The sequence below is a fragment of the Macaca fascicularis genome, chromosome 5 (genome assembly GCF_037993035.2).
Source record: "Macaca fascicularis isolate 582-1 chromosome 5, T2T-MFA8v1.1".
In the NCBI taxonomy this organism is placed as follows: domain Eukaryota; kingdom Metazoa; phylum Chordata; class Mammalia; order Primates; family Cercopithecidae; genus Macaca; species Macaca fascicularis.
In genome coordinates, this window is record NC_088379.1 from 50322463 (window position 1) to 50466641 (window position 144179).

General features: G+C 40.7%; 4 protein-coding genes, 1 long non-coding RNA gene and 2 pseudogenes across 37 annotated transcripts; 4 read left to right on the top strand and 3 right to left on the bottom strand.

Moving 5' to 3' along the window:
* Window positions 1–13606: 13606 nt before the first annotated feature.
* On the top strand, window positions 13607–37669 carry ABRAXAS1 (abraxas 1, BRCA1 A complex subunit). Of its 6 annotated transcripts, XR_012434829.1 has the most exons (10): window positions 13607–13724; window positions 16440–16530; window positions 21155–21191; window positions 25544–25610; window positions 27423–27616; window positions 28658–28777; window positions 30620–30704; window positions 32714–32837; window positions 34886–35000; window positions 35583–37669. XR_012434829.1 is itself a non-coding variant. In XM_005554897.5 (9 exons), the coding sequence occupies exons 1-9, from the start codon at window positions 13638–13640 to the stop codon at window positions 36014–36016; spliced, it is 1230 nt and encodes a 409-aa protein (XP_005554954.3). In that variant the 5' UTR covers window positions 13607–13637; the 3' UTR covers window positions 36017–37669. The 6 variants fall into 6 exon arrangements, 4 of the variants coding, with proteins under 4 accessions (XP_005554954.3, XP_073895885.1, XP_005554955.3 ...); XR_012434830.1 differs by lacking the exon at window positions 28658–28777; XM_005554897.5 differs by lacking the exon at window positions 32714–32837.
* On the bottom strand, window positions 19406–20273 carry LOC102118471 (brain mitochondrial carrier protein 1 pseudogene; annotated as a pseudogene).
* On the bottom strand, window positions 37012–42789 carry MRPS18C (mitochondrial ribosomal protein S18C). Its single transcript, XM_005554904.5, has 6 exons — window positions 42580–42789; window positions 41798–41853; window positions 40342–40425; window positions 38958–39015; window positions 37712–37771; window positions 37012–37623 (listed from the first exon to the last, which is right to left on the bottom strand). Exons 1-6 carry the CDS (start codon window positions 42677–42679, stop codon window positions 37547–37549), a joined length of 435 nt encoding a protein of 144 aa, XP_005554961.3. The 5' UTR covers window positions 42680–42789; the 3' UTR covers window positions 37012–37546.
* A 124-nt stretch (window positions 42790–42913) lies between these two features.
* On the top strand, window positions 42914–103941 carry HELQ (helicase, POLQ like). 23 transcript variants are annotated; one of them, XR_012434827.1, is made up of 19 exons: window positions 42914–43366; window positions 44705–45419; window positions 49277–49455; window positions 51268–51468; window positions 52217–52289; window positions 54665–54762; window positions 56849–56947; window positions 58196–58341; window positions 60823–61062; window positions 65643–65784; window positions 66465–66569; window positions 68324–68546; window positions 70004–70161; window positions 71618–71716; window positions 74268–74341; window positions 75970–76143; window positions 80090–80203; window positions 81458–81592; window positions 91154–91407. XR_012434827.1 is itself a non-coding variant. In XM_045392373.3 (18 exons), the coding sequence occupies exons 1-18, from the start codon at window positions 43070–43072 to the stop codon at window positions 103803–103805; spliced, it is 3240 nt and encodes a 1079-aa protein (XP_045248308.2). In that variant the 5' UTR covers window positions 42914–43069; the 3' UTR covers window positions 103806–103939. The 23 variants fall into 23 exon arrangements, 19 of the variants coding, with proteins under 19 accessions (XP_045248308.2, XP_065401074.1, XP_005554956.3 ...); XR_010586822.2 differs by lacking the exons at window positions 80090–80203; window positions 91154–91407 and adding an exon at window positions 103764–103885; XR_010586821.1 differs by lacking the exon at window positions 80090–80203.
* A 10215-nt stretch (window positions 103942–114156) lies between these two features.
* On the top strand, window positions 114157–114864 carry LOC102121767 (UPF0711 protein C18orf21-like; annotated as a pseudogene).
* A 5770-nt stretch (window positions 114865–120634) lies between these two features.
* On the bottom strand, window positions 120635–121221 carry LOC102122149 (ATP synthase F(0) complex subunit C1, mitochondrial). Its single transcript, XM_005554905.5, has one exon. The coding sequence runs from the start codon at window positions 121165–121167 to the stop codon at window positions 120760–120762; it is 408 nt and encodes a 135-aa protein (XP_005554962.2). The 5' UTR covers window positions 121168–121221; the 3' UTR covers window positions 120635–120759.
* Window positions 121222–122176: 955 nt separating this feature from the next.
* On the top strand, window positions 122177–133765 carry LOC102122530 (uncharacterized). 6 transcript variants are annotated; one of them, XR_012434832.1, is made up of 5 exons: window positions 122177–122297; window positions 122450–122616; window positions 124266–124974; window positions 133039–133160; window positions 133436–133765. It is a non-coding gene; the product is annotated as an uncharacterized lncRNA (long non-coding RNA). The 6 variants fall into 6 exon arrangements; XR_010586823.2 differs by having other exon boundaries at window positions 124266–124542; window positions 124801–124974; window positions 133039–133765; XR_012434833.1 differs by having other exon boundaries at window positions 124266–124542.
* The last annotated feature ends 10414 nt before the right edge of the window (window positions 133766–144179 follow it).

Below are 144179 nucleotides of genomic sequence, written 5' to 3' on the forward strand. Positions count from 1 at the left end.
TGGCTGGGTGCGGTGGCTCACACCTATAATCCTAGCACTTTGGGAAGCTGAGACGTGTGGACTGCCTGAGCTCAGGAGTTCGCGACCAGCCTGGGCAACACAGTGAAACCCCGTCTCTCCTGAAAAATACAAAAACTTAGCCGGGCGTGGCAGCATGTGCCTGTAATCCCAGCTACTTGGGAGGCTGAGACAGGAGAATCGCTTGAACCCAGGAGGCAGAGGTTGCAGTGAGCCAAGATGGCACCATTGCACTCCAGCCTGGGCAACAGAGCAAGTCTCCATCTCAAAAAATAAATAAATAAACCCATAAACATTTAGGCTGGGCGTGGTGGCTCATGCCTGTAATCACAACACTATGGGAGGCCGAGGCTGGCGGATTACTTCAGGTCAGGAGTTAAGACCAGCCTGGCCAACATGGCAAAACCCTGACTCTCCTAAAAATACAAAAATGAGCTAGGCATGGGGGTGCATGCCTTTCATCCTGGCTACTCGGGAGGCTGAGGCACGAGAAACACTCAGACCTGGGAGGTGTAGGTTGCAGTGAGCCAAGATTGTGCCAGTGCATTTCAGCCTGGGTGACAGAGCAAGACTCTGTTTCAAAAAAATAAAAATAAACATTTAAATAAGATATTTTAGTTTTCTCTTGCTTCATAAAAAAAAAAATCACTAAAATTTAGTAGCTTAAAATAACAATGATCTGTTATTTCTCATGATTCTGTAGGTTGACTGAATTTAGCTGGGTGGTTCTTCCACTCCACTTGTATTTGAAGTCACTCATGAGGCTATGCTCAGCCTGAAGCACACCTGGGGCCAAACCATTCCAGAGAAGCACATCCTCCAAAGTGTCTCTCCACATGGCTCTCATCATTCAGTGGTCTGGCCTGAGCTTTTTTACAGCACAGTGGCTGACTTCAAAGATACTGAAGGTGGAAGCTTCCAGAATACTTAAAGCTTAGGTGTGGAAGTGGCAAAGTCACACAAGATGCATTTTATTGATTAAAGGAAGTCACAAGGCCACTTCAGTTAAACGGAAGGGAAAATAGACTACTTGATGGCAGAAGCAGCATGAGTGCATAAGGTGGGAGAAATTGTTGATGGTCATGTTTGCCGACAAACTACCACACACAGTAATATATAAGATCATTATATATATTTCCTCTCTGTCTCATTAAACAGCTATCAAAGAGTTTGTCCTTATTTTATTTTGTTTTTTTAACTTTTTAGCATGAACCTACAGGACATACTGAGTCCATTTTCCTTCATTTTTTCCTTCTTTCTCTCTCTCCTTTCTCTTTTTTTTTCTCTCTCTCTCTCCCTTTCTTTCTTTTTTCTTCCTCCCTCCCTCCCTCCTTCCTTCCTTCCTTCCTTCCTTCCTTCCTTCCTTCCTTCCTTCTTTCCTTTCCTTCCTTCCTTCCTTCCCTCCCTCCCTCTCTTCTTTCTCTCTCTCCCCTCTCCTCTCTTCTCTTTTTCTTCCTTTTCTCCAGGAGACAAGTTTTTGCTCCAGGCTGTAGTACAGTGGTGCAATCATAGCTCACTGTAGCCTCTAACTCCTGTGCTCAAGCAATCCTCTTGCTCCGGCCTCCCAGAGTGGTAGGATTAAGGTGTAAGCCACTGCACCTGGCCTAACTGTCCTATCTAAATGCAGTTACCTTTTCCACAACTTTGTGAAGGTAGCAATTTATTTTGAGATAAAATTTACATAGCCAAGATCCTCTCTCAGTTGTGTTTGCAGCTGCTCAGCCATCTCTCTCAGGCATCAGTGCCACCTCTAGCTTGCTGAGCTCCGGGCAAAAGGCAGGGGGCTGGTAAGGAACAAGTTTTCTATACCATAGCTCTTTCCAAGCTGATTGCCTGCAAATCAACCAGGGAGTGAAGAAATCTTATCACTACAGGCTTGGCACTCTGGCATTCCTTGAAACCAGACATTGTTAGAAGTTCACTAAACTTTTATTTTTCAAATGTCTCATCCAGCATCTGGTGTGAGAAATTGTGTAGGACTTTAACACTGATCTTGGAGCTTCCAGAGTATAGGTTTTAGTGCTTTGAAGGAGGCAAATGAAGCCTATCTGGCTGCCCTATTTGAAGTTACTAACTAGTATGTGATCTTAGTGTAATAATTGTGAAAAAAGACATCCAGCCATTCCCCCCAGTATATCTACAGAAAGAGCTTAAAATCCACTATGATCAGGTGCATTTCATTCTCAAGCAAAACAAAACATGTTTGTCTTCCCTGCTATTATTTATTCTGACCATTAAATATTTGGTGGGGGCAGGGAGAGAAGTCAAAATGTATCTACATATATTATTGTTACATTAGACTGGGTGGCTTAAAAAGAAATGTAGTTTCTCACAGTTCTGGAAGCTCTAAGTCCAAAATCAAGAGGTCAGCAGGCTTGGTTCTATGAATAAGACCTCAAAAGCACAGGCAACAGAAGCAAAAATAAATGAATGGGATTATATCAAACTAAAAATCTTCTACACAGCAGAGGAAACAATCCACAGAGTGAAAAGACAACCTACAGGATCAGAGAAAACATTTGCAGACACTCATCCCACAGGGGATTAATATCCAGAAGATACAAAGAACTCAAACATCTCAACAGCAAAAAACAAAACAAGAAAAAGTCTGATTATAAAGTAGGCAAATGATCTTAACAGAAAGTTAAATACTGCATGTTCTCACTCACGTGTGGAAGCTAAAAAAAGTTGATCTAATAGAAGTAAAAGTGGAACCAGAGGATATTAGAGACTGGGAAGGGAAGGACAGGGAGAGAATTGTTAAAGGATATGAAATTACAGCTAGATAGGAGGAGTAAGTTCTAGCGCTCTGTAGCATTGCAGGTTGCTTATAATTAACAATAATGCATTGTATAGTTTCAAATAGCTAGAAGAGAAGATACTGAATGTTGCTGTGTGTGTGTGGGTGTGGGTGTGGGTGTGTGGGTGTGTTGGTGTGTGGGTGTTTTAAGATGGAGTTTTGCTCTGTCACTTAGGCTGCAGTGCAGTGGTGCAATCTCGACTCACTGCAACCTCCACCTCCCCGGTTCAAGCAATTCTAGTGCCTCAGCCTCCCAAGTAGCTGGGATTACAGGTGTGCGCCACCATGCCCAGCTAATTTTTGTATTTTTAGTAGAGATTTTTTCACTATGTTGGCCAGGCTGGTCTCAAACTCCTGACCTCAGGTGATCCCCTGGCCTCCACCTCCCAAAGTGCTGGGATTACAGGCGTGAGCCACTATGCCTGGCAGGATATTTGATAGAGCAGGAGCACCGTCATCTCGGACAAACACTGCCACTTTAAGTTCCAACTCCCTTTCTAGCCTCATGCATTTCAAGGAAATCACTTCTCTTCTAACTACAAGCAGCCAGAAAGAGCAGACAGTAAAACACAAGTGACCGCTTGGGCACAGAGGGAGGTGAGGAGAAAGTCTCTTGGGGTAACTGCCAAACTTCACCCTCATACAATGGGCCCCAGTAAAACAGTGGCCTTAATAAGTACTTTTCTTTCCCTTCAGGTACACTAAGATAGAAAAGCTAAAAGCAGACTCGGGGGGATATGCCTGCAGCTGCAAAAAGATGTATGGGAACAGACATGCAACTGTCCCTCCCAGAGAAGCACAACAAAGAGACACAGAAGCAGTCCAAGCCTCTCATAAACTCTCCCACCCTGAATCTTTAAAAACTCTTAGTCTGTAAGAGAGTGTGACTCTAACCTAACTTGGCCAACTGCCCCTCTCAGGTTTGTTTAAAATAAACCTGTCCCTGTTGACTGAAAAGCCATCTTCTGTGTTTCTCTCCTCTTTAATTCTTACAATATTAAATGTTGTCAACACAAAGAAATGATAAATCTTTGAAATTACCAATATGCTAACTACCCTGATCTGATCACTATGCATTGTTTGTATTAAAACACTATGTAGCCCATGAATATATACAATTATTATTCTTTAAAAAATGAAAAAACATGTAAATGTAGTATTGACAGCAACTAATTGGATTAGTTTTTGTAGCATTTTTAGCTTCTATCCATTCAGTATTCTTTTTTTTTTTTAGACAGAGTTTGGATGTGTCACCCAGGCTGGAGTACAGTGGAACGATGTTGGCTCACTGCAACCTCTGCCTCCTGGGTTCAAGCCATTCTCCTGCCTCAGCCTCCCTAGTAGCTGGGGTTACAGAAGTGTGCCACCACACCCGGCTAATTTTTGTATTTTTAGTAGAGATGGGATTTCATTGTGTTGGCCAAGCTGGTCTCGAACTCCTGACCTCAACTGATCTTCCCACCTCAGCCTCCCAAAGTGCTGGGATTACAGGCATGAGCCGCCACATCCAGCCCATTCAGTATCTTTTTATAATTAAATTTAATTTTTAAAGTATATTTATATATATTTCTTTTCTTTTCTTTTTTTTTTTTTTTTTGAGACAGAGTGTCACTCTGTTGCCCAGGCTGGAATGCAGCAGTGCAATCTTGGCTTACTGCAACCTCTGCCTCCCAGGCTCAAGCGATTCTCGTGCCTCAGCCTCTGGAGTAGCTGGGATTGCAGGCGCCTGACACCATGCCTGGCTAATTTCTGTATTTTTAGTAGAGATGGGGTTTCACCATGTTAGCGAGGCTGGTCTCCAACTCCTGGCCTCGGCCTCCCAAAGTGCTAGGATTACAGGCCTGGGCCACCAGCCATTCCCACAATTTTTTTTTTTTTTTTTTTTTTTTGAGACTGAGTCTTGCTGTCACCCAGGCTAGAGTGCAGTGACACCATCTCAGCTCACTGAGACCTCCACCTCCCGGGTTCAAGAGATTCTCCTGCCTCAGCCTCCCAAGTAGCTGGGACTACAGGTGCATGCCACCACACCCAGCTAATTTTTTGTATTTTTAGTAGAGACAGTATTTCACCGTGTTAGCCAGGATGGTGTTGATCTCCTGACCTTGTGATCCACCTGCCTCGGCCTCCCAAAATGCTGGGATTACAGGCATAAGCCACCAGGCCTGGCGTTTTTTTTTTTTTTTTTTTAAGACACAGCCTTGCTCTGTCACCCAGACTGGAGGGCAGTGGCGCGATCTCGGCTCACTGCAACCTCTGCTTCCTGGGTTCAAGTGACTCTCTTGCCTCAGCCTCCCAAGTGGCTGGGATTACAGATGCCTGCCACCACTCTCAGCTAATTTTTTGTAGTTTTAGTAGAGATGGGGTTTCCCCATGTTGGCCAGGCTGGTATCGAACTCCTGACCTCAGGTGATCCACTCGCCTTGGCCTCCCAGAGGGCTGAGATTACAGATGTGAGCTACTGCACCCGGCTGTTTCCACTCTTTTAAGATAAATTCTGGGCCGGGCGTGTTGGTTTACACCTGTAATCCCAACATTTTGGGAGGCTAAGGTGGGAGGATTGCTGGAGCCCAGGAGTTGGAGATCAGCCTGGGCAACATGGTGAAATCCTATTGCTACAAAAATTAGCCCAGTATGGTGGTGCATGCCTATAGTCCCAGCTACTCAGGAGGCTGAGGGGGCACGAACACCTGAACCCAGGGAGGTTGAGGCTGCAGTGAGCCATGATCGTGCCACTGCACCACAGCCTGGGTGACAAAGTGAAACCTTGTTTCAAAACCAAAAAGATAAATTCTAAAATCCTATGCTACAACAGCCAGCATGGTCTGGCTCTTCTCACTTGCCTCCCTCCCTCCCTCCCACACTCCAGGTTTCGGAATCTTCTAATTGCCTCAGCGTGTTCACACATGGTGTTCCTTTAACTGGGAACACTCTTTCCCACTTATTTCCCTTTTCCCAAGTATCCAGGTCTTTGAGAAGACTTTCTCTGATCCCAGCACTAGGGAAGTGGGTATCTCAGTTACCCTTGCTTCTAGTTTTCTATTTTTCCTAGTACGTATTTATTGGAATCATAATTATGTCATCATATGAGAGATGATGTAAGTAATTTTCCTTTCCCCCACAGGAGTATAAATTCTATTAGGGCAGGCACTATCTCTATTTTGTTATTCAGTGTACCTCCAGCAGCTAGCACAGTGCCTGATGTAAAGTAGGCAGTCAATATCTGTGAATTCATGAACATAAGGGAAGTGGAAAGCAAGATTTTTGCCCTTTAAGAGATTAGAATCTTCCTGGGGAAAGAAAAAAAAAATTCAGGAAACACTTAGCTGTGCCCAACTATGCCTGGCAGTTCAATAATTAAGAACCAAAAGGTGCACTCACCATTGTTCCATCTGTAAGGGCGCACCCTTCTATATAGAAGTAACTTGACTCGCTGAGAATTAAAAAGAAAATTAAAAAATAAAATAAAATAAAATAAAATAAAATAAAAAAGAACCAAAATGCCAGGTACAGTGGCTCACAACTGTAATACCTAATCCCAACACTTTGGCAGGCCAAGGTGAGAGGATCACTTGAACCCAGGGGATTGAGGTTGTAATGAGAAGCTGGGCAACAGAGCAAAATCTAGTCTCAAAAAAAAAAAAAAAATTACATGGCCGGGAAAGATATCATAAATCCAGGGTAAGGTTTTTTATACAGATTAAGGTGATGCCTTCTCCAGTGATTAAAAGTCTCTAAAGATTTAGTCATCCTTCTCTTCCTGATTCAGAGAGGGACATACACTTATAAACAGAGATTTCCTTTACAGCTTTAAATTTCTTTTACAAAAGGGTAACTCCCCAGAACTTCTCCTATGTCTGTTGTTTCTCAAAATAACCAGCTCACAATAATCCTTATGACAAAGAGGCATATTTGGGATAGCACATTCTGGACTCTACAGTCATATTTTGGGGTGGTGTGTCCTGAATCCCATTAATATGTTTCACTTATAAAATTAATAATAAAGTATAATATGTATGTTTAAAAGTGAAAATAGACTTTCACTTTTAAATGATTTTTCACTCACACCTGTAATTCCTGCACTTTGGGAGGCCAAGGCAGGAGGATTACCTGAGCTCAGGAGTTCAAGACCAGCTTGGCCAATATGGTGAAACTCTATCTCTACTAAAAATACAAAAATTAGCTGGGAATGGTGCTCACCTGTAGTCTCTGCTACTTTGGGGCTGAGGCAGGAGAATCGCTTGAACCCGGCAGGTGGAGGCTGGAGTGAGCCGAGATAGTGCCACTGCACTCCAGCCTGGGCAACAGAGTGAGAATCTCTCAAAAAAATAAATAAATATATTGTAATATAATAATCAAAATATACACAAACACCTATATACATTAATACACATATGAATATATTAAAAACCTGAAAGAATATAAGCCAAACCATTCACTGTAATATCTTTGGATGGAAGGATTATGGGAACTTTCTCTTATCTCATTATATAAATATATAACATACTTTTTGTCTGTTTGTGACGGCATGTTGCTCTGTTGCCCAGGCTGAAGTGCAGTGGTGCCATCATAACTCACTGTAACATTGAATTCCTGGGCTCAAGTAATCCTCCCGCCTCAGCCTCTCTAGTAGTTGGGATTACAGGTGTGAGCAGGTGCTTTTTTTGTTTAACCCAAACCAGTCACTTATTCATTATTTAAACTAGTGTAAATTATTCACTGAAGCTATAGAAATTAATTTTCTACCAGAAACAACCTTATATCTAGAGTCATCTATACAAGCTCAGATCAGACTAATGCCTCTTGGAATTCTCTATCAGAATGCCTTCTCAGGATTAGCTGAACTGACACTGCTGAAACTTTTACTTTGCTCTTGGAATTTTATCTTAAGGAGGACTCTGTTGGAATTCAAATTAGCTTCTTAACCCTGTCTGCAATAATTCTTAAAGCATGAGTCAGCACCACTATTTCTGCAGTTACTTTATCTCCTTTGCCAGAGTTCTATTGTTTTTATATTTGTGGATGTTCAAGGGTATTTAAAAAAAAAAAAAAAAAAAACCAATGATCCTTACCCAAGATACATCATTTAAGTCATTTTTACTAAATCACCAAGGATTTTCAAAGCAGACTCTTTTAACACATTATAACAGATTAGGCCCTATTAACTATTTTTACATAATAATAAGGTCTGCAGTCCCCATCAAAGGCCTTTTCCTTCAGAACTACTATCACAGTGTCCCCTGCAGGTCACCAGGTAGACGTGCATCCTGAGGGGGCATATTTCTTAACGGTGTTTGTGTAATTTTCCTTATGCCTCTTTAACAGATGGAATGAAATAATAACAAATTGGAATGTTATCACATTAATACATCTTCAAATTTCCCTGGAACTTCAGATAAATTTATTTCTGTGTCTATAATCTTAGAATTATATCAAGTTTTATCAGAGATTTTTAAAACTCTCATTACATTTTTAATACACAAAAATATTACAAAGAAAACAAAATGTGTTTATAACAGTATTTCCCAGATAACATAGCCTTAACAAATAATACTTATCTGGGGCAGTGGCTCACTCCTGTAATCCCAGCCTTTTGGGAGGCTGAGACAGGAGGACTGCTTGAGCTCAAAAGTTCAAGACCAGCCTGGGCCACATCTCAACAAAACATCAAAAAATTAGCCAGGGATGGTGGCGTGCACCTGTAATCCCAGCTACTCAAGAGGCTGAGGCGGGAGAATCGCTTGACCCTGGGACGTGAAGGCTGCAGTGAGCCATGATCACACAGCTGTACTGCAGCCTAGGCAACAGGATTGAGACCCTGTCTCGAAAAAAAAAATTAAAATAATACTTGTTCGCCATTAGAAATAAATCATGTCTATAATTAAAACATGAAATTCATCATATTATATTTTGAGTATGTTTGCATTTAAAGTTTTTTTAATTGGCAGATATTTGAAAATGTGATCTTTATGGCCCTGAAAGCCCTTCATAAGTGATATGAAAAAGCAAGCACTGTTTCACTTTGGATGCTCTGAAAAGCAGACACAAAGACAGGAGTCCATGTGCAAGAGAGAGACCTACTGGGGAAATGTCTGTGAAAGATAAAGGGAAGACAGCAGGAGTAAGCAAGGAGAGGCTGCAGAAAACCATGCTTATCTGACACCTGGGAAAGGAGGAAGGGAAGGATAGGAGTCTCAGACTTCAGCACAAGCTAACATAATCTTAGCCAGGCTGATGCAGAGTCCTTGAGCCAAAGCCCCATTACAGGAATCCTGCATCTTGTAAGAATGGGCCTATGTTAATACCCCACCATGGTCACTGATGTTGTGGCAGAGAAGGTTAGAGGGTGGTAATGTTCACAGAAGCTGCAGGGGGGGAGCTTTCAGCCAACAGTGGCTCCCCGCACAGGTTCAACCAGAGTGGAGCATGTCCATGGCCATCAAATACTCCATTCATTCTGAATAAACTGTATAATAAATAATATTCTATGAAGATAAGATATATTTCCCTTTATGATACTCATTTATTTGTAAGCATATTTGTTTAAAAGTTTATCTGTTGTGAGTGAAATCATTACTTAAAAATCATATTCTTATCCTTTTCATGAGAAAAAATCAATATCCAAAAATTCAAATAGAAAAGTAAAAGATAGTTTTTTCTTGAAATTGAGGTTCCATTAACCCTATTTAAAATAGAATACCACAAATTTAACAGAGATGAATATTATTGGATCCCAATTAAAGCAAGCAAGCACATCCTTCTGAAGCAATCAACCCTATAATTAACATGATTCTAATATAGCAGCTAAAATGTTTGTCTTATTTTCATAGTTATTCTTCTTTCTAAATTTTTTTTAAGAGACAAGGTCTCACTCTGTCTCCCAGGCTGAGGTGGCACAATCAAAGCTCACTACAGCTTCAAGCTCCTAGACTCAAGCAGTCCTCCCGCCTCAGCTTCCCCAGTAGCTGGGACTACAGGTGTGCACCACCACACTTGACTAATTTTTTATTTTTTGAAACTGGGTCTGGCCCAGGCTGGAGTATAGTGGCATGATCTCAGCTCACTGCAACTTCCGCCTCCTGGGCTCAAGTGATCCTCCCACCTCAGCCTCCTAAATTGCTGGGATTACAGGTGTGGGCCACCATGCCTGGCCAACTAACTCTTTTATTTTATTTATTTTTTATTTATTATTTTTTTTTGAGTCAGAGTCTCACTCTGTTGCCCAGGCTGGAGGGCAGTGACACAATCTTGCCTCACTGCAACTTTGGCCTCCTGGTTTTAAGCAATTCTGCCTCAACTTCCTGAGTAGCTGGGATTACAGGCACATACCACCTACCTGGCTAATTTTATATTTTTAGTAGAGACGGGGTTTCACCATGTTGGCCAGGCTGGTCTTGAACTTCCGACCTCAGGTGATCCACCTGCCTTGGCCTCCCAAAGTGCTGGGATTACTGGCGTGAGTTGGGATTATAGGCATGAGCCACCACACCTGGACTAATTTTTTGTTGTTGTTTGTTTTTGTTTTGAGATGGAGTCTTGCTCTGTCACCCAGGCTAGAGTGCAGTGGTGTGATCTCGACTCACTGGAACCTTCGCCTGGGTTCATGTGATTCTCCTGCCTCAGCCTCCCAAGTAGGTGGGATTACAGGCACCCACCACCATGGTCAGCTAATTTTTGTATTTTTAGTAGAGACAGGGTTTCGTCATATTGGCCAGGCTGGTCTCCAACTCCTGACCTCGTGATCCACCCGTCTTGGCCTCCCAAAGTGCTGGGATTACAGGCATGAGCGACCGCACCTGGCATAATTTTTAAAAAGTTTTTGAAGAGACAGTCTTGCTATGTTGCCTAGGCTGGTCTCAATCTCCTGACCTCAAGCCATACTCTCTGCTCAGACTCCCAAAACACTGGAATTACAGGCATGAGTGACCGTGCCCAATCTTTTTTTTTTGAGACAGATTCTCTGTTGCCCAGGCTGGAGTGCAGTGGAGGGATCTCGGCTCACTGCAACCTCCACCTCCCAGGTTCAGGTGATTCTCCTGCCTCAGCCTCCCAAGTAGCTGGGATTACAGGCGCATGCCACCAGGCCTAGGTAATTTTTGTATTTTTAGTAGAGACGGGGTTTTGTCATGTTGGTCAGGCTGGTCTCAAACTACTATTTCAGGTGATCTGCCCACCTCAGCCTCCCAAAGTGCTGGGATTATAGGTATGAGCCACTGTTCCCGGCCAGGTATTTATAGCAGTGCAAGAAGGGACGAATACACTCTCCCATGAGTCATTCTTTAGCATACAAAAACCAGTACATTCCTAAGGTTTTAGAAGCTTCCACGCCAGGAACTCAGGACAAAGATTAAATATTTATTTTCTTTTTTACTATACTACAGACAAATCCTTGATCTTTGACCACTGATTCCTTTTGGCAAAGAATTATAAGAGTTAAAAGACAGTGGCACATTTCTAAAACCCCATTCAATCACTAATAATCTGTCCAGTCCATCAGCCTATCATATGAAAATGTCTCCCAGGGTGTAGCCACTCAGGCTTCCATTTGATCTTTTCAGGTTTCAAAAGCAGAGTTCTTAGCAATATATATCTTCATTATTTCAGGCATCTGATATAATTAAGCTAAGAGACAATATCTTGAGTTTCTTTGGAGATCTTAATGAATATTGGATTTCCCTCATTATATAACCCATTTACTTATTCCTTTACTCTCATCTACTATTTCTCCTTATCTCCACTCACATCCAAGCTTTTTTGGCTTTGGAAGGAGTATTTGGTTCAGCTACTGTGCTGCTCTGGGTTGCAGGCAGTAAAACTAGTGATGTGGTTCAGGACACACTACTCCAAAATATAGCACCTGAGCATTTGAGAGATCATTTTCATCTTCACCTCACTCCTTTTCCTCCGAAGCAGGTCATAAACCATAGAAAGAATACTCTGGCCATTTCCCTTGAGGCAGGCCATAAAACCCGGTGTCCTTCCCTGAAGTAGGTCATAAGACCGTCATTTGAGAGGTACTCTCCCCTTACATAGAGAAAAGGAACATCCTTACCTCTGAAGACCCCAGGACACAGAGAAGAAAGAACCTGAACAAACAGTCCATTCTAAGTTCCCCCAGTTTGTTACCATTACATCACACTCCCTTTGTGTAATCATACTCCTGCACGACTGTCCACTCTTTATCAACGCTATGACAATTGTCTTCCACCCCTTCATTGAAATTTCATTATCTACTGACTGCAGCAAGAAGATTGAAAGTCAAACATCAAACCTAGAGTACAGAGGAACTTTGTCGGAAGCTATTGACTTCTGCTTGGGCTCATCCAACTTCCACAAAGAATCCTTTGCAAGCAATCGTCCATCTCTCAAGCTCATCCAAAGAATCATTTGTGACCCTCAAAATTACTTACATTCCTCCATCTCCCTCTCCCTTACGAAAAAGTGTACATAAGCATCTGAACCTAACTGGGTTATGGGGTAATCACTCTACTGTGATTTTCTCCAGGGCACATTAATAAATTTATATGCCAGCCAGGAGCACCTGTAATCTCAGCACTTTGGGAGGCCAAGGGGGGGGGGGGGCAGATCACCTGAGGTCAGGAGTTCAAGACCAGCCTGACCAACATGGTGAAACCTTGTCTCTAACAAAACTACAAAAAAAATAAGCTGGGCTTGTTGGCATGTGCCTGTAATCCCAGCTATTCAGGAGGCTGAGGCAGAAGAGTCACTTGAACCCGGGAGGTGGAGGATGCAGTGAGCTGAGATGGTGCCACTGCACTCTGGCCTGGGTGACCGAGAGAGACTCAGTCTCGAAAAAATAAAAAATAAAATAAATTCGTATGCCTTTTTCTTCTCTTCATCTTTTCTTTTATTTCACTCCAGTGAACCTTCAGAGGGCAGAGCTTTCCCTTCACCGCTACAAAATGAAGGCAAGAAACTCAATTTTAGGAAAAAATATATAATCATTATATACGTATGTACTGTGAGTTATGCAGCCACAGACAACTGCTGGACAACAAAACCCACAAATGTGCCACACTAATTCAGTAGTCTGTTATTACGCTTTCAGTCATGTAAAAAACATAGGTTTACGTGTGCGTGTGTGTAAAATATATTTGCTAAGCCCTGGTCCACTCACCTTACCATTTACATTAAATGAAGCAGCACACTATGATTATGCCCATCATTAAACTGTCAGAACATTAAAAATCCATGTATTGTTTAAATTAGGCTTAAGTTTTCTAAAAGCAAGGGACCACACACACGCACGCACACACACACATACACACACAAAGAGCATGGCTTCAGAGTTCTAGCAGAGACAATACCCAAATGGTTATTAGTATTCTAGAAGTTTCAGTGAGTGAAGGGCGCTAAAATGCAGTTTGAAAACCAAAACCGTGGCATATCCAATGTGGTATCGTAATGTTGCTCCTCAACTCTTTAAATCTTGTAATCATTGCTGGCCTTAAAACGATCCTGTCAACCGTGTTCATTTTGATAGCGTTGCATCTTTGTGAAAGGTCGCTCAGCAGCCGCAGGACACCAAAAGGCAATTCGCGGCCCTCTGCAGTAGTACCGGCACTGAGCGGCCTTCCGGGAGAGGTAGGCAGCAGACTTGAAGGAGGAGCCGAGAGCGCGGCTGGGGACCCGCCCACGCTAGCCCTCAGCCCCCTCGCCCGGCCCCTCCGCGGAGCGTGCAGCAGCCCGTGCGCCGGCGCAGGCCCCGCCTCCTCGCTGGGCCCCGCCTCGCCGCCACCACGGGATCCGGGCCCCGGGCACCCCGCCCTCGTCCTCTTGTGGAGCCGGAGGCGACGGTAGCATGGAGGGGGAGAGTACGTCGGCAGTGCTCTCGGGCTTTGTGCTCGGCGCACTCGCCTTCCAGCACCTCAACACGGACTCGGACACGGTGAGCCGAGGGACGGGGCGGGGTCCGGCGTGGCCTGGGGAGAGCCCTGCGCGCGGCCTGCCTCCCCGCTGTTGCCCCGGTCCCCCGCCCGCTCCCCCGACGCCGCCGCGCCTCCTCCCTGCCGTCGCGGCTCTGCCTTCTCTCCCCCTCAGCGGTCCCTAAGGTGCCTCGTGCCCACGAAGTCTTCTCCAGCATTAGCCCTCCCTCTGCTATCCTCCGTTGATTTCCCTTTTCCGACCAGTGTCCCACACGCTCCCGTCTTTCCTCGGCGCCCCTTTCGCTGTGGAAACTTGGGCGTGAAAAGATGGAAAGTTCATGGAGCGTCTTCCCGCTGCTCTGCGGAGCCTGCGGTAAACTTTCCGTTTCTCGCGACGTCCGACAGGCGTTTGCAAAGCCAGGCGGACTTTGTCAGGCAGAGCAGCGCCTGTGCGTGTTTGTTGAGATGGTAGGATGGTAAGGGAATAAAAATAGATGTTAGTGGATGGAACAGCTTAATCTGGTATATCAGATATCTTTTTATTTGCGTTATTAAATTTGTAAAACAGTTTTTAAAAGTACGTTGCCTATTTTCTAAAAGTTCTATGAAATTAAAGGAACACTGTAAAACGTTGAGCTCGGAAGTAGTTAATGTCCTGTAGTACTTTCAGTAACTTGCAGAAAGAACGTCTAAGCATCTAAAATAACCTCCCTGCTGTGTGGTACAATTCGGAGAATACCCTGCTGAACAATGCCTAGTAATTTCTGCTAAGTACATTTTAAGATAACAACACCTGTTTTACTCTCAAAATTGCCTTAATATAGGCCGGGCGCGGTGGCTCACGCCTGTAATTCCAGCACTTTGGGAGGCCGAGGTGGGTGGATCACCTGAACCCACGAGTTGGAGACCATCCGGGACAACCTAGTGAGACCCGGTCTCTACGAAATCTAAACACTACAAAATTGCTTTTTAGCACAATCCTAATAAAAGTCGGAATTGATATGTTTTATGTATATAATTTTAGATAACCTTACACATTAATACCTAATAAAAACAAATATATGACCATATAAAATATATGTGTAGCTGTGGAAATTATTTTGGAATGTCTTTAGTGTAGATAGAGTGGGACCTTAATTCCTCGGTAGCTGAAAGGATTAGCCCTTGGGAAATACCTGGGTGCTAAGGAGGCCCCTGTTTCTCAGATCTTTTTCCTAAAGTCTTTATAGGGTGCACTTGGGTTGCCCCTGCTTCCCTTCCCTGAGTTCGTCTTTGGGAGTATCAAAATCAAGAACACTAGATTCTGGATATCCCCCCGCGTGATTCCAGTAAAGACTCACATTATGGAAATAATCCTTTTTTACTTTTAGGGGAAAACATTATTAATTATTAAGAATATAAAATATTCCTGTAATCCCAGCAGTTTGGGAGGTGGAGGTAGGAGGATCATTTGAGCCCAGGAGTTCAAGACCGGCCTGGGCAACATAAGGAGACCTCATGTCTACAAAAAATTTTAAAAATTAGCCCGGTGTGGTGGCACATGCCTGTAGACCCAGCTACTTGGAAGGCTGAGGCGGGAGGATTGCTTTGAGCCCAGAAGGTCAAAGGAGCAGTGAGCAGTGATTGCACCACTGCACTCCAGCCTGGGTGACGACAGAGCTAGACCTCTTCTCAAAAAAAAAAAAAAAATATATATATATATATATATATATATATATATATATATATATATATAAAATCTTCATTGTCAAGCACATTGGATCTTTAAGTGTACCTAGAGAAATTGAATTCTCCAAAACTCAGATGAATTACCACTGGGGTGGCAGAATACAAGTAGATTAAAAGAATTGGGCTCACAGCACTCCTTTTAGAAAAGAGACTCTGAAATTGAATTTTAATCTTTCACATTGTGCATGAGTTTTAATCAGAAAACACTAATCATGTCATTTCGTACCTTAGAAGCGTTCTGTAACTCCCAGAAGCACATGTGGTTAAATCCAGAGTAGTCATTCAGGGTGTCCCATTATTGGCTCGCTCTAATTTACCTTTGATTTCCTTCTGCTCCAAGGCATAGTGCTTTACTCATTCCTCGGTGTGTGCTCATTTCTGGCTTTAAGTCTTATATGCTTCCAAGTGTGCCGAGTTCTCCATGCTCTGCTTACACAAATACTGCCCACCGCTTTAGTCTAATCTGTACTTGCCTCCCCAGGGCCAACTCTAATTATTTCAGGCCAGGCTAATCTCTCCCTTCCTCTCCTCTTTATTTCTACTTTTTTTCTTTTGAGGCAGAGTTTCACTCTATGGCCTGGGTTGGAGTGCAGTGGCATGATCACAGCTCACTGCAGCCTCAACCTCCTGGGTTCAGGTGATCCCAAGTAGCTGGGACTACAGGCATGTGGCACCATGCCTAACTAATTTTTCTCGTATTTTTTGTACAAACGGAGTTTTACCCTGTTGCCCAGGCTAGTACTGAACTCGTGGGCTCAAACCATCTGCCCAGCTTAGGCTCCCAGTGCTAGAATTACAGGTGTGAGCCACCGTGCCTGGCCTCTTCTCATTTTTATTTAACTCTTCATCTTTCCCAAGTAAACTAGAAGCATCTCAGATCTTTCATGTGCCCCCCGACTGGTAGCACATACTTGTATACATAGTAAAATACTCAGAAAATACTGGTTAGTTAAGTGTCTGAACAGTAATTCTATCAGTGTATTCTATATACTGCCTCTTTATCTTCATAGGAAGGTTTTCTTCTTGGGGAAGTAAAAGGTGAAGCCAAGAATAGCATTACCGATTCCCAAATGGATGATGTTGAAGTTGTTTATACAATTGGTGAGTTATTTATTTCTCCTATATTTGAGTCATTTGTGTCTCCCATATTTGATAGTGTATGCTGAAAGGGGTCAGCATAAGTTATTGTTTTTAAATTAAGAAATATAGATGCTGGCCAAGGTGGCTCACACCTGTAATCCCAGCACTTTGGGAGGCTGAGGTGGATTACCTGAGGTCAGGAGTTCGAGACCAGCCTAGCCAACATGGTGAAACCCGTCTACTAAAAATATAAAAATTAGCCAAGTGTAGTGGTGCATGCCTATAATCCCAGTTACTTGGGAGGCTGAGGCCCAAGAATTGCTTGAACCCGAGAGGCAGAAGTTGCAGTGAGCCAAGATCGTGCCACTGCACTCCAGCCTGGGCAACAGAGCGAGACTCTGTCTCAAAAAAGAAAAATAAATTAAGAAATATATATTGATTTTAAAATAATTTAAAAGGATATGTTGTACTCATTTTGCAGTTAAAGTTATGGCCATGGACTGGTCTAAAGTAAGAAATAGTATGAGAGTTAGGAAGCAGATAAGATTACTGCCAGGGAAACAAGGATGAAACACTTGCTGTTTAGTTGGCAGGAAGATGACCCAGCAATAGGAAGACCAAGGAAAAAGATAAAATGTTAAATGCTGCAGAAAAGTTGGAAGATGAGAACTGAGAAAATGCAGTAATTGGATTATTAGATGACTGAAAACCCTCAGTAATTTCTGGAGTGTAATGGGGAAGAGACCAGGCTGCTAAGGGTTTGAAGGGTGGGTGGTAAAGCAGTTATAGCTGGTGGCAGCTTTTCTGTCAGGGAAAAGCAGGGGAGAAACTTTAAAATGTATAGGGAAAAAAATGTTTAAAAGAAATAAAATGTGCCGGGCGCGGTGGCTCACGCCTGTAATCCCAGCACTTTGGGAGGCCGAGGCGGGCGGATCACAAGGTCAAGAGATCGAGACCATCCTGGCTAACACTGTGAAACCCCGTCTCTACTAAAAATGCAAAAAATTAGCCGGGCGAGGCGGCGGGCGCCTGTAGTCCCAGCTACTCGGGAGGCTGAGGCAGGAGAATGGCGTGAACCCGGGAGGCGGAGCTTGCAGTGAGCCGAGATCGCGCCACTGCACTCCAGCCTGGGCGACTAAGCGAGACTCTGTCTCAAAAAAAAAAAAAAAAAAAAAAGAGAAATAAAATGTATAGGGAGTTTTCTGATTGTCTAACATAGTTTTTCTCTATATGTGTATATATATTTTTAAACAAAATTGGTAGTGTACCTTATAAAAGGTTTGGCATCATATTGTGTCATGTTCACTTTCCAGTGTTGCATAATGCATAATCCTCTACAATATCATTTTTCTTTTTTTTTTTTTTGAGGCAGAGTCTCACTTTGTTTCCCAGCCTGGAGTGCAGTGGTGCGATCTCAGCTCACTGCAACCTCTGCCTCCCGGGTTCAAGCGATTCTCCTGCTTCAGCCTCCTGAGTATCTGGGATTACAGACGTGTGCCACCACGCCCAGCTAATTTTTTGTATTTTTATTAGAGATGAGGTTTCATCATGTCTCAAATTCCTAGGCTCAAGCAGTCCTCCTGTCATGGCCTCCCAAAATGTTGGGATTACAGGCATGAGCCGCTGTACTGGGCCCATCATTCTTTCTGCTGGCTGCATATGTCCTATTGTATAGATGTACCATAATTTATAATTTATTTAACCGTCTAAGAATGATTTTCTGTGTTTCTGTTAAACAGTATTACCATGAACATTTAGTATTGTACGTATCTTTGTGCCTTTGAGTGTATATTTGAAAGTCACATTCCTGGAGGTAGACTAGCTGATTGCCTTTTGGAAAACTTAGGCCATTTTAGGCTTCTCTACAGTATCTAAAAGTGCCTAGGTCCCCATACTCCTTATTTTTTTTGAAATGGAGCCTCACTCTGTCACCCAGGCTGGAGTGCAGTGGTGGGATCCCAGCTCACTGCAACCTCTGCTTCCCGGGTTCAAGTGATTCTCCCTGCCTCAGCCTCCTGAGTAGCTGGAATTACAGGTGACTGCCACCATACCCAGCTAATGTTTGTATTTTTAGTAGAGACAGGGTTTCACCATGTTGGCCAAGCTGGTCTCGAACTCCTGACCTCAGGTGATCCGCCCGCACCGGCCTCCCAAAGTGCTGGGATTACAGGCCTGAGCCACCATGCCCGGCCCCCATGCTCTTGCCAACACTAGGTATTATCAAATCTTTTAATCGTTGCCAATTTGATAAGTGAAAAAATAGCATTTTAATTTGCATTTTGTAATTACAAAAGAGGTTAAGTATTTTTTCACACTTTTTACTTTTTTTCTTGGCCTTTTTATTTGAAAAGGATAGGCCTATCCTATTCTTTGGCTGCATTTGTACTATTTTGCTTTTAGTGATTTGTAATCACATTACTTAAGGAAACTGGGCTTTTGTCATATGTTTTATACATATGCTAATGCAGTTTATAATTTTTTTTCTGCCAACAAATACTTTAATGAGAACCGAGGTCTATAACATATATAGCAGTAACCACCCTGGCCTATGCCTTCTGCTCTAGCCCAAGTCTGGGGCCCAACCAATTACATTTAACCCACATTTGGAAAGCAGGCCATTTTCAGTGTCATCCGTCAGTATCCATCTTCATATAACGTACCAATCTGAGGCTAGAGTGTCAATGTTAACACTTTCTCTCAGGGAAAAGTTAACATGGTAACCCAAACATATAAATAACTTTGAACCATCCTACTGTTCTTCCATCAGGAGGCCCTTAGGAGACCAACAGTTTGGTAAACACTTAAAACTTTGCCAAAATACATTAGAACACGGGAAAAGGGAAAAGCAGTAGAAAGGCTGGCAGGGCTGGGCTCACATATAATTCAGTCCTTAGAGTTAAAGCCTCTTGAGCTGCTCATATGTAATTTAAAAAATAATGTTCCAGGGTCCAAGCCGAAGCCACTTTGGCCAAAATCCTTTATAGAGTGCAAAAAAGCCCTCATGTTTCCACATCTTTAAAATACCATCCAAAGTACACTTACAGAGATCCACATATCCCACGATTGCCCTCTGGTTCATCATACGAGTGCCTACCACATCACCCGGATTAGAGGCAAGAGCTCCAGCTAAACTACACGTAAAGCTGGAAACAAAGCAAGTTAAAGTTGTGTCTTCCATCATTCCTGACAATATTAAATACTTCTTAGTAATATCATAGACTGTAGCTCTACTCCCACAACGATGGCAGCATGCTCAACAGTTGGAACCACACCCCTCCACAGAGCCCTGGTGCCTTTCTGTTGGTACATATCAATGAAGCTGCCAATCATGTTCCCTTGGAACAGACTTCCTTGAGCCTGCATTCGAATCTTTAGAACATCGGTGGGATTGGCTATATTGGAAAATACCACTCCTGACACCACCCCACAGATCATGTTAATTGAAAGAGTTTCATCTTCTAAACGTTCTACAAATAATTGCTTCAAGCTTTGGTAAATCCCAATTTTAATGGTGCCATATGATGCTTGTCTTCGCAAACAGAAGCAATTCCTTAATACAGAGCCAATACACCTTCCTCTTTGTAGATCCAAAACAAAGCTTGAAACATCCGTCTATATTTTATTTCTTTGAAACAGACATCAATGCTTTGGCCTTGAACCTACCTGAAGTGTGTTTTGGTAAGGTCCATGGGGAATGTTCCAAACTCAGCAATGATAGAGGCAAGGCCGCCATATACAAAGGGTTTCCAATTCAGATCAGGCATCTCTTGGCTGTGGTACTTTGCTGCTGCTGCTCAGGTTCATCAGGCGACTGGGAAACTGAGGCTCCCACAGTCAGAAATGCCACTGCAGTGCCAACCCGGAAGCATTGAAACCCTGTAGTTTATAATTTTACTGTAGTTTTTTTTTTTTTGGTTCAGACACTTGAGTTTTAAAAGCAAGCCCTTTATAGCAATACAAGATTATTTTTTAAAAATTAAAAAATAAAAGCAAGCCCTTAGAGCGTATTTTTTTCCCCCTAATTGAAATTAGCGTGCCACCCAAAGTGTCTAACATAGTTCTAGGCATTCGATTTAATTAAGCAAATGTTTACTGAGCAACTACATTGTGGTATTAGGTACAGTGCTAAGCTCTAAGGTATTTGCTCAAATTATTTTAAATGTTGGATTATCACAGATGTTTAAACACGTAAAATCCAACATCAACATATTATTCCATTGCTTTGGTTAAGAAGATTTTCATCATTTTAAATTCCTTTAACAGGTGATTTTATTAATTGGGTAAATTTAGAGCACAGCATTTTTAGAACTCAGTGAAAATGTGGCAACTTTGAATTTATCTTTTGTGTTGGACTTGTTAGACCATTATTTAGAGGAAATATAGCATTGTGGTTCCAGGTGAGGTTCTGGGTTTTGAACTCTGGCCCTACCACTGGATTGGGCAAGCCACTTGTCTCTCTTTGCCTGTTATATCATCTTTGAAAGGGGAATAATGATAGTATATGTCTCAGATTTGTTGTGAGGATAAACATCAGATGATCAGTGGTAAGATACTTCCTGGCATGAGGTAAAGGTTCAATATGCAGTATTCAAATGATTGTGAATTGAATTAATGTAATCATAACTAAAAAATCCTTTTCTTCCAGACGTTCAGAAATATATTCCATGCTATCAGCTTTTTAGGTAAGTAGTAGTGCTAGTAAGTAAATGATCCATTGTGAAAATTACTCTCTGCAAGTGAAATAGTTTTTAAAACTAACAGATTATCTTAGTTATCACCTATACATGGTGGTACTGAGTAGAATGGAAAGGTTTTTTTAAATAGCTGAAAAAAATCACTTGTGTATTGTCCACCCTAGTAGTTCTTTCTCTGTATTTATATTACTTCAAGCTGATCTTCATTACCTTTCCCAAGCACCAGTTTACCTTGAGAATTGCTTTTCCTTCTCACACCCAGTCACCTCATTGCATATTATAAACTCAGTAAATGAAGTGTTCTTGTACATCATCAATAGCAGCCCTTTTTTCTATCCTTTTATTTCAGCATATTTTAGCAACTGGTTCCTTATTTATATTTTTTAGTGTTATCTTTTATCTGTTAGCTGGTCATGTTCTTTGTTTTTCTTTTTGAGACAGGGTCTCACTCTGTCACTCAGGCTGGAGTGCAGTGGCGTGAACACAACTCACTGTAGCCTTCATCTTCTGCGCTCAGGTGACCCTCTCCACCTCAGCCTCCCAAGTAGCTGGGACCACAGGCACCAGCCACCACACTCGGCTGATTTTTGTATTTTGGTAGAGACAGGGTTTTGTCATGTTGCTCAGGCTGGTCTCAAACTCCTGGACTCAAGCCATCCTCCTTCCTCGGCTTCCCAGAGTACTGGGATTACAGGCGTGAGCCACTGCACTCAGCTGGTTATGTTCTTTAACCTGTTTCCTATTGCTTTTCTAGGATGAACGCTTGCACTCAGTCCTACAGATAGTCATAGTACTGTTAACTCTAATACATTATGTATTTTTTAGCTTTTTATTGAGTATAGCGTACACGTAGAAAAGTACACAAATAAATGAATTTTCACAAAGCAAACACATGTAATCATGTAACCATAGCAATGTGTAATTTTAATGAAATAGTTTTATGATTTATATAAACTATGCAAGAAAAATCAGCACAAACAGCCTGGGCAACGTGGTGAAACTCTGTCTGCACTAAAAATACAAAAATTAGCCAGGAGTGATAGCATGCGTCTGTAGTCCCAGCTACTGGGGAGGCTGAGGCAGGAGGATCACTTGAACTCAGGAGACAGAGGCTGCAGTGAGCTGAGGTCATGCCACTGCACTCCAGCCTGGGTGACAGAGGAAGACCCTGTCTCCAAAAAAAAAAAAAGAAAAAGAAAAAGATCAGCATAACTATCTTACAGACTACGTACTATACACATCTTTAAAGTTATGTAAGAATTACAGTGGAGCATATGGTTAAGGTGAGAAATAACTGTAGGAGGAGAGCAGAAAAAAGGAGCTTAGCGTGGTCTTAAACTGCTATACCAAGAAAAGGTATAGCTTCTACACTGCCTTTTGTGTAATGGATATGCAAAAATATTTGTTAGATAACTGAGGAACTCTTAGTGGAGACTCATAAAAAGGACTTTATTGAAGGATCTTCTGGACCAACAAAGGATTTAAAGGAGGAGCAAAAAGTGATTCAGTACCTTTTTCAACCACATTAATAATTAGACTAACTTAATAGAGGCTGAGACGTGAAGAAACCATCTATTTCAGTGATGAGAAACCAATGCCTGAGTCTTTTAGCTCTTACAGGATTAAAGCAGAGTGGAAAGGCATTAGGAGAGGCATGTGAAATACTTCTCATTGAGAGGGTAACTGCATATGTCATTAAACAACACAATAATGGGCCTGAAAAGTTCATGATTTAACCAAGGCCACAGATCTAGTTAATGGCAGGGCAAAAATTAGAAGAATAAGGATTTCTTGAGCTCTAATCCAGCATCATACTATGCAGTTTCTTCCTCTTCCTGCTCTGATACAGAGGTTGCTAAAATAGAGCCCCATGATGTATTTTTATATAGCCCTCAATCTGAGACTGTTTACTACTGTTTTTTTTTTTTCTTTTTTTTTTTTTTTTTGAGACAGAGTCTTGCTCTGTCGCCAGGTTGGCGTGCAGTGGCGCAGTCTTGGCTCACTGCAACCTCTGCCTCCTGGGTCCAAGTGATTCTCCTGCCTCAGCCTCCAAGTAGCTGGGACTGTAGGCGGGTGCCACCACGCCTGGCTAATTTTTTTGTATTTTTAGTAGAGACAAAGTTTCACCATGTTGGCCAGGATGGTCTTGATCTTTTGACCCCGTGATCCGCCCGCCTCGGCCTCCCAAAGTGCTAGGATTACAGGTGTGAGACACCCATGCCTGGCCTTGTTTACTATGTTTTTTAAGGGTTGTAAAAAAGGAGGAAAAATATGCAATAGAGACTGGATGTGGCTGTCAAAGCCTGAAATATTTTCTATACGATCCTTTACAGAAAGTGTGTTAACCCTGCACTAAATACATTGTGATGCAGACTTTTCCACTGAAATACACTGATTTGGTTACCTCAGAAATCTGGAGGAAGTACCTCCAAAATAGCCTACTGAAACTTAGTGTATGGATGGATAGATAGAGTTTTTTTTCTTTCTTTCTTTTTTTTTAGACAAGGTCTCTGTTGCCCAGGCTAGAATGCAGTGCTGTGATCTCAGTTCACTGCAACCTCCCAACTCCAAGGTTCAAGCGATTCTCCCACTTCAGCCTCATGAGTAGCTGGGACCACAGGTGTGCACCGCCACACCTGGCTTTTTTTTTCTTTTTTGTATTTGTAGAGATGGGGGTTTGCCATGTTGGCCAGGCTGGTTTCAAACTCCTGACCTCAAGTGATCCACCCACCTCAGCCTCCCAAAGTGCTGGGATTATAGGCGTGAGCCACTGTGCCCAGCTTCTGAAACTTAAAGTCACTTTTTAAAAAATTATGCAGGTGGGTCACGTCTATAATTCCAGCACTTTGGAAGGTGAGGTGGCTGAATCACTTGAGCTCAGGGAGTTGGAGACCAGCCTGGGTAACATGGCGAAACTGCCTCTCTACAAAAAATACAAAACAATTAGCGCGGTGTGTTGGCGTGCCTGTAGTCTCAGTTTCTAGGGAGGGTGAGGTGAAAGGATTGCTTGTGAGCCGAGATCCAGCCCAGGTGACAGAGCGAGACCATGTCTCAAAAAAAATTATGCAGTTTGACATGACTTCTGCATGATACATCAGTTTCTACATAAAATGCCACCCCATTCATCTTCTCCCCAGAAACTTCACATAAACCTAGTGCTTCCACAGATGATGTGCACTGTTATCCTGTTGCTAATCTTACCCTAATATACTGCTTTATGCTCGGATTTGAGCTCAGAAGTGGACCATTCTAGGGAAATATAGGAATAAATTCTTGTATTTAGAGAATAATTTCTTGTATTTTGATATTGGAACTGTAAGTAGGCAAATACTGGAAATACAATTAGATGACAGAGTCTGCTCTGTTGCCCAGGCTGGAGTGCAGTAGAGCCATCTCATCTCACTGGAAACTCTGCCTCCCAGGCTCAGGTGATCCTCCCACCTCGCTCCCTCTAGAAACTGGGGCTACAGGCACACACCACCACGCCCCAGCTAATTTTTGTATTTTTTTGTAGACAGGGTTTTGCCACATTGCCCAGGTTGGTCTTGAACTTCTGGGCTTGAGCCATCCACCCCCCTCAGCCTCCCAAAGTGCTGGGATTACAAGTGTGAGCCACTGTGCCCTGGCAAAAATTATTTATAAAGGATTTTGTATAACATGTTTAACCCATAGAAAATATTGTTGATCTTAATGAATGGTAAAAAGAAGAAAATATTATTTGCAGTCTCTGTTATTGGAAGAGAAAGAAAGCTGGAAGTAGACTCTTTTATCTTTTAATTCTTCCTACATCTTGGATATTCCAACTCCTGAACAAAGACTACTATTCTAAACCAAACAAAACCTATTCCCTTCCCCCAGCCCAAAAAACCCAGCCACCTCCTAAAATACATAGCTTTTGTAACTAGCAGTGAATAATAAATTGACCTTTTGTTATTGTGCTTCATTACTGGTTATACATTCTTTCATATGTATCAATGTTGTAAAAAATATAAATGAGTAAACTGAATGAATTGTGAACCGGCTATGTGAACTTACATTATAATACCTGTATTTCATGGATAGTTTATTGTTTTAGGTTAAAAAAAAAAAAACGATTCCCAAAACTTGTCTCCTAAGTTACACCTTTTTCCTTTTCATTGCTTTATGGACTTTATGTTTCTACCACTTTAAGTCAGTTAATTTGAGAACTTTCTCTACTATTTGTTTTAGGACTTCATCTGACGAGCAAATAGGTATATGGGCTTTGGGTATTGGGTTAGGAATAACTAAAATTTAAAATACTAATAAAATTATTTATATTTTTAGCATATTTGAAATACCTTTAATTTTGGCTTTTACAGCTTTTATAATTCTTCAGGTGAAGTAAACGAGCAAGCACTGAAGAAAATATTATCAAATGTCAAAAAGGTATTCTCTAATTTATCTTTCCTTTTTTTGGTATTACTTGCTTTGTTTTTGGTTCTTAAAAACACACAGTACTTTGACAGAATTTTTAAGCAGTGTTTGACACCATGGTATCCTGTAAAGTCGGTAAGAAAAGGTTTGTTCTTCCCAGAAATTCAAAGCGGTTGCTCTGAAAATAAAATTAGTAATTAAAAATATTAATTTTGTTCTCATCCTTTGACTAATATAATTAACATTTATCTCTTTCTCTTGTGTTTCCACCATACCCCTTCCCGCTACCATTTATTCTGTGACCTAATCAGTTCTGTTATTTTACTTGGCTGTAGTTTTTTGGGTTTTTTTGCTTTGTTTTTTTGAGATGGAGTCTTGGCTTTGTCACCCAGGCTGTAGTGCAGTGGCATGATCTCGGCTCACTACAACCTCTGCCTCCTGTGTTCAAGCGATTCTCCTGCCTCAGCCTCCCGAGTAGCTGGGATTACAGGCACTCACCACCACACACTGTGCCTGGCCTCAGTTATTATTTTTGATAGATACTGCAGGGATGTTTCCTATATAGCACTGAATTTGGATCCTCTACAACATACTTCATGTTTGGTTAAAAGTTGTTGAATGATCAAAATGGATTTTTCCCCCAAATACAAAATTTTTTCAAGGCACTACTTTTTCTCTTAAAACTTTGATTTGAAAATAAAAATAGATTAATTGAAAGATGTTTCTTGGCTGGGCGCGGTGGCTCACGCCTTTAATCCCAATACTTTGGTTGGCTGAGGAGGGTAGATCACAAGGTCAGGAGTTCCAGACCAGCCTGACCAACGTGGTGAAACCCCGTCTCTACTAAAAATAAAAAAAAAAAAAAAAAAAAAAAAAAGCTGGGTGTGGTGGCGCATGCCTGTAATCCCAGCTACTCAGGAGGCAGAGGCAGGAGAATCAGTTGAACCCGGGAGGCAGAGGTTGCAGTGAGCTGAGATCATGCCATTGCACTCCAGCCTGGGCAACAGAGCCAGACTCTGTCTCAAAAAACGAAAAAAAAAGATGTTTCTTTCAAAAAATGTGTTTGGCTGAAAATGATTGTTCCCCCCCCCCAATCAATTTGAGTATTTAAAAATGTACCTATAAAAATACCTTATTTTTAAAAACTAATTTTAATTTCCTCAATTTAAATGTGCAGATATAAAATTTAGTTGCTGAAACTCATAGATCTATAAGCAAAGTGGTTGGTGTTCTCTTTGTCTTAAGTAAAGGAGAATTATTTTCCGAGTTAAAAAAAGGTCTAGTAATATAAACACATTTGCTTAGTATGTTGTAGTTTACAAAACCCTTTAATCTGATCTTAATCTTGAAACCAATTTTGTCAGGTAGGTGATATCATTCCCATATAAATTTTAGGTAAAAGCTGTAGGGTTCAGTTTAACTTATTTAACAAACCAAGTGTCCATCCAGGCAATTAATTTGTTTTCAGGGAGTGATTGCCTTTTAAGTGAATCATTGGCATTGATATTTTTTTCATTTAAATTTTGACTAAAGATTAAGATTGCAAGATAGCAAATGCCATAAAAGAAACTACAGGAAGTCAAGAATTTACTTCTCCCTTTTAATCTATATTGATCAAAATTATACGCTTTTAAATGAATGGAAAGTAAGTCAGTTTGTATATTTTTTTAAGCATATGATTAAGTGTATTCTTTGTTTATATATGCCCAAAATCTTTCTAAATATTAAGAAAACCATTTTAAGGTTGTTTATTTTATTTAATTATAGTAGTAAGACATATTGTAACTATTAAGATGTACATTCTTTTTTTTTTCTGTATTTCAGAATGTGGTAGGTTGGTACAAATTCCGTCGTCATTCAGATCAGATCATGACGTTTAGAGAGAGGCTGCTTCACAAAAACTTGCAGGAGCATTTTTCAAACCAAGACCTTGTTTTTCTGCTATTAACACCAAGTATAATAACAGAAAGCTGCTCTACTCATCGACTGGAACATTCCTTATATAAACCTCAAAAAGGGTAAATGTTGGCCAGTCATTGGCTGTATTAAACTAATAGAAAAATATATCTAGTATTTAGTAGTTTTTGCAGCTTACAAAGTGTTCTCATATATTGTCGCATCAGATTGTCACAATAACCCTCAGAAGTAGATCTTACCATCTGTTACTTTATAGGTGGGAAAATAATGGTCAGATAAGGAAATTAGAAGCCTAGTGTGGAATGATGACTTGTATTCTGGCACTGAAGATTTGCTCTTATTTACTATTTAAGGTGGAAAAAAACTTTATATTGATTGATAAAGGGTATAATTTAGAATTTAAGCCTAGATACTTGAGTAGCTTTTCTATAACTGAGCAAAGAAACAAAGTAGCTCTTGATGGTCCACTAAAATGAGTCTAACCAGGGACTCCCTACAGGTTGTATATAGTAAACTACATTTTCATAGAATATGAGAATTACATTAAAAGAGTACCAACTAAGAATAATTTTATTGTTCATGGAAGATAGGGTAAATCTCAATGTTAATACTGCCTTATTTACACATGTACTAATCCAAGGAGCCATTAAACTGCTTTTCCACACCATTATACTAAGCACATTTCACAGCTTTACATGTCACCTGGGCCCAGTGTGGTGACTCACACCTGTAATCCCAGCACTTGGGAGGCCAAGGCAGTAGGATCACTGAGCAACATAAGGAGACCTCATCTCTACAAAAAACTTAAAAATTAGTCGTGTGTGGTGATGGGCACCTGTAGTCCCAGCTACTTGGGAGGCTGACGCAAGAGGATTGCTTGAGCCCGGGAGGTTGAAGCTGCATTATTGAGCCATGATTGCACCACTCCATTGTAGCCTGGGAGACAGAGTGAGACGCTGTCTCAAAAAAAAAAAAAAAAAAAGCAGTTGTCTCAAGTCAGTAAATTCTATTTTGGATAAGCAGTAAAGAATGGGTTTTGGGGAGCATATTTTTTAAATCTTGTAGGGGACAAGTAGTCTATTCTAGCAGGTAGATACTAATCTTTCTTTTCATTCTAAATTTATAAAGTTTTATTTTGTCAGACTTTTTCACAGGGTACCTTTAGTGGTTGCCAATCTGGGCATGTCTGAACAACTAGGTTATAAAACTGTATCAGGTTCCTGTATGTCCACTGGTTTTAGCCGAGCAGTACAAACACACAGGTAAGATTCAACTGCTTTCTCACAAAACTTCTATTCACCTTTGAAATTAATTTTCTTATTTCTCAAACAACAGCAGAATAAAAATGAAAGGGAAAACTAATCCATTACTCAAGTAAACTAGGCTGTTTTTTTTTTTTTTTTTTTTTTTTTTTTTGAGACGGAGTCTCGCTCTGTCGCCCAGGCTGGAGTGCAGTGGCACGATCTCGGCTCACTGCAAGCTCCGCCTCCTGGGCTCATGCCATTCTCCTGCCTCAGCCTCCCGAGTAGCTGGGACTACAGTCACCCGCCACTACACCCCGGTAATTTTTATTTATTTTTATTTTTTAATTTTTTTGTATTTTTTTTTTAGTAGAGACGGGGTTTCACTGTGTTAGCCAGGATGGTCTTGATCTCCTGACCTCGTGATCCGCCCGCCTCGGCCTCCCAAAGTGCTGGGATTACAGGTGTGAGCCACCGCACCTGGCCAACTAGGCTGTTTTTACCTTCCTCATCCCCTCCTGTTAGTGCTTGTCTACTTACAAGATACAAAAAAGGTGGTGGTTAGTCCAGGCATGGTGGCTCACACCTGCAATCCCAGCACTTTGGGAGGCTGAGGCAGGAGGATCTCTTGAGCTTAGGAGTTGGAAACTAGCCTGGGCAACACAGTGAAACCCCATCTCTACAAAAGAAATTAAAAAAAAAAAGTACTGGGAGGAGCTTGTTGCATATCCTGTTAATTTTAGCGTATCTATTCTAGGTGAGAATAAGTATATAGCCTAAAAATTATAATTTTCTAAGGCAGTGGTTCAGATTAAAGGCTTCGAAATTAGATATTTGTAAAAATCAGACTTCACCCAAGACTTACTCATACTATAGGCTGCTTAGATATAACTTTCTTTGTGGCCATTAAAGAAGTAATGTCAAAAACAGCAATACTGGTAGTATAGGATACCTACTAGAGTGTAAACTTCGAGATTAAGGGGTTAGGTTTTACTTACTTACTTTTGTGTCCCCACAGTGCTACCAGTTTAAAAACTGAATACCATATTTCTTTGATTCTGAGGTACACATTTTCCTGTTTTTTTTTTTTTTTTTTTTTTGAGACGGAGTTTTGCTCATGTTGCCCAGGCTGGGGTGTAATGGCATGATTTCAGCTCACTGCAGTCTCTGCCTCCCAGGTTCAAGCGATTCTCCTGCCTCAGCCTCCTGAGTAGCTGGGATTACAGGCATGCACCACCATGCCCAGCTAATTTTGTATTTTTTTAGTAGAGATGGGGTTTCTCCGTGTTGGTCAGGCTGGTCTCAAACTCCCGACCTCAGGTGATCCGCGCGCCTCGGCCTCCCAAAGTGTTGGGATTACAGGCGTGAGCCACCACACCTGGCGAGATGCACTTTTTTCATATTTATCTCTGACATTGGGATGTCTTACGAGTCATGCCTTCTTAGAATTACTTTTTTCCTTATTTCATGGATAATAAAATAATGATGTCTCTTTCAAGTAAAGGTAACTTGAATTCAGTAAAATATTTAAAAAATTGACTCTGGTTCCCATTGCCAATAGAGACCTTTTTTCCTTCCTTCAATTTTTACCTATTTTTATGCAATCTTCCCCCATCCCCTGCCCATCCTCGCCTTTTTGGGAGACCTGTCAATAGTACTTAGGAGGCTAAAATGTTTGCTAATGTGAAGATCAATGAAGTAGGTTTTGTGGTTGGTTTTTCTGCATACACATAGATTGACAAAATTATGGTTCCTACAAAACCAGTAAAAAGAATCTTCCATTGCTCCTTGACAATAAGTTTTTCACCTTATCATGAAAATGAGTTTTGTGTATTTGCCTGAGGAAATGGTAATTTTTTACAGCTCTAAATTTTTTGAAGAAGATGGATCCTTAAAGGAGGTACATAAGATAAATGAAATGTATGCTTCATTACAAGAGGAATTAAAGGTAAGTTAACAGATCAAACACTTCACTTCTAGATAGAGTTCATATCGAGTTAATGACTGACATTTTTTAGGGATAACCTGATATCTTGATTAGATTTATACAGTTATGTGTTGCTTAACGAGGGCTATACCTTCTGAGAAATGTATCATTAGGCAATTTCATCATTGTGCAAACATATACTTAAACAAACCTGTATTTTTACTTTTTAGTTTTCACAGGGAAAACCAAATGTCCCCAAATTATTGAATATCAATCATTTCCCCTATTTGATCTGTAATGCCAATATCACGTGCTGTATATCAGCTTTCTATATGTGCTCCATTATAATCTTGTGAGACCCCATCATAGATGCTGTCCCTTGTTGAACAAGATGTTGTTATTCCTTTAGCTTCATTGACTGAGACGTATTTCTTTAGCCGTAGTAACAAAGATTGCAATCTCAGTGGCTTACAACAACCATGGTGTGGTCTTGCTCACATTATATCTTGGCTGTAGCTCTATTCCTTTTCTGAATGTCACCTTCATCCGGGATCCAGGCTGAAGGAGCAGCCCTTATTTGGGACATGTTCTCATGGCATAAGGCAAACAGTAAGGAAGGTAGTGGAGCCAGGCATGGTGGCTGACGCTTGTAATCCCAGCACTTTGGGAGGCTGAGGTGGGCAGATCACGAGGTCAGGAGATCAAGAGCATCCTGGCTAACACGGTGAAACCCCATCTCTATTAAAAATACAAAAAAAGGCCGGGCGCGGTGGCTCACGCCTGTAATCCCAGCACTTTGGGAGGCCGAGGCCGAGGCGGGCGGATCACAAGGTCAGGAGATCGAGACCATCCTGGCTAACACTGTGAAACCCCGTCTCTACTAAAAATGCAAAAAATTAGCCGGGCGAGGCGGCGGGCGCCTGTAGTCCCAGCTACTCGGGAGGCTGAGGCAGGAGAATGGCGTGAACCCGGGAGGCGGAGCTTGCAGTGAGCTGAGATCGGGCCACTGCACTCCAGCCTGGGCGACTAAGCAAGACTCTGTCTCAAAAAAAAAATAATAATAAAATAAAATACAAATACAAAAAAATTAACCGGGCATGGCGGCGGGCGCCTGTAGTCCCAGCTACTCGGGAGGCTGAGGCAGGAGAATGGTGTGAACCCGGGAGGTGGAGCTTGCAGTGAGCCAAGATCGTGCCACTGCACTGCAGCCTGGGTGATAGAGCAAGACTCCATCTCAAAAAAAAAAAAAAAAAAAAGCTAATGGAAATTCACAACAGCCCTGAAAACTGTGCTTAAAATGGCCATGTCACTTCCACTCACATTTCATTGACCTGAACACATCACATGGTAATAGGCAGGGATATATAATCCTTCTTACAGAATAGAGGGAAGTATATTTGATAACAGTATATACTTCCCTCTACTTCATGTGTCAGTTCTACTTCATGTGTCAGTTCAGGTCCTTTGAGAACTAGATGTCAAGATGGGATTATAAGTGCAGGAGATTTACTGGACCTGAGAAGGATAAAGAAGAGGAAGCAATAACAGGCATGAAGAGCCTTCAGACAACACTGCAAGTCTGACCCCTGCGAAAGGAGAGGGGGTAAGAGGACAAGTAGTTAGGAAGAGCCTCAGACTGCAGTGCCATTTTAAGGAAGTTCCACTAGGCTGATGGGGAGTGTTTGAGCAAAGTTGCCCAAAAATTGTTCTATAGGCATGGACTTGCACTAATACCTGCACTGTGCTTAGTCATTGGCTAGGAACAGCCCAGGGGAAGTGTGGCTTAAGAGCAAACACACTGGTAGATCCAAAGCTGGGGCTGTTAAGTCGACTATGCTTTCCCCAGTTGGAGATCTTAGTAAGGAGTATATTTCCATACTCCTTACTAAGCCACCATACTCATCAGTAGAGCACACTAACAGAAAAGCAGTTAAAATATTTTGATTCGTATTACACTACTTTTTTCATATGAAACAGGAATTTTAGATGGTGAAAACATCCAGAATCTCACCCTTTTATTTATTTTTTAGAGACAGTGTCTTGCTCTGTTGCCCAGGCTGGAGTGCAATGGCATGATCTCAGCTCACTACAACCGCCACCTCTTGGGCTCAAGTGATCCTCCTCTCTCAGCCTCCAGAATAGCTGAGACCACAGGTGTGCACCACTATGCCCAGCTTTTTTTTGTACTTTGTGTAGAGACAGGGTTTCACCATGTTTCCAGGCTGGTCTCCAACCCCTGAGCTCAAACAAGCCACCCTCCTTGGCCTCCCAAGGTACTGAAGTACTGGGATTACAGGTGTGAGCCACCACATCCAGCCTGGACTCTCACTATGTTAACATAACTATTTTCACTCTGCCATGTGCTCCAGTTTTTCCTTAATATATGTATACTTTGATATAGTTGACAGTCACAGTGACATAAATTTGTGTCATGATTTTTAAAAAATTTGATACATCAAACATTGTTCCTGTTGCTACATATTCTTTAGTTGTTTTGTTTTTGCATTTTTTTTTTTTTTGTTTGTTTTGAGACAGAGTGTCAGTATGTCGCCCGGACTGGAGTGCAATGGCGCGATCTTGGCTCACTGCAACCTCTGCCTCCCAGGTTCAAGCGATTCTCTTGCCTCAGCTTCCCAAGTAGCTGAGATTACACACACCCACCACTATGCCAGGCTAATTTTTGTATTTTTAGTAGAGACGGGGTTTTGCCATGTTGCCCGGGCTGCTCTCGAAACCCAGACCTCAGGTGATCCACCTGCCTCGGCCTCCCAAAGTACACAGGTGTGAGCCACCATGCCTGGCCTCTTTATTTTTAATGGCAATATATTTCATAGAGCAATGTTATGGAAAAATATCAACTTGGGCTAAAATAGGGAATGTAACGTAGAGGTATATCATAAGAACTATAAGCAGAAAGCAGCTGAACTTTAGGAAGGAATTGTAACCAGGAGCTAGAAAGCCAATAGAACTTTCTGTCTGCACATTGTTATCCTTCCAGACGTTTTTGTTTCTTCATCCACTGGCAGGCCAGAAAACAGCCAACCTATAGCTCCTGCATTTAGATGTCTTCTAGAGCATAAGATTTGCCAATTGGCTATGTGATACCTCCAGATTGCCAGGCAAGAATCTAATTGGTTCTGTTTGGGTCAGCTCGGGTGAAAGATGGGTACAGGGGTAACTGGCAAAACTCTTATGTCAAGGCAAAAAGTTTGTAAAAAGTAGGCTTGGCAGACATCCTAAAAAGTGTCCACTAAAACTGGCAAAACAACTATTAGCCTACAATTGGAAATTAGTTTTTTTTTTTAAATGTTCTCCCCTCCCCCAGTTGTTTTATGTTATACTAAGAAACATCATCTTATATTTTTGTTGTTATTAAGATATATTCCCGAATGGAATTATGGCATCAAAAGTTATTGGTATTCATACTTTTAAAACTAAAGACACACAGAACTGATCTGCTTTTCAAAAGTAGTGTGTCTTACAGGAAAAACTCTTCAATAGTATCCTTTCATAATAGTAAAAGTCACTTTGTTTTCACTTACTGTGAGTTTCTTAGTGTTAAATGTATGCAGTAACTCTGCATCTGTATTTTTTGTTTCAAAGTTTTTTTGTTTTTTTTTTTGAGACAGGGTCTCACTGTATTGCCCAGGCTGGAGTACAGTGGTGTGATTTCGGCTCACTGCAACCTCTGCTTCCTGGGCTCAAGCAATTCACGTGCCTCAGCCTCCCGAGTAGCTGGGACTACAGGCATGCATCACCACACCTGGATAATTTTTTATATTTTTAGTAGAGATGGGGTTTCACCATGTTGCCCAGGCTGGTCTCAAACTCCTGAGCTCAGGTAGTCTGCCCGCCTCACCCTCCCAAAGTGTTAGGATTACAGGCGTGAGCCACTGCAGCCTGGCCCATGAGTTCATATTTCAGTTTATTTCTGTGTATTTTCAGTGAAATTAACTGGCATGATAAAAACTGTATAAATGAGAAGTTACTACCTCTGAAAACGCATTTTATAACATATAAGGCTTATTTATAACCTACAAGTGCTTGTTACTGAGGTCCTCCAGAAAATAAAATGTATATAAAAGGCAAATAGTTTTCGGTATTATATACCACCAATGACTTTATATTATTTGTGAATCCAGACTATGTTAGTACAGAGGTTGAAATCTTAACCTATGCCCTTCAATTATTTTATTTTGCAGAGTATATGCAAAAAGGTAGAAGACAGTGAACAAGCAGTAGATAAACTAGTAAAGGATGTAAACAGATTAAAACGAGAAATTGAGAAAAGGAAACGAGCACAGATTCAGGCAGCACGTAAGTAAACAACACGTCTCTACTTTCTGTGCTAAAAATTTTTATTTTTTATTTTTTTGAGATAGAGTGTCGCTCTGTCACCCAGGTTGGAGTACAGTGGTGTGATCTCAGCTCACTGCAACCTCTGCCTCCTGGGTTCAAGCGATTCTTCTGCCTCAGCGTCCCAAAAAGCTGGGATTCCAGGTGCCTGCCACCATGCCTAGCTAATTTTTTTGTATTTTTAATAGAGACAGGGTTTCACCATGTTGGCCAGGCTGATCTTCAACTGCTGACCTCAAGTGATCCACCCGCCTCAGCCTCCCAAAATGCTGGGATTATAGGCGTGAGCCACTACGCTCGGCCCTTCCTGTGCTTTTAAAGAACATAATACTACAGTAGCTATATTGCTGACATGAAAGAACACAACTTTAATTTTGTCTTAGAATACTGTGGCATATAAATTAGAATTCAGAATTATGTATGTTATTCTCACTTTAGATAATAAAACTGTTAAAATCTTTTTGACTTAATTTTACAATAGTTAATTATAAAAGCTTTGTAGAAGAAATGTTGTATGTTGAACTGTTACTCTATTTTGTTTAGGAGAGAAGAACATCCAAAAAGACCCTCAAGAGAATATTTTTCTTTGCCAAGCATTACGGACCTTTTTTCCAAATTCTGAATTTCTTCATTCATGTGTTATGTCTTTAAAAAGTAGACATGTTTCTAAAAGTAGCTGTAACATCAACCACCACCTCGACGTAGTAGACAATCTGACCTTAATGGTAGAACACACTGGCATCCCTGAAGCTAGTTCAGCTAGTACACCACAAATCATTAAGCATAAAGCCTTAGACTTAGATGACAGATGGCAATTCAAGAGATCACGGTTGTTAGATACACAAGATAAACGATCTAAAGCAGATACTGATAGTAGTAACCAAGATAAAGCGTCCAAAATGAGCAGCCCAGAAACGGATGAAGAAATTGAGAAGATGAAGGGTTTTGGTGAATATTCACGGTCTCCTACATTTTGATCCTTTTAACCTTAAAAGGAGATTTTTTTTATTTGGCTGATGGGTAAAGCCAAACATTTCTATTGTTTTTACTATGTTGAGCTACTTGCAGTAAGTTCATTTGTTTTTACTGTGTTCACCTGTTTGCAGTAGTACACAGATAAGTCTTAGTGCATTTATTTCACAAAGTGCTTTTTCAAACATGAGATGCTTTTATTTCCAAACCTTTTTTTCACCTTTCACTAAGTTGTTGAGGGGAAGGCTTACACAGAAACATTCTTTAGAATTAGAAAAGTGAGACCAGGCACAGTGGCTCACACCTGTAATCCCAGCACTTAGGGAAGACAAGGCAGGAGGATTGAGGCCAGGAGTTAGAGACCAGCCTGGGCAACGTATTGAGACCCATCTCTATTAAAAAAGAAAAAATTGGAAAATCAACAATAGCCTTATTTTCACAATATGGAAGGAAATTTATATGAAAAAAGTACGTTATGGCTAGAGTTGCCAGATAAAATGCTGGATACCATGCAATAAATTTGCAAAACATCATCTAAAATTTAAATTTGTCCTACATTTGTACTTGCTAAATCTGGCAGCCTTAATTATTACACAACTATAATGCAACACAAACAGTAATCTCTCCCCTAGAGTCCTTTGCACGAAATTTAGCAAATCCATCATTTTGAATACAGTACAAGCCTGGTAATCAAGTGTATTTGGGATAGGCCAGTGGAACTCAGAATTGGTACATATATACATACATGTCTATCATATTCAATGTCTATTAGGTGTAAATCATCTTTATGTAAAAGACACTACTGGTTTGAGGATAGACTTGTCTAGGAATATTTTGTCCTCCTGTGACAACACCACTATCCATCCCAATGTAACATTTCTACAAAGGGAAGATACCTTAACCAGGCATACTTACATTTGCTAGTTGGAAAATCATTCTGAGCAGTTTTAATTCCATTCAATTGAATGGATTATTGTATGAGCTATTTGGGAATCAGATATAAATGAAAATCACACAGAACCACTTTTATTCAACATATGTAAAATGTGATGAGTGTTAACATTTTAAATAAGCAATCTGCTTAATGGACATTGGTATGAAGGGAAGTGTCATTTTTTTTTTTTTTTTTTGAGACTGAGTCTGGCTCTGTCGCCCAGGCTGGAGTGCAGTGGCTGGATCTCAGCTCACTGCAAGCTCCGCCTCCCGGGTTTACGCCATTCTCCTGCCTCAGCCTCCGGAGTAGCTGGGACCACAGGCGCCCGCCACCTCGCCCGGCTAGTTTTTTGTATTTTTTAGTAGAGACGGGGTTTCACCGTGTTAGCCAGGATGGTCTCGATCTCCTGACCTTGTGATCCACCCGTCTCAGCCTCCCAAAGTGCTGGGATTACAGGCTTGAGCCACCGCGCCCAGCTGGAAGTGTCATTCTTTACCTCACTCCTCAAACACTTTTCTATCCAAAGTTTGGTTTGAGTCAATATTGGCATCATACAACCACTTACTGTAAAATAAGTTTATTGGTGGAAACGTGATATAATTTATTCTCGATATCTGATGTTACAAACTTTAGGGTCCTTGAGATATGCAGGATCCTTGTATGTAACTGGCATAAACCCTGTAAAGAGATAATTAAAGTTCTTGAGAAAACATAATGAACAAAACTTCAGCTAGCTCAATTCAGTTGTTGAGGTGTTCTTTCTTACCCAGTATTTGAGCTCTCTTAATTGCTTTTGTGATTTCTTTCTGTTTCTTCCCACAAAGACCTGTAAAATAAAAAGCTTTCTTATTCATAAAAAATGTCAATATTTAAAGTTTGCAATTTTTTTTTTTTTGAGACAGAGTCTCGCTGGAGTACAGTGAGGCGCACTCTCGCCTCACTGTAACCTCTGCCACCCAGACTCAAGCAATTATCTTGAATCAGCCTCCTCAGTAACTGGGATTACAGGTGTGCACCACCACACCCAGCTAATTTTTTTGTATTTGTAGTAGAGACAGGGTTTCACCATATTGGCCAGGCTAGTCCTGAACTCCTCACCTCAGGTGATCCGCCCACCTCAGCCTCCCAAAGTGCTGGGATTACAGGCGTGAACCACCACACCCAGCCTCAACAAGTTTTTAAGTCAAGGGTTGGTAAATCATTTTTGTCAAGTGCTAGAATAATATTCTAGGATTTCTGGGCCATACAGTCTCCATCACCACCACTCAACTCTGCTGTTGTAGCTCGAAAACAACCATATGGCACTATGTAAACAAAACTGCAAAAACAAGTGGGGTTGGGCACAGTGGCTCATGCCTGTAATCTCAGCACTTTGGGAGGCCTAGGTGGGCAGATCACCTGAGGTCAGGAGTTCAAGACCAGCCTGGCCAACATGGAGAAACCCCATCTCTACTAAAAATACAAAAATTAGCCAGGCATGGTGGTGCATGCCTGTAATCCCAGCTACTCGGGAGGCTGAGGCATGAGAATCGCTTCAACCCAGGAGGCAGAGGTTGCAGTGAGCCGAGATTGTGCCAGTGCACTCCAGCCTGGGTGACAGAGTGAGATTCCATCTCAAAAAAAAAAAAAAAAAAAAAAAAAAAGGTGGCATTTGTATATGATGAACCTAATCAAGATAAAAAGGGGGCAGGTCGGATTTGACCTATGGGCCATAGTTTGCTGACACCAAGTTTAAGTATCAATCTAGGAATGATTATAGGATCTTCCAAAACACCAACAACAGTTTTGTAAAGCCCAAGTTTTCTATATAGTTAACTCTGCATAAGACAGCAAAATAATAATCCCCTTGGCCTAGGAGGCTTTTTCATAGTAACTAGCTCTAGTCCCTGTAGTATCTGATCTAGTAGTAATTTATAGCACAATTTGAAAATTTGACAGTTTTCTTAAATGACAGAAATACATTGATATAATTCTTATCTACATATATATTCCCATGATAAAAAACAAAATACCTGTAATGTGCCTTCCATAAATGCATCCAGTAAATGGAGAAACAAACTGGGACAAAAGCTGTTTTGGAGTTTTATTCGGAGGGGAAAAAAAAGTATTTGTTATTTATTTCTGAATATGTAAATTTCAAAAAACAACCTTCAAGTTATATAAAGCTTTACTACATTTCAGACATATTTCATGAAATATGAGAAAAAATAGTTATCCATCCTGTTACCTTTTAAATATTTTCTAGTGTGTCAAAAGTCTATATATAATTAAATAGCAGATTAATCAGCATATTCATTCAATGTTAAATCTGTTTTCTTGACCTCCACAGATACTTTTCTAAAATATTGCTTGAAACAAGCTACTAAAAAACTTCATCTATCATGACAAGCTATCACATTACCCTCTGATAATAATCATTAAGATAAATTATCAGAGGGTACTGAGATTTTCCAGAGGTACAAGTACACCAGGCATTTGCTATAATTTATGTTTTATTTAAATACTTATTTAGAACTTTCTAGGTGCCAGTCATTATTCTTGGCACTTTGCATAATCTTCCTAGTATGTGTGTTTCTGTAATTTCTTGGTTCTCTCTCAAAGGCAGCTATCACCTTATACTATTATCAATATACAGAATTTTTTTTTTTTTTTGACAGTTTCGCTCTTGTCACCCAGGCTGGAGTGCAATGGCACGATCTCGGCTCATTGCAACCTCTGCCTTCTGGGTTCAAGCAATTCTCCTGCCTCAGCCTCCCAAGTAGCTGGGATTACAGGCATGCACCACCACACTCAGCTAATTTTTGTATTTTTAATAGAGATGGGGTTTCACCACGTTGGCCAGGCTGGTCTCAAAATCCTGACCTCAGGTGATCCGCCCGCCTTGGTCTCCCAAAGTGCTAGGATTACAGGCGTGAGCCACCGCGCCCGGCCAACATACAGAATTGTAGCGCTATTCACTTGCCCCAAATTTGCAACTTCTAACTTGCTGAGAGTTAGACAAGAGATAAGTAATATGTGAATCAGTGATATGGGTGGTGAGGTAAAGAGATCAGCTTCACCATATGAGCTTTTTCCAAAGTTCTGACCCTCTCCAATTGAGAATTTTGACAGAATTGTAACTCTGTCAAAAAAAAAAAAAATTACAGTGAGCTATTAAGATGTTTGGTGTAGTGAAAAACACAGAGTGGAAATAATAGTAAGTGGGGAGAGCCAAGGTGCTTTTACTTGAATAAAACAGAGATATGCTTATACATAGAATTATAACCAAATTTGAAATTATGAAGCTGCTAAAACAGTTACCTCTACAAAAGCCTGCTATAAACTGACTTGATTCTCTTTAAGCAGATCTATCAGAAGAAAAACCCTAAAATATAGTGAAGTAAAACCAGATCTCACCTGTACATTCTTATAATCTACACGCTTTCCACACAAGATACATTTCTTAAGAGGTTCTTTATAAGGATTTTCCATTGTAATGGGCTAGGGAAAAAAACGAAAGTGTGATAATAGGATGTGTTAATTCTGAATTTTAAAAGGTTACTATTCTACATTCAAATCCATTCAAAGGATTAGTTATACCTTTCTTACTGTGTACATATTTTATATAAGCACTTTATTTTGTTTCAGTTTAGCCTACAAATGAACTCATGGGAAGATTCTGGAATAAAGTACAATCTTTGTAGAATAAAAGAGTTTACGGCAGAACAAAAATGATGTCTGATAAGAAAGTGATTGTTGCAATGCTTTGCTCAGATTGTAGATAATGAAAAAATTTTTAGATTTAAGAAAACTTGTAACACAATAGATAACATACGGCATTCTTAAATGAGTGCAATCCCTAATTTATCCATCTCCATGTCTCTATCAAGTATTTTTTCACTATTTTTATACATAATGGCCCATGACTTACTGTAATAAAAGGTTGTTTTGACTTTATCACCCCAGGCTACTATATAAGTTTGCATTAGCCTTTCTGGCTTTTCTGTTACCACCACTGCCCTAATGCTTCTGCCACAGTGCCTCCCTCCTACTGTCAGTATGGCTGTCTCCAGGATAGAGGTTCTTAATCTAGAAATGGCTCTGAAGCCCATGACTCCCTGTAATCGTATGCAAAACTTCAAATGAATGGAACTTTGTGCCTTTTTCTGTGGAGAGGGTCCATAACTTTGATTAGAGACAAAGTGGGATTTATGAACTAAAAAAGGAATAATGTCCCTTTACTTTCTTAAAGTATGGTGCATGGATTAGATTACCAAGACAGATGCTCAGAGAAACTAGACAAGTTCTTTTGTTTTTTCCAATTCTTCAAACTTTCCAATTTACATTCAGCTCACGTGACTACTATTCAGCTCTGTGCCAAGTGCTTTGTATGGTCTGATTAGTGTCAAAGTACCTTTGCATGTAGTAACAACCTGTGCTTTCAAGTCCATGCTAATACTATAGCCAACCTATAGCTAAGCTTTGTACAGTCTCTTTTCAGTTATCTAAAATTCTACTCACCCAAACTACCTTTTAAAATTCCCAAATCATTTGCTTATAAAGGGCTATGTAAAGACACCGATTCCCAAATCACATATCCTTAAATTTAAGATCTAGGAAGAAAAATATGGTATTATAGCAGCTTTGCTTCTAATCTAGGAATTCCCCTAGTTCCAAACTCAACTGACTACAATCAATTCATCATCATTTCTGAACTCAGAGTAATTATCTAATTGTTTTGTCCTACAGCAGAACTCTATTCAAGTAGCTAAAATAAAAGATGTTAGAGTCTAATACCAGTTCTCGTTTTAAAAAGAAAAAAAAATTTGGTCATATTTGCAAATGCCTTACTAATAGAAAAAAAAATTCTTACCAGGTCCTCGTTGCTGGATACCTGTTTATATTGTGAACAACCTCTTCTCCAAAGCACTGTGATTAAACAGAAACAGCAATTAACTATTTTTCATAGCTGAATAGCTAAATATTTTTGTTTTTATGGAGACAGGATGAACTAAGGGACACGATATTAAAGGTTTTGTATTCATTATATTCAGAATGACTGGTTAAAAACCTTTATATTTGGGACAGAGTAAGACTCAACATGGGTGTGCTTTCCAGGGCTTTGGGGCAAAAGCACGTATTTTCCCACCCATACCTGCTCTCTTTCTGACATTGATTTTCCCTTCATTCCATGGTTAGAGAAAATTCTTAATGCAAATTCTTACAGGAGAAGCAACAGGCACTATCATACAAAAAGAAAATGAGTAACAGACCCGTCCCAGAGAGAATTTATAGAGAAACACAGAGAAGATAAAATGGCAAAAATTACACAATTTTGTTCTGTTTGGGGACCTTAGACAACTGGAATTTGCTACTGGGCGACTCTGGAAATGCCCCTTCCTCACTAAGATTATCCGGAGATCTAAAGTCTCTGCTTTTTAATTAAGAACCACTCTAGCTTCCTCATACGTTTAAAGAAAGGAGTGGATTAGACGACTCTAAAACAGTCAAAGGCGATTACAGATTCCCAACCATCTTGGAGAAAATTGCCTAGAAACTAGAGTCGTTTTGCTAACAGGGACGACTCCACCAACCATTAGGACTAAGGTTAATGCCTGCAACGCTACAACGGAGCATGGAATATGGAGACTTTACCCGTTTGAGTCCCGAGATGTGTAAGGCTGACAGCAGCCGTTACCAGGCGTGTCAACTTCTTCCTCCCTAGACCACCGCAAACAGCAACCATAGCCGCCATGGTTCCGCGTTTGTTCCACTTCCTTTCGCTCCGAATCGTTCCGAAAGGCCCCTTCCTCTGCTTTTCCGCTGTGGACTCGAGTACGCGGTTCAAAGGTTCCGCAGGAGAACGCTGAGGACCCGCGAGAGTAGGTGAGGTTTTTCAATACGCATGCGCAGCACCTTTCTGTTCTAGCCCTCGCTACGCTGCAGGTCACGTGAGGCTTATGATTGGAGAAGGAGAACGTAGAAGTTTATGCTTGCTTCCGGTCCGCGAGCCCAGAGCACTAACTTGGGGTCTTTTCCCAAGGTGGATGTAGAAGCGGGCGCTGGCCTCCCACTCTCCTTTCCATTTGGGCTTAGCTTCTGGGTCACTGAGAACGACGTCTGAATAGGGCCCTGGATCCTTGCCATGGATGAAGGTGGTTCCCGCATCCGCCGGCGGGTGTCTCTCCCCAAAAGGAACCGTCCAAGCCTGGGGTGCATTTTTGTCGCTCCCACCGCGGCCGAGCTCGAGCCCGGAGATGAGGGGAAAGAGGAGGAGGAAATGGTGGCTGAGAACAGGCGGCGGAAAACCGCGGGCGTACTGCCGGTCGAGGTACAGCCCCTTCTACTCTCAGATTCCCCCGAATGTCTCGTCCTTGGAGGTGGTGATACAAACCCGGACCTCCTACGTCGCATGCCCACTGACAGAGGGGTGGGAGACCAGGTACGAAGGGCTTGGAACTTGAAACTGCAAACTTTTGGCATCCTTCCCAGATGCAAAGAGTTGACCAGTTTTATCGCCTTCGTTTACTTTTCTTTACCACTGTTAATCGGCACTTAGGAGGTATTGATTGCCTCTATATAAATATGAAATGTAAACCCCGAGACATAAAAGTTGTACACGCAGCAAATAAGTGGCTGACGGAAACACAAATCTAGGCTTCCAAATAACTGCAGCTCCTACTGTACAAATAAAATCTGCTGTTTATTGAAGACCCATTATGTTAAACTAGTTACATTGTCTAGATTTTACAACAGTAATCAGGCCCTGAAAAGTTGAGATACTACAGTTCTTGCTCCAAATCCTGTTGTCGTAATCACTTTACTATATTGCTGCCTCCAGGTTTGTTTTTCTAATGTGTAGTAGACCACTCCAAGTCAGTATTCAGATTATCAGTCTCAATTCCAAATTCCTAGGAACTCCTTGGAGTGTCTAGGGGTACAACCATGTTTCTGTTACAGGCCAGTCTCTGTAGATTGTAGTCTGAGAGGGAAGCGCTGCAGTTATCAGAAACTTCGAATGCACTGACATTTCAGTAGACGTCTGCCAGTCTTCCTGCTGTTTTAGTATAGCTTTAACAATTAGAATCTGGCCAAGTGCGGTGTCTCATGCCTATAATCCCAGTGCTTTAGGAGGCCGAGATGGGAGGATCACTTAAGCCCAGAAGTTCGAGTTCAAAACCAGCCTAGGCAACAGAGACCCAGTCTCTATTAAAAAAAAAAAAAAAAAAAAAAAGAAAGAAAAAAAGAAAAAAGAAAAAAGTGGCTGCAGCCACTGCACTCCAGCCTGGGTGACAGAGCCAGACCTTGTCTCAAAAATTAGAATCTCAGTATCATCGTAACACTCCTAAACCCGCTGTTTAGCCAAGTAATTTAACCTCTTTGGGCCTCCATTTCTTCAGCTGTAAATTGGTGATGATATCTATTTACATATAGGTCTATGATCCATATGTGACCATATAATTATATACTTGGTACAGCCCTAGGCTGAAGTGTTTTTTGGGTTTTTGTTGTTGTTGTTGTTGTTGTTTTTGAGACAGAGTCCCACTCTGTTGCCCAGGCTGGAGTGCAGTGGCACGATCTCGGCTCACCGCAACCTCTGCTTCCCAGCAATTCTCAGCCTCAGCCTCCAAGTAGCTGGGGCTACTGGAGAGTGCCAGTGTGCCCAGCTAATTTTTATATTTTCTGTAGAGACTGGGTTTGACCATGTTGGCCAGGCTGGTGAAGCTTTTATTCTTAATGAAACTGGAATTGACCATAAGCGTGTTTGTTCTCTTTGCAGCATAATGACAGTGAAGAGGACATGTTTGGTGACTATGATAGCTTTACTGAAAACTCCTTTATAGCTCAAGTTGACGACCTGGAACAAAAATATATGCAACTTCCTGCACATAAGAAACATGCTACAGATTTTGCCACTGAAAATCTTTACTCAGAAAGTATCAAAAACAAACTCAGCATTACTACCATAGGCAACCTTACTGAATTACAAACTGATAAGCACACAGAGAACCAGAGTGGATATGAAGGTGTCACTGTTGAACCTGGAGCTGATCTTTTGTATGATGTACCTACCTCACAGGCCATATACTTTGAAAATTTACAGAAGTCTTCAAATGATTTGGGCAATTGTTCTATGAAAGAAAGGGATTGGAAGTCATCCTCTCACAACACTGTGAATGAGGAACTGCCCCATAATTGCATAGAGCAACCCCAGCAAAATGATGAGGCCTCTTCCAAAGTCAGAATTAGTTCAGATATGAACAGGAGAAAAAGTATTAAAGATCATCTAAAAAGTGCCATGACTGGAAATGCCAAGGCCCAGACACCAGTATTTTCTAGAAGTAAACAGCTCAAAGACACTCTCCTATCTGAGGAAATTAATGTTGCTAAGAAAACAATTGAGTCATCATCAAATGACCTTGGTCCTTTTTATTCATTACCCAGCAAAGTGAGAGACCTTTATGCCCAGTTCAGGGGAATTGAAAAATTATATGGTAATGCTTTTTGCTGGAATAAAAAAATTTTTTTCCTATTATTACCATAATATTGGTGCAAGTCAATAGAAGCGAATGCTTTCATGGTCCATACTAGTTCTCATTTTGAAAACAAAATACTAGTCATCTCTCAACCCCTTCCATTCCTACCTATCCTGCTACCACTGAACCTCTTTCCTTCCCTCACAGTCACATTTATCAAACCAGTTATCCTTTCTGTCTGTTTCCTTACCTCACATAATTCCTCTAATTCCTCATCTATAAGAAAGGGATAATAAATTGTTAGGCAAGTTAGATTCTGGTTCAAAGACATGCCAAATTAGATGTTGGTAATGATTTCCAATAATTATGTTGGTAGCTTCTAAGTAAGAACTTTAGTAAATTACCCCACTCTAATTCTGGGTTCTGTGCTCTCACTTAAGATCTGATGACTAAGACGTGTTACTTTTAATGTTTACCTTACCTGACTGCTCAATAACTTACCTGACGCTGTTGACTACACCCTTCGTGAAATTGTTTCTGGATGTCCTTACAACCACTCCTGTTTTTTGACTCTGATTGTCTAGTAGATCCTCAGTTTTCTTAGCTTGTATTTCCTTGGCTGGCTCTGTCTTCTCTACCAAAACTTAGCTGTTGCAGTATGTCTTGGATACTCACATGTCTTGAGTGAAAGAAATCCATATTAGTAATACTGTTGATTAAACCAAACATCATTCCCCCCTCACCAGCAGCCGCAGCCACCTCTCTCCACGGGCACAACCCCACCACCACCCAGATGCTCTGCCTTGTGCTGCCTCTCCCAAAACTAGACATCGTTAAAGACAGCTGCAATTAAGTTTTAAGTCAGCGATGTCCAATCTTTTGGCTTCCTTGGGCCACATTGGAAAAAGTATTGTCTTGAGCCACAGTAAAATACACTAACGATAGCTGATGAGCTAAGAAAAAAAATTGGAAAAATCTCATAATGTTTTACAAAAGTTTACAAATTTGAGTTGGGCCACATTCAAAGCCATTCTGGGCCTCATGAGGGCTGTGGGTTGGACAGGCTTGTTTTAAGTGCAAAGAAACAGTAATATTAAGAAGGTATCTTGTTTTTAAAAAATCCAGGGTCCTTGCATATATTTCAGAAACGTGTCATTTTAGACAAATAAGGGACAGTTGCTGCCATACTGGAAAGTCAGCCCATCAGCCTTCCACTTCATGAGTTTTATGGAACTCCTGTTAGGATCTTATGAATGATATGAAAACTTGGGTTCTTAGGGAGAAGACAGTCAGGTTGGAGCAGAGCTACAGGAAACAAAGTCTGATAAAAGACTCTACAAAAATCTAAATTGTGAGGTTCATGGTTTAAGAGCTAATGGTGTGTATTACCCTGGAAGTAGATGTTAACTTTCTTCTCTCTGCTTTTCTCCTAGCACCTTGCTTTTTGTTTAGTCTGCCAGAATGAACACCCTGAGGACAGGGCTCTATCTAACTTACCTTTTTCTTAACTAGCACTGTGCCTGGTACACTCTGGTAGGTTCTTAGCTGCTGGGGGTTGTCACTTAACAATGCAACTTTAGCACTCTGGGCCTAGTTCCTTGTCTATAAAAAGGGATAAATTTTTTTGCAAGTTAGAGGCTGTGTTAAGGACATGCCAAATTAGATGCTGGTAATGATTGTCAGAAATTATATTGGTAGCTTCTAAGTAAGAACTTCAGTAAATAACAACTTTTAAAATCTTTTTATCTTTAAATCTGGCTTAATAACATGACAGATTAAAGCATAAATACATGTGCTACTTTTTATTAAGCTAAAGCAGTGGTTCTCAAGTGTGGTTCCTGGACTGCAGCATCAACGTCACCTGGAAATTTGTTGAAGCGCGTGTTCTCAGACACTTCCCCAGACCTACTGCATCAGAACCTCTAGGAGTACGGCCTCGCAGTCTATGATCATGGCTCACTACAGCGTCAGCCTCCCAGGCTCAAGCAATCCTCCCACTTCAGCCTCCCAAGTTGTGGGGACTATAGGCATGTGCCACCCTAGCCGGCTAATTTTTTTGTATTTTGTAGAGATAGGGTATCATTTTGTTGCCTAGGCTGGCCCTGAACTCCTCTCAGCCTCCCAAAGGGTTGGAATTATGATATGAGCCATTGTACTTGGCTAATTTATTTTTTTGATGTGAAGATTATATTCATAAATATTATTTTGTCATGTTATACTTAAAAATCTGAATTGGATAAAATGTGGCTATGGTTACATTATATTTTGGCATAAACATCTAATTTGATAATTAGGGTGATACCAACTGAAGTATTTTTCAATATTTATTCAATATTAAATTTAAGTATTTTTGAAATATTTTTGAAGAAAACATATTCACAGTCACTTGTAGTATTTGGGAATCACCCAAAAGCACAGTAAGTTAAAGTCACTTTTAACTGTCTTTCAGATATAACTTTCTTTTTTTTTTTTTTTTTTTGATAGAGATGGGCTCATCTTGAAATCCTAGTTGCAAGTGATCCTCCTGCCTTTGGCTCCCAAAGTGCTGGAATTACAGACGTGATCCACCACTCCGGGCCAATGATCTGCTTTTTTTTTTATATATATATACTTACCTGTATATTGAACATACATAGATCCATCTACTATTCATTTTTAAACTGCAGGGAATCACATTGGATGATTATACAATATTCAGCCTTTACCCCCGCCACCATGGCACTTTGTCACCTACCAACAATGCTGTGTGAACATCCTGCAAATAATCTTTATATGCTTTGGCTTCCGTTCTGTAGATGTAGAATCCCAAAAGTAATACTGCCAGATCAAAGGCAATGTGCAGTTCTATTTTTTATACGAGGTTACTTTCCACAAGGATTCTAGCAGTTTATGTTCTCACAACCATACATGAGAATGGCTGTTTTCCCCCACGTTAGTCAGCTCTGGATTTTACATGTGTGAGGCTTTTTCTTTTTTGGTAGTTATTTGTTTTTTATTTTAAAAATTAATTTTGCCAACCCAGTAGAGAACAGTTGAGCATCTTCTCATGTATTTATTGGCCATTTGCATTTCTGCTGCTTATTGACCATCTATTTATTGGCCATTTGCCATCTGCTGTGAGATGTCTTAAATTTTTTGCTCATTTTTCTAGTGATAAAACACTGAAGCATATTTTAAAAGACTTTTGATGATTTTTATTGTCAAATTATCGTACAGAGTAATTAATACTAGTTTTTACATAATATCTTGGATCTGATCTATTTTCATGAATCCTGCCTTGCCTAGTTGTGGGAATCCTAGACGTGCCAGTTAATAATTCTAGTCTTTTGTGGTTTAAACAGTCTTAACCATTTAAAATGGTTTGGACCCATTCAAAATTCAGGTCTCCATGAGAGCTAAAGTTTTTATTGGTTTGTGTAAAACCTGATAGGTTTGTTTCCCTCCTCCCCCTACTTCTCTGAGGTGGCTTTTGGCTGAATGAGGAAGGGAAGCTTACATAATCTCCTTGCAGAACATAAGAGGAAGACATTAGAATTCACATAGGTCCTTGTACTGTCCGTTTGTTCCTCTGATATCCCAGATGGCACTCCTTGTCCACGAGGCTGCTACCTGCCCTGCTGTAATATTGGACCCACGTCTGCAGCTGGTGAATAAATGGACTGGTTGCCTACCTTGTTGCCTAGGCCTGAACTAGGTTCACTGGCTGTACTACTTGCACATTTGGGATTTTTGACATGTGCCATTGGTTATAATTACATTTATCTTTATGAGAAGATTGCCCCACAGGAAGGGATTTGATTTTTTTCTTAGAAAACTTTTGAGTTTCAAAGTTTGGAAGGAGAAAATAATGCCTTTTTTTTTTTTTAATTCCACAGAATGGCAACATACTTGTTTAACATTGAATTCTGTGCAAGAAAGAAAAAATTTAATATATTCATTGCCAACAAGTGGTGGAAAAACCCTCGTGGCTGAGATTTTAATGCTACAAGAACTGCTTTGCTGTCGGAAAGATGTTTTAATGATTCTTCCATATGTGGCAATTGTCCAAGAAAAGGTGTGTGTGTGCACACGCGTGTGTGTTTTAAAACATGTTATTTGCTAATACTTTGACATTAAGATCTGAAAACTAGCCTAAATGTAGTAACTTTGTATTGTTGGGAAGTACCTCTTTTTAAAAAATTTTATTTATTTATTTATTTTTTGAGATGGAGTCTTGCTGTGTCACCCAGGCTGGAGTGCAGTGGCACGATCTTGGCTCATTGCAACCTCTGCCTCCCAGGTTCAAGCAATTCTCCTGCCTCAGCCTCCCGAGTAGCTGGGATTACAGGCCTGTGCCACCATGCCCAGCTAATTTTTGTATTTTTAGTACAGATGGGGTTTCACCATGTTGGCCAGGCTGGTCTCAAACTCCTCATCTCCAGTGATCTGCCCACCTCAGCCTCCCAAAGTGCTAGGATTACAGGCATGAGCCACTGCGCCCGGTGAGAAGTATCTCTTGATGGAGAATTAATATTTCTAGGATATATAAAAGTAGTATACACTACTTAAAATCTCTTCAAATACTAATTACCTGTTGCTGAAAGTTTTACATTTTCTGAACTATTGGATTAAACATCATCTTAAATGTTCTGTTACTATTTACCCTGCTTTTTCTTTTTTGAGATGGAGTCTCCCTCTGTTGCCCAGGCCGGAGTACAGTGGCACAATCTGTGCTCACTGTAACCTCTGCCTCTTGGGTTCAAGTGATTCTCCTGCCTCAGCCTCCCAAGTAGCTGGGATTGCAGACGTGCGCCACCGCACCGGGCTACTTTTTGTATTTTTAGTAGAGATGGGGTTTCATCATGTTGGATGGGCTGGTCTCGAACTTCTGACCTGAATTGATCCTCCCACTCTGGCCTCCCAAAGTGCTGGCATTACAGGTGTGAGCCACTGTGCCTGGCCTTACCTTGCTTTTTCAAGCAGAAACTATTATTAAAATGAGTTATTCTGATCCTTTTTTTTTTTTTTTTTTGACAGAGTCTTGCTCTGTCGCCCAGGCTGGAGTACAATGGCGTGATCTCAGCTCACTGCAACCTCTGCCTCCCAGGCTCAAGCAATTCTCATGCCCCACCCCCCACCCAGTAGCCAGAATCGCAGGCACACGCCACCACACCCGGCTAATTTTTGTATTTTTAGTAGAGATGGTGTCTCACCATGTTAGCCAGGCTGATCTAAAACGCCTGACCTCAAGTGATCCACCTGCCTCAGCCTCCTAAAATGCTGAGATTACAGGCATGAGCCACCATGCCCCTGATGCTTTTTGACATCAAAGGAGACAGTTGAAATTTATTTTCACGTGTATTTTAGAAGTTGCATTTGTTTTGCAAAGATCAAGACATTACATCATTTCTTATGTATGTGTTACCTGTGACCTTGTTCCTGTTGATGGGTATTAAACACTACTTGATGGGTATTAAACACTACAAGCTTTTTTGAACCCCATGAACATCTAATGGAGTTTTTATATGTGTTTTTTGGTTTTATTTATTTATTTATTTATTTATTTATTTATTTTTGAGTCAGGGTCTTGCTCTGTCGCCCAGGCTGGAGTGCAGTGGCATGACCACGGCTTACTGCAGCCTCAATTCCTTGGGCTCAAGGAATCCTCCCACCTCAGCTTCCCGAGTAGCTGAGACTACAGGCCTGCGCCACAACGGCCAGCTAATTTTTTATTTTTTATAGAGATGAGGTCTCACTGTGTTGCCCAGGCTGGTCTCACCCTCCTGGGCTCAACTGATCTTCCTGCCTCAGCCTCCCAAGGCACTGGGATTACAGGCATTGGCCACAATGCCTGGCCTGTTTTTCTTTATTGTAACTAATATTCTAGATTTCAGGTTTGTCAAGTTTTGGTGTAGAACTCGGTTTCTTTGTTGAAGAATATGCTGGAAGCAAAGGAAGATTTCCTCCAACTAAAAGAAGGGAAAAGAAATCACTATATATTGCCACTATTGAAAAAGGACATAGCTTGGTGAACTCGTTGATTGAAACTGGAAGAATTGACAGTCTGGGTCTGGTTGTTGTAGACGAGGTTGGTTAATACTTTTGTAATTTGTCAACATTTTTTTTATACTAAATATTTATTATTCTGGTTATTGTGTGGATCTGCTTAGTACCTTAGAACCTCTATAAAAATAAATTTATTTTAACATATAGACAATATAGGTGAAGACATTCTATGCTTGATAATCTTAAATTTGGTTTTGTGTCAAGTGTTTCTTAAAGTGTGAACACGTATATGTGTAGTATAAAATTTTATAGGCCGGGCGTGGTGGCTCACACCTGTAATCCTAGCACTTTGGGAGGCCGAGGCAGGTGAATCACTTGAGGTCAGGAGTTCAAGACCAGCCTGGCCAACAGATGAAACCCTGTCTCTACTAAAAATACAAAAATTAGCTGGGCGTGGTGGTGGGCGCCTGTAATCCCAGTCACTCGGGAGGCTGAGGCAGGAGAATCACTTTAACCCAGGAGGTGGATATTGCAGTGAGCCAAGATCGCACCATTGCACTCCAGCCTGGGGGTCAAGAGCCAAACTCCATTTCAAAAAAAAAATTTTTTTAATAGTACTTATGAATCCCAGATTTATAAGGATTTTGTACAAAAAGCTCATTATCCTAAATACCAGTGAAATAATATACATGTATTATAGTTGTTATATTCAAAATACTTGAGAGTTATAAGCAACTCTTTACAGACAAATTTTATATGAATATATGCATGTTTTATATGAGCATTATATGAAGATTTACTTCTCTGCCTTTTTTTAAAAAATCTCGAAGTTGCACATGATTGGTGAAGGAAGCCGTGGAGCTACACTGGAAATGACCCTAGCAAAAATCCTCTACACTAGCAGTAAGTGTTTTTTAAATGAAGTCATGAATTGATTTATAATCAAGAGACTTATAAAACACTTAATTGTATCACTGGCTGCATTATGTAACCTAAAGCAAGATACTTAAGTTTTTTGCCTTTGTTTTAAAATTTCTAATGAATAGAATTTTGAAGGTAAATGAAATTGGTATTTGAAGAAGTCCTCTATTATTATCCGCCACTTAACAGCTATGTGTGCCCAGGCACATCTCTCAACCCCTGTGTTTCTTTATTTGTAAAACAAGGATAATAATGGTACCAGCCTGATGGAATTGTTGTAAGGATTGTGTGAGTTAACACATGTATTGCATTCAGCAGTGCTTAGCACACTGCATTCAGTAAGGGTTTGCTGCTGCTACTGCGGCTATCTTCATCACCACCATAGTAATATATATAATATAAATATAATAATAATATTATAAAGCACTACACTTAAATAGGTCACTTTAAGGAGCTATTTTACAGCATCAAGTAGTCTTTAAAGTATATGAAAAATTTATTCTAAATGTCATAACCTACTATTGATATGCTATTGCAATATTTACCGTATATATGGAAAATTTAACTATAAAGGTCAAATCTTAAAAAGTATTTAAAAAATTTCAACAGCAATAATATTTAAGCAGGTTATAGCATTTTGTAATTGTTCATTCAAAAAAATATTGATCACCTACTGTGTGCTAGGCACTATTTTAAGTGCTAGGGATACAGCAGTGAATAAAACAGTCCCTGCTTTCATCAAGCCTGTATTTTAGGGCATTCCTATTTGACTATTCTATGAACAACTAAGCCTAACTAAGGCTTAGTCTGAGCCCAACTCATTGCCTTCAAAGCCATTCTTCAGCCTGAATTCTCAACCACCACTCTCCAGCCAGCCAAGCCAGGATCCTACATATTCTATCAGCAACCAAATCCTATCTGGTTTACCTCATAAATATATTTTTACTTCTCTCTCTCTCCTATCCCTCATTACCACTAAGTCTTTAGTTCAGTACCTCATCCTTTCTACCTGAATTGCCACAGAAATCACCAAGTTCTTCTGTCTACCCACTGCCCTTCATCCACCAAATCCATCTTTCTTTAGCGCAAGTAGAATGATCTTTCCCAAAATATAAATCCTATTAGTTTATTTTACTGTTTACCATTCTTTAATAGCTTCCCTTTGCTTTCTGCATAAATCCCTAATTTCTTAGTACAGCCTTTCTTGATTTGGCCCCATGCCCACCTCTTCAGCTTCATAGTCTATCCTTATGGAATGAGAAGGATATTCCCAATTATTTCTCTTTCAGCCAGTTTCTTGAATGACTATTTCAAGACATAGGAGCAATGAAGAAACATTTGCAAAGAAGGCCTATTTGGGTGTTCATTCAATAGCTAAGTCTATAGAAAATATCCATTTTATATTGCCCAGGATGTCATATGGCTTCATAAGCTTCACTCCACCTTTATTTAAAGCAATAACATCACCAAAAACTGTAGTCCCAGCTACTCGGGAGGCTGGGGCAGGAGAATCGCTTGAACCCAGGAGGTGGAGGTTGCAGTGAGCCGAGATCATGCCACTGCACTCCAGCCTGGGCAACAGAGCAAGACTCTGTCTCAATAAATAAATAAATAAATAAAATTAAAAGTTAGCTTGATAGCAAGATCTCATAAAGGACTTTTCATGGGCCAAGAGTTGGAGACTCATTTAGCCCTCTATCCTACTAACTGTCCGTCTGTCTATAGCCATACCTGTGGAACATATCATGCTTTTCGTAAAGGGTATCCAGATAGACAGTTAAAAGCAAATTTATACTCATTATTATTGTTTAGAAGCCTTAATATCCTACTTCTTGCGAAGTTTAAAACTCGATAAACTTCTAAGTAGTAACTTTCAGGATACCTGAAAAATTTCATTCTTCAAATGCCAGATTAATACTCTGGTAATATATTTGTAGTTTTCTTTTTTTAAGAGGTCAGGTCTCACTGTTGCCCAAGCTGCAGTGCAGTGACACAATCATGGCTCACTGCAGCCTTGACCTCCTGAGCTCAAGCAATCCTCCTACCTCAGTCTCGTAAGTAGCTGGGACTACAGATGTGCACTACCATGCCCAGGTAATTTTTAAGTTTTTTGTTGAGATGAGGTCTTACTGTGTTGCCCAGGCTAGTGTTGAAGTCCTGGCCTCAAGCGATCTTCCCAGCTCAGCCTCCCAAAGTTGGCACCCAGCTATTTGTATTTTTCTTACTTACTTCTCCCACCCCTTTCCTAAATCACTCAGGAAGAATTCAGAGCACAAAAGATTTGCTAAAATTACTTTATGATATATTACATAATATATTTTCCTTAACACTTTGGCTTTTGTTTGTTTGTGTTTTAGGAACAACTCAAATTATTGGTATGAGTGCAACATTAAACAATGTTGAAGACCTACAAAAGTTTCTTCAAGCAGAATATTATACCAGTCAATTTAGACCAGTATGTACCTAAGGTTTGCACTGTATTGATTTGTTTTGTATTCATCTAACTTAGAAATGAAAGTAGTAAACATAGGATTTAAATAATTCTATAGAGTACCAAAGGGGCATATTTTACTCACCATGACGATATACCAATAAGAGGTTGTGTATAGAGAATTTAAGAGTTTGTGTCTAGGTCAGGGATCTTGGGTTGGGTCACTAATGTATCTATAGCCTGGCCCACAGGCCCTCAGTGAACATTCATTGAATGAGTTTTCCCAGACCCCCATTTTATTTTTTCACTCCTTATTCTTTAAACTACATTTTTTTATTTGGCAAAATTTTAGTGAGACATGTTTTGAGTTATTGGCACATTAAAAATTTTATCTTAAAATTTAAATACTTTAAAATATTTATATGTTAGTAGTTATAATACTTTTTTTAAAAGTAAAGGCTTCACATGGATTTACGTGTAAACTCCTCAATAGCAGCATTCTCAAAATGCTCGAAGAAAGTAAACAAATGTAATTTGTAGTTATTTGAAAATAGCTTGTAATGTGTATATATTTGTGTGCAGTACTAATGTGTATGTTTTGTATCTAAATAGGTTTTCAGTGTCTAAGTCGGTTTTCAGAAAATAATTTTTTTTAATTGCCAAATTTTAATTTGAAATTTGATGTTTTAGCCGGGTGCAGTGGCTCAGACCTGCAATGCCAACACTTAAAGAGGCAGGGGCAGGAGGATTGCTTAAGTCCAGGAGTTTTAAGACCAATCTGGGCAACATGGCAAGACTCCCATCTCTACAAAAAATTAAAAAATTAGGGCAGTTGGGTGCAGTGGCTCACACCTGTAATCCCAGTACTTTGGGAGGCCAAGGCAGGCGGATCATGAGGTCAAGAGATCGAGACCATCCTGGCCAACATGGTGAAACCCCGTCTCTACTAAAAAGTACAAAAATTAGCTGGGCATGGTGGCGCATGCCTGTAGTCCCAGCTACTTGGGAGAGTGAGGCAGGAGAATCGCTTGAACCTAGTGGGGTGGAGGTTGCAGTGAGCCAAGATTGCGCCACTGCACTCCAGCCTTGCGACAGAGAAAAAAAAAATTAGGCAATAGTAGTGCTCACATATAGTCCCAGCTACTTGAGATGCTGAGGTGGGAGGATCACTTGAGCCCAGAAGGTCGAGGATACAGTAAGTTGTGTTTGTGCCACAACACCCCAGCCTGGACTACAGAGTGAAAAAGTTTTATCTCCAAAAAACAAAAAGAAAAAAAAGGTGTTTTTACATTTGTACCAGATATGAACATTTTCGAGAGAGATTTTTTGAACTTAATTGCCACATTAGACATTGTTATTGTTATTAATAAAATGCAATGAGCTGTGTTTACAAACTGTTTTTGTCTACAAATACTGAAAATGATGTGGTGGTATTTAGAATTAAAACTGATTTTAGAATTAAAACTGATGAGTAATAAGTAATCCTAGCACTTTGAAAGGCTGTGGTGTGAGGATTGCTCAAGCCCAGGAGTTCAAGACCCGCCTGAGTAACATAGAGGCACCCTATCTCTATAAAAATTAGCCTGGTGTGGTAGTGCATGCCTGTCATCCGAGCTACTCGGGAGGCTGTGGGAGGATAGCGTGAGCCCTGGAGGTTGAGGCTGCAGTGGGCTGCGATGATGCTACTGCACTCCAGCCTGGGTGATAGAGTGAGACTGTCTCAAAAGAAAAAAAGAAAAAAGACGAAGTTTTAGATCTTGAGACATGAGACAGGTAACACCTTAGTAAAAGATAAGAACACCAAGACTGACACTTTTCGTGACAAATACAGAAGTGTGTGGTTTCTTTTTGGATATGATGTTTACTTAATTCAAACATATTTCTTCAAGGATATTGATCCCTATTTTGATTTAAAGGGAAAAAGAGACCAAAAAAGAAGAAGAACAAGAAATGGTAAAGCAAGAACTTTTAAGTTGAAGCATGTTTTATATATCTTAGAAAAGCTAAAATCTTTTATAGCTGTCCTTTTTTAACCTATTTTATAACATTTAAAACTCTGGAAAGAGGAATTTATATGTGGTATTAATTGCAAATGTCCTTTTAATTCAAGGTTGAATTAAAAGAATATCTGAAAATAAATGATACAATATATGAAATTGACAGCAAAGCTGAGAATGGCATGACTTTTTCACGCCTCCTTAATTATAAGGTAACGTTGATAACCTTTAAATTCCAGGTTACCAGACTTTGTGTCTGGGGCACCACAGAAGTTTCCAGTGGGTTCCGTAGAATAGTTTAGATTCTTGCAAGACACAGCTGATGCTTGACATTTGTTGAACACCATGCAGACTACCAGTTCAAGATAGCTCATTTCCAATTTTAACATTAGATCACACCATATTCTTTTCTATGACATCATATCTTTGTGAAGCTGGGATTTTTGCGGTTGCTGTAAGTACTGTGTGAAAATCAATCTGGAACAGAAAAGAATAGCTGTGTCCAGTCTTATTCCAGAGTTTGAAAGACAGTACCAAGTTGTGCACACATCCCATTAATGAGCTGTTGTGGTTATTTAAAAATGAAATAAAAATATTTTTTCATTCAACTGATATGTATTATTTATTCTAACAGCTACTAAGTTGTGATGAAGTACATATTTATTAAGTTGTTTGGACCTCACTATTTAATTAACAAAACTGTTAAGTATTTCTTTTGGCATTGGGGCTGTGAACCAAGAAAATTTGGAAACCTCTTCTGTAAATGCTTATTCATTTAACAACAACAGAAGAATAATTTATGGACCATGTGGTTCAGATATTGGTGTATTAAAATGTTAATGTCTACTATGTAAATTTTAGTGTTTTATGACTTATATGAAGGATATTACAAAGGGGAAGAAGAGATTATATAGTAGTTTTAGAATTCTCTGAAGGTATGTTATTCTAAAGCTATGTCTTCATTAGTTTTTAGTAAAGTTGAAGAAACAGATTTTAAATAACTTCACATTTTTTCTTCATGTTCTTTGTGTTCCTCGTGTCACTACAAAAATTGTTATAATTCAATAGTATGATTGAATCTGTGTTTTTGAAAACAGGCTATTATTAGGACCAATTTGTGTTTCTCTCTGTGGGACTTTTTGTTCTGCTGTGATGGAGATGGGCATGTAGTGAGGCTATTAATAACTAACTATTTTCACTTCTTTAATTTTCTTTAATTCACTTCTTTAATTCTAGTTTTTTTAGACTAACTAGACCTAAGAAAATCATAATAACCTAAAAAAAAAGTGAGATTGAACATTTTGATTCTTAATATAGATTTCATCTTTTAAATGATCAGATTATTAAATTAGAAGTTTAGAATTATAGATGGTTTATTTACCTTCAAATCACACTGGTAAAAAATTGACAGGGTTTCATGTTTACTAACCACCTTGTTCCTACATCCTGTTGTTTTGCAGTATTCTGAGACCCTAAAAAAGATGGATCCTGATCACTTGGTAGCATTGGTTACAGAAGTTATTCCCAATTATTCCTGCTTAGTTTTTTGTCCTAGTAAGAAGAACTGTGAAAATGTAGCAGAAATGATATGCAAATTTTTAAGCAAGTATGTTAATTTTTTTTAATATCCTGTTTTATTTTTATTATGAATTACAGACTGTGTATTATGTTGATTGGGCAAACACTAATTATGCCTCGCAAAACATCATACTGAGTTGTTACAGTATACTAAAGGCCTTGACCTTGAAGAAAGAAATTTTAACTGTGAAAATCACATGTGAAATAGCCAGAGAAATGGGTTCTAAGGTAGCTGGGTGCCGTGGCTCATGCCTGTAATCCCAGCACTTTGGGAGGTTGAGGCGGGCGGATCACTTGAGGTCAGGAGTTCAAGACCAGCCTGGCCAACATAATGAAACCCCGTCTCTACTAAAAATACAAAAAATTAGTTGGGTGTGGTGCCTTGCATGTGTAATCCCAGCTATTGGGGAGGCCGAGGCATGAAAATCTCTTGAACCTGGCAGGCGGAGGTTGCAATGAGCTGAGATCGCACCACTACACTCCAGCCTGTGTGACAGAGCAAGACTCCATCAAAAAAAAAAAAAAAGAAAGAAAAAGAAAACTCTAAGGTAACATGTAAGAGAATGTTAAGTAATATAATGGCTTAGGTCAGTGGTTCAAAACCTTGGCTGCATAGTGAATCATCATGGAGGCTTTTAAAAATTCCAAAGCCCAGGCTACATCTTAGATAAATCAGAATTTCTGGGAGTGATACCCAGATATCATTTTGTAAAGCTCCCCAGGCAAGTCCAACATATAGCCAAAGACAGGAACCACTGGTTTAGTCAGTCAAAGGACTAATCGCTGTTTACCACTGTGGAGATGAATTGTATCTTCCATTGCCTTTTTTTTTTCTTTTCCTTTTTTTTTTTTTTCCTGAGACAGGGTTTCACTCTGTCACCTATGCTAGAATGCAGTGACACAAACACAGCTCACTGCAGCCTCCATTTCCTGGGCTCAAGTGATTCTCCCACCTCAGCCTCCCAAGTAGCTGGGACTACAGGCACACACCACTACTCCCAACTAATTTTTTGTAATTTTGGTAGAGATAGCATTTCACCATGTTGCCCAGGCTGGTTTTGAACTCCTGAGCTCAAGCAATCCGCCCCCCATAGTCTCCCAAAGTGCTGGAATTACTGGCATGAGCCACTGTACCTGGTCTGCCTTTGTTTTCTTAGTAAACTTCACACTTAAGTTGTATGGACATTTGGATATAATTTCCTGAGTAAGAAATGTGTTGGCTTGTAATTTTGTAGTGTCTTAATATTGGCTCTGTCATATTCATAGAGATAAGTATGAAGTTACTTTAAGTACTAACAGTTCAGTTTTTTATGCACCTGTTTGTCTCATGTGTGGTTTTATCATCTTCTGAAATTTCTTTCATCTCCTTAGCTAATGCTGTATCACTATTCATAGTCTATTAACCTGAATGCTAATCTTGTCAACCTCTACCTCCTCTTTCAATCCTACTGTCATGGATTGGTCTAAGATAGACTTAAATTTATTGAATAGCAAAAGATAAAAATGTTTGGGATAACAGGAAGGAGTCACTCATTTTGGTAACAGTCTGCTTTTACAACGATTTTGATTATAAAAGCTTAAGGACATTAAATTATTGAAAAAAAGTATTCTCAGTAAATCATTCATTTTCTTAGAATAATTCAAGGTAGTAAGATGGAGACACTGGCTAAGTGATGGAAACATTGCAGGATATGAATGAAGTTTCTAAAGTGCTAGTGTTTAGACAGTGTTTTACCATAGAAGTATGATTTAATAATATATATGTTTCCATCTTCAGAGAAGAAAATTTGTCTTAAAAAAACTATTCCCTATAAAGACATATATTATAAAGAAAAAACAGCTATAACATCCAGAGCAAAGGTCTAAACCTGGTGTCCATGGATTCAAAGGAAGTACAGGAATGAATTTCGGGAAATCCACAAACCCTCTGAAATTATATGTAAAGTGTTATATTTATGTAAATTGTTGTATTTTTCCTTTTTTTTTTTTTTTTTTTTTTTGGACAGGGCTTTGGCTTTGCTCTGTCACCCAGGCTGGTAAGTTCATAGCTCATTGCAACCTCGAACTCCTGGGTTCAAGCAATCATCCCACCTCATCCTCCCCTGTAACCTGGGACTACAGGTGCACGCACCACCGTGCCTGGCTAATTTTTGTTGTTTTTTGTTGGGAGGTGGTCTCACTTCGTTACCCACACTGATCTCGAACTCCTGGGCTCAAGCAATCCTTCTGCCTCCACCTTCCAAAGTGCTGGGATTACAGGCGTGAGCCATCGCACCCCACTTTTCCTTAGTTTTGATAAGATTTTCACAAGGTTCTGTAATCCACAGAAAGATTGAGAGACTGCCTAATAGTTAATGAAGTCAGAATCAAAATTCTAAGAACATTTAATGTACTTAATGAAAATAGTACATTAAAGAATGTTTACATTAACATCTACTAAAATGAAAATGGTAGGAATTTTGTCACTAAAAGATCAAGGGTTCATATTTCTAACAGATCTTTTTCATAGGGAATATCTGAAGCACAAGGAGAAAGAAAAATGTGAGGTAATTAAGAACTTGAAGAATATTGGCAATGGCAACCTGTGTCCTGTTTTAAAGCGCACTATCCCATTTGGAGTTGCCTATCACCATAGTGGCTTAACAAGTGATGAAAGGAAACTCTTGGAGGAGGCCTACTCCACAGGAGTGCTCTGTCTTTTTACCTGCACATCTACCCTAGCAGCAGGTGTCAACCTACCAGCTCGAAGGTAAGAGATAAGTAAATGTTGACCAGGCTCAGAACTTTTCCATCTCTAGCTTGCAAGGAGTTTTGTTGTTTTATGCTTTCTCCATAGTGGCTGAGAATTTACCAAATGTTCTTTTAGCATATGCTGAGTTGATTGGTTGGTTTATTTTCTTTAATATTTTAATGAATATTTAATGAAATATGTGATGAAAAATAATGTTAGTAGATTTCTTGATTTAGAATTCCATCCTTTTATGCTCTTTATATCTGGTTTTGATGTTAGGGTTTATTAACCTGGTTGTGTAGAAATAGTTGGCAAATGTTTCACCTTTTTTATAATCTGAAAGAGTTTATTTAACGTAGAGATTTCCTTGAAATCTTGGAGAGCTGATCCATAAGGCAATTTGAGTCTAATATATATATTTTAAAGCAGACCCTTGATTACCTTTTCAGTTACTACCAAAGGTATGGGCCTGTGTAATTGACTTATACCCTTTATAGTTTATGATCCTGGGGTATTTTGCTAATAAATGATCAACTTTTATAAACTTTCCATGAGTGTTTAAAAAATATGTATTTTCAGTTGAATATGCAGTTTTATACATCTCATTGAGATCACAGTTGTTCATTGTGTTTTCAGCTTCTCTATTTTCCTACTATATTTGATTCCTTGGTCTATCAATTTCAGAGAAGTGTGTTAGTTTCCTACTTAAATTATGTAGTTGTCAGTTTCTCCTTTTTGCATTTCTAGAAGTCATTACTTTTTATATTTCAAAACTATTTAGATATACAAAGGTTTACTTCAAATATCTTATTGCTGAATTATACCTTTTATCAATACAATAAGTACTCATTTTGCTCATTTAATAATTTTGCTTTGAATACCAGGACTTATTTTTTTTTTTGCCAAGTATGTACCTTTTTCCATTCTTTTATTTTCAATTTCTGTCTCTGATTAAGTTTTCCATTTTTCAGACAGTCGAATAAAAAAATGAAAGTTACATATCCTATTTCTGTTATTCCAGTGGTTACTCTTAAAATTTTAAGTTGTAATCAAACATTTGTTATTACTTTAGAATTAATCAATAACTATCCTCTCCTGAACATAACAAGAGGCTTAGCATGTCCTTAATGTGTTCTACTCTGCCCCATGAATGTTGCAATTACCTGGAATTTTAGTGCCAGGTTTTAAAATTTTCTTCCATCTTATATAGTGATTCTTTAAACTTGCCTGTAAATCATACTTGTTTTTTGCTTACCACTGCCTCTTATATCCCACATCTTTCTTCTCTGATTTTTTTTTTTTTTAATTTTGCCTTCCTTGAGTAATCCTTTTTAGAATGCTGCTTTGGGGTAAAACATTTTGACTCTCTGCGTAGTTGAAGATATCTGTATTTTGGCCTCACACTTTAACACACACTTCACTAGCAAAAGAATTCTAGATTCAATTTTTTTCCTTTAGGGACTTTGTAAATATTGTTCCATATTTTCTAGAGGCCAATGTTGCTCATTTTTGTCTCTGCATGGATTTGCTGTTTTTCTTTTCCAGAAGCTTTTAGACTTTTCTCTTTAACCTTCCAATTTCCTCATGGTGTATAATAATAGTTGTAGTTACTACATTCCCCTCCCCTTCATGTAGTAACAACTTTACATGCATTGACTTCAGGGAGCTTCACAACAACTCTGTGAGGAAGGTCATATTTTATTACATACCTATTATAGAAGGGGAAACTGAGGCACTGAATAGTTAAATAACTTTCCCAACTTTATATGCAACAAATGAGTTTTAAAGCCAAGGTTTGAACCCAGGAAGTTTGATTTTACAATCCCAACATTACTACTTTTCATTCATAGGGCTTTACAATCCCAACATTACTACTTTTCATTCATAGGGCTTAGCACTTGGGTGGATACTTTTAATCTAAGCTTTTTGCCTTTCCTCTTTGAGTAATTTTTTTCGATTATTTCTTTTTCTTCCCATTATCTCTGTTCCTTGCTTTTATAATTTCACTTAGACAGGATTGAGGCCTCTTAGATTCAGCTTTCATATCTTTTCTTACACATTTTTCATAGTGTGTGAGAATGTAAGCACATGTTTGTGCCATGTGATTTTTTTCAACTTTACCTTCCATATTAAAAAATCAGTTTTTGTAATCCCAGCACTTTGGGAGGCAAAGGTGGGAGGATCACTTGAGCCCAGGAGTTTGAGACCAGCCTGAACAACATAGCAAGAACCTCATCTCTATTAAAAAATTTAAAAAATTAGCCGGGTATGGTAGCATACACTTGTGATCCCAGCTGCTCGAGAGGCTGAGGTGGGAAGATTGCTTGAACCCAGGAGATTGAGGCTGCAGTTAGCTGTGATTGTACCACTGCACTCCACCCTGGGCGACAGAGAGACCTTGTCTCAAAAAAAGAAAATCAGTATTTAACTGTATCCATGAACTATTCTCATTCATTATTCAACTCTTCAATATAATTTTCTTTTTTCTTTTCTTTCTTTTTTTTTTTTTTTTTTTTTGAGACAAAGCCTCGCTCTGTTGCTTGGTGCCCAGGCTGGAGTGCAGTGGTGCGGTCTCGGCTTACTGTAACTTCCACCTCCTGGGTTCAAGCGATTCTCCTGCCTCAGCCTCCCAAGCAGCTGGGATTACTGGTGCCCACCACCACACCTGGCTAATTTGTGTGTTTTTAGTGGAGACAGGGTTTCACCATGTTGACCAGGCTGGTCTCGCACTCCTGACCTCAGGTGATCCACCCGCCTCAGCCTCCCAAAGTGCTAGATTTACAGGTGTGAGCCACCACACCCGGCCCTTCAAATTTTTTATGAATTTTTAAATTAATTTTTTTATTTCTAAGAACTCTCTTTTGTTCTTTCCTTGTAATAGTCTACTTGGTTTTTTTTTTTTTTTTGGATTTTTTGAGACAAAGTCTCACTCTGTCACCAGGCTGGAGTGCAGTGGCATGATCTCAGCTCACTGCAACCTCCGCCTCCTGGCTTCAAGCGATTCTCCTGCCTCAACCTCCCAAGTAGCTGGGATTACAGGTGTGCGCCACCTCTCCCAGCTAATTTTTGTATTTTTAGTAGAAACGGGATTTCACCATGTTGGCCAGGATGATCTCGATCTCTTGACCTCGTGATCCACCCGTCTCAGCCTCCCAAAGTGCTGGGATTACAGGTGTGAGCTACCATGCCCAGCCAAGTCTACTCTTATATTGTGGATATAATACTCTTTGGAATTTTCTGTGAATGCTAATTAGGATTTTTTTTTTTTTTTTTTTTTGAGATGGAGTCTCGCTCTGTCGCCCAGGCTGGAGTGCAGTGGCCGGATCTCAGCTCACTGCAAGTTCCGCCTCCCGAGTTCACGCCATTTTCCTGCCTCAGCCTCCCCAGTAGCTGGGACTACAGGCGCCCGCCACCTTGCCCAGCTAGTTTTTTGTATTTTTTAGTAGAGACGGGGTTTCACCGTGTTAGCCAGGATGGTCTCCATCTCCTGACCTCGTGATCCGCCCGACTCGGCCTCCCAAAGTGCTGGGAAGGATTTTTAAAAGTTCTCTTCTGTTCCCTATAGTATCTGGTTTTTGTGGTCATTTATTCTGTATATTCATGTTATGTTTCTTTTATGTTATTAGTTTTCTTCAAGTATTTGGTAATCTTTTCTGCATATTGAGATTTATAAATAAAGAGGAAGTTGATTAGTACAGGTAAACAATAGATTTTTTTTCTTCCCTTTGGATAGGAAAGCTGACTAGCTGACTATAGACTTCTGTATATATGAACATAATTGAAATCACGCTTTTTTTTTTTAAGAGATGGGGTTCCACTCTGTTGCCCAGGCTGGAGTGCAGTGATGTAATCACGACTCACTACAGCTTCAACCTCCTTGGCTCAAGTGATCCCCCCACCTCAGCCTCCCAAGTAGCTGGGACTACAGGGGCACACCACCATGCCCAACCAGTTTTTTGTTTTGTTTTGGTTTTGGTAGAAACTGCATCTCACTGTGTTGCCCAAGCTGGTCTCAAACTCCTGGACTCAAGCGAACCTCCCACCTCAGCCCTCCAAAGTGCTGGGATTACAGGCATAAGCCACTGAGCCTGGCTGAAATCACCATTTTTGTAGGTCAAAACCAGCTGAAATCTGCAATTTTATATGGTTCAAAATAACAAGAATTCATAAATAGTTATGTATAGGTTAATGGTGTATGGTCACTTTTTTTATTTATGAAGTATAAAGTCAAAACACTTTGAAGACTACTGCTACAGATTGATCGTAGGCATTGCAACTAGGCAGACTTGAGTTCAAATGATAGCTCTGGTAATTACTGATTTTTTAGTTTAGGTTAAGTCACTTAACTGAGTTTCATTTAACTCCTTTATAAAAATGTAATTAAAAAGTATATTATTACTATGAGTTTTGTAAGAATTATAGATAATATATGTAAAAACCTAAGAAATCATAGATTCTTCATAAACACTAATTACCTATTATTTTGTGTTAGTATGTCATTAAATTTAATATCACAAATATATAATGAAATTAAGAATTTTTCAAATTGGTGCTGTTTATTGTAGTGTTACTTTTAATTAATTTTATTAATTCCACAGAGTTATTTTAAGAGCTCCCTATGTTGCTAAGGAATTTTTAAAGAGGAATCAATATAAACAGATGATTGGCAGAGCTGGTCGTGCTGGAATAGATACTATTGGGGAGAGTATCCTCATACTGCAAGAAAAAGACAAACAACAGGTAATACTCAGTTTGGTTGGTTGGTTGTTTTTGTCTTTTTCTTGGTCTTTGGTCTAGCCCTTTTATGAAATAATCTTTTAAAAATTAATTATTAATTTTCTTTAAATGATGTTTTCTTTCCTATATGGTTAAGAATTAGAAAGAGTGGTTTGAAAATGTATATATTTCAGACAATGAAAAAATATTTTTCTTTTTTTTTTTTTTTTTTTTTTTTGAGACGGAGTCTCGCTTTGTCGCCCAGGCTGGAGTGCAGTGGCCGGATCTCAGCTCACTGCAAGCTCCGCCTCCCGGGTTTACGCCATTCTCCTGCCTCAGCCTCCCGAGTAGCTGGGACTACAGACGCCCACCACCTCGCCCGGCTAGTTTTTTGTATTTTTAGTAGAGACGGGGTTTCACCATATTAGCCAGGATGGTCTCGATCTCCTGACCTCGTGATCCGCCCGTCTCGGCCTCCCAAAGTGCTGGGATTACAGGCTTGAGCCACGGCGCCCGGCCGAAAAGATATTTTTCCTATTTGTTTCTCATCCTTTTTTATGAGGACAGATGTTAAATTCTTTTGTCTTTATTTTTTTGGTCTTCTTCTGGCTCCACAAGATTTATGTAAAGTATAAAATATTTATATTAAATGCCATTTATTTTTAATAATAACACAAAGCATGGTGTTGCTTTGACCTTTATAGGTATTGGAGTTAATAACTAGACCATTGGAAAACTGTTACAGCCATCTTGTTCAGGAATTCACCAAGGGAATCCAAACATTATTTCTCTCTTTGATTGGTTTGAAGGTATTTTTAAAAATTTTTTTGTCTTATTACTGTTATCTGAGATAATCGAAGTGAAAAAGTTATGCAGTAACTTTATATGTACAGCTGCGTAGATTTTACACTAATTTTTTTATTTAATCTTTTTTTTAAAATTTTGTTTGTTTTCTCATCCACTTCAGTGATTAAGGTAAATAATTTTGAAAAGATCATGGAATGGTCAGGTGTGATGACTCACACCTGTAATCCCACCACTTTGGGAGGCTGAAACAGGAGGATTCTTTGCGCCCAGGAGTTTGAGACCAACCTGGGCAACACAGCAAGACCCCATCTCAAAAAAAAAAGATTACTGAATCCTAGTGCTTGGCATGTGGTTGGCACTTAATAAATACTTGAATTAATGAAATTGGCTTTTTTTTCTTAGCAATGGGGTCTTGCCATGTTGGTTAGATTGGTCTTGAACTCTTGGCCTCAAGCAGCCCTCCCACCTTAGCTTCCCAAAGTGCTAGGATTATAGGCATGAGCCACTGCGCCTGGCCTGTTTTTGTTTGTTTGTTTGTTCTTTAACCTGGGATATGGTGATGAAATTAACTTTGGACTGAGCGTGGGTGAACTTACAAGTTGGGGCATCAGTGGAGATCTGGCTTTGAGAAGCCAAAAGCAGAGGCTGGCCCAGTGGGTTTCAATTACTATGTCAAAAACTTTCTCAGGGAGGGATAGAAAGATGACATGATGGTAAATAGAGGGATCAAGTAAAGGTTCCTCTGCCCTCCTGCACTCTTCCAGTGTTAACTCTAATCATTTAGGTAGGAAATAGTACAAAAACTAAGTACATTAATAATCCAAAAACCAAGTATCACTTCTTAAATATCTTAAAAGTATAATTTTAGCTTAATTGAATACTATATTAAGAATGATTTTTATTAAAGTGAGAAGAAGAAATAGAAAATGTCTGTGCCACATAATATTTTTCTTACCCCTTATATTGGTTTAACATGAAATTATGACTTAAATTTTCCAGCTGAAATAGCATCAGAATTGTAAGAGAGAGAAAGATACTTATTGATTGACTATATTTTAGTATAACATGCTGATTTCATTGAAATTGGCTAATAAAAATTATTCTAATTCAGAGCCAACTCTACATCTGAATACTAAATGGAGGGTTAAGTATTCCTTATGATTGCCATTGTAAGTTGTAAATAGCGAATAACAGCGGGAGAGAAAAAGGCAGTGAAAGAACAAGAAATGGAGATAGGAATATGAGAGACAAAATTAGGTAGAGATCAACTATTTTTAGGTAACATTTTAGGCAAAGTATTGTCTGACCCTGTTTTAGTGGCAATTGTTGTATTTTCCATGCTTTTTTTTTTTTTAATGCGACTTTTAGAGCTAAAGGATGTTTTCACAGGTGGGTGGAAAGCAGTGCAGGGAAGAGGCTGAGTGAGAATTAGTGAAAATTGGTTGGGGAGTAAATAGCACAGTTTTGGAGATATTGTGAAAAATTATTTAAAGACTTATTCAAAGGAGTTTTGGAATGAAAAATGTGTACATATTTTCATAAAAAGCATGAATATAATAACTATCATACCCCTATATTTTTTGTTAATTTTAAATTGCTATTATCAATTTATATATGCAACTGTGTAGATTTAATACTAATTTTTTATTTAAATAGCTTTGAGGTATGGAAATGAGTTATCATCTTGATTAATATGCATTCAAGGTGATGCCTTGAGTTAAGGAAAATGCTCCAGTGACGTCCTGAATTGTTTCAGATTGCAACGAATCTTGATGACATCTATCACTTCATGAATGGTACATTTTTTGGTGTTCAGCAAAAGATTTTATTGAAAGAAAAAAGTCTTTGGGAAATAACTGTTGAATCACTTAGATACCTGACAGAAAAAGGACTCCTACAAAAAGACACTATTTGTAAGTCTGAAGAGGAGGTCCAATATAATTTTCATATTACAAAGTTGGGACGAGCTTCATTTAAGGGTAAGAGTTTACCTAAATCTTATTGATCACAGGAAACACATTGGAAAAAATGAACATTAAATTGTACTTTCTTTAGGCTGGACAGAGTGGCTCACGCCTGTAATCTCAGCACTCTGGGAGGCCAAGGCAGGCAGATCACCTGAGGTCAGGAGTTTGAGACCAGCCTGGCCAATATAGTGAAACCCTGTCTCTACTAAAATACAAAGATAAAATTAGCCAGACATAGTGGTACATGCCTGTAGTCCCAGCTGCTCGGGAGGCTGAGGCATGGGAATCGTTTGAACCTGGGAGGCAGAGGTTGCATTAAGCTGATATCATGCCAGTGCACTCCAGCCTGAGCAACAGAGTGAGACTCCGTCTCAAAAATAAAAAAATAAAAAATTATACTTTCTTTAAGTTGCGTTTATAATTTTATATTAATTGCAGTAATCTTATTTTGTAAGCTGATAAACAACTTCAACTTTCAAAAGTTGAAAAATGTTTTGAATTATAAGTAATTAAAGTACTACAGAAGTATATAGAGAATAAGGTGGGCATCCCTCCTTCATGCTCCCCTCCCCAGCAACCATACAACATGCTCTGTTGCCAAGGCTGAAGTGCAGTGGCACACTCTCAGCTCACTGCAACCTCTGTCTCCTGGGCTCAAATGATTCTCCCACCTCAGCCCCCCGAGTAGCTGGGACTACAGGCGCATGCCACCATGCCTGGCTAATTTTTGTCTTTTTAGTAGAGGTGGGGTTTCACTATGTTGTCTAGGCTGAGGCTCTTTTTTAATGAAAAATAATACACGTCTGCTGGTAAAAAAAAAAAAAAAAAAAAAAAAAAAAAAAAAAAAAAAAAAAAAACCAACCTAAGAACTCAGAATTATGCTAAGGAAAATGCCATACTCCTCTCCCATTTCTATTCTCTCAGGAGCTACTGCTACCAGTTTGATATGTATTCTTCCAAATATTTTTATGCATGTATTTTTCAAATGGAGTCATCATTTAAGTATTTTTTTCCAAATTGCTTTTCTCATGTATAAAATATCATGAACATCTTATCAGATGAATCTCTTTAAACCTGTCTCATTTTTCTTTTAATACTGTAGTTATCTGTAGTGTGGATGTACCATAATTTATTTAACCATTCGATGTTGATGGACATTTGCATTCTTTCTGATTTTTTGTTTGTTATAAACAAGGCTGCATGGACATCTCTATGTATTTTGGGGTACATATGGAAATGTTTCTCTGGGTTAGAGTCCCCAAAATAGTTGGATCAGAAGGTATGTACATATTAAATGTTGATGAGTACTATCAAAATGACCTCCAAAATAGTTATATAATAAGATGTTATAAGAGATTTTGAAGACTTTTTGCTATATTTAAGCAATTTCTACACAATACTTTATTTAAAACCATGTCTTTGCCCCTCTGATAATTGTGAAAGATTGAATGTTTGTATCTTTCTTTTAGGAACTATAGATTTAGCTTATTGTGACATTCTCTACAGAGACTTGAAGAAAGGTCTTGAAGGACTTGTGCTTGAAAGCCTTCTTCATCTAATCTACCTAACAACCCCCTATGATCTGGTTTCACAGAGTAACCCTGATTGGATGATATACTTCAGGCAGGTGAGAATATAACGTTTTTCAACTTAGGCTACTTCGTTTGTTAGTTATTACATGCTGTTTTGTTTTGTTTTGTAGAGATGAGGCTTTGCCATGTTGCCCAGGCTGGTCTCAAACTCCTAGGCTCAAGCGATCCTCCCACGTTGGCATCCCAAAGTGCTAGGATTACAAGTGTAAGCCATTGTGCCCGGCCTATTATATGCTTTTTATCAAGTGATTATTCACTTTTTTTCTCTCTTAAAATATATTTGGAATTGGATATTTTTTCTTTCAGTTTTTAAAAATTGTAATCTGGCAACAGCATTTATGATTTGTTTAACTGAAATGTTACTTTTCTCTTAAATATAAACATATTTGTTATTGAAAAAATAAAGGTTAAGAAAAAAGGATTATCGATGGTCCTGTTTCCCCACAGAAAGTTAACATTATGATCACTGCATTTTATAATGCCTAGAATGCAAAGAAAACGGTGAAAACCATCTCCGATGATTGAGAGTTTAATTATATGAGAGCTCAGTCAGAGCCAGGTATGATAATACATTAAACCCAATGATATTAATAACTGAAAAGGAATATTTATTTTACAACCCATCACAAAGTAGAACTGTCCATACTTATTGTAAAGCCAAGTGGTAACATACAGTATATTATGATTTTACTGTGAACAGGCTAGCTGTATAAATGTACATTAGGGCTGGGTGTGGTGGCTTATGCCTGTAATCCCAGTACTTTGGGAGGCCAAGGTGGGAGGATCACTTGAGGTATGGAGTTCGAGACCAGCCTGGCCAACACGGTGAAACCCCGTCTCTACTAAAAGAATACAGAAATTAGCTGGCCATGGTGTTGCACACCAGTAGTCCCAGCTACTCAGGAGGCTGAGGCAGGAGAATTGGCTTGAACCCATGAGGTGGAGGTTGCAGTAAGCTGAGATCACACCATTGCACTCCAGCCTGGGTGACAGAATGAGACTGTCTCAAAAAAAAAGCAAAAACAGAAACAAAAACATTTATTAGGCAGAGGTAATGTACATCTTTTAATTGCAGGAAATTAACTTTATTTTTAATGTCATATTTTTAAATCATTACTGTTTTTTTTTTTTTTTTTCTTCATCTCTTCTCAACTTGCTGAGTTTACATTACTCAGGAAGTAAGTTGTTTTTAAGTGGTACTATATAATGCAATTACTCTCAAAACCTTTCCTTCTCCTTCCCCTCAGCCATCCGTTATTAAACATAATCACATAGTCCATGGAAACCAGTAGTTGTGGCCATGCCTTTAAGTAATTCTAGAGTATGTTATATTCTAATGATACAACTTTAAAACCTGCAATATTTACAAATATATTTATCTTGTTTTTTTGTGTCCTGAATCATGAGAATGTGATATCAAAAGAAATACTGGATTTGGTTCACATGATGGATTTTTTTATGTTTCCATCTATTTGCTCTTTTTCCACGTAGTTTAGCCAACTCAGTCCAGCAGAACAAAATGTAGCTGCCATTCTTGGAGTCTCTGAAAGCTTTCTTGGGAAGAAAGCATCAGGTCAAGCCATCAGAAAGGTACCACATTCTTTTTTTCTTTCTACATAATAAGTTCAATCAACACTTAGTTCACTCACTAAGTTCACTCAACAAAATTAATACCATGATATTGATCTTTTTTGGTTTACATTTTTTCCTTTAAATTAGTATAATTCTCATTTTACTACTTAAAACATACCTGAGCACCCAAAATGTATGAATATTTTTAAACAACATTTATTTCTGGGTGGTGTGGTGGCCTTTTTTTGGGTAGCATGAAATGTTTTCATAATATTACACAATCCTGATATAAGTTCATTTCAAAGGAGGAAATACATTTTCTAGAAACTTCATGTTAGGCTTTCTATTTGGTATCAAGGATTCTAAGATATGGCAGGTCTGGGTTTTTTGTTATTGCTTTTGTCATCCTCAAAGAACTCCTAGTCTAGTACTTATATTACATAAAGCATTTTAGAAGGTTAAAGGGGATAAGCTAATACTCATATATTTTGGTGTTTTGAAATTCAGCCAGCAGGCATGAAGCAAGTTCTCAAATGCATACACTAACTTTAAGAGAAGTTGAAGTAATTCTTTGGTAACCATATCTTCAATTTCCTTAAGAGAATGTTTTTTTTCTCCCTTGTAATACACTTTTTTTTTCATTTAAAATTTTCTTTGGCAGTTCAACTTACATTGAAACCTAATTAGCTACCATTTTCCCCCACACCTGTTTTTTTTTTTTTTTGAGATGCAGTCTCACTCTGTCACCCAGGCTGCAATGCAGCAGCGTGATCTTGGCTCACTGCGACCTCTGCCTTCCAGGTTCAAGAGATTCTCCTGCCTCAGCGTCCTGAGTCACTGGGATTACAGGTGCCCGCCACCACACCTGGCTAAGTTTTGTATTTTTAGTAGAGACAGGGTTTCACCATGTTGGCCAGGCTGGTCTCAAACTCCTGACCTCAGGTGATCCACCCACCTCGGCCTCCCAAAGTACTGGGATTACAGGTATGAGCCACTGCGCCCAGCATCCCCTATACCTTTTAAATTTGCATAGACAGTACAGATTTCATTTTGTAAAATGGGAAGATGACGTTTACTTACACTTAAATTGATGGTGTGGTGTCCCATGCATCACTGTGTCATAAAATCAAAAATATCCTGCCGGGCGCAGTGACTCACGCCTGTAATCCCAGCACTTTGGGAGGCTGAGGCAGGTGATCACAAGGTCAGGAGTTTGAGACCAGCCTGACCAACATGGTAAAACCCCGTCTGTACCAAAAATATAAAAAATTGCCGTGTGTGGTGTCGGGTGCCTGTAATTCCAGCTACTTGGGAGGCTGAGGCAGGAGAATCACTTGCACTTGGGAGGCAGAGGTTGCAGTGAGCCGAGATTGCGCCATTGCACTCCAGCTTGGGCAACAGAGAGAGACTCTACCAAAAAAAAAAAAAAATGGAAAAAACCCCACAAGCCCAGCACAGTGGCACACACCTATACTCCTAGCTTCTCAGGAAGCTGAGGCAAAAGATTTACTTGTACTCAGGAGTTTGAGGCTAACCTGGGCAACACAGTGAGACCCTGTCTCAAAAATAAAAATAAAAGTATCTGTAGTACTTAAGCATTCACATTATCACAATTTTTAGATTGGGTCTTTTACTTTGGAAATGGCTGTGTTGTTTAGACCTTCAAAATACTGAATAAAAATATTTCTTAAAACAAACCTTTTATATCAAACTCTAAAATGTAAAATAAAAACAATATTATTAATTTGGAACTCATTATCAAATAATAAACATGCAAAAATCTTATTAGAATAATGCATCTTTTTAAGCTTGAATCCAGAGTTTATTTATGTTACATTTAATGTAATATAGTCAACAAATATTTGCCAAATTGATACATATTTAAAATAGTATGAACATGAATTTATCTTTATTACAAATGGATCGATTACTAGTTTAATGTTTTGGAGGTATAATTTTTTAAAACTCTACAGAACATATTTAAATGCTTAAAATCTAATTGATTTCTCCACATTGAAAAAGAGCCCCCCCATCCATCTTTTTTGAACATTTCTTGATTTCTTGCAAAAGCTTTTTTTTTTTTTTGAGATGGAGTCTTGCTCTTGTCGCCCAGGCCGGAGTGCAATGGCACGATCTCAGCTCACTGCAACCTCCACCTCCCAAGTTCAAGCGATTCTCCTGCCTCAGCTTCCCAAGTAGTTGGGAGTACAGGCGCCCGCCACCACACACAGCTAATTTTTGTATTTTTAGTAGAGACGGGGTTTCACCATGTTGGTCAGGCTGATCTTAAACTCCTGACCTCAGGTGATACGCCTACCTCGGCCTCCCAAAGTGCTGGGATTATAGACATGAGCCACCTATAATGCCCTGCCACAAAAGATCTTGAAATTGGCATAAAGCATTATGTTTTGCCATATAATAATTATATCATTTTTCTTGGCTTAGGAAATACATTCTAAGCAAAAACCTACATTGACTCAAGTTATAGTTAGTACTGAATATGCATTAAAATTGGGAAATTAAATAGCTTTCTTTTCCTACTTGATATTCAACTGTCATACTTTTTCAGCTTAATGCTTTTAAAAAAGTGATCCAGTATCAACCCGCAGAATCTGTAACTCATACATCCTTCAATATATCACCGTAAGTTCTCATCTCATTCTTTTACTATGATGGAGGATATAATTTTATATTTTATTGTATTTTTTATTATTTTACAATTTTTTTAAAAATAGAGACAGGGTTACACCATGTTGCCCAGGCTGGTCTTGAACTCCTGAACTCAAGAGATCCTCCTGCCTTGGCCTCCCAAAATGCTGGGATTACAGGTGTGAGCCACCACTCCCAGCCTCTAATTTTATTTTTTATATCTGCTTTTTCTAAGTTCATCGTTTTTTCCTCAATTTTAAGAATTAATTAGTTTCTAAGCTTGATACTAGCTATGAAATCCTTTATGCACAAATATGGTCATTAGGCACCACAGGCAAAAGCAGGTACACAGAATCAAAATAATCAACTACAGGAAGCATTTTTCTATCTCTTTCAGGTGTTTTAGCTTGGACCATGTGGAAATCATAGGATCTAATATTTACTCTTAGTTTATAATATAGACAAGCTTATTAACATATTTATCTAAAGTGCATTTGTCTAGTTTATACTAATAATCACACACATATACAATTTACAAATACCAAGTAACTGTAAAGGTCTCTGTCCCCAATTCCCTCCTGTCCTGTATTCATTTCCTACAACTGCCGTAACAAATTACCATGAGTGGTTGGCTTAAAACAACAGAAATTTATTCTCCCACACTTCAGGAAACGAGAAGTCCAAAATCAAGGTATTAGCAATGTTGATTCCTTCAGGAGCCTCTGAGAAAAAAGCCATCCGTGCCTCTCTCCTAGCTTCTGGTGGTTACTGGCAGTCCTTGGGTTCCTTAGCTTATAGATGCGTCCCTCCAATCTCAGCCTCCATCTTCACATTGCTGCCTTCTCTGTGTCTCTCTGTGTCTTCTCCTCTTATAAGGACATTAGTCATTGAATTTAGAGCCCACTGTAAATCCAGGATGATTTCACCTAGAGATACTTAACTAATTGTATCTGCAAATATCTTGTTTCCAAGTAAGATCACATTCACAGGTACCAGGGGTTAGGATTTGTACATTTCTTTTTGTGGAGTGATGGAGAGGGGGTGCAATTCCTTCCCTGTAGAAGGAAGTATAATTTATATTGGAAATAATTTGGTTTATCTTTTAACTTTTATTTATTTTTATTTTTATTATTTTGAGACAGGGTCTCACTCTGTCGCCCAGGCTGGAGTGCAGTGGTGCTATCTCGGCTCCCTGCAACCTCTGTCTCCTGGGCTCAAGTGATCCCTTAGCCTCCCAAGTAGCCAGGACTACAGGTGCGCACCACCACACCCGGCCACATTTTTTGTTAGTTTGTCTTTTTGTAGAGACAGATTTTTGCCATGTTGCCCAGGCTGATCTCAAACTCCTGGGCTCTTGCAATCTATCTGCCACAGCCTCCCAAAGTGCTGGAATTACAGGCATGAGCCACTCTGCCTGGCCTTATCTTTCTTTTATAGTTGGAAAAATGATAATAAATTTGAATTAATCTGAAGTACATCTGTTAGAAATTAGTTTTGTTTCTATGGAATTATTCTATCCTTGCTATTCTGTAATACAACTTCAGTTTTCCTTTTGTCCAATTTTAATAACATACATTTTTAGCAGGTCTAGTAAACAAATTTATTTGATTGTGTCTTTCTAGAAGGTGGACAAGGACGTTGTCAACAGGCTATATCTGTCTTTTGTTCTTTATACCTTGCTCAAAGAGACCAACATTTGGACTGTATCTGAAAAATTTAATATGCCTCGAGGATATATACAAAATCTTCTCACTGGAGCTGCCTCATTCTCATCTTGTGTGTTACATTTCTGTGAGGTAATTTCATTGAATATATGATATGTACTTTGTGCATCTTCTGGTTTTAACTGTTACTAAACTAATAAGCCAGTTAGTATGTCAGCATTTTCTCCTTGTTGACATATTCTGTTATTACGGAGCACTAAAAAACTATTTAAAATGTACCTTTGTCTGTATCTGTTTATGAAAGTACTATTATGTACTTATGGTAACAATACAAAAATTACTGAGTCAACTAAAATACATAATGAAAAGTGTATTTTTAACCTAGCTGTTAAAGCCACCATTAATAGTTTCAGGTATTTGGAATTAACTGTTAAAAACAACCTATTGATGTAGATTCCATGTGAATGTCTTTCACCTGAGTAATAAAAATGTCAGGTGTTTGGTTACTAAGTTACCTATATCCAACAGCTACCTGTGACTATGTAGTACCATATTCTCTTTTTAAAAAAATTTAGGCTGGGCGCGGTGGCTCACGCCTGTAATCCCAACACTTTAGGAGGCCGAGCAAGCAGATCACAAGGTCAGGAGATGGAGACCATCCTGGCTAACACGGTGAAACCCCGTCTCTACTAAAAATACAAAAAATTAGCCAGGCGAGGTGATGGGCGCCTGTAGTCCCAGCTACTCCGGAGGCTGAGGCAGGAGAAGGGTGTGAACCTGGGAGGCGGAGCTTGCAGTGAGAGGAGATCGTGCCACTGCACTCCAGCCTGGGCGACAGAGCGAAACTCCGTCTCAAAAAAATAAAATAAAAATAAAAAAATTTAATTTCGACTGGATGCCATGGCTCCCACCTGTAGTCCTAGCACTTTGGGAGGCTGAGGCAGGTGGATCACTTAAACCCGGGAGTTTGAGACCAGCCGCTTGAGCAACGTGGCAAAACCCTGTCTCTACAAAAAATAACAAAAATTAGCCAGGCATGGTGGCACACACCTGTGGTCCCAGCTACTTGAGTCTCACTCTGTTGCCCAGGCTGGAGTGTAATGGAGCGATCTAGGCTCACTGCAGATTTGACCTCTGGGGCTCAGGCGATCCTTCTGCCTCAGCCTCCTGAGTAGCTGGGATTACAGACATGTGCCACCACACCTGGCTAATTTTTTTTTGTTTTTTTGAGATGGAGTTTCAGGCTGGAGTGCAGTCGTGCAATCTTGGCTCACTGCAACCCCCGCCTTCCAGATTCACGCAGTTCTCCTGCCTCAGCCTCTAGAGTAGCTGGGATTACAGTCACACAACACCACTCCCAGCTAACTTACGTATTTTTAGTAGAGATAGGGTTTCACCATATTGGCCAGACTGATCTGTTCAAGTGATCCACCTGCCTGGGCTTCCCAAAGTTTTGGGATTGCAGACATGAGCCACAGCGCCCAGCCAGTTTTTAAAATTTTTTTGTACAAATGGGGGGTTCTCACTATGATGTCCAAACTGGTCATGAACTTCTAGGCTGACGTGATCCTCCAGGTTGGCCTTCCAAAGTGCTAGGACTACAGGCATGAGCCACCACGCCTGGCCCCATATTCTCTTGATTGCCACTGTAATTTATTATATTTGCTTCCAGTGTCAGGCAACTATTTAAAGTTTTTACATCAAATGTGTATTTTATAGAACAGTTTAAGAAGAAAACCTTATTCTGGCCATATGCATTTGTGATGGATTTAAGACTTTATTAAAATAAGCTTTCAGAATTCCTTTAAATAACACAATAAAGCTTACCAGACATTTACATCCAGATAATTTTTTGTGTGTTTATAATATAAGCCATTTTTGCTGCATTTAAATTTCTTCTTATTGGATAGCATAATAATCCTTTCCATATTTGTTTCCAAGTCAATTTTTTAAAACTTTTTCCCATGAATTGTTTTCTAAACTTAAAATTTACTTCATTTTCCCTTTCTTAAACCTTCATATTCTGTATATGCATATGGTAATTAATTCTATCATATGTGCTAATGAAGGGAGTAAATAATTCAAAAATACTTGACTTTGGATTAAATGATAATTGTTCTAACAAATTTAGCTCTCTAAGTGTCTTTTACTTGTGCTGATTTTTAAATGTTGGTTTATACCCCCTGAGCACATGCTAGTTAAACAGAAGACAAAAATTATGGGTAATAAGAAAAAACTAGCCTTTAAAATGTATTTTCTTAGGTTTTCTATGTGTGTGGTTTTTTATATTTAAAGATGCTCTCCCTAATATTTTTTCCCTTTGTTTTCATTGTGACTATGAGGACTTGAGCCTTATAGAATTGTTCAAGTAAAAAACTCTATAAAGCATCAAGAAACACAGCAATAATTTGATGGCTAATCCTAAGAAAAACCTAGCTGACAATTTGTGCTCTAATTAATTTACTTCATTTTTATATATCATAATTATAGAATTACATATAATGTAAATATTATATAATTATATGATATATATTACATGTATATAATATTTCAAATTATTATCAATAGAGACAGGGGTCTTGCTGTGTTGCCCAGGCTGGCCTCAAACTCCTGGACTCAAGTGGTCCTCCCACCTTGGCCTCCCAGAGTGCTAGGATTACAGGCATGAGCCACCACATCTGGTCTACTTTCAGTATTTCAAGACAGAGGTGTTCAATCTTTTGGCTTCCCTGGGCCACATTGGCAGAAGAATCGTCTTGAGCCACACATAAAATACACTAAAAATAGCTTATGAGCTAAAAAAAAAAAAAACTCATGATGTTGTAAGAAAGTTTACAAATTTGTTTTGGGTGACATTCAAAGCCATCCTGTGCCGCATGTGCTCTGTGGGCCACAGGTTGGACAAGCTTGTTTTAAGGTATTTTTTATTTTAAAAAGTTATAAATGCTGTGAAATGGTACATTAATTGTCTTAGCTAAGATGCTTTTAATTACAAGTTACAGAAAAACTCATCAAGGTTTAAAGAATAAGAAAAAGTAATTATTTTATTTAACAGGCATGCCAGAACTAAGGCAGCTTCAGGGTTGATTGATTCAATAGTTCTGTTCAAGGTTTTCTTCTTTTTACTCTACCATCTTCATTACGTTGATTTCTTTCTTTTTATTTTTTATTTTTTTGAGACAGAGTCTTGCTCAGTCGCCCAGGCTGGAGTGCAATGGCACGATCTCGGCTCACCGCAAGCTCTGCCTCCCGGGTTCACGCCATTCTTCTGCCTCAGCCTCCTGAGTAGCTGGGACTACAGGCGCCCGCCACTACACCCTGCTAATTTTTTTTGTATTTTTAGAAGAGACGGGGTTTCACCATGTTGGCCAGGATGGTCTCGATCTCCTGACCTCATGATCCGCCCGTCTCGGCCTCCCAAAGTGCTGGGATTACAGGCGTGAGCCACCGCACCCGGCCACGTTGATTTCTTTCTTAGTGGTCACAAGAGGCTAGCTAAAGCTGTTCCATTCGTGTACTCTCACAGTGATATCCAAAGGCTAGAAAGGGATCTTTAAAATAAAATAAATTACTATAATAGAATATTGCAAATATATTTGACAGAATACTATATTGAATTCTCATTTATCCATCTAACTTGAACAGTTACTGACTCATGACTTCCAGTATTTTTATTATTATATTGTTGCATTGAACATCATGTTATATTTGAATATTTCCATATTTAATATTCATCTTCAGGATAAATTCCCAGACGTAGGAATTGTTTTTAGTCACTTGGGAAAGAAAAACTGTGCATTTGCTTCCAGGTATTTTGATTAAAATGACCAGAACTTTTTATTGACTTATTCTTCAATTTTCAGTCTTGTCCTCATCCTAAAACCAGTTCCTCAAATTCCTCAGGGTTCTTACCATGTTTCTTCACATCCATTCTGCTTAGAATCATCTTTCATCTGTGGCTTAACTCAAGTTCCATAACTTACATAAGGAACATTCTCTCTGAGCCCCCTATCACACAAACCAAACTTTGAAATAACTTATAAAATTTAAATTTTATGTATTTCTTTGTGTTCTATAGGAGCTTGAGGAGTTTTGGGTTTACAGAGCCCTTTTGGTAGAACTTACCAAGAAGCTGACTTACTGTGTAAAGGCAGAACTAATCCCTCTCATGGAAGTTACTGGAGTTTTAGAGGTCAGTAGCTTGCGGTTTCCCAATTGAAATTATGTCAATTAATACAGAAGCCAGGTTTTATTGTTTTGTGAAGTCTTATTACAGGGGAAGTGATAGCAAAGAGCCTTATTGCTCATTTGTCATGGGAGTCTTTTATTTAAAACAAATAGCTGCTATGGCCTTCCAGAAATCCACTGTTATTAGATGGCATACCTGATGAAAAATCTCAGTTGTAAAAAAAAAAAAAAAAAAAAAACCATAACAGGAAGGGTGGGGGTGACTGTCTCCAAGTATGTTGTGCTACCAGTTGTCCTTAACACTTGTTCCTTCCTCCAATCCTTTGAAGAATTACCTTCTGTCAGTTTGGACTCAGTGCTTGTTTAAGGTAATGGTGATTCAGTGGCAGCAAGGGTCATTTGTATTTTTTCTAAGAGAGTAAGAAGAAAGGGTTCGCAACTGGTTTTCTGGCTTTCTATTTTCAGCCAACCTTCAACTTCAGTTTATTCTCTGTTATTCAGTTCTTGAGTCAGAGGAGTTCTACTTAGGATACACACACACACACACACACACACACACACACACACACACACCAGTGGTCCCCTGAGTAGATGGTGAGAACATTGAAAGATATTGGACTTGGCCTGATGAGGTGGCTCCTGCTGTAATCCCAGCACTTTGGGAGGATCACTTGAGGTCAGAAGTTCAAAACCAACCTGGCCCACATGGTGAAACCCCATCTTTACTAAAAATACAAAAATTAGCCAGGTGTGGTGTCATGCGCCTGTAATCCCAGCTTCTTGGGAGGCTGAGGCAAGAAAATTTCGTGAACGTGGGAGGTGGAGGTTGCCATAAGCCAAGATTGTACCATTGCACTCCAGCCTGGGCAACAGAGCAAGACTCTGTCTCAAAAAAAAAAAAAAAAAAAAAAGAGAGAAAAGAAAGAAAGAAAGATACTGGACTGGAACATTTTACTTGAGAATATGAGATGATGCCACCAACCTAAGTGCCTTAATGGGCTTCTATTGTTGATTGCAGCACACATCAGTTGACTCAAGCTGGATAGAACTATAATTATCTTGTGGTCAGTTTGGAGCCACCCAAATGCATTTTTAAAAATTCCTCAGAATTCTCATGTCTTATCTCTTCATATTTACTTTATTATCTTAGTTTATCCTGGTCTCTTACATGCAGTTTTTGTTCTTTTCAGTAAAGTGCTTACTTTTCTTTTTTCTAATCCCAAATTATTATCCTACTGATTTTTGCAACACTTTTCAGGGTCGAGCAAGACAGTTATACAGTGCAGGTTACAAAAGTCTAATGCACTTAGCTAATGCAAATCCTGAAGTGCTCATAAAGACAATTGATCATTTATCAAGACGTCAAGCCAAGCAAATTATTGCGTCAGCAAAGGTAAGCAAACCATTTTTTAACCTTAATAATCTTGTGTATTGTTATTTGTTTGTGTTGTAGACATCAGAACAAAAACATTTAACATTGCATAACTGTTTATTTCTATTGATACAAAAGTACATACTCATATTTGTGAGTAAAAATAGTGCATCTGTTATGACACAAACCTTGCTAAACAGAGAAACGACTTGCTAAAAAATAAAGAAAATTTCAATGGTGGCTCATGCCTGTAATCCCAGCTCTTTGGGAGGTCAAGATGGGAGAATGGCTTGAAATCAGGAGTTTGAGACCAGCCTGGGCAACATGATGAGACTCTGTTTCTGCAAAAAAATTTAAAAACTAACTGGGCGTGGTAGTTTGTGCTGTAGTTCTAGCTATTCAGGAGACTGAGGCAGGAGGATCGCTTGAGCCCAGGAGTTCAAGGCTACAGTGAGCTAGGGTGACAGAGTGAGACTCTGTCCCGCCCCTCCTCTCCAAAAAAAAAAAAAAAAAGGCTGGGCATGGTGCCTCATGCCTGTGATCCCAGCACTTTGGGAGGCTGAGGCGGGTGGATTACCTGAGGTCAGGAGTTCGAGACCAGCCTGGCCAACATGGTAAAACCCCATCTTTACTGAAAATACAACAATTAGCTAGGCTTGGTGGCACATGTCTGTAATCCCAGCTACTCAGGAGGCTGAGGCAGGAGAATTGCTTGAGCCCAGGAGACGGAGGTGGCAGTGAGCCAAGGCCATACCACTGCACTCCAGCCTGGCCGACAGAGTGAGACTCTGTCTTAAAAAAAAAAAAAAAATGGGCCAGGCACGGTGGCTCAAGCTTGTAATCCCAGCACTTTGGGAGGCCGAGATGGGCAGATCACGAGGTCAGGAGATCGAGACCTTCCTGGCTAACACAGTGAAACCCCATCTCTACTAAAAATAATACAAAAAACTAGCCGGGTGAGGTGGCGGGCGCCTGTAGTCCCAGCTACTCGGGAGGCTGAGGCAGGAGAATGGCGTGAACCCGGGAGGCGGAGCTTGCAGTGAGCCCAGAACGCGCCACTGCACTCCAGCCTGGGCGACGGAGCAAGACTCCGTCTCAAAAAAAAAAAAAAAAAAAAAAAAAAATGGCTGGGTGCAGTGGCTAATGCCTGTAATCCCAGCACTTTGGGAGGCCAAGGGGCAGGTGGATCACTTGAAGCCAGAAATTTGAGACTAGCTTGGCCAACATGGTAAAACCCTGTCTCTACTAAAAATATAAAAATTAGCCAGGCGTGGTGGCCCACACCTGTAATCCCAGCTACTTGGGAAGCTGAGGCACAAGAATCACTTGAACCCAGGCGGTGGAGGTTGTAGTGAGCTGAGATTATGCCACTGCACTCCAGCCTGAGTGACAGGGTGAGAGTCTATCTTAAAGAAAAAAGAAAAGACAATTTCAAGGGTTCATTGAAGTACAAAGAACCCTGGAAGTCACTGAGCTCTGCCTCCCAAAGTTCTCGTCACAGGAATCCTTCCCTCAGCATCCCGACATCTGGTCTCTCCACCTTTGAGCACCACATTGACAAGGAGCTTGTTCATCAAAAATTAGGTGGTTCTATTTTTGTATGCTCTTAGTGTTACAAAAATTATCCTGATACACCGAGGCTAAATTTTGCCTTCTTAAAATTTTTACCATTGCATCAGAGTACCACGTCTGGAACTAGACTCTTTTTTTGTTTGTATGCTGTTTTTCACATATTCAAAAACAACTCTTATTGCCCCCAAGGGTTTTTCTTTTCTGTTGCTTTTATCTGTATTAAATAATCGAGTTTTAGGCCATTCAGTGTCCTAGTTACCCTTTGCTACATGCAACCCAGTTTGTCATTGCCTTCTGCTCCCTGTGGGTAAAGCTATTCCACAGCAATTTGAGATTATTTCCTTCTTGATCTCAACTATAGTTCTAAGTCTGAAATTGCTTGGCTTCTTTGAAACTTCATTGTTTTACTATTTTCATATATAAATCAGAATTAGCTAAAAAGCAAATTTCCATCATCTTTTAATGGTGCTCACATTGCTTACATTACCTTAATCGTTCTTTACAACAAACCTATGAGGTGGACAAAGTCAGTGTTACCCTGAGTTTATAGATGAAACCACTAAGACTGACCTTGTCCTGTTAAATTAGGAGTTCTTGGGGTTGGTAGGGATGAAGTTATAGTCATTTCCTTTGCTGTAGCATCTAAAAAAAAAGTTCATTAAACTTTGACACACTTGTTTCAGCATTTACTAGTGATGTTTGTCTAACTCCATTATTTCCATGTTTATCAAGTGGTGATTTTCTAACTTCATTATTCCTTCTGGATTTATTTACTGATGTTTTACTATGAGGAAAAGCTTTTCCTTTATTCATTCATTTATCAGTACATGCTTATAGGTTCAGACATATTCAATGGGTTATAACCCATTAATAACATTACTTATTTTGGTGATCAAATGGCCACAGATTTGGCCAGTGGAAGCCCCTGAAAACTGGTTTGTGTGGCTTTTTGACCTTCATCATCATTCTTGAAGTATTTTCTTACTTTCTGGCTGTGTCTGTCAGCATCTAATCATTAGGAGGCAGAAACCACATAGTAATTTGAACAGGCCTCTAAGGGGTCAACAGAACGTTGAAGAATTCAGGAAGGAATACATTTGAGAGGTGGTCCACCCCCACCCCACAGCACCCCTATGGATGGGATTCAGACTTCATTGCCACTGGATGCTGGGAAGTTTGTTGTGGTTCTACAGCCAAGGCTAATAAGCAGAAACTGCCCACTGGAGTGCTGACAAAACTGCCAGGAAGCTGCCTACAATGTACTGTTGAACTTGCCCAGAAGCCAGCTCTAAGGCCCGTGGAACTAGGGCACTAGCTAGGAACACTCTAGCTGATGTATGTCTATGCATTCTTCTATACTTATGTGTAAATTACTGAAGGCCATGAGCTCATACTGATAACCCTAATTCTGATTTTTCCAGGTACATACGCTGTATAACAGAGTCTAGCTCCAAAACTTAGTGGCTTAAAACAACCATCTTATTTTGCTCATGTTTTTGTAGATTAGGAATTCTGGAGGGGTGCAGCTGGGTGCTTGTCACTTGGGTCCCATGTAACTGTAGTCAGAAGTTGACTGGCGCTATAGTCACAAGGCCCAGCCGAGCTGGATGACTCAGGTGACTCACTCACATGACCAACAGCTGATAATGAGAGGCAACTGGGGCTTTTCAGCTTTCAACTGGAGCAACTACATATGGCCTTTCCATGTGGCTTCAGTCTTTATGGCATAGAAACTAGGTTTTCAGAGGGAATGTCCAGAAAGTGAGCATTCTAAGATATCCAGGCAGAAAATGCAAGAAGTCTTTGGAGCCAACCTCAGAAGTCATGCAGTGTTGTTTCCACTGCATACTGTTGGTTACTAGAAAACCATTAAGACCTAGATTGAAAGGAAAGGGGATCAGACCACCTCCTCATGAGAAGAGTGTCAAACAATTTGCAGTCATCTTTAAAATCTGCCCTCTGCTCACAAATTGTTTCTGTTCCTCCCACATGCAAAATATATTAACCCCCAAAAGGCCTTTCCATTATAGCTTCTATTAGGAAAAACTCAGTCTTTTTTGTTGTTGTTGTTCCCCCACTGAACACTCAACAAACACAACACAGACAGAGATTTCTGTGACCAAATGTGAGGGATTTCTTCCAAAAAACAATCAATCATTTCTGCAGCAGACATCAGCTGGGTGTCCTGACACTATCTAGCTGGAGTCTGGGCTTCTAAAACTTCTTACCAACCACCTTCAAGTTGGGGTTCCCACAGCCTCTTCTCTGGGTTCAGTCAGCTCACGAAACTCAGGAAAACATGTATGTAATAAAGGATATCACAAAGATACAGATGAAGAGATTCATAAGGCAAGATATGGGGGAAGTGGCACAGAGCTTTCATGTCCTCGCTGGGCACATCACCCTGCATGTGCTCAGCTGTCTGGAGGCTCTGTGAACCCTATACTCTTAGACCTCTTATGGAAACTTTATTGGGTTGGCATGATTGACAATCATGTAGAAATGTGACTGGACCGAAAGGGTATGATTTATTAATAATACTAACAGACCGAGTGGGGAAACCCAGCAAGACCTGTCTGTTCAGATGCTTCTGGCCTCTCTGTGCAGCATTCTTTTCTCCAGAGTATGGGGCAGGACACTCTGGGATGAGGGTCTTTTTACTTTTTTTTGGAGACAGGGTGTTGCTCTGTTGCCCAGGCTGGAGTGCAATGGCACAATCATAGATCACTGCAGCCATCCCCTCCCAGGCTCAAGCAATTCTCCCATCTCAGCCTCAGGAGTAGCTAGGAATACAGACAGGTGCCACGCCTGGCTAATGTTTTTAATTTTTTTTGTTGGTTTGCTTTGTTTTTTTTGAGACGGGGTCAATGTTTTTAATTTTTAATTAATCTTTGCTCTATTTAATAGAGACAAGGCTATGCTATGTTGTGCAGGCTGGTCTTGAACTCCTGTCCTCAAGCAGTCCTTCCACCTTGGCTTCCCAAAGTGTTGGGATTACAGCATGAGCCACTGCACCCAGCCTGGAATGAGGGTTTTAAGACCCAATGATCAGAGTAGAGTTCTGCCTTAGGCGAAAGGAGGGCAGAAGAAGGTCAGAGACAGAAATTCTGTTTCTTGAGGTCTAAAGTGCTCCAACATTGTAACAAGGGCTGTGGGAGTTATGAGCCAGGAACCGTGGATGAAAACCAATATATGTATATCATAATATCACGGCATCAGACTCAGATCCAGTATTCTAAATCAAGTCCGGTGTGAGTGATGCACCTTCAGCACAGTTTCACAAGTTACAGTTCTTTTTACTCTGAAAACCAGTGACCTAAAGAGACACTACATAAAATAGTGAAACCAGAAATAGGATAACCATAGTACACTCTCATTCATAAAGAAAGAACATGGGTAGGGCATAACAGCAGTTCTGAAATCCAGCCAGCCACATGTGGCCAGTTCTTTAATTATGTCCCAGTTCTTCTCTCGGAATGATTTTTCTTGGCTTTGGGTTCTCTCATTTGAGTCATTCTCCCTTTTCCATAAACAATAAGCCCATGTTTGCTGCTAGGTAGCTTTCTCAGTGTGCTTCCTATATGCAGTTCAAGAATACTGAAGTTCAAGAGTGCAGGGTCAGGTGTAGTGGCTCACACCTTTAATCCCAGCACTTTGGGAGACCAGGGTGGGAGAATCACTTAAGGCCAGGAGTTTGAGATCAGCCTGGGCAACATAGCAAGACCCTGTTCCTACAAAAGAAATTTTTTTTTTTTAATTAGCCAGGCATGGTGATGTGCGCCTGTGGTCCTAGCTACTCATGAGGCTGCAGTGGGAGGATCGCTTGAGCCTGGGAGATAAAGGCTGCAGTCAGCTATGCTCAGGCCACTGCACTCCAGCCTGGGTGACAAAGCAATGTTATCTCTATTTTAATTTAATTTCATTAATTAATTAATTTTATTTATTTATTTATTTATTTTGAGACAGGGTCTCACTTTGTCACCCAGGCTGGAGTGCAGTAGCATGATCTTGGCTTGCTGCAGCCTCGACCTCCCAGGCTCAAGCAGTCCTCCCACTTCAGCCTCCCAAGTAAATGGGACCTGGGACGACAGGCAGGCACCACCATGCCCAACTAAATTACCTTTTTAAATTTTTTTTTTCACCATGCTGCCCAGGCTGGTTTCCAACTCCTGAGCTCAAGCGATCCACCTGCCTCAGCCTCCCAAAATGCTGGGATTACAGGAGTGAGCCACCATGCCTGGGGGAGACCCTATCTCTAAATTTAAAATATATATGTATGTTCAAAGGCACTTGATGTTTTGTATTGTCTCTGTCTCTTTTTAGTCAATCTGGTATAATATCTTTTAAAATATTGCAGTTTCTTATTTATCTATTTATAATCTCTATGTTGCTTGACTTTCTCTTTTTTTTTTTGAGACAAGGTCTCCCTCTCACCCCATCTGGAATGCAGTGGCACAATCTTGCCTCACTGCAACCTTAGCCTCCCAAGCTCAGGTGATCCTCCCACTTCAGCCTCCCAAGTAGCTGGGACCACAGGCATGCACCACCACACCCAGCTAATTTACATTTTTTTTTTTTTTTTTTTTTAAGAGAAGGGGTTTCTCCATGTTGCCCAGTTTGGTCTTGAACTCCTGGGCTCAAGCAGTCTGCCCACCTTGGCCTCCCAAAGTGCTGGGATTACAAGTGTGAGCCACCTTGCCTATCCTAGGCTTGGCTTTCTTACAGTGTGGATGCTAGGGTCTGAGAGGGAGAATTCACATGACCTTGGATTGATTTCATTTCAAGACCCCAAGGCCTTTTTTAAACTGAGCCCTGTCATGCGGCATCATTTCTTCTGCATTCTATTAGTTACAAGTGAATCACAAAGGCTAGCACAGATTCAAGAGCAGAATTAGATCCCATCTCTCAATGAAGGTGTCAAAGAATTTCCAATCATTAATTTGCCACACTAATCCCATACAGGACTTGTTATAGTCTTCCTCTTTTTCATATTTGTACTTCCTTTCTCCAATAATGAGAAACCTCATCCCTGTGTTTATTAATATATTTCTCTGTTTTCCTCAATCTTAGAATGCACTGAAAGTAACTGCAGAATTGTTAAATTATACCACTCCAAAAAAAACAAACAAATTCAGTATTTATTTACAGCACTTTTTGTCTTCATTCTGAGAGTATATAATTAAAACAATGTGTTAAAATGTTATTTGGTTTGGGGTTTAAAAAAAAAATCTGCTTCAGTGTGGCTGCTACACATTTGAAACACAGATTCTACTGGTATTCCATTTTACTTCTTCTCCTTCCCTCACGGATATTTTTTTAGGTGGAGGGGGAGGAACTAGGTCTCTGTTACCCAGGCTAGAGTGCAGTGGCACCATCATAGCTAGCTGCAGCCTTGAACTCCCAGGCTCAAGCGATCCCACCTTAGCCTCCTGAGTAGCTGGGACTATAGGTATGGACCATTCCTGGCTAATTTGTTATTGTTGTAGAGGCTTGGTCTCACTATGTTGCCCGGGCTGGTGTCTAACTTCTGGCCTCAAGCAATCCTCCCACCTCAACCTTCCGAAGTGCTGGGATTATAGCTGTGAGCCACCATGCCCGGCCTGTCTCATTTTTATTCTCTTCATTGTTTTCCTGCTTTTTAAATTTTTTTCAGTAGCCCTAATTAGGTTTTTTATTTAAATCTGTTTTTCTATGGACACCCAATTATTTAGTTATAGTTATTACTTATTATTTCTAATGTGATTTTGCCTTTTTCTTTTATTTCGTTCCTGAGCTCAGTCAACTTTTGTATCATTTCTTCCAGTTTTTGTCCATGTCGGTTCTTAGTTTTTTAACTTCTTATTCAGTGAGCATTTCCACTCCTCCTCATATCTCCAGATTTTTATTTGAGAATATTTAATCTTGTTTGGAGTGTTGTGTTACAGTTTTTCTGCTTCATGGTTTGCTTTCAGGGAGGGAAATTTTTATGAGCTGAAGAGTTGGGTTATTTGTATTCTTTTTTTTTTTTTTTTTGAGACAGAGTCTCACTCTCTTGCCCAGGCTGGAGTGCAGTGGCGTGATCTCCACTCATTGCAAGCTCTGCCTCCCGGGTTCATGCCATTCTCCTGCCTCAGCCTCCTGAGTAGCTGGGACTAAAAGGGTGTGCCACCACGCCCAGCTAATTTTTTTTTTTTTTTTTTTTTTGTATTTTTAGTAGAGATGGGGTTTTACTGTGTTAGTCAGGATGGTCTCGATCTGACCTCGTGATCCGCCCGCCTCGGCCTCCCAAAGTGCTGGGATTAGAAGCGTGAGCCATCACGCCCGGCCTTGTTTTCTTTTTATATAGTAGTTTTGTATAGATGAGAACTGCTTGTGCCTCTGCATATCTTGGACAACACAGTCATTTGGAATGGTTTATGAGATCCCAGTTCAAGAGTGTTCTCTTCTGAGTAGCAAAGTATTTTTCTTTAATGGATGACTTGGGGTGGGAGAGGAATGCAAGGAGGGTTTGTGTCCTTTGTTGTCTTTTTTTTTTTTTTTAAATTTCCTTTTGCCATACAAGATTATCCATTTTTTCCTTTTTTCCTCTTCCCCTCATGTCTGAGCTTCCAAAAGGCACCTCCCTTTTCACCCATTCTCTCCCCTAAAAGCATTGTCTTTTGAAGACTACCTCCTAGAGTCCCACATGCATGTTAAATATCTTCCTATAAACAATGCTTTAATCAATCAACATTCTTTTTTCAGCATTTTTATATTTGGGTAGGCTTTTTCTCTCTGGAGGTGATTTTATTTCATTTTAGACCCTCTATTTCCCTCTTGTCTTGTGCTTTTTTTCTCAACCCCATCTAGATCTCTGCAAACACTTGGGTGGGAGCTCAAGAAACTGGTTTTGGCTGAGTGTAGTGGCTCACACTTACAGTCCCAGCATTTTGGGAGGCCAAGGCAGGAGGATCATTTGAGCCTAAGAGTTTGAGAACAGCCTGGACACATAGGGAGATCCAGTCTCTACGAAAAAAGCCTTTTAAATTTTTTTTAATTTAAAAAAAAAAAAGAGACTGGGCACGGTGGTTCACACCTGTAATCCCAGCACTTTGGGAGGCCAAGGCAGGCAGATCATGAGGTCAAGCAATGGAGACCATCCTAGCCAACATGGGGAAACCCCATCTCTACTAAAAATACAAAAATTAGCTGGGCATGGTGATGCATGCCTGCAGTTTCAGCTACTCGGGAGGCTGAGGCAGGAGAATTGCTTGAACTCAGGAGGCGGAGGTTGCAGTGAGCTGAGATCACGCCACTGCACTCCAGCCTGGTGACAGAGTAAGACTCCGTCTTAAAAAAAAAGTGGAGGGGCGGGATTTGTTCTTCCAGAAATTGGTGGGCTTTTTTAAACAAGAAGTAATTTGAGGTTGTTGATACTCTCTGTGTTATAATAATACTGACACAAGGGTTTTGTGTAGTTTACTTATTATTCTTATTGATCTATATAGCTTGTTATTTGGCAAAAATTCGTTGACATCTTTTATATGCCATGTTTGGAAATACTTTTTTTGCTCATTATGTTGCTTTTGAAATTAACAGTTTTAAGTTTAGGAACTTGAATAAAACTTTTATTTGAAATACTGGTAGCTTTTTAAAAGCATACTAAATTTTGAGGAATAATAAATTGCATATATATAAAGGATAACATTTTCAGGAGCTAATTAAATTTTTGCAAAATTGTCTTAGATTTTATAGATTAAAAGTTAATTTTTAAGTGGCTGAGTCTTCAATAAAACAAATCTTTGGGAGAATTAAAGCTTTATTTTTGGTATACTAAAAGGCAGTGATCAGCTAAAATGGTTTTAACTAAATGCCTCCTCTTCATTGACTATAATCGTTTATTCTTAAGTGGCCATTTTTCAATCTCATTATAGTTTTAATGTCTAGATTTCTGATGTGTAAGGATTCAGGTGTTCCATGGACAGTGGTAAAATTGTTGGCAATTCTCTAGCAATGCATATTTTGGCCTCACGTCTTAATTTTTTAATGTAGATGCTGTTGCATGAAAAAGCAGAGGCCCTGCAAGAAGAAGTAGAAGAGCTACTAAGATTACCTTCTGATTTCCCTGGTGCTGTGGCTTCTTCCACTGACAAAGCATGAAGCTATCTGATGAGCATTTTCACATATGAATTATTTATTGTACATGTGTTTTATTAAAAATAACTTATACTTTATAAATGAAAAAATACATTTTAAGTATGCATTAAGAACTATGAATAATTGAATATACCTCTTCTCACTAACAATTCATTCTTTGGAATACTTATTTCTCTGCTGAACAGTCTATAGTGTCCACCACAAAAGGAAATTCAACTTCATCAACATTGTGCTCAACCTTGGTATCCCGATCTTTCATTATTCTCTTACCCATTTCTTTCATCAAATTGGACTATTTGAAATCCCCAGAATTTTCCTTAGGATTTCCAAACCGTCCATTTCCTAACTGCTTTTTGTTATTTCCAGTGCATGAAAATTATCTTTAAAATGTACTAATACTTCAAGGAGTAACTAAAAAATGCTAGAATACTGTCTCCTCTATGAAATTATTCCAGGTTCATCCTCACCCCTACCCCACACCTAGGTGCTCTTTCCCTCCTATAAGCATCATAGACCCCGCATTTATGCCCAGGTCTTTTTGCTGCCACTACTTTATAATCTGGATGTCTAAGTCCTCCATGTGTGTATGCGACCAACACCCACACACTTAAGAAGTAGGAATCTCAGTGAAGAATGAATACTACCCACAATTAACAATTGGAAGCTTTTCTTTAAACACAATTTAAATATTGCCGCTCCCTTTTCACAATCATAGCTCAAATGTAGATGACACTAGTGCAAGAAAAAAAGTGTTAACTAGCAATATTTATGAGTACTGAACTTGCTTGATTAACGATCAACCCACCTGTCTAAGAAACATCCTTTGGAAACTTTGCAAATAAATCCATAGTCTAAGTTATTTGTGCCTTAACATTTTAGGCCATTATAATCTAGTAGTCATTTACCTAGAGTACTAGGCAAATACATAGAAAATATCTATGTGCCAGGAACTCTTGTAAGTGCTTTATATGAATTAACTAATTTAATTCTCATACAATAGTATCTGTAAGACAGGTACTATTATTATCCTCATTTTACAGATGAATAAACTGACACACAGAGAAACTAAAGTAACTTTCCCAAGGCCATGAACTCGTCAGTCACAGAGCAAGGATTCAGACCCATGCAGCCCCAGTGTAACGTCCACACACTTAATCATTATACAATAATGTCTTGGTAAATTTGTCCATTTTATTCCTTCCTAAGTGTTCCTTATACCTGTCCTTGATTTTATCTTTAGTATTACATTCCATCATCCTTGCCCCACTCCCATCCCTGCATTTCCTTACACAAGTCAAAGTACGGCATCCTGATGTCCTAGCAGAATTCTGGGCTTCACCGCACATGTTCCATTTGTTGCAGTTAAAAAGATTTGTAAAACAGCAGCTGGCTAGCCTGCTGGCTGTTTGAACCAGCCTCTGAATTGCATTCACAATGGGCCATAGTCCAGTCTTGAGGATTTTTTTTTTAAGTCTAGAAACCCCAGGTTTACTAGTTGGCCCAATTAAGTAAAGCTCTGTCTTTTTTTTTTTTTCTTGAGATGATGGGGTCTCGCTCTGTCACCTAGTTCAAGGCTTACTCCCGGGCTCAAGTGATTCTCCCACCTCAGCCTTCCAAGGAGCTGGGACTACAGGTGCGTGTCACTGCCCAGCTAATTTTTGTAGAGAAGGCATTTTGCCATGTTGCCCATGCTGGTCTCGAACTCCTGGGCTCAAGTGATCTGCCCGTCTTGGCCTCCCAAAGTCCTGGAATTATGGACATGAGCCACTGTGCCATGCCAAAGCTCTAATTCTTGCTAACCAATTTGTGAAAGACTGATTTATAATCCAAGATTAATTTATTAATTTAAGATTAGAGTTGAGGGGGCGGGGAGAAGGGTACCTTTATAGTAACTTGAATACCTGTATCTGCAGTTCAGGACGATCTTCACACACACACACACTCACTCTTCTATCAATGTTTCTCCAGGTCAATCTCAATGAAAGGTTGTATCAAGTGTAATGGTGGATGATTAGCCCTAAAAGATATTCAAGTATAAAGAAACTGAAACAGTTTAGTTCTAGAGAAGCAGACAAATGGGAAGGAACAAAGTAGGGAATAGAAATAGACCTAAATACGTTTAAGAATTTAATGTAATAGACTGGGCGCAGTGGCTGATGCCTGTAATCCCAGCAATTTGGGAGGCCGAGGTGGGAAGATTGCCTGAGTTCAGTAGTTTGAGACCAGCCTGGGCAACATGACAAAACCCCATCTCTACTAAAAATACAAAAAAATTAGCCGGGTGTGGCGGCACATTCCTGTAGTCCTAGCTACTCAGGAGACTGAGGCATGAGAATCACTTGAACCCAGGAGGCAGAGGAGGCAGCGAGCCAAGATCGCACCACTGCACTCCAGCCTGGGTGACAGAACAAGACTCCATCTCAAAAAAAAAAAAAGAATTTAATAAACATGGTTTTTCAGTTTTGAGTAATAGAAATGCAAGCATATGTAGCTTAAGCAAAAGGGACATTTAGTGGCCACGCTCTCAAACAGTAGGCAGCGATAGAATTGGCCTTAGGGCAGCTAGAACCAGAGAATCCTAACACCATCCATACTCACCATCTCTTGTCGGGCAGCACCAGACTTGCTTCCTTATGGCTTCAAGATGAAAGCAAAAAGAGCTCTCTGCTGCCAACTCTAGAAAAGTCTCCAGGAAGGGTTCTCATTAGTCCTTTGTGGGTCCATTTCCCATCCCTGTGAGCAGGATATAGGGTTTAGGTTTGGGTTTTGGTTTTTCAGAAGACAGAGAAGTGGGGGTAAGCAGAGAAAACAGCTAGTACAGATGACACTTCAAGTCACAGTGGAAAAGATGGATAACTCAGTGAATGGAATTGAGACAAATGGCTACCACGCCATTTAGAAAAATATTAAGCTTAGCCTGGGCAACATGGCGAGACCCCGTCTCTACAAAAAATTAAAAAATTAGCTAGGCTTGGTGGCGCATATTTGTGGTCCCAGCTCCTTAGGAGGCTGAGGTGGGAGGATCGCTTGAGCCTGGGAGTATGAGGCTAGAGTGAGCTGCACTCCAACCTGGGCAACAGAGCAAGACCCTCTCTCTCCTCTTTCTCTCTCTTTCTACATACATATATTTAGCACTCTATAAAATATATTTTATATTATAAATAGAGAGCTGATTTCTACCTATTGGTTTAAACCAAATGAAACTTTAGGCAAATCAAAGATTCAAATGTGGAATTTTTGAAGGTGTCATCTATGCTGAAGCATCAAAGAACGTATCTGCAGTTCCTTCTTCTAAGGCTTCAAAACAGTAAAATGTCGGTCGTTCCAGTGTGGTGTCAGGTTTTATTTTGTTTTCTTTATAGATTCTTTTCAAGCTACGAGCCAGCTGGCCCATTTCTAAGATGCTTAACTTCAAGATCTTTCTAACATCCAAGCCTCTTCTGCTTTGCATTATACCTTTAAACAACTACCCAAAAGAGGCTTTTCTGTTGGAGCACACCCATGTTTTGGTGAAGTGTGAGCATTTTCAAACCTAGCCACCCTCTCCTCCAATCTCCACACTGGTATTTTTTCAGGAAGGACTAAGGTAAGGCCCTCCCTGACTTCATGCTTTCATTTGTGAGAGCCTTTCCACACAAGCATCACTGCAGCTTTTGAACTCCATCTCACTGTGACAGGAAGTAACACCAAAAATATATAAGCATTGTTATACTTGGTTTTATTTAACAATTTCTAGTAATTTATAATCATGTTTGTAAGTGTGCTTTTTTTTTTTTTTTTTTTTTTTTTTTTGAGACAGGAGCACAGAGTTTCCCTCTTGTTGCCCAGGCTGGAGTGCAGTGGCGCAATCTCAGCTCGCTGCAACCTCCATCTCCCGGGTTCAAGCGATTCTCCTGCCTCAGCCTTCCCAGTCACTGGGACTACAGGCATGTGCCACCACACCTGGCTAATTTTTGTATTTTTAGTAGAGACAGGGTTTCACCATGTTGTCTAGGCTGGTCTCGAACTCCTCACCTCAGGTTATCCGCTCACTTCAGCCTCCCAAAGTGCTGGGATTACAGGGGTGAGCCACTGCACCCAGCCAAAAGTGTAATATTTTCTTGTGTTATACTCAATGACAATAATAAGGGTGACAATAAACTACCATGTTTTGAAGGTTTGCCAAGTGCTGGCACTATGCTGAACACTTTCATGCTTTGTCTAGATGGTTCCTTGCAGCCATCCGAGATGCTGTTTTTCACCTCACATTACCAGTGTGAAAAGTGTGGCTTGCCAGGATCACCCCATTATCAAGTGACAGAGCCTAGACCCATCCCTGATCACACTGATAATTCTGTTTTTGATTGTGTTCATTTGCAGCACAAGCTACTCTACACGTGTTTGGAAAGGAGTGGATCAAGATGGCAGACTGAGCATATGTGTTTGCCTTTCGTCTTGCCTAAAATCCCATGAAATGATTTAAAATAGAGATTTGGGCCAGGCGTGGTGGCTCATGCCTGTAATCCCAGTACTTTGTGGGGCTGAGGTGGGTGGATCCCTTGAGGTCAGGAGTTTGAGACCAGCCTGGCCCACACGGTGAAACCCTTTCTCTAATAAAAATACAAAAATTAGCCAGGCGTGGTGGTGGACGCCTGTAATCCCAGCCACTTGGGTGTCTGAGGCAGGAGAATCACTTGAACCCTGGAAGCAGAGGTTGCAGTGAGCCAAGATCACACCATTGTACTCCAGCCTGGGCAACAGAGCGAAACTCTATCTCGAAATAATAAATAAATAAATAAAATAGAGATTTGAAAATAGCCTAAGTATATAACAGCACAGAAAAACAGTGACGACTGGCACTAACACATAGGATCATGATGATTAAAAAGCCAAATGGAGCATCCTAGGCCAGCAGGCTTTTCCTACTCCCTCACTGATGCAGAATACTACACACTAGTGGCATTTCCCACAAAGCTAAAACAGTATCCTACAGGATCCAGCAAGGAGTGAAAGATAGAAGATAACCTCCACACACCCACAAGAAAAGCTACTGGCTCAAACCCTCAGCATGTTACCACAATCTGGTAACAGAAAACGCAGAAAACAAGGATTCTCAGGTACTAAGTTGCTCAGAGAACCAAGAATGCCAAATGTTTGTGAGTAAGTCAACACCATAAAATAGAGACAGCAATTCAGCGAACAGAAGAATTACAATCGAAGGAGGCAATTAATAAGCAACAGATCAAGATTTTAGAAAACCATAATTAATATTTTAGGGTGGATGCTAAATAGAAGGCAAAGATCAAATTAACATATCAGAAATTAATATTTTGATCAAAATGAAAAACTCAGTAGCTGGCTGGGCACAGTGGCTCACGCCTGTAATCCCAGCACTTTGGGAGGCAAAGGCGGGTAGATTGCTTGGGTCCAGGAATTCAAGACCAGCCTGGCCAACATGGCGAAACCCCATCTCTACTAAAAATACACACACACACACACACACAAATTAGCCAGGCATGATGGTGCATGCCCGTAATCCTAGCTACTCAAGTGGCTGAGGCAGGAGAATTGCTTAAACCCAGGAGTTGGAGGTTGCAGTGAGCCTTGACTGCACCACTGTACTCCAGCCTGGACGACAGAGTGAGACTCTGTGTTTAAAAAAAATAATAAATAAAATGGTGGATTAGATAGCAGGAATAGTCAGACCTGGAGAGCCAATTCGTGATTTCCAAGTTTGAGTTGAAGAATCTTTCTGAGCTGCATAACCATAGAACAAAAAAATTGCTAACTATGAAAGAAAACAATGAAAGGCATGGAGGAGAGATTCAGACATCTGTATGTCTAAAAAGCATACCAGAGGGAAAGAACAAACACACACAAGATAAATTTCCCTGGAGCTGATGAAAAACAGATTGAAAGGGCCCCACCAGATCCTGGCCAATACCTAGACACATGGCAATGAAAAATCAGAACGCTCAGGATAAAACCTCTAGAGAGAAAAAAATAAGAACAGATTACAGTCCAAAGGTATGAGAATTCTATTAATACCTCTTTACTCCTGTGCTGAAAGACAGTAAAGCCATATCCTCAGAGGTATAGAGAAAAGACCCTAGTAATCTATGCCCATCCTAGTGTAGAGACAAAATAAACACCTTGAGACACGCAAGAAATTACAGAACTAGACATTCTCTCTAAGACTTCAGGCTTTTTGTGAGAGAGAACTTAATTTATTTAAGCCATTTAAATTTGAGGGGGCACAACAGTTTATCCTTTTTTCAAAGGATGTAACCTATTAGAACCCTGTGGCTTCATTGACTGTAGATGTCAATACAGCGAGAGCTACTTTAGCACAATTCAGAAAGATCAGAGTCAAAGGAAAATATCTAATACGTGACTCTACCTTTCATACCTAACCTGGAATAGGAAGATGTCAGTCTCGTAGAAAGGTTCTGATGTTAGCTTTGTATCTGTGAAGCAGTCTTCACTCTCTAAATACAATGGAAAATGTCCAGGTTGAAGCAAGGTCAAGAGATAAATTAGTATTTTTCTTCTACTTTTAAAACATGTAGGTAGGTGTGAAGATTACAAGAAATGCAATATTGACAAGCAACAGTGATTTTTAATGTTCCTTTTGTGAAAATGTAGGATCTATCAGGATATTATATGATGGATTCACTCAAATGTTCTTGAAAGACATTAATACATATGAAAAAGGACAGTGGGTTAAAGCTGTATTGCACCAGACTAAATAAAATGAGTGGATAGTTTTCTGAGAGCCATGCCCTCCAGACAGCTGGAACAATCACACCAAAATATTGGGCAGTTGTTTTCTGCCACTGACTGCACACCAACAAGGGACTCTGCACTGCATAGTAGGGAGGTATGATCTGCCTTCCCCACTGAGCTGGTGGCTTTGAGCTCTCTGTTGTCCTTTATGATTATGTTTAGAATGTTCTAAAGCAAACTTGGAGGAGAAAACTGAGTATGATGAATTAGTGGGCTTCATTTCCTTCATTTTTCGTTGTTAAAATAGTCCTTCAATCCTTGTCTTCAGAAGCTATGGAAGTGATATGTGACCACTGGAAGTACTTCTTGAAGACATGACAAATGTCTTTCAAGATAGCACAGGTATGCAATATATAAAAATTTTGCTATTCAGAATAGGTATTACTCTGGAGGAAATAACTGGATTTTGCTTTAACTGAACCACATGTATTAGATGATCAAACTCCCTGCCAAAATGAGGTATCTGCACATCGATGGCAGCAGAAGTTTTCGTCTAAGGTTTGTGCTCAAAGAAACAAGTGACCTAGCAGCACAAGTTAATACACTGGTAGACTCTGGTGTTTAAAATTCAGTACATTGCCTGGGCACAGTGGCTCACACCTGTAATCCCAACACTTTAGAAGGCCAAGGCTGGAGGATCGCTTGAGGCTAGGAGTTCAAGATCAGCCTGGGCAACATAGTGAGACTCCCCTTCTCTACAAAATATAAGAAAATTAGCTGGGTGTGCTGTTGCACACCTGTAGTCCCTGCTACTCATGAGGCTGAGGGAGGAGGATGGCTTGAGCCCAGGAGCTCGATGTTACAGTGGACTGTGATTGCACCACTGAACTCCAGCCTGGACAACAAAGTGAGACCCTGTCTCCAGAAATAAAATAAAATAGAAAGCTGTACATTTTTAATTTGAGTGTGTGTTTTGTTTCTTCTAAATATTTTAAATAACCTGTTTTTGCTGTTTTAGAATTTGAACTTAAATCTGTGAGATACCTGAGGTAGTAGGCAGTAGAATGGCCAACCATAGAAGTTCAACTCCTAATGACTGGAACGTATAAACATGTTTTGTTACATGGCAAGAGGAAATTAGAATTGTGGATGGAATTAAGTTTGCTAGTCAGCTGACCTTGAGATGAAGAGATTGACCTGAATCATCTGGGTGGGCCTAATGTAATCACAAAGGTTCTTGTAAGTAAAAGCAGGAGACAGGCAAGTTAGTCAGAGTGATCTGACCTGAGGAAGACGCAGCCAGCCGTTGCTAGCTTTGAAGATGGAAAAGGCCTCAAGCCAAGGAATGCAGGTGGCCTCCAGCAGCTGGAAAAGGCAAGGAAGCAGTTTCTCCTCTAGAGTTTCCAAGAAGGACACAGCCCTCCTGATCCCTGATGTTAGCCTAGAAAGACCTTTTTCAGACTTTTGACCTCCAGAACTGTAAGGTAAATAAAGCCGTGTTGTTTTAAGCCACTACATTTTTTACATTTGTTACAGCAGTAACAGAAAACCAATATACCTGAAAGTAACTCCTCAGCATCCTGGGGTTCTGTGGAACACAAATGGAAAACCACCATTCTGGAAGGTTCCTTCTGGATCTCAGCACATGAGTAATCTAAGTTAAATACCCATGACAGGATTATTTTATATTCCTGAAAACTATATAGAAGTTAACTGTGGCCAGGCGTGGTGGCTCACGCCTGTAATCCCAGCACTTTGGGAGGCTGAAGCAGGCAGATCACAAGATCAGGAGTTCGAGATCAGCCTGAGCCACATAGTGAAATCTCTACTAAAAAGTACAAAATATTAGCATGGTGGCGGGCACCTGTAATCCCAGCGGCTAGGGAGGCTGAGGCAGGAGAATAGCTTGAACCCCAGAGGCAGAGGTTGCAGTGACCCGAGATCATGCCACTGCACTCCAGCCTGGGCAACAGAGCAAGACTCCATCTCAAAAAAAGAAAAAAAACAAACAAACATTACTGTGATGGATACCTCACATTTTTATTGATTGCACTTTTCTCTAGTGAAAATATTTTATTTATGGTATTAGTATTAAAGTATTTATTTATAGTATTATAACAGTTTAAGGAAAATGTAAAAGTCCTATCCTTAGTTGATTAAAACAGAACAACAAAGATCCAATTAACACAGATAACCGGAAGTCTGAATCGCTAACTGCAGAGGAGTTTTTATGAGCCATTTAGTTAGTCTATAACATTTTCCCAAACCTTTCTTCTCTTTTTAAAATGGGCAGAAAGTATGCTATCATAAGAAAGAGATATGCATAAAGTTATGAAAATGTAGGCTAACAGCAATGAGAGTGTACAGAACTAGCTATTATAATGCCTAATGCTAAACGTTTTTCCTTTGTGGTAAAATATAATATTAGTGTATGATCACACATAAAATTGGAAAAAAATCCATAGGCAATAGACTACCTACTCCATACAAAGTGCAGCAACACTAGTTTGATTTTGCATAACTTTGTAAGCATTTTGAGAGTTGTAATAAAAGTTTATTGTCCATCCTAGAAATGATGAAGGAATTCAGCATCATTTTACTGAAATTTGTCAAAGCTATTGAAAGCTCATTTAAAATATTTAAGTGCATTTTACTGAATAGTTTCAATATACTTGCCTGATACTGGTAGAAGGCAGGAGGTGGAATACTTGGTCCTTATTTCTTCTAGGAGTAGCGAAATTTTGTTACCCACGGTAACAAAATGAGATATCGAGTATGCAAGATAAATATTGTAGGCACCAGAGTGAGTAAAGTGGGAGGTAGAGTCTGGGAAGGACCTGTGGTAGAAGGGGACCATGAACTAGATGCTAAAAGGACGGGAGAATTGGGGATGTCAGAGAGAAGGCATTTGGGGGAGCAAGAGCACAGGTACTCTTCCAGCTGAGGTGTACAAAGAAGAGGCTGTGAGCTGCACCATCTGTATGCTGGAGCTCTTAAGGCAGTAACGAGAAACCAAATGAGCAGCAGCATGTGGTTTGTGCTGAGCCAGCACTACTTTCTCATCTGGTCTCCCTCGTGATCAATGGAAAGCATGTGTGAAACGCCTGACAGAGGTGCGCGCATGCCACCACAATACGGGCAGAGCCATCTGGAGGTCAAGTTCATAATAACCTTCGTCTCGTTAGCTCCATGGTCTGTCTGTCTAAACTAATCCGTGCTCCCTATGACAAAAAGTAAATGTATCTGACCTTTGTCAAAACAAAGTCAGACACTAGTAAAGTGCTAAAATAGACATTATTCTGTCATAACCACTACAATAGGGAAGAGATCCAGTGTGAACTGAGCTTACTTTGATTGTGCAGAGGTGACTGGGTGTCTTAAAGGGAGAATGAGGGAGTAGGATGAGGGGACCAGACCGAGCTTGAGCAGGGACTGGGTTTGTTCATTGGTGCTTATGTGGAAGAAAAGCAGATTTCCCCTCACATCTTTGTGACAGGAGATAGTGCTGCTGCTAGTTAGAGCGCAGTGGTCACCCTGCTGGGAGATCTGGTAAGGAAGGCAGAGTTATTTCCCTGAATTTTTGCATTTCAAAGAGATGGCCGGCAGGCGCAGTGGCTCATGCCCGGTAATCCCAGCACTTTGGGAGGTCTGGGCGACCAGATCACTGGAGGTCAGGAGTTTGAGATCAGCCTGGCCAACATGGTAAAACCCCGTCTCTACTGAAAATACAAAAATTAGCCTGATATGATGGTGGGAGCCTGTAATCCCAGCTACTCAGGAGTCTGAGGCAGGAGAATCATTTCAACCATCTCAAAAAGAAAAAAAACAAGATGGCCCTCAGGTTCTTGAGGAGGCAGTTGTGGATGGTGGAAGATCAACATCACAAAGACGGAGAGAAAGCATCTACACCTGCAAATCTAAAGGTACTGCTCAAAGGCAGGCAGGTGAAGGGGCCTATCTGCCTATTACTAGGTTTGGGCTGGAACAAACAGTAATTCTCCAGCAGCCTTGAGCATTCCCAGGCAGGCACTTTAAGAGGAGTGAGGGGTCATCCTAGGGGTTCAGCCTTAACTGTTAGAGACTATGTTACCGGTGGTTCAAGTCTTTTAGTGGGGAAGAGAGAGTGTGAATGAAATCATTTGTTCTGAGAGTCTGTAGTTTTTATAGGCCAAAGTTGAGGCCTCATCAAAAAGAGGGCTCAGAGGAGTCTTTCTGAAGTTTGAGCCAGGCGTGGTGGCTCACGTCTATAATCCCAGCACATTGGGAGGATGAGGTGGGAGGATCACTTGAGCTCAGGAGATTCAGACTGCAGTGAGATATGATCATGCCATTGCACTCCAGCCTGGGCAACAGACTGAGGCCCTGTATCTATTTTTAAAACAAAGTAATAAATAGTTTGGTCAAGAAGAGAGTTTTTGTCACCCTCCAATATTTGTTCAAAATGCTCCACTTAGCTCGTTTTTAAAAATACCATCACTAAGCTTGACATTTGGTTGTTATAAAACCTGGGTCTTGGTCTTTAACTTAATTTTAGTTCTTGGGTTTTTTCTCAGTATGATCACAGGGGAGTAGAAAGAGGGTTTTTACATAAGTTATTTCAGCCCTTTGCATAGCTCTTAAGTTCATCTTTCAAGACTCCTGCTGCAGGAGGAAGCCTTTAGAAACTGGAATGACCTTGAAAAGCTTCTTCCATCCATCGCTTGGGCCTGAGCAGATGCAATTCAAAATGACCTCAAGGGGGGAGTTGAGCTTTTATAGGCAACAGGCTGCACTTTAGTTGTCCCAGCCTGTGCAGACATACTAAATCAAAATTAACTGTTAATGATGGTGGTGTCGGTACCACTCTGCTGGGGAAACTAAAAGGCAGAGAAACGAGGCTCTAACAGCTGCCAGTAATTGGGTCACTGCCTTCCCCTGAGCCCCGGCTGCCTACATTTTTGCCAGCACCTACTATCATTAATGGCCCTGCTGCCAAAAAAACTTGCCTTTGCCAAGATGTTGGGCTGGATGAACACGTGTTCTTTCAGGAGGAGCCGAAAGTCCTTGAGAGAAGCACAAAAGTAGGACATGAGTCCACGCACAGAAAAATGTGCAAATGGTCTGATGCATGGTCTGATGCCTCACTGAATAGTACCATGGGCAGAACACACTAATGGTGGCTGCATCCGCACTTCTGTTACTGTGGGCAGAGTGAACGGCAGGTGGAGGCTGGCTTCCCTACAAGTTTCATGTGTCCTTTTTTGTTGGCTTTTCCTGAAAAATGAGCAGGCACTGTCAAAACTTCTTCATTATCAATTCAGCAATGAGAAAAAGTATTTCCCATTATTTATTCCAAATGCACAATTGGCATGTTACTGATTCATAATGGCGAATGGTTTCATCCATAAATAATGATCAATTGAGTTCCTGTGTCTGATACAGACCACTAAGCAGACTGAGATCAGAGAAACCCACTCAAGAGTTTGCTTTTCCTTAGTGAACGTCAATGATCTGTTGAATGAGAGACTTGAGTCCCACCTTTGGTAACAGATGTCCTGGCTGGTCTCTGCTAGAATTGCAGATAAATGTTCCACAGGTAATTCAAGTGGCTTGGAAGGAAATGAGTTCCACTCCTTATCCCTGGGAACACTTGCCACATCTATATTGTGAATTAAGAAGGTTCAGAGTGTTATTGGGGTGTTTTATTTAAGCACTTCAGTTTGATGTTACTTAACAAACCAACGTAAGTTAGTAGTTACACGTAGGCGACTGTGGAGGCTGGTGGAGGTCTCTGAGATTAAAAGCTCTTCTTGCTTTTCAGGCAGTACCATCAAGATGGCAATTCAAGGAAAGCCGGAAGTGAACTGCTGGGCTTCCTGTCTGGGGGTGGGCAGTGTTTCCTGCATGGTGGAGTACTCCAAAAGGGGCAATGGTGGAGCTACATCACCAGTGACCACAGAAAAAGAAATGAGATGACTATTTATTTGTTCTCAGAACCATCCGCTGCTGTTTTCTTCTCTGAATTGTAGGGGCCAGAGCCTGGACATTTCCATTTCCCAGTCTTCCTTGTTGACCTGGTGCTCAGTTAAGTTTAGTCTGTGAGAACCCACTTGGAGCTCCAGAGCTGGTATTGTGAAAGATGTCAGAGTCAAAATGGAGTCACGGATGTTAAGAAAACCCTGACATTAGAGCCCGGGAAGGCCATGAAGAGAGGGTTTTCATGCTTGTATGCCTGATCATGAAAAAGACTCTACAACTAAACACAACTTTGCACATAAAATACTTCTGCAAGGACTTCTGCCCAGCAACTGCCAGTCCAACCTTGGACTGGTGCCACCATTATTATTGATCTTCATAGCCAAGGATAATTATTTCACAACAATTACATAATCTTCATTTTTTCCTTTAAAAACCTTTGTCTTCCTTTACCTCCCTAAATATGCACATAGTTTACTATGGTATGTGCATTCCTATTGCAATGTTCTATTCCCAAATAAACATCTTTTCTTTAGAGGGCCTCTCTCTGTTATTTAAGTTGACAATATAAAGATTATTTTAAGCTGAAGACATCTGAGATTCAACAGATACAGAAAGGAGCCCTCTCAGAGCTTCCTTTCTCTGATAAAAAGCAGAAACTTCTAAATGAGGGTGCCATAAATTTCCTCTTTGGAGCAGATTTCCTCCCATGAGAGAGACCAAGAGTTAGCCTACAATAAATCCCCCCTCCAGTGTGGTTTCATGGCCAGGAAGAAGACAGAAAGACTACTAACAGACAAACATTATTACAAACTTTCTTGTCTCCTGTTTTTTGTTTTTCCCCTAAAAACCTATTTGTCTTTCCTAAAGAAATCTATTTGTTTTTTCATGAGGAAACTGTTCTCCTTTCTCCCTTTCCCCTACGAAGTTAGGAATGTAAGCCCCAAATTCTAACCACCACACCACACCCAGTGACTCCTCACTGAGCACTCATGTGTGCATTGCACACACAAACTGTCTTTTCTCCTGTGACTCTGTCTTTTGTCTGTTAAATTCACAGGCCCTGAGCTACTGAATGTAAGATAGTAAAGGAAAAGTTTTTCCTTCTCAATAGGCCAGTGGGAGCCACTGGCAGGAGATATGGCAGCATCTCTGGCTACATCTCCTCTAAGATCCCAGCTTCTGTGAGGCAGCTCCTCCGCAGCCTCAGCTCCTTGGGCAGGCTCCAAAGTGATTAGCTCCCCCCAATGGTGGTGGTTCTGGCTCCTGGCTTCCCAATACCACCTTTTCTCTTGCTCTTTCTAGTCCTATGGGTAGTAGCAGCCTCCTGCTGTTGCTAATATTTGGCTTGCCTCCTTGTCCTTTGTTTGACTTCTCAATTCTCTCAACACTTTTCTATTTGGTTCCCTACATCAAATTCCCTCAACGAAATTATCTGAGATGGGATCTGTTTTCCAAACAGGACACTCTCTGATAAAAGAAATAGCCATGGCTTGGTCTTCCTCATCACCATCAGGGCCTTTCCAATGCCAGTTTTCCTTAAATTCTTTATAGGAACAGGAAATTAGTTAGTGTTTGGGGGATATAGAGAAGAAAATCTTTTTCCTTCTATCCTCCTAGCTTCAAGGGCGGAGGCCCGCAAATCAAACTGATAAAGGCAGACAAACAAGGAAGAAAAAACAGTTTAATTTATATATGTACAAATGAGAGAAAACGTGACTCAAGGAGGTAGCCAGATGCCTGACGCTTATATACAGACTAAACTACACAAATAAAAGGGGGCTTTGGGCTCCTGAGCAGAGGAAGCAAGTTATGGGAAGGGGAGGGGGGAAATGTAAGGTAAGGAAGACTTGTCCTGTTATGCAGATAACACTCTCTGGGGGCGGGAGGGGGTGGAGGAGATAGGACTGATCTCCCTGGAGTGGCTCTGTCCTTGGTGCGGAGACATCTTTACAAATGGAAGTGTCCTTCAAAAATATACAATTTTTTACAAACACAATTTACTCACTTTGTGGTGTGGTTTGGATTTGTGTCCCCTCCCAAATCTCGTTGAATTGGAGGAGGGTCCTGGTGGGAGGTGATTGGATCATGGGGGCAGATTTCCCCCTTGCTGGTCTTGTGATAGTGAGTTCTCAGGAGATCTGATTGCTTAAAAGTGATGTGGCACCTCCGCTCCTTCTCCTGCCACCATGTGAAGAAGGTGCTTGCTTCCCTTTCCAACATGATGGTACATTTCTTGAGGCCTCCCAGTCATGCTTCCTGTTAAGCCTGCGGAACTGTGCATCAATTAAACCTCTTTTCTTTATAAATTATCCAGCCTCAGGGAGTTCTTTATAGCAGTGTGAGAACAGACTAACACAGAAAATTAGTACCAGGAGTGACGCACTGCTATAAAGATACCTGAAAATGTAGAAACAATGCCGGAACTGGGTAATGGGCAGAGGTTGGCACAGTTTGGAGGGCTCAGAAGAAGACAGGACGATATGGGAAAGTTTGGAGCTTCCTAGAGACTTGTTGAATGGTTTTTGACAGAAGTGCTGATGGTGGTATGGGCAATGTAGTCCAGGCTGAGGTGGTCTCAAATGGAGATCAGGAACTTATTGAAAACTGAAGTAAAAGTCACTCTTGCTATGCTTTAGCAAAAAGTCTGGTGGCATTTTGCCCTGCCTTAGAGATTTGTGGAAATTTGAACTTAAGAAAGATGATTTAGGGTATCTGGCAGGAGAAATTTTTAAGCAGCAAAGCATTCAAGATATGACTTGGCTGTTGGTAAAATTGTATGTTCATATGGATGAACAAAGAAATTATCTGAAACTGTAAGCAGAGCATAAAAGTTTGGAAAATTTGCAGCCCAGCAATGTGGTAGCCAGCCATTTTCTGGGGAGAAATTCCAGCCTGTTGTGGAAATTTTGATAAGTAAAGAGGAGCCAAATTTTAATAGCCTTTTAAAACTTTTTTAGGAGAAAAAGTCTATAGGGCAATTCAGAGACCTCCATGGCAGCACCTCCCATCACAGACCTGGAAGCCTAGTAGGAAAAAATGGTTTAGTGGGCCAGGCCCAGGGCCCTGCTGCTCTGTGCAGCCTCAGGACATGGCATCCTGCATCCCAGCTGCTCCAGTTCCAGCTGTGGCTAAAAGGGGCCAAAGTACAACTCTGGTCATGGCTTCAGAGGGTGCAAGCCCTAAGCCTTGGCAGCTTCCACATAGTATTGGCCTGTGGGTGCACAGATTTGGGAATTGAGGCTTGGGAATCTCCACCTAGATTTCAGAGGATGGATGGAAATGCCTGGATGTCCAGGGCAGACGTCTACTGCAGGTGGGGGGGTACCCTCATGAAGAACTTCTTCTAGGGCAGTGCAGAGGGGAAATGTGGTGTTGGAGCCCCCACACAGAGTCCCCACTGGGGCACTGCCTAGTGGAGCCGTAAGAAGAGGGCCACTGTCCTTCACACCCCAGAATGGTAGATCTACTGACAGCTTGCACCGTGTGCCTGGAAAAACCACAGGCACTAAACTCCAGCCCTGAAAGCAGCCATGCAGGATGTACCATGCAGAGCCACAGGGGCGGAGCTGCCCAAGGCATTGGGAGCCCACCTCTTGCATCAGTATGACCTGGATGTGAGACATGGAGTCAAAGGAGATTATTCTGGAGCTGTAAGATCTAATGACTGCCCTGCTAGGTTTCAGACTTGCATGGGGCCTGTAGCCCATTTGTTTTGGCTAATTTCTCCCATTTGGAATGGCAGCATTTACCCAATACCTGTACCCCCAATGCATCTTGGAAGTAACTGTTTGATTTTACAGGCTGATAGGTGGAAGGGACTTACCTTGTCTCAGGTAAGACTTTGGACCGTGGACTTTTGAGTTAATGCTGAGATGAGTAAAGAATGGGGGACTGTTGAGAACAGATAATTGTATTTTGCAATGTGAAAAGGACATGAGATTTGGGAGGGGATGGGGCAGAATGATATGGTTTGGATTTGTGTTCCCACCCAAATCTCATGTCAAATTGGAGGAGGAGCCTGGTGGGAGGTGATTGGATCCTAGCGGCAGATTTCCCCCTTGCTCCTCTCATGATAGTGAGTGAGTTCTCATGAGATCTGATGGTTTAAAAAGTGTGGGGCACTTCCACCCCACTCTCCTGCTGTCATTTAAGATGTGCCTGTCTTCCCCTTTGCCTTCCACCATGATTGGAAGATTCCTTAGTCCTCCCCAGCCATGTGGAACTGAGTCAATTAAACCTCGATTCTTTATAAATTACCCAGTCTCAGGTAGTTCTTTATAGCAGTGCAAAACCAGACTAATACGCTTTGTTTTCAGGCAGTCATCAGGAGATGAAAATCTTTTCCTGTATCTGCTGGCTCTTATTGTCTTTAGCTCAAAATAATTCATAAGCCAAAAAGGCATATTCTGGGGTGAGATATTCTGGTACCCTTTAAGGACAATGGGAACTGGAGAAACAGTTGTTGGCCAGCAAAGGAAGGAACAATAGAGCTGTTTGGCCATGGTGTGTTTCCATAAATATGAGCAAGAAATGATACAGAGAAGGGAAAGACGAAGTCCAGAGAGCTAAGGGGGAAGAAACGGGCCTCGCTTCCAGAATCTGAACGCTGCAGAAAACCTTTCTCTCATTTTACTGTGGAAACCAGAAAGCCATCAATTTAAGACACATGTAGATTACAGTTTGGTTCCTGTTTGAAGTTGTTTCATGACACCCATACTTTCCATTGAGGGTTTGCTGTGTGCTACAGAGGATATAAAGGCGAATCTAACAGGATGCAGTCCTAATGAAACATGCAGCTTAGCAGCAGAGATAAGGCACCCTCATAAATAACTGTATCAAAAGTGTTAAGAAGAGGAATTGAAGAGGAGAGGTAGGAACATAGTGCTGGGGGAGATTAGAAGAGGATGTTAAAGGCGTGTGCTTCCACCTCCACCTCACTGACCCGTTCGGAAAAAGGACGGCATGGGTGTCAGAGGCGATTGAACCAGAGTGACTTTATCTTGAATAAGGGATGGATAAAATAAGGCTGAGATATACTCTGCTGCATTCCAATAGGTCAGGCATTCTTAGTCACAGGATGAGATAGGAGATTGGCAGAAGATAAAGGTCACAGAGACCTTGCTGATAAAACAAGTCATGGTAAAGAAGCCAGCTAAAATCCACCGAAACCAAGATGATGATGAAAGTTACCTCTGGTCATCCTTACTGCTCATTATATGCTAATTACAATGTATTACCATGCTAAAAGACACTCCCACCAGTGCCATGACAGTTTACAAATGCCATGGCAACATCAGGAAGTTATCCCATATGGTCTAAAAAGGCGAGGAACACTCAGTTCCAGGAATTGCCCACCTCTTTCCCAGAAAACTCATGAATAATCCACCCCTGTTTAGCATAAAATCAAGAAATACCTATAAGTATACTCAGTTGAGCAGCCCATGTCACTGCTCTGCCTGTAGAGTAGCCATTCTTTTACTCTTTTACTTTCTTAAAAAACTTGCTTTCACTTTACTGTATGAACTTGTCCTGAATTCTTTCTTGCAGGAGGTCCAAGAACTCTCTGTTGGGGTCTAGGTTGGGACCCCTTTCTGGTAACAAGGGAACCTATGAGTGCTGTATACCAGTGGCACACTAAGTTCTGCTAGAGAAAAAATTATTTGATGATCCTTGTTAAAACATAGGAAGTGACAGGGCTCAGGACATACCACTCCAAAATATGACTGCCAGAGTCCAGAATATGCCACCCCAAAATAGGCCTCTTTGGCATAAGGTTTATTTTGAGTTGGTTATTTTGAGAAACTGCAGACACAGGAGAAGTTCTGGAAAGTTACCCTTTTGTGTAAGAGAAATTTGAAGCTATAAAGGCAGTCTCCGTTTTTAAGTGTGCCTCCCTCTCTGCACCAGGAAGAGAAGGAAGACTAAGTCTCTAGAGATGCTTAATCAATAAAGAAGGAAGGCATCAACTTAAATCTGCATAACAAATGTACCTTTATTTAAGATGCTTTTTCTGGCCATCTTATCTTAGCTGGCCATTCTCTCCATCCTTATTTCTGTGTTTCAGAGAATAACGACATTCAAGCCTGAGGTTTTAAAATCTTTCTTTGAGATCTACTCTAGAGATTTACTCATTTCTCTGGTTATCTCCCGTGTTACAGGAGGTACACATGTTATTAAATTTCCATTTGTTTCTCTCTTGTTAATCTGTCTTTTGTTACAGGGAGCACCAGCTAAGAGCTCATGAAGGTTGGAGGAGAGCATTATTTTTCCTCCCTACATAAAGAGAGACAAAATGCCCTCAGGATTTGTTTTTTTCACCCCACAAGCTGAGAACTCTATTGACATAAGAGGGATCAACAGGAGAAAAGCATACGAAAAATTTAGTACAGTTTTACATGGCACAGGGGACTTCATAAGGAAATGAAAATCCAAAGACATTGCTAGAGATGAACACTTATATACAGAATTAAACAAAGAGTAGTAAATTGTGAAAACGTGATGCAGCAAAGGGTATTGGGTAGTGCAGTGGCTAGGAAGATTGGTCTATGAGATTGGTTTGTTCAGATTCCCCTCAGCTTCAACTTCCCATCCTTGATGATAAGAATGATACTTTCCTTCTGGAATAGGCAGAATATCCCACATGTGGGAACTTCATCTCCTGCTTTTAGGAAACAGAAGGAAGGTCAGAGTGATCTTCTTGCATCTGCCATTTTTTGAGTGCCTCTAACTCAAAAATACTCAATCTGCCAGAGCATATTGTGGGGTGGCATGTTCTTAACCCCTTCATAAGGCAGACTTTATTCAGGACCATTCATATACGTTTAGGGACCACCGTAATGGGATTTTTCAGTAGGGGAGAGAGATTGGGCTCAACTCCAAATATACCATGGGCAAGTGGGAATTTAGAGCCAAGGAGCAGGGCATGGGTCAGCGGATGGAAAATTATTGAAAGAAAACATGCAGGGTAAGGGGGGTTCTGGCTAAACCAGTCTAACAGGATTCTTGCTGAAGTCAGGCCAGGGTCATGAGACATTATCTGGGGGTGTTACAGAACCAAACTGGGGTTGCCTGGCACAGCAAAGCCAATCACTGAAATTAGTAGAATGGCATAGGGGAGAAAAAGGAATTCTCCTCACTTGTCATAAGGTTCACAGTTGACACCCCTATAGCAAAAACAGGCCAGGCATGGGGGCTCCTAGCACATAGGTGTAATCCTAGCACGTTGGGAGGCTGAAGTGGGTGAATCGCTTGGGCCCAGGAATTCGATTTCAGCCTGGGCAATATAGCAAGATCCTGCAAGAAAGAAGAAAGAAATGAGAAGGGAAGGGAAGGGAAGGGAAAGGAAAGGAAAAGAAGAAGAGGGGAGGGGAGAGGAGGGGAGCGGAGAGAAAGGGAGGAGCAAAGGAGAGGAGGGGAGGAGAGGAGAGGAAAAGGGGAAGGAAAGTAGAAGGAAAAGGAAAGGCACCTGGAAAGGATTTTCTGAACTTCCCCTGAAGCAGATCATAAGACCTTATATATGAGAGGTACCCTCCGTACACCAGGAGAAATGGAACATCCTTATTTTCAAAGACAAAGAGACACAGAGAAGAATCTGAAAAGCAAGACTTGCTGTTTCCCCTAGTTTACTACCATTAGATCATACTCTTTGCTCTATTATATTTCTCTATGACTGTCCACTCTTCATCAAACCTAGCATAAAAATACTCAGGTTTACTCCATTTCTTTAGGTCTTCATTTCCTTGTGAAGGCTCCTCTGTCATGTAAAACTTATATTAAGTAAATTTGGATGCTTTTCTCTTGTTAATCTATCTTTTGCTACAGGGCCCCCCAGCCAAGGAACCTAAGATGAGGGGAAGGAAAGATATTTTTTCCCCTTTACAGTGCTAAGGTTGAAAAACCCTGGCCTAGGCAATTAAGAAAGTGAGTATGTTTCTGCTGCTTTGCCAAAAAGGAAAACTGTATCCTTGACATTTGCTGAATTACCTTTTATCCCTCATTATCTAACACGAATTCAGTTGATTAACTAACCCCAGAGTGTGTGTAATGGTGAACAAGAAACTTAATTCTTCCTGTTGAAAATAAGAGACCCACCTCTCTACTTTGCCCTATCTTTTTTTTTTTAAGAATTTCTCTCAGCCCTTTTCAAATGTATGTAAGTCTTTTAAATAGCTAAATAAGCCTCTTTCCAGGCTCATGATTCAGGAATGTTTTCTCAAGGACCTGGGAGTCATTTCTTTGAAAGGTAATCATCAAGGAAGATAACACCCTATCTTCCCAGTCTCCTGGGAGGAGATGGGCTAACTGGCTATCACCTGACTCCAATTTGCAAATCACCTGCCTAATGTGATGGGTTATGTCCAGCTAGCTGTATGTCAGTGGATTTCTTTCTGTCTTGCAATCTCTTTAGCAGATTGTCTGAGCTGAGCATCACATTCTGGTTTAATGCTTATTTAATCATAGCACTGTTTTCTTTCTTCTCTTTGTAGAGAAGTTTTCTGAAATAGGAGATTTTTAAAAAAATTTTTACTTATATTGCCCAAACAAATGCCATTTTACTTACAATGGTTAAAGCGCAAGATCTGTCAGAGATGCGGACACACACATTTCTTCATGGTTTCATGATGGGCTCTTTGACCAAATTATTATTTTTTTTCTTTTTCTTTTTCTTTTCATTTAGCAGATGAGGAAACTGAACACAAAGTTATTCTTATTTTCTTATTTAATCTTGATTGGTTTAAGATCAAGTTCTCTGTAGTTTAAATGTTCTTAGAAAGCTATTATATTACGTAAATGTTCTTAAAGAACTATTATATATAAGAAATGAAATGTACATATAAATGAACATATATATAAATGTTCTTAGAAAACTATTATATACTAGCTCAGAAAGCTACTATAATTTGGTTAAAGACCAAATTATAATATATATTAGTACTATTTTCAAATAAATTATATGTGATCTTAAAATCACCTTTGTTTTAAAAAAAGTGGCAACTGAAGAATGATGAGGTTCATAAGTATGGAACGAAGAGCTTTATTTTTCATAAACGGTTGCAGCCTGCAAGTGGCCATTTTGATAGGCTGAAAAGCATAATCTCCCATCAGAAGCCAGGAACAAGCACTTCAAGGGTGAGAAGAATAAGACAGGAATTTATGCTGAAGTGGGTGGCCAAATATACATATTCAATAAGCTATAGGAGGAGTCATGAATATTTATAAAATGAGAAACGCATGTGCAATTGACCTTCATGCCTCTTGTCACACCAAGTGTCAGGTTCCAGCCCATGCTGAGGTCCAAGGGGAGTGGGTGGATGGGTGGCAGATAGCTGAAAGAACACTCAGGGGGCTGTAGGCAGGTAAAATATGGTTTTATTCAGCAGCTCTCTTACACTGTTCCTTTGTCTCAACTGTCTGCTCCAGCTGCATCCCTTTTCAGCAGTCAGCTCTGCAGCTCTTGTCACTCCTGCACTTATAGCTGCATTCCATGGCACACTTGCTGGTTTCTGGCTCCCCCCATGTCCATCTGCAAGATGGTTGGCTCTCCCTACAGGGTCAGGAGCTTCACTCTCTCCCTCTGAGTGTGTGCCCCATGTACAGTGTCTGCAGGGCAGCTGTAGCTTTTACAAACAATAGTGGCTTTAAGCCAAGTATAAGCTTACGCACATGCGTTATACAACAAGTGGAGTTGTGTGCCTGTGCTCCAAACTTGCTGAGTCATGCTGGCCTGCATGTCTGCCTCGGCCTACTCTTGACCAAAGCACATCCATTTACCTTACACCTCTCCATGAGACCCATGTTCAAAAATGGTGGCCTTAGCATGATCCCAGGGTGAAGTTTTTGGGCCTCTGATGTCAAAAGGTGAAACAGGCCAGATGTGTTGGCTCAAACCTGTAGTACCAACACTTTGGGAGGCCAAGATGGGCAGATCACTTAAGCCTAGGAATTTAAGACCAGCCTGGGCAACATGACAAAACCCATTTCTACAAAAAATACAAAAATTAGCTGGGGAGACTGCAGTGAGCTGTGATCATGCCACTACACTATAGCCTGGGAAACAGAGTGAATGAGAACAACAAGAAAACAAAAAAACCAAAAAAAAAATGTGAAGCTGAGACATGAAAATCCTCACTGCACATCCTCCTTACGCTGGCAAGAACCACCCCATGGTAGAAGCCAACTTCTGGTGCCGTGTTTTCTCACCAGGTCCCTGTGACAAGGAAGTGGCAGTGACGGCCATGACACAGAAGCACTACCTTGAAGCTTCAGAGCAGGAACTGCACAACAGCTGCCAGGGCCAAGCCTGCTATCTCCTATGATAAGAGCACTTTTGAAGAAACATGTCCATACTGTTTGCAGTTGTTGATTCTGGATAACTTTTGAGTGTGTCTCAAACCCAAAGCCACATTGACACCCAAAATACAGAAACTGATTAATCGAGAAGGATGAAATTATACACTCAGTTTTAAAGAAGCAAAAATTGTGAAAAAGTTCAGAGACTCCAAAAGTGTATTGTTGATTACTTGTAAAACATGCCACAGAACAGTGAAACATCATGGTAAGAGCAGAAGCTTTCTATTAGCATTGAGGAGCAATCCTAGTACTCCTACAAGTAAACTCAGCCTGAAGACACCAAAGAGAAGGACTGCAAACCCAAATCATGAGATGTCTGATTCCAAAGGCAAGAGCCCAATATTGATTTCAGAACACCTACGTCTGGAGAGTTAGTATCTTCTTGCTCCTCAAAGAATGTGAGCAAAACAAAGAAACGTTTCTCTCAATGAAATGTTGGCTCCCTCTTGGCTCCCTCCCATTTTGGGGAAATGCTTTTCTACATAATTCCAGGTTTTTCTTGTAAAAACTATTCCTTAGTCAGAATGAATCCCAAAAGAATCCATAGGTAGACTTCAGAAATTTCTTTATCTTCTCTGAAGGGTGGACTTTGACAATAAGAAATGCCTCATGTCAGTCAGTTCTAAAACTAAAGTTAGTGAGACAACTTTTTAAACTTTTATTTATTTTTTGAACACATAGAAACTTGATCTGAGTGAAAAACAACAACAAAAAAAAACCAGCCCATGGTTGGTGATCTCTTATCATGAAGGAATGCTGGTTTGTTGTTTTGTGGAAACTGCAAAAGGGACGGTCAGTGTCAGGGTGTTGGTTAAACGAAGGGTGGAGTGAATCTTTCCAAAGGGCTGGTTTCTGTTTACTCCTTAGGGAAAAAATTCTAATGGTGGTTAGCAAGGGAGGGGGTATAATGAGGCATGATATGGTTTGGCTGTGTCTCCCCACCAAATCTCAACTTCAATTGTATCTCCCAGAATTCCCAGGTGTTGTGGGAGGGACCCAGGAGGAGGTAATCGAATCATGGGGGCCAGTCTTTCCCATGCTATGTTATTCTTGTGATAGTGAATACATCTCACAAGATCTGATGGGTTAATCAGGGGTTCCACTTTAGCTTTTTTTTTTTTTTTGAGATGGAGTCTAGCTTTGTCACCCAGGCTGGAGTGCAGTGGCACAATCTCGGCTCACTGCAACCTCCACCTTCCGGGTTCAAGCAATTCTCCTGCATCAGTGAAACCCTATCTCTGCATATTTTTAGTAGAGATAGGGTTTCACTATGTTGGCCAGGCTGGTCTTGAACTCCTGACCTCATGATCTGCCCACCTTGGCCTCCCAAAGTGCTGGGATTACAAGCGTGAGCCACTGCGCCCAGCCCCGCTTTAGCTTCTTCCTCATTTTTCTCTTGCCACCACCACGTAAGAAGTAACTTTCACCCGCTGCCATTATTCTGAAGCCTCTCCAGCCATGTGGAACTGTAAGTCCAATTAAACCTCTTTTTGTTCCCAGTTTTGGGTATGTCTTAATCTGCAGAATGAAAACAAACTAATACAGTAAATTGGTACTAGTAGAGTGAGTGGGACATCACTGAAAAGATACCTGAAAATGTGGAAGCAACTTTGGAACTGGGTAACAAGCAGAGGTTGGAGCAGTTTGGAGGGCTCAGAAGAAGATGGGAAAATGTGGGAAAGTTTGGAACTTCCTAGAGACTTGTTGAATGGCTTTGCCCAAAATGCTGACAGCAATATGGAGAGTAAGGTCCAGGCTGAAGTGGGCTCAGATGGAGATGAGGAACTTGTTGGGAATTTGAGCAAAGATGACTCCTGTTATGTTTTAGCAAAGAGACTGGCAGCATTTTGCCCCTGCCCTAGAGATTTGTGGAACTTTGAACTTGAGAAAGATGATTTAGGGTATCTGGTGGAAGAAATTTCTAAGCAGCAAAGCATTCAAGAGGTGACTTGGATACTGTTATAGGCATTCAGTTTTTTAAGGGAAGCAGAGCATAAAAGTTTGGAAAATTTGCAGGCTGACTATACAATAGAAAAGAAAAACCCTTTTTCTGGGGAGAAATTCAAGCTGGCAGAAATTTGCATAAGTAGTAGGGAGCCTAATGTTAATCCCCAAGACCTTGGGTAAAATGTCTCCAGGCCAGGTCAGAGACCTTCACACAGCCCCTCCCATCACAGGCCTGGAGGCCCAGGAGGAAAAAACGGTTTTGTGGGCCAGGCCCAGGGTCCCTGTGCTGTGTGCACCCTATGGACTTGGTGCCCTGTGTCCCAGCCATTTTAGCTGTGGCTGAAAGGGGCCAACATAGAGCTCAGGCTGTGGCTTCAGAGGGCAGAAGCCCCAATTCTTGGCAGCTTCCATATGGTGTTGAGCCTGCAGGTGCACAGAAGTTGTGAATTGAGGTTTGGGAACCTCCGCCTAGATTTCAGAAGATGTATGGAAATGCCTGGATGTGCGGGCAAAAGTTTGCTGCAAGGATGGGGCCCTCATGGAGAACTTCTGCTAGGGCAGTGCAGAAAGGAAATGTGGGGTCAGAGCCCCCATGCAGAGTCCCTACTGAGGCACTGCCTAGTGGAGCTGTTAGAAGAGGGCCACCATCCTCCAAACCCCAGAATGGTAGATCCACCAACAGCTTGCACAATGCACCTGGAAAAGCTACAGACACTCAGTACCAGCCTGTGAAAGCAGCCAGAAGGGAGGCTGCACACTGCAAAGCCACAAGGGTGGAGCTTCCCAAGACCATAGGAACCCACCTCTTGCAGCAGCATGACCTGGATGTTACTTGGAATCAAAGGAGATCATTTTGGAGCTTTAAAATTTGACTTCCCTGCTGGATTTCAGACTTGCATGGGCCCTGTAACCCCTTTGTTTTGGCCAACTTCTCCCATTTTGAACAGCTGTATTTACCCAATACCTGTACCCCCATTGTATCTAGGAAATAACTAGCTTGCTTTTGATTTTACAGGCTTATAGGCAGAAGGGACTCACCTTGTCTCAGGTGAGACTTTGGACTGTTGACTTTGGGGTTAATGCTGAAATGAGTTAAGACTTTGGGGGACTGTTGGGAAGGCATGATTGGTTTTGAAATGTGAGGACATGAGGTTTGGAGGGGCCAGGGGTGGATTGATATGGTTTGGCTGTCTCCCCACCCAAATCTCAACTTGAATTGTATCTCCCAGAACTCCCATGTATTGTGGGAGGGACCCAGGGGGAGGTAATTGAATCATGGGGGCCAGTCTTTCCCATGCTATTCTTGTGATAGTGAATAAGTCTCACAAGATCTGATGGGTTTATCAGGGATTTCTGCTTTAGCTTCGTCCTCATTTTTATCTTGCCACTGCTGTGTAAGAAGTTCCTTTCACCTGCCACCGTGATTCTGAGGCCTCCCCAGCTAAGTGGAACTGTAAGTCCAATTAAACTTCTTTTGGTTCCCAGTTTTGGGTATGTCTTTATTAGCCGCATGAAAATGAACTAATACAAGGTGTGTCTGACTTTCCATCCTGTCATGTCCAGGAACTCAATGTTCAAGGTTTCTCTGGGGTCCTCTTGGCCAAAAGAGTGTCCATTCAGTCAGTTGGGGGACTTAGGATTTCTTTTTTGTTTCTCAGTTATAAGACCTTCATGTGACAGCCAGAGAAATGGAATGAAGACATGGAGACACCAAGATAAATCTGAACACAAAGCCCTTGTTAAGTCCCCCAGTTTATTACTGTTAGATCATACCCCTTATCCAATCATGTTTCTCCATAAGTATCCACTTTTCATCAAACCTAAACATAAAAATACACAGTTTCCTCCATTTTGGGGGTCTTCATTTCTGAAGGCTGCATGTCACATAAAACTTTGGTTAAATAAATTTGTTACACTTTTCTCTTGTTAATTTGTTTTTTGTTATGGGGTGTAAGCCATGAACCTTGCAACAAGCAAGGAAAAAATATTACTCTTTCTTCCCTACACCATTGTACTAATTTCTTTTTTAAAAAATTATTCTATCCTTCATGAATAGGAGCTATGCCTAATAAAAATTCCCATAGCTGAGCTTACATAACAAGTAGTGATTAGCTGTGCAGATGCAAAACACTAAAATAAAATAAGCTCTGATTCAGGTTGGGAAGCAAATGTTGGACCCCTGCAGAGACTGCAAAATCCCAAAGAAAGACCTTCCCTTCTGCTACCTACATAGCCATCCAAAGAGCAAGGAATGCTGAACACGTGTAAGTGCTTCAACAGCAATGTCAAATCTGAACTGAAGGTTAAAAAAGACAAAAATACTAGCAAAAGAGTGATCTAGAGGATATTGCTGTCTTGTAACTTTTAATTTTTTTTGTTTTAAAATTAATATTTACTGGGAGGAATGAGCTTTCTTATCATAAAACTAATATTCACTGCCGAAAAAGTAGAAAAGAAAGAAAAGCCAAAAAAAAGGTTCATGAAAACGTTTCCTCATCAGGAAATAATTCATGCTAACCCTTTGGGATGCATTCTTTCCACATACACATTTTAATTGTAGTGTGATGGGTTCCGCACCAGGTTACTGAAGGGTGCACGCCTACTGCTTGAACCTTGAAGACCAGGTGGTGAGTCAAGGCCATGGTGTGCAGCTGAGGAACAGGTATCCCTGAGAACCTAAGCATCTTGGGGAGTGTCTGAGAACCTACCAAGAAAAACAGTCTCATCACTCAAACACAGTAGGCAAAGAGCCAGAAAATTAGCTTACAAATAGTTTAGAGATGGGAGGTGGCACAGATCTCTAGAGCAGTCCAGCTGCTGTCCAAGAGTGCCCTGTATGTAAATCTTAACAAACACATCTACTTGCCAAGCTGGACTTTTCCAAATAAAATTCTTTTATCTCTTGGCTCCCTCCCACTTTGAGGGAACATTTTTCTAAACAATTCCAGGTTTTTCTTGTAATATTAATGCACTTAAATATGCTGTTTGTTAGTCATGTGTAAAGGAGACAGGGTCACTGTGGACTCCTGTGGTTCAGACGTAGCACAGAAGTTGCTAGAAGCTGATGAGAGTAATAGTAATCATACCATTCTTGGCATGATTAGCAGGAGAAAAAGCGGCCGGGTACAGTGGCTCACACCTGTAATCCCAGCACTTTGGGAGGCCGAGGCAGAAGGATCACTTGAGGTCAGGAGTTTGAGATCAGCCAGGCCAACATGGTGAAACCCTGTTTCTACTAAAAATACACAAATTAGCTGGGTGTGGTGGTGGGCACCTATAATCCCAGCTACTCGGTGGGCTGAGGCAGGAGAATCGCTTGAACCCGGGAGGTGGAGGTTGTAGTAAGCTGAGATTGTGCCACTGCACTCTAGCCTGGGTGACAGAGCAAGATGACTCTGTCTAAAAAAACAGGAGAAAAAGGTTTATTTGTATGCACCCAGAAGCCAATAAAAGGAGTAGCTGGCTTATCAAATGGTTAAAGTTAAAGGCTTATATACCTAAATTAGCAGGGGAAAAGGAGGGAGGCGAAAAGGCTTCTATGGGAAAAAACAATTAGGTTTCTTTAGGAAAGACAAATGAAGTTTTAGGAGAACAAATAGGAGATAAGAAAATTTGTGATAATGTTGCCTATACAGGCAAGCGGTGTTTCCAGCTTCTTTGGGGCCATAAAACTCCCCAGAAGAGGTAATTTATAGTAGATTTACTCTTTCTCTCTCTCCTGGGAGTGGAAGCCACCTCATGAGGGAATTTATGGCAGTCCTCATTTCTCAGAGGTTTCTGCTTGAAGTCAGATAAGAGAATCTCCAAGTAGGTTTCTTTTTTTTTTTTTTTTTTTTTTTTTGAGACGGAGTCTTGCTTTGTCACCCAGGCTAGAGTGCAGTGGCCAGATCTCAGCTCACTGCAAGCTCCGCCTCCCAGGTTCATGCCATTCTCCTGGCTCAGCCTCCCGCGTAGCTGGGACTACAGGCGCCCGCCACCTCGCCCGGCTAGTTTTTTGTATGTTTTAGTAGAGACGGCGTTTCACCATGTTAGCCAGGATGGTCTCGATCTCCTGACCTCGTGATCCGCCCGTCTCGGCCTCCCAAAGTGCTGGGATTACAGGCTTGAGCCACCGCGCCCGGCCTTCCAAGTAGGTTTCTTTCTGCATCTGTTGAATCTCAAATGCCTTCAGCTCAAAATAATCTTCGTATCAAATCTGGGGTTCCAAATGGGTCTCACACCTTCAAAGGGGAAAAGCCACCAAGGCATGGAAGCTAATGCTTTTTGAATCATGCCAGTGGGCTGGGCTCTTGACTCACCACAGTTCCATGAAAGTGTGACAGGAAGTGGGTCCTGATCCAGACCCCAAGAGAAGGTTCTTCGATCTTGCACAAGAAAGAATTCAGGCCGAGTCCATAAAGTGAAAGCAAGTTATTGTTTTTGTTTTTTTTTTTTTTTTTTTTTTAGAGAAACGTTGTATTTAATGGTAAAGCTTAGTACACCCCAACACCAGGAATGGCATGGAGTCGCAGCGGCAACAGGCAGGTGACCCCCACGGAGCCTCACGTGGCGAAGAGGATGAGGAAGGCGACCATCAAACAGAAGAGCCCCATGGCCTCAGACAGGGCAAAGCCCAGAATGGCATAGGAGAAGAGCTGCTGCTTGAGAGATGGGTTCCTGGCATAGCCAATGATCAAGCTGCCAAACACCGTTCCAATGCCAGCCCCTGAACCAGCCACACCAACTGTGGCTGCCCCAGCACCAATAAACTTGGCTGCTGTGTCAATGTCCCGGGAGACAACACTGGTCTGGAACTCCCGTCTGGCCACCTGGAGTGGGAAGCTGCTGTAGGAAGGCTGTTTAGATGAATTCACTGGGCTATTCAGGAAGGAGGCAGACACAGGCCTGATTAGACCCCTGGTACAGCGGATCAGAGCTGGAGAAATGAGTAATGCCCCGGTAGTCTGCATTTTTTCAGTCTCCCAGCTTTAGCCCTTGGTCTCAGCTCTCAGCTTCCCCCACCCCGAAAGCAAGTTTATTGAGAAAGTAAAGGAACAAAAGAATGGCTACTCCATAGACAGAGCAGCCCCGAAGTCCGAAGACCGCTGGTTGCCCATTTTTATGGTTATTTCTTGATGATATGCTAAACAAGGGGTGGAATATTTATGCTTCCCCTTTTAGACCATATAGGGTAACTTCCTGCCATTGCCATGGCATTTGTAAACAGTCATGGTGCTGGTGGGAGTATAGCAGTGAGGATAACCAGAGGCCACTCTCGTGGCCATATTGGTTTTGGTAGGTTTTAGCCAGCCTGTTTACTGCAACCTGTTTTATCAGCAAGGTGTTTATGACCTGTATCTTGTGCCAACCTCCTATCTCATCCTGTAAGTTAGAATGCCTTAACCATCTCGGAATACAGTCCAGTTGGTCGCAGCCTCATTTTATCTAGCTCCTATTTAAGATGGAGTTGCTCTGGTTCACACGTCTCTGACAAAAGTGGAAGCATTCTACTTTTATTCCACAAGCATTTAGTGAGTGAACCCTAAGTGGAAGATTTTACAACCAGGCATTGAGGATGCAAAACCAAATAATCTCAGCTGTGATCTGAGCTACTCAGGAGGCTGAGGCAGGAGAATCGCTTGACCTGGGAGGTGGTAGTTACAGTGAGCCGAGATCGCATCACGGCACTCCAGCCTGGGTGACAGAGTGAGACTCTATCTTAAAAAAAAAAAAAAAAGGGTTAAAATTTCAGGATCCTCTAAATTTATTACGCCCAGGGGAAAGTTAAACCCTGGAGACTGAAACACAAAACATGTTTATAACTTCTGTTTCTTAGATTATAGATTAACTCTTTTCCATAAATGTTCCATTAATGACTAGAAAAGACCAGAAACCAGGCCCCTCCCCTTCCAATCATTGGTTTTTGTTATAGATTAACTGCTTCCTTCATTGTCCCATATCTAACACAGACCAAATGATGCAGAAGACCCCGTGACTGTTACCTCTTCAGTGTGGAATGTTAAATATACCTTTCCTGAGAAAAAAGACCACCTCAACGAATCCAATCATTGTAACTATGCGCTAAGCCTCATGTAGAAAGGTACTGAAATTCTGTTATGCTTCTCTATCTTTTGTCTAAATAAACAACCCTAAACTTCTACACTTCAGAACCGTGACTTTCATTCTTTGCAATCTGTTTTCCGAGTAGCTGTCCTCAAACTTTGCATTTGAACAAACTCTTTTTTCTTGAAGGCATTGCAGTCTAACGGAAATCAAAGTGGGTTGATGATTGCTGTACACTGTGGCTGGTGCTGTGATAGAGATGGGCATTCTGCACACAAACAGGTGCCACAGAAACACAGAGGAGGAACACCTGCATCTGCTGGTTGCAGCCCTCTGGCTGAATCGGAACCTGAGAGGTATCTTATTTGACCTATGCAGTTGTTATGGGTTGAATTGTTATGGGTTGAATTGATATGATGGAAACTTAACCCCCTGTACCTCAGAATATGATCTTATTTGGAAACAAGTAGTTGCAGATGAAATTAGTAAAGATTCATACTGGAGTAGGGTTGGCCCCTACTCCAATATGACTGATGTCCTTATAAAAAGACTGTAAGCTGGACATGGTGGCTCATGCCTGTAATCCCAGCACTTTGGGAAGCTGAGGTGGGCGGATCATGAGGTCAAGAGATCGAGACCATCCTGGCCAATATGGTGAAGCCCCATCTCTACTAAAAAGTACAAAAACTAGCTGGGTGTGGTGGCGTGAGCCTGTAGTCCCAGCTACTCGGGAGGCTGAGGCAGGAGAATTGCTTGAACTAGGGAGGCGGAGGTTGCAGTGAGCCCAGATCATGCCATTGCATTCTAGCCTGGCAACAGAATGAGACTCTATCAAATAAATAAATAAATAAATACTGTAGGCCAGGAACAGTGGCTCATACCTATAATCCCAGCACTTTGGGAGGCTGAGGCAGGTGGATCATTTGAGGTCAGGAGTTTGAGACCAGCCTGGCCAACATGATGAAACCCTGTCTCTACTAAAAATATTTTAAAAATTAGCTGGGCGTGGTGGTGCATGCCTGTAATCTCAGCTACTCGGGAGGCTGAGGCAGGAGAATTGCTTGACCTGAGATGGTTACAGTGAGCCGAGATCGCATCACGGCACTCCAGCCTGGGTGACAGAGACTCTATCTAAAAATAAAATAAAATAAAATAAAATTTCAGGCTCCTCTATATTTATTACGCCCAGGGGTAAGTTAAGCCCTGGAGACTGAGACACAGAACATGTTTACAACTTCTTTTTCTTAGATTATAGATTAACTTTTCCATAAATGTTCCATTAATGACTAGAAAAGACCAGAAACCAGGCCCCTCCCCTTCCAATCACTGGTTTTTGTTATAGATTAACTGCTTCCTTCATTGTCCCATGTCTAAAACAGACCAAATGACGCAGAAGACCCCGTAACTGTTCCCTCTTCAGTGTGGAATGTTAAATATGCCTTTCCTGAGAAAAAAGACCACCTCAACGAATCCAGTCATTGTAACTATGCGCTAAGCCTCATGTAGAAAGATACTGAAATTCTGTTATGCTTCTCTATCTTTTGTCTAAACGATCCTAAACTTCTACACTTCAGAACAGTGACTTTCGTTCTTTGGAATCTGTGTTTTCTGAGTAGCTGTCCTCAAACTTTGCATTTGAACAAACTCTTTTTTGTTTGTTTGTTTTTTGTTTTTAGAGACAGGGTCTTCCCCTGTCACCCAGGCTGGAGTACACTGGCATGATCACGGCTCACTGCAGCCTGGAATCTCCTGGGCTCAGATGATCCTCCCACCTCAGCCTCTTGAGTAGCTAGGACTGCAAGTGTGCACCACCACACCCAGCTAATTTTTGTATTTTTGGTGGAGACAGGGTTTCACCATGTTGCCCAGGCTGGTCTCGAACTCCTGAGCTCAAGTGATCCTCCCACTACGGCCTCCCAAAGTGCTGGGCTTACAGGTGTGAACCACTATACCAGGCCTGCACAAACTTTTTAAACTAGATTCTGACCCTTTGGATGATTTTTAGGTTGACATGATGATGTGAAGACACAGAGGGAGAACATCATGTGATCACAGAGGAAGAGACTGGAGTGATGTGTCTGAGTCAAGGATGTCCCCACTGACACTTCAGTTTTGGAATTCTAACCTCCAGAATTGTGAGAGAATACATTTCCATGGTTTTAAGCCATCCAGTTGGTGACACTTCATTACAGCCACCCTAGGAAATGAATACAACAGTGTCACATGGTTAGACACTGTGATCCTTTGTCCCCTTTCCTGATGTTCTCTTTCCTGCAGCTGAGGTGAGCTCCACAATCATAATACCCCTGCCTCTCCCTCTCACTGCACTCACTCTTCCACAGCAGGAGAAGTAAATTGTGATTGCTGAGTTTGGGATACAGGAACAGGGCTCTTGTCCTAGCTCTGTCTTATCCCATTGTCCTCTTTGCTCCTGCCCTGAGGGTCTCCCTTCTTTCTGCTCAGTTCTGCCATGCTCTTAGAGCTTTAAATGTATTTGGGTTCCCAAGAACCAAAGCCTGAGATGAAAGTTCTTGTTTCAGTGCTTCACTGGTGGATGCTCTCAGGAGAAGCAGAGTGAGGAATGCAGGATGGCATGGAGGTTAAAGCTAAGTGAGAAAGTGGTCTCAGCTGCATGTCTTCACTCTAATCCTGTGTCCGGAATTGGTGGGTTCTTGGTTTCACTGACTTCAAGAATGAAGCCGCGGACCCTCGCGGTGAGTGTTACAGTTCTTAAAGATGGGGTGTCCGGAGTTTGTTCCTCCATACGTTCAGATGTGTCTGGAGCGTCTTCCTTCTGGTGGGTTCGTGGTCTCGCTGTCAGGAGTGAAGTTGCAGACCTTTGTGGTGAGTGTTACAGCTCTCAAAGGGAGCGCATCTGTAGTTGTTCGCTCTTCCTGCTGGGTTCATGGTCTTGCTGGCTTCAGGAGTGAAGCTGCAGACCTTCGCAGTGAGTGTTAACAGCTCATAAAGGCAGCGTGGACCCAAAGAGTGAGCAGTGGCAAGACTTGTTGCAAAGGGTGAAAGAACAAAGCTTCCACAGTGGGGAAGAGGACCCAAGCACGTTGCTGCTGGCTAGCTTGGGCAGCTTGATTTTATTCCCTTATCTGACCCCACCCACATCCTGCTGATTGGTCCATTTTACAGAGAGCTGATTGGTCCATTTTACAGAGAGCTGATTGGTCCATTTTATAGAGCGCTGATTGGTCCATTTTGACAGAGTGCTGATTGGTGCATTTACAATCCTTGCACTAGACACAGAGTGCTAGATAGAAAAGTTCTCCAAGTCCCCACTAGGTTAGCTAGACACAGAGTTAGCTAGATACAGAGTACCAATTGGTGTATTTACAAACCTTGAGCTAAACACAGAGTACTGACTGGTGTATTTACAAACCCTGAGCTAGACACAGAGTGCTGATTGGTGTGTTTACAATCCTTGAGCTAGACATAGAGTGCTAGACAGAAAAGTTATCCAAGTCCCCACTAGGTTAGCTAGACACAGAGTTAGCTAGATACAGAGTACCAATTGGTGTATTTACAAACCTTGAGCTAGACACAGAGTACTGACTGGTGTATTTACAAACCCTGAGCTAGACACAGAGTGCTGATTGGTGCGTCTACAATCCCTCAGCCAGACTTAAAAGCTCTCCAAGTCCCCACCAGACTCAGGAGCCCAGTCGGCTTCACCCAGTGGATTTCTCACTGGGGCTGCAGGTGGAGCTGCCCGCCAGTCCCACACCTCTCCCTCCACATCTCCCCGCAAGCAGAGGGAGGCGGCTCCAGCCTCAGCCAGCCCAGAGAAGGGCTCCTACAGTGCCATAGCAGGCTGAAGGGCTCCTCAAGAGCCACCAGAGTGGACGCCAAGGCCAAGGAGGCACCGAGAGCGAGGGCTGCTAGCACATTGTCACCTCTCAATCCCATGAAGGTGCTCTGGAACACAAATGGCCACACAGAGTCAGTACCTTTGAGAAGAGGGGGATGGCCTTTTTTTCCTTTCCTGTGAGTCAGTCATCAGACCAGGGGCAGATGGATGAGAATGTGGCAGAGCCTCCTGGGCAGGGCAGGTCCAAGGCAGCTCCTATGTGGCTGAGGGCAGTTCTCCAGCAACAGGGCAGCTGTGGAGTCCATCAGCCCAGAGTCACAGCAGCTGGGAGGCAAGGGTGACGGGAGCACCTGATGGCAAAGGGGATCTGGGCCTGCAGGTACCTCATACCTCCATCACAGAGAAGTTGTTATATTGTTCAGTGTTTCTCCTGCCTGGGGGTCACATGAATGGAAGAATCAGAGCCAGAAGTCCTTTCTTCTTGCAGTGTCCTTCTTGCACCCTCTATCGACAAAACCTAACAAAGTGCTTGCTGTTAAGGAGAACTGCTTATAGGGTCCAGCAGGTTAACACAGAGCAAATAGCAGAGTAGCTTTTAAGCTGAGCAGTAATACACTGATAAGTGGCACACTCATTAAGATCGCATTTATGAAACCCATCTAATTGTCCCATAGAACTGATGTTTAATCGTTTCTTTTGAATAAACATAGAAATTTACCCTCCCAGTCTTGAAACTTAAGAAAGTTACATTTCTCTTATGTGAGTTCCTTTCTCAGGAAACCAACCATCAGGTCTCCCACATACTATCCAGGAAGTGAAACTTACCAGATCACTACATCTGGACAATGAGACACCAGACCCCTCATCTATCATGATTGCATAAGTGACCACCTACTTCCTATGGATGAACTTTTCCTTAGCCCTCCCTAATTCCTGTTTTTGTGCATGAAGTTACATTTCTTCTCTGCTATATAAACCCTTAATTTTAGTTGGTCAGAGAGATGGATTTGAGACTGATCTCTCATTTCTTCAGCGGAAGCACCTGATGAAAGCCTTCCTCCTTGGCAATACTCATTGTCTCAGTGATTGGCTTTCTGTGTGGCAAGCAGCAAAACCTAGACTAAACCCCTGGTGTTTCTGTGACATTTAGACACTAAACCTTCCTTTGTGTTTCTTCTTTTTCTTCCTTTTTAAAATCTTTTTGTGTGTTTATAATAGCAATACAAAAATTAGCAAAAGAGCCTCTCCTGTGTTGTTCCTTTGCTCAGGCCTGCAGGTGGGCAAGTGTCAGGGTCTTCGAACTACCAGGACTGAGTGCTGCAGTTATTAATGGGATGAGAAATGTCATGATAAACATACAAGGAGACCCATCTGGGCACAGCCCTTAAGGCCAACCCCTTTGGAGGCACTTCCCATGCGAAGGGAATTGTGCTGGTAAAGTAGGAATTAAAGCCAAGCAGCCTAATTCAGCAATGCATCTGTTCAGGCAGTGATGGCTGCTCAAACTTTAATGAGAAAAATGATGAAGGCTGTTGGATGTGGCTACAGAGAAGTCCCCAGTATTCAAAGACACCACAATGTTACCCAAATTACTTACCTACACCTTACCTCTGGTGGCTAGATTCGGTCACAAAGATCATGCTGTTGGTGACTTTCCTGGAGTCAGCCTTTGCCAAAGGAGCCAGTGCTTCTCTTTTGAGAGACAAGAAAAGGCCAAGATCTTAAGTTTTGATGATGTTAACACGGCAGTAGTACATTTTCATAAAATGTACTTATCATATTATATTTATATTTTATATATTTTTATATTAAAATATATTTTAAGATAAGCCTGGGCAACATAGCGAGAACTCACTTTTACCAAAATTTTTTTAAAAATTAGCCTGGTGTGGTGGCACACACCTGCGGTCCCAGCTACTTGGGAGGTTAAGGTGGGAGGATCATTTGAGCCCGGGAGGTTGAGGCTGCAGTGAGCCATGATTGTGCCTGGGCAACACTTTGTCATATATATATATGTATATATATATATATACACATATATATATATGTATATATATATATACACACATATATATATGTATATATATATATACACACATATATATATACACACACATATATATATATACACACATATATATATATATATTCCAAATGAAATAGCCAAAGAAAATAGAATCACATTGTATTTTTCATGTTTTTTCCATTATAGAACACATTGTCATTGTTATACTGAGAAGAGATAGAGAGGAGACCATGCAAAGCACCATAAAAAGTTTTTTCATGTTCTCTTGTCCGTGTTGATTGACCTCCAAAGTTAATTTCAAATAATTTGTTCAGCATTTACATGTGACTTTAGAACTGAGCAAACCCATCAGGCACAGAGCTTATTTATACTCCTGAACCTTGCAAAAAAAAAAAAAAGAGTCTGAACCACTTGCTATATTATACACTTCCTGTTCCCATATACTAGGAAATAGTTTTACATTACTTGTATTGCAGGATTTTTTTTTTTTTTTTTTGGTGTTTTAATTGTGCACTTACATGTATTAGAAAAGCTATTTTTCTAGTGATCAATAGAAAAATGTTCTAAAAATCATCAATTGCCTTCATCTTTATGGGGTGATTTTAGAAATTATTATTATTATGTTCTTCCATTTCTGGGAACATTACCATTTAGAGGATTAATGGTAATTAGTGAAAAGCATAATACAGTATATTTAATGAAAGATACCATTAATGTTATTCTATTTATGTCAACTTTTGTGAATGAAAGAAATGCTTTAAAAGATTGTCAATTTGATAGGTAAGTAGATTGGGGAACACTGTGGTGTCTTTGAATACTGGGGACACCTCTGTAGCCGCATCCAGTGGCCTATTCTCAGTCCTCATTCTCTCTGACCTCTTTGAAATGGTGAATTCTGTCCATCAGGCCCACACTCTTCTTTATTCTTTGGGGCCTAAAAGGCACTGAGCCGCCTCTTCTCTGTCCACTACTCCATACCTCTGTTTGCTCTTCTTTCCCTCTGACCGGGGGGTACGTCAGACAGTCCTCATTCTCCTCCTCTTCACTGTAATTATAGATTAAAAGACATCTTGCTGGTCATACATTCCAAATTCTTTCCCCCAAATTACCTGTCTTTAAAGTTTTCCATGAAAAAAACATGAAACTCTCATATCCATCTACATGCTCACAGCTAGGTCTCTAGAAGAACAGAACCATGAATCAGAAAATATGGATTCAAACCCCATATTTATTCACTCCTTGTGTGAACCTGAGGGTGCCACGTTGCCTCCATGAACCTCAGATTCCATATCTGTAAAATGGAGATCTCTGCAGTACCTTGCTGTGGAGGTCACATGGGAAGATAGACACGAAAGTGCTTTGTAAGGAATAACTCCTTCAGCAAGACCTTACAAAAATGCAGGCATGACTGAGGCAATCTTACACTTACTATTTCATTTGATTATAACAACAATCCTGTAAGTATATATTATTATTATTATTATTTTACAAAATGAGAGAAATTGGGGCTTAGAATGCTTGAGTATCTTGTCAAGGCCACAAAGCTAGTATGAGAGCTGTGATTAGAACCTTCTGTGTTTAATTCCAAAGCTCCCCCACAAGGTTCTTGGTTGCAGGTGACAGAAACCGACTGACAATTCTAATAGGAGGAAAGTGGAGGTTTACAATATTGGCCAGAGGCCTGAGGGCCAGACTTGGAAAATTAGCTGGAACAAAGGCAGCTCCAGAGAACAAGGGAGGAGAAAGTATATAAAGTCTTCTTTTCACCATGAGAGTCGAGAGGGACACTTTGACAACAGACACTGCTGTCATCTCAGTAGTGTCACTACAGTGGTCATGAACAAATCCTTGGTGTCATGTGGTCCAGATTCAAAGTGCCAAGTGAGCATCAGATTGATAGAACTTGGAGCATACAACCCGACCCTGGCCACAAAGGGAGGCGAGAGAGGTGTCCTCGCAATTCCCCTTCCATAATAAGGAGGAGGACACTGTGACATGCTAGGCAAGGCCCTTTCCAGTTTCTGAACATGCCCCTCTGTCCCCCACATATACCCTCACACACTCACACACACTCTTTCTTTCCTACCCCCTCAGAAAATGAAGTATTTTCTCTCTTGTTGAAAGCTAATATTTTTTAAAATCTCTTTTTGAAGCAGATATCTTCCCTCTTTCTTCATCTCTCCCCTGATTTTAACCTCTCTACTTGTCTTCAATTCATGAACAAAGGAGTTTGAGTCTCTCCAACAGCTACCAACGAGATTCACACAATGAAGCTGCTGGGTTCCACCATAAATTCTTAATCCCCAACCTCAAATGGGACTCAGCCCTGCCCAGAGATCACACACGTTTCTCACATCACCTCCCTTTTCCACTCACCAGAACAACGGCTTCACGTCTCCATACCTGTCAGATCCCTGAGGATGTGAGATCGGTTGCCCTCCAGGTTGGAGGGGGAAACCTATCTTCCCTCTCTCAGAAGTGAACGGTAAATGACTTCACAGCCTCAACTAGGAGTGGAAGCAAAGTGGAGTGTGGACTCTGGGGCACAGGAGAGGAGATCAGAGCAAGGAAGGAAGTAGATTTGCCTAAGACCCTCCTAAGCTGCTTCCAGATGGGCTGAGACATGACCCAGCTGAGAATGTAAAGAAATGTTTTGCAGTTCTTTCTGGTAATGGTCTGAATCTATATCTTTTTCCTGGGGACAAAGTCACAAAGTTACATAAGAATACAGTTTCTATAAAGGATGTATCATCACGTGTCAGATGAAGAAAGGAGGGCACGTTCAGAAGGTGGTGTTGGAATAATTAGTTTAAAATTCAGATAAATAAAAACCGTTTAGGTTCTTACCTCAATAATACCAAAATAAGCTCAAGATACTTTAAAGATATGTAAATTACAAGAACAAAAATTAATAAACTAAACTATAATTCAAAAAATGAGAAACTATAAGTTGAAGCAAAGTTGACAAACTCTAGGGCATACTTAACTACATTTAAAAAATTTAACTCCTATTTATAAAAATATAACTAGAGATGGGCACAGTGGCATGTGCTTGTAATCCCAGCTACTTGGAAGGCTGAGGGGGGAGGATTGCTTGAGCCCAGAGTTCAAGGCCAGCCTGAGAAACATAGCAAGGCTCACTGCAACCTCCACCTCCTGGGTTCAAGCGATTCTCGTGCCTCAGCCTCCCAAGTAACAGGGATTACAGGCATGTGCCACTACGCCTGGCTAAGTTTTGTATTTTTAGTAGAGAAGGGGTTTTGCCATGTTGCCCAGGCTGGTCCTGAACTCCTGAGCTCGGGTGATCCGCCCGTCTCGGCCTCCCAAAGGGCTGGGATTACAGGCGTGAGCCACCGCGCCCAGCCGGTTAAGTGTATTTTTACCAAAATTGCCACATAAGTATGGTATGAAAAATGCTGAGAGCAAAATAGTTTCATTGGCAAAGGACACTGTTGCAGGCTGAATTAGGTCCCCCACAAATTCATTTGTTGAAATCCTAACCCCCATTACCTCAGAAGGTGACTGTATTTTGAGATATGGTCTTTAAATAGGTAACTGAGGTTAAAAGAAGTCACGAGAGTTGACTTCAACACCAGTCACGTTGACTAATCCAACATGACTGACGTCACTCTAAGAAGAGACTAGGGCACAGACACACACAGGGAAGACTGTGTGAAAGTGCAGGGAGAAGATGACCATTTACAAGCCAAGGAGAAGAAATCACACCTGCCCGACACCTTAATCTTGGATTTCTAGCCTCCAGAATTGTGAAAATTTTCTGTTGGTTAAGCTCCTCAGTCTGTGGCACTTTGTTATAGAAGCCCTAGCAAAGTAATACAGACATAAATGATAGTTTACAGACGAGAATACAATTAATAAATAAAAGTAGGTATTCAATAAGCCAGGAGGGAAATCTTCACAAACTTGGTGACATTTGAGCTTGATCCTGAAAAATAAAGAACTGCTGACAACCAATCCTCCTGTAATTATTATTCTGTGTTGGTTTGCTTGTTTTTAAAGAAAATACCGCTGGGCATGGTGGTTCATGCCTGTAATCCCAGCACTTTAGGAGGCCAAGGCAGGCGGATCACCTGCGGTCAGGAGTTTGAGACCAGCCTGGCCAACATAGTGAAGCCCTGTCTCTACTAAAAATACAAAAATTAGCTGGGCATGGTGGCAGGTGCCTGTAATCCCAGCTACTCGGGAGGCTGAGGCAGGAGAATCATTTGAACCCAGGAGGCGGAGGTTGCAGTGAGCCGAGATCATGCCATTGCACTCCAGGGTGAGACTCCATGTCAAAAAAAAAAAACAAAAAACAAAACAAGAAAAAAAAAACGAAAAAAAAAAAAAAAAAAAGCAAAAAAAACTTCACATTTTGCCAAAGACGAGTACATTTGAAACACGAAACTTAATTTTGTAATTTTGTATATACAAAATGATTACAGGCAAGAAACTCATTTCAGGCTTGTTCAAATAGGAATGTGTGCCAGATACAATCTAAAAGTCATCTGCATTGCTTTGATAGGGTTTTGTGGTGAGCTAATCTTAGGGCAAGAGATGACAAATAGATTGGATGCTTTGAATGACCATTCGCTGTTGCTGTGGCATTTTGGCCATAGTCAGCGCTGGGTCTGCAGCTACCCCATGGGGGTGGATGTGGTGGACAGCCACACAGCTGCCATCCTAACTCCCTTCTAGTGTGCCCTCATGAACTGCAGAGTTGGGAAAATCAAAACCCACACTTTGCTTCCCTGACTTCCTTGCAGCCAGGTTCTAGACATGAAACGGATTAAGCAATGAGCCGCATGCACCACCCTATGGCTTCTGACCACCCAGATCACCTGGAGATGCTTGAATTTGCCTTACCTCAGCTTCCATGTCTGCAAAACGGGGATAAATAACAGTATCTACCTCATCTTTTTTTTTTTTCAGATGGAGTCTCACTCTGTCAACCAGGCTGGAGTGCAGTGGTGCAATCTCAGCTCACTGCAACCTCTACCTCCCAGGTTCAAGCAATTCTCCTGCCTCAGCCTCCCAAGTAGCTGGGACTACAGGTGCCCACCACAACTCCCAGCTAATTTTTTTATAGTTTTAGTAGAGACGGGGTTCCACCATGTTGGTCAGGCTGGTCTTGAACTCCTGACCTCAAATGGCCTGCCTGCCTTGGCTTCCTAAAGTGCTGAGATTATAGGTGTGAACCACCGCGCCTGGCCTTCATTGGGTTTGTATGAAAACTGAGTGAGTTAAGCATACAAATTGATTACCCTGGTACATAGTTAATATCAATAAATGTTAGCTCTATTATAATTGTTATTGTTGTTGTTTTGAGGGTGGGAGTGAGGCAGAGGCCATCTTTCCTGTGTGCTGTCTTCCTCTGGCAAGCACCGCTCTCAATCTCCAGGGACTTTCTACAGCAGGGTTCCAGTGTCTACCATTAGCTTCATGGGTGTCCAGCAGCAGCTGTCCTGGATCAACGTTGTGGAGGTGTATCCTTGAAGTCAACACACCCTCTTCTGCCTCTAATTCCCTGTTGGGCCAATTCTGCAGTGTGTTCCTGAGAATCATCTCAGAGGCCCGTCCTAGAGCCCTTTCTCCTAGCCCCTTCAATAATTTTATAAGTGCTTAATTAGCTTTCAAAAAAATTCTTTTCTGCTTAAAACACATGGAGTGGTGTCTATTTCCTATAACTAAATCTTGAATGATCTACCCATGTGAGCCTCTTTCTCAGTTTCTCTTTGCCCCATTTCTAGTTGTGAAGATACACAGGAAGATTAGTTTAGGAAAAGGATTCGGCATGCTAGATACAGGAACCACAGAGCTGTGTCAGTGTTGGCAAAGCCCAGCCTGGAACACACGTCTCCATTCTTCTTTTTTGTTAGCTCAAACTCCAAAGAAGGTGGCTTATCCAGATCTGCTAGCTGATCCTGTGATCACTTCCATCTCCCCATGGAGTCCAACTGCAGAGAATGGGAGGAAAGTAACGTACACTTAATTTATTGGCTTAGTTCAGGCTGCTGTAACAAGTACAAAGTACCACTGACTGGGAGGCTTATAAACAATGGTTGTTGCTCCCAGCTCTGGAGGTTGGAAGTCTAAGATCTAGGTGCCGGCAGAGTCAATGTCTGGTGAATGGATGGATAGATGACACCTTCTCACTGCGTCCTCACATGGTGGAAGGAGTAAGAGAGCTCTCTGGGTCCCTTTTATAAGGGCACTCATCCCATTCATGAGGGCTCTGCCCCCATGACCTAATCATTTTCCAATGTCCCCACCTTCTAATATTGTCCCCTTGGGCATTGGGTTTCAGCATATGATTTTTAGAGGGTCACAAACATTCAGTCGATGGCACTGGCATTCTCTATTTATGTGAGGGACACTCCCTCTAGAGGCCAGAGACCATTCTTAGTCATTTCATATCCCCACTATTGGCGCAATCTATTACATGCTCATTAAATGCCAAACCGAGCTGTTAAGCAGAGTCTATTATGTTATAGAATTCATGGATCTCCATGGGAAAGTAAAAGTTTCTGAGTATATGAAAGGAAAATTGCAATGTGGTTATTTCTATACAGGTTCAGTTTGGTTTTTTTGGCTGAACACTTTATTTGCTTTGAGCTGGGAAAGGAAACCCTAATCTGGTAAAACTTAATGAAACTATTTGGTCCATAATCCTTATTGCACTATTTTTCTCCTACATAAGTTAATTTTTTAAATATTCAGATTCTGTGACTAATATTTAGTAAATTGCCTTTACTTCCTAGTCAGAGTTCTTTGAATCACAGGTAAGAGAAACCCAAGCGAAGTAACCTAGGATGAAACAGAGGCTTTATTGTAAAACGCAGGGCTATTTCATAGATCCCAAGGCAGAATATACACTCAGGTTCACAAGCGACTGGCACCAGGAACCAGAAATCTACCAGAAACTAACTGCTTCGTCTCCCCCAGGCTACTAGGCCATTATCTACCTTTGATTTTCTAGGCCTAGCTGCTTCCCTTTCTCTCTCTGCAAATGGGCTCCTTGGCCTCTACAGATATGTCATGTGAGGGGATGATGACCACACCAAAATAGTAGCCTCAGAAACCCATTTATAGGGCCATGCATTTGCATATCAATAGGTACACTGCCGGGTCTGTCTCAATTTCCCAGAAAAAAGCAACCGAGCTTAAATTAGATTCCCATTCTTGGTCCATCAGCTGTGACCAGGAAACAGTGGCTATCACATAGAACAAATGCACAGAATCAACCGCACAGAAATCAACTCTGTGGACAGGTGGGAGGAGCAGTTCTTGGAGGCAGGAAGTGGAGGCAAACATACTAGAGCATTTGGGTGACAATATCCCAGAGAACAAAGACTTTGTAACTTTAATGTGAAATTAATGTAACTGTTAAATCGCATATAGGAATATCATGGCCTTCACATTTACAAAGTGGTGCCCTTTGCATGTGAATATGGACACTTGGCCCTCCACATCAACCAACCAGCTGATCTAATTCAACCAACTGCAGATCAAAAATATTAAGAAAAAGGCCAGGTGTGGTGGCTCATGCCACCTTTGGGAGGCCGAGGCAAGTGGATCACTTCAGGTCAGGAGTTCGAGACCAGACAACATGGTGAAAACCTACCTCTACTAAAAATACAAAAATTAGCTGGGAATAGTGGTGTGCACCTGTAATCCTAGCTACTGGAAAGACTGAGGCACAGGAATCACTTGAACCCAGGAGGCAGAGGTTACAGTGCAGACCACGCCACTGCACTCCAGCCTGGGCAACAGGGCAAGACTCTGTCTCTAAAAAAAAAAAAAAAAAAAAAATCCAAAATAACAATACATCAGTTAAAAAAAATACAAACACAAATATAGTATAACAACTATTTACATGGCATTCAGATTGCATTAGGTATTATCTTTTTCTTTTCTTTATTTTTTTAAAATTTCTTTATTTTTGAGACAGGGTCTCTCTCAATCACCCAGTCTGGAGTATGGTGGTACAATCATGGCTCATGGCAGCCTCGAACTCCTAGGCTCAAGGGATCCTCCAACCTCAGCCTCCTGAGAAGCTAGGACTACAGGTGCAAGCCAACACACACAGCTAATTTTTAAATGTTTTTGTAGACACAGGATCTGGCTTTGTTGCCCAGGTTGGTCTTGAACTCCTTGTCTGAAGTGATCTTCCTGCCTCGGCCTCCCAAAGTGCTGGGATTACAGGCATGAGCCATGGTGCCTGGCCTGTATTAGGCATTTTAAGTAATTTAGAGACAATTTAAAGTATGCAGAAGGATGTAGATAGGTTATATGCAAATATTACACCATTTTATATTAGGGACTTAAGCATCAGGGATTTGGGTGTCCATGGGGGTCCTGGAACCAGTCCCCCATGGATACTATATTAGTCAGGGTTCTCTAGAGGGACAGAACTAATAGAATATATATATATATTTATTAAGTATTAACTCACATGATCACAATGTCCCACAATAGGCCGTCTGCATGCTGAGGAGCAAGGAGAGCCAGTTCAAGTCCCCACACTGAAGAACTTGGAGTCCAATGTTCGAGGGCAAGAAGCATCCAGCATGGGAGAAAGATGTAGGCTGGGAGGCTAAGCCAGTCTCATTTTTTCACACTTTTCTGCCTGCTTTATATTCTAGCCATGCTGGCGACTGATTAGATGGTGCCCACCCAGATTAAATGTGGGTCTGCCTTTCCCAGCTCACTAATTCAAATCTTCTTCGGCAACACCCTCACAGACACACCCAGGATCAATGCTTTGCATCCTTCATTCCAATCAAGTTGACACTCAGTATTAACCATTACAGATACTGAGGGAACAACTTCTCATATTCTCATATAGCAACTTAAAATAGCCCACATTAGCTCGGTGGTTTTAGTGTTTCCCTTATGCAAGCAAGATGATATGGCTACTCTGAGAATCGTTATCAAAGTAACTAGAAAGTTAATTAATGAGATAAATAAAAACAGAACTTAGATTTTGCTTGGTGGCTAAATCGTGCTCAGCATGCAAATTAGGCCATTTGAAAGGGGCAGCCATTTATTCAGGCCACTAGGGCACCATTTAAGAAATTATTATTCTGGTAAATGAGGGTAAATAGGACCCTAGTGACCGAAAAATTTGAGGTTGTTTCCAAAAGCACTAATTTGTACCCAGGGAGTACAAAGAAGAATCTGGGTGGAATAAATAGCTGGATAAATAATGCAAAAGCAGAGAGTTTGGGCCAAAGTGGAACCCTATTTGAAAGATCAGGTACTGATGGTAAGTTTTAAAGTGTCTTTTACAGAAAGATGATAATAGCAAATTGATTGAGGCAGCGCTTTGACATTTGGGTGTCACTATTTAGGTCATGTACCACATGAATTCACAGATAAATTCACAGCTCAAGCTAAGTTTGGGACTGAAACCAAAACATGGCAATGTGAGCTTTGGGCAAGAGGAGCAGGCTCCTATTCTCACACGGTTCCTGGTATCGATGCTTTCGGCAACGTGCCCTCCTCACTGCTTATCTAAAGCTGATCCTTCCGCTGTGGCACATCTATTGTTAGTGAAAGGGTTTTGTTTCTGTTTTTGTTTTTCCTATGTCCACATGGGTGAGTTTTGTACACAGAAAGTTATTTTTATTTAAAAATTAACATTCAAATTGTTCAAAATCTAGTTATTTCTTTAGTTTTCAAGAAGTCACAGTTGTTTTTTGTTTTCTGTTTTTAGATGGGGTCTCACTCTGCCGCCCGGGCTGGAGTGCAGTGGTATGATCATAGATTACTGCAGTCTTGACCTCAGGGACCCAAGTGACTCTCCCACCTCAGCCTCCAAGTAGCTGGGACCACAGGCATGTACTACCATGCCCAACTAATTACTTATTTTTTCATTTTTTTGTAAAGATAGAGTTTTCCTATGTTGCCTAGGCTGGTCTTGAACCCCTGGGCTCAAACAGTCCTCCTACCTTGGCCTTCCAAAGTGCTAGGATTTCAGGCATGAGTCATTGCATTCAGTCAGAAGTCATGGTTTTAAAAGCATATAATACTCCTTATAAATATAGACAATTTCAACACTTACTTTAAAGAAAAAAGGTTAATTTAATTGGGTAAATTTCCTGAAATATTTCCAACTATATTTATACATTTAACATACTTCATTTTCCTTTCAAGTACTGCCTAAACAAACAAAACTTTCCCATTTTCTTAGGTAAGTTAATATCTAATAAGTTAAAACAATAATATTTCAACTTAAAATCATGAGCTAAATCAATTGCTCAATTACACACTTGACTGAGAATTACAAAGCTAAAGTATTACTCTAATAGGCCAAATTCTCTTAAATGTTTCCATATCAAATATGTACAGTTTCTTTAACCCCAAAATATTCATGTATAGGTGTAATTTCTCCTAAACATTCCTATACTTAATGCTCTCTGAGGTTGACAGATGCTTACTCACCAAGGAAAAGATTATGTCATTCCACATTCTTTGCAGAACAACCAGAGGTTTTAGCCAGGACATTAGGCCTAACTGCAGACCGCCAGGATGGCTTTCCTCACAACCCTGACTTTGGTTGAAATCCCTTTTGTAATTCCTATAGTTTTTCATGCCATACCTTAAAAAGGGCATGGTCACTTACAGGGCTGACTTATTCAGAATTAGGCAGAAGGTCATAGTGTCTAGAGCCTACGATACTTTCAGATGCCCACAAATGTGTTTTAATTTTCATTTCTTTTAAAATCAAGACAAAAATTAATAAAATAATAATGCACATATAACATTGAATCCATTTGGATTATGTTTATCTGTATACCAATGCAGTGGTAAAATACAATTTCTAATTTATTTTCCCACAAAGGCAAAAGTGCCCAGAGCCCATGAGAGTCATAATGTGGCCCTGGTCACTTAGCCCACATCCCTGAGTGTGAATCCTATCACGACCTAATTCTTAAAGCAACTTACAGAACTCTGATACCCCACTTAGACTGGCTCATTGTGCCAATGCACTTTGCATTTCTTTGGCTCTATAGATACTTACGTATCTGAATTCATAGAATTCTGAATTCCTTTAAAATGTTTGCTATTTGAAGGGCATACAATCCTTATGTATGTTAAGATGCTATCCAATTAGCAAAAAATTCAGCAGTCATTTCATAAAGGAACCTATTCAAATGGCAAATAAGCACATAAAGAACATTATTAGTCATCATAGAAATGAAAATTAAAACCACAGTAAGGTGGATTATACACCCACCAGAATGGCTAAAATTTTAAAAACTGGCAACACGAAGTGTTGGTCTAATGGAACCACGAGATCTCTCATACATTGTTCATGGGAGTGTAAAATGATACAACCACTTTGGAAAAATTTTTGGCAGTTTCATACCAATCCTATGACCCAGAAGTTCCACTCCTGGTTATTTACCCTTGAGAAATGAAAACATAGCTCTACACAAAGAGTGAGATAAGAATGTTCTTAGCAGCTTTATTCATAACACCACAAGTTGGCAACAACCTCACACGCCCATCAATAGGAAAACAGATAAACAAGCTATGATATATTCATGCAATGGAAACTACTTAGAAAAAAAATGAATGAACTCAGATACATGCAATAGCCTGAATTAATTTCAAAACACATTGTGCTGAGCAAAAAGAACTTAACACAAAGAGTATGTAACCTGCGATTCTTCTTCCTCTTCAAGTTCTAGAGCAAGCTAAACTAATTTATGATGGACAAAGTCAGAGCAGTGCTTGCCTCTGGGTATGGGGTGGGGATTTACTGGGAAAGGGCTCGAAGGGACTTTCTGGAGTGATAGACGTTTGGGTTTATGAATTTGTCAAAACTCATCCAATGTTACACTCAAGATTTGTGCATTTTATTGTAGGTAAATATTACCTAAAAGCAAAAAAAGCCATAAACAAATGTTGAACTCTAGTTAATAATATGAATGTTGAAGTTGGCTTTTTTTTTTTTTCTTTTCTTAGAGATAGGGTCTCACTCTGTCACCCAGGCTGGAGTGCAGTGGTGCAATCATAGCTCACTCTAACCTTGAACTCCTAGGCTCAAGCAATCCTCCCACCTCAACCTCCCAAAGGGCTGGGATTATGATTACAGTCAAATGGAGCAAGAACCCTCTCTTAAGAGCCTGTGAGCTTCCAAACATGGAAATAAAGGAAAATCCTGAGTTCCTTCAAAGGAAATTCCAGGCACCTAGCTAGCCGTGAGAAGGAAATAAGCAACTTGACAAGCAGAAGGTAACAGTAGCCTAAAACAATAGACAAGGAAGTTAGAGTCAGATGCTTGGTTCCTGTATAGAAACTAAAGATAACAACTTTTTTCTTTTTCTTTTTCTTTTTTTCTTTTTTTTTTTTTTTGAGACAGGGTCTCATGCTGTTGCCGAAGCTGGAGTGTAGTGGCACAATCTCAGCTCACTGCAGCCTCTGCTTCCCGGGCTCAAGCGATTCTCCTGCCTCAGCCTCCCAAGTAGCTGAGATTACAGGTGTGCACCACCAGGCCTGGCTAGTTTTTGCATTTTTAGTAGAGATGGGATTTTGCCATGTTGCCCAGGCTGGTCTTAAACTCCTGAGCTCAGGCAATCCACCCACCTCAGCCTCCCAAAGTGCTGGGCCCGGCCCTAAATATGACGTCTTAACTTACCCCTGAGTTGTTTGTCAAAAACCTGGATCTCCACCGAATGGATCCACTGACACATTGACCTCAGATAAGCAGGAACTGAAGACTGAATTCTGAGCACCGTTCTTTGCTCTAAATTTCTTCCTGAGGGGCCTGGAGGGAGTTGCACCCATAAGCCAGAGCTAACATTATTTTCTGCTGATCCCAAAATTTTAAAGAAAGCTTCCCTTCCGGCCAGGCGTGCTGGCTCACGCCTGTAATCCCAGCACTTTGGGAGGCCGAGGAGGGCAGATTGCCTGAGCTCAGGAATTCAAGACCAACCTGGGCAACATGGCAAAATCCCATCTGTACCAAAAAATACAAAAATTAGCTGGGCATGGTGGCACACGCCTGTAATCCCAGCTACTCAGGAGGCTGAGGCAGGAGAATTGCTTCAACCCAGGGGGTGGAGGCTGCTGTGAGACCAGAACGTGCCACTGCATTCCAGCCTGGGTGACACAGTGAGACTCCGTCTACCACTCCCACCCTGCCCCTGCAAAAAAGCTTCCCTTCCTCAACCAATTGCAAATCAGAAAATCTTTGAATCTACCTCTGACCTCTAAGCCCCATCCACCCTTCAAGATATCCCACCCTTTTAAGGCAAAACCAGTGTGTGACCTTCATGTATTGAGTTACAATTTTGCCTATAACTTCTGCTTTCCTGAAATTTACCCTGTCTTTAAAAACCCTTACCTTCAAGCCATCCAGGAGGTCAGGATTTAAGCATTAGCTGCCTGATCCTCCCTGAAAATAAATGTCTTCCTTACTTTTTTTAAATTTATTTTTTTAATATAGAGATAGAGGTCTTGCTATGTTGTCCAGGGTGGTCTCAAATTCCCGGCCTCAAGCCATCCTCCTACCTCAGCTTCCCAAAGTCCTAGGATTACAGGCATGAGCCACCACACCTGGCCCACATCTTCCTTTCTACAGCTGTAAAATCTCAGTGTGGATATCTGGTTTTACTGCTCCAAGCAAGTGAACTCCCTTTGGTTCTCTTTTTTCTCACCCTTTTTTGAGATAGGGTCCCATTCTGTCACCCAAGCTGGAGTGCAGTGGCTTACTGCAGCCTCAACCTCCTGGGCTCAAGTGATCCTCCCCCCTCAGCCTCACAAGTAGCTGGGACTACAATCACATGCCATCATGACCAGCTGTTTTTTTTTTTTTTTTCCTGTAGAGACAGGGTCTTGCTATGTTGCCCAGACTTGTCTCAAACTCCTAGGCTCAAATGATCCTGCTGCCTTGGCCTCCCAAAGTGTTGATTACAGGTATGAGGCACCACACCTGCCCCAGTTCGGTTGTGTAACAACAGACATGAGCCACTGCACCTGGCCTGAATGTTGTGGTCTTTAAGGGTAAAGTATACTAAGGTCTACAGCTTATACATATTGCAATGTTTCAAAAAATAAGATAGTCGACAACTAATTTAAATAGGTAGTTCCCCCAAAGAAGAATGGCCAATAAACACATGAAAAGATCAGCATCATTTGTCGTTAGGGAAATGTACATCAAAACCACAATAAGATATCAACTTGGTAAAACAGTTCAGAACGTAACGCACCAAAATATACCACTTTTGCATACTGATTATTTTGAACTAAACACACTTGAGTAACAGCAGATGTAGGAATTCTCTGATCTCCCCTTTTTTCACCAAATAGCAGATCCTAAAGTTTCCTATGAGAAAGGTGCCCTCCTTGTTACCAGGAAGTAAAGAACATTCTTATGACCAGAAACTAAGAGTTACCCTGAAAAGGATCTGTACAACTCTGAACATACTAAAGTAGCTTTTATTTTCCACTATTTTACCCATGTTTCCTAGTCTCTATACCACAATTTACTGCTCTAGCCTGAGCCCCCTTGTCTGGTTACATCCCCACTAATTTAGTACTCTTTGTGGACAAAGGCATGTAAGCTTTAGGGCCCAATGGCTTCTTTGGGTCTTCAATATCCTTGTGAAGACTCCCATGTACATGTAAACATATTGAATGAATTGATATGCTTTTCTCCTATTGATCTATCTTATGTCAGTTTAATTATTAGGCCCGGTCACAGAACCTAAGTGGGTAGAAGAAAATTTTTCCTTCCCTACAATGGCTATAATTAAAAAAGACACATGATAATAAGTGTTGGTGAGGATGTGGAGAAAATAGAACCCTCATATATTGCTGATGGGATTGCAATATGGTATAGTCACTGTAGAAAACAGGTTGATAGGGTTGATAGTTCTTCAAAATGTTAAACATAGAGTTATCATATGACTCAGCAATTCCACTCCTAGGTATATATCCAAAAGAACTGAAAATCTTGAAAAAAATCCTATTTGTTCATAGGATTATTACACATAATAGCCAAAGAGCAGAGGCAGCACAAATTTCCATCAACTGATAAACTGACAAATACAAGTGGTATATCCATATAAATGGAATATTATTCAGCCACAAAAAGGAAAAAAGTACTAGTTTATGCTATAACATAGAAGAACCTTGAAAACATTGTGCAAAGTGAAAGAAGCCAGACACAAAAGGATACATATTGTGTGAAATGTCCATAATGGCAAATCCATAAAGACAGAAGGTAGATAGCAAGTAAGAGTTACTTCTAATGGATATGGAGTTTCTCTCTGGAGTGATGAGAGTGTTCTGGAATTAGATAGTATTGATGGTTGCACAACCTTGTGAATATACTAAAACCCCTGAATTGTACACTTTAAAAGGGTGAATTTATGATATGAAAATTGTATCTCAATTAAAAAATAAGATAGATTGATGAATAGAGAGAGGGATGAATAGAGAGAGAATTGTACACTTTAAAATGGTGAATTTATGATATGAAAATTGTATCTCAATTAAAAAATAAGATAGATTGATGAATAGAGAGAGGGATGATTGAATGGATAGACACATAGTTAATTGTAGAATCTAGGTGGTGGTTACAAACTTTTATGTATGTTTGTAATTTTTATTATAATAAGAGGATGGAAATGATAGAAAAATTAAAATGTTTCCCTGTTCCATGGGGTTGTGTCTGAGTTCTGGGGCACTTGCACAGTGCTGAGGTGTGATGCATGTCAGGAGTGAGGCCAGGAGCAGGCAGATGACAGGAGGAAGTGATCTTGCACTCATCTGTCCATCCAGGTATCACCTGGAACATCTATTGGTCCACCTGCCCCTGGGTCATCTGCAAGTCCTTTCTGTCAATTGCAGCTTCATCACTATTTTACAATATGTAATGTGAAAATGTTGGATTGTATCTAAACTTCATTTACTTTATCACAGAAAATTTCATCATTGTCTTTTTTATGGTTTGATTCTGGGTCAACACTATCTTTCTCATGAAAGAAAGGAACTGCTGTGAGATTCTTTTAATAAATACAACTGTTAAAATTTTTAAATTGTTTGTTACCTACTGG

Coding starts and splice junctions, on each gene's coding strand:
- ABRAXAS1 (XM_005554897.5), top strand. CDS start 13,638: ATGGAGGGGGAGAGTACGTCGGCAGTGCTCTCGGGCTTTGTGCTCGGC. Junction 21,192..25,543: donor CCATGCTATCAGCTTTTTAG/GTAAGTAGTAGT, acceptor TGGCTTTTACAG/CTTTTATAATTCTTCAGGTG. Junction 30,705..34,885: donor CATTACAAGAGGAATTAAAG/GTAAGTTAACAG, acceptor TTTATTTTGCAG/AGTATATGCAAAAAGGTAGA.
- MRPS18C (XM_005554904.5), bottom strand. CDS start 42,679: ATGGCGGCTATGGTTGCTGTTTGCGGTGGTCTAGGGAGGAAGAAGTTG. Junction 40,426..41,797: donor TATCCAGCAACGAGGACCTG/GTAAGAATTTTT, acceptor TTTTTTCCCTAG/CCCATTACAATGGAAAATCC. Junction 37,624..37,711: donor TAAGAGAGCTCAAATACTGG/GTAAGAAAGAAC, acceptor ATCTCTTTACAG/GGTTTATGCCAGTTACATAC.
- HELQ (XM_005554899.4), top strand. CDS start 43,070: ATGGATGAAGGTGGTTCCCGCATCCGCCGGCGGGTGTCTCTCCCCAAA. Junction 61,063..65,642: donor GTCAACCTACCAGCTCGAAG/GTAAGAGATAAG, acceptor TTAATTCCACAG/AGTTATTTTAAGAGCTCCCT. Junction 65,785..66,464: donor AAGAAAAAGACAAACAACAG/GTAATACTCAGT, acceptor TGACCTTTATAG/GTATTGGAGTTAATAACTAG.
- LOC102122149 (XM_005554905.5), bottom strand. CDS start 121,167: ATGCAGACTACCGGGGCATTACTCATTTCTCCAGCTCTGATCCGCTGT.